We start from the raw sequence: 144,179 nt of genomic DNA on the forward strand, positions 1-144,179 counted from the left end.
TTAGGTTTGAGCTGTCCTGGGTTCTATCAGCAGGGCCATCTAGGAGATGCCAAGGTGTACCAGCAAAGAGCCGGAGGTGACAGATAGGCTCCTGGGGCTGAGGAAATCACTCTCTGCCCAGATAGGGGACATGCAGGAGAGAAGTCTTTGGAGACAAACTTCAGAAGAACCCACAAAAGGGCTTATGAAGGAATCAGCTTTGAACATGTGCCATGCCCAGGGCACCCAAAGTCAGAGCAGGACCCTGATAAGTCCAGGTCATGAGGCCATCCCTATCCCTTTACTACAGCTCCATCCCAGGGAGGGGTCAGGAACTGGCCAGTCATTTTGGGCAGGAAGGGAGAAAGAGGAGGTGGATGAGGGAGAGCGAGAGAAGAAATAGCCAGCTCTCCCTGCCCCACTGCAGGCTGCCTGTCAGCCTGTGCTGGAAAAGGGACAAGATTTGAAACTAAAGTTCAGCCTGCCTTAAACTGGGCCTTCTAAATAATAAATTGATACTTAGAATGGCAGAGGCCTGTTGCTAGAGAGAGAGCAGAAAGTTCCAGACCTGCTGGAACTTTCATCTGAGGTAAGGACAGACAATCTTCATTGGGTAAATTTCCAAGTGGGGGCTAATGTATAAAGTTGTACTGTAATTTATCGTGAGTTATGCATTCAAGACAGCCAACACCTTGTGACTGTGGGTACCTCTAGCTCCACTGGGTCTGTGGGTTACATGATGTGAGTGGCAAAGCAGCTTCCGAGGCACTGACAAGTGGGTTAGAGCACTATTCCTTAGTGGGGTATGCGTGTTGTTTCCAAAATATAACGAGGTCTACTAGGCCCTGTGCCTTTCCTAATAGTTGGGCGTAATGTGCAATAACTTGTTCTTTGTTTTGAAAGGGTTGCTTCAGAATGCCCCAGCCCCCTGGAGCGTTTCTAGGGAGAAACATCATCAGAGGCAGGCCCTGAGTCCTCCTGAGGTTTCTTTCCCATCGTCCCATGCTCATGTATTATCATTTGTGATTTACTATCGTAGCTAAGGTTGGGACAGTTTCACTTGCTTCTAACTCAGCTTTTCCTATGCAAATCATCTTACTTTACACCTTGCTCTGCTGTTCAGGGAACCAGAGTGAGGGCTCTGCATCTCCTAAGCATATTGTCCCATTTATGTAATTTGGGGGTGGGGAAAGCGCTGCAGGGATGGTGTGTGGGGCCACTGCACCCACTGGGAGGCAGACCTGGGCCAGAGTGCCTTTTGTCTCTGGCCCTGTAAATCACCACAGTGTTTTAGTCACCCTGTTTCAGTGTTGTCTCACACCTCTAGTGTTAATGAGTCTGTTGGGATGCAACAGTTCTCAAAAGACCTGAGAATTCAGCTGGCGCCTGTGGCTCAAGAGGCTAAGGCACCAGCCACATACACCTGAGCTGGCGGGTTTGAATCCAGCCCAGGCCGGCCAAACAATGATGGCTAGAACCAAAAAATAGCCGGGCATTGTGGCGGGCGCCTGTAGTCCCAGCTACTTGGGAGGCAGAGACAGGAGACTCGCTTGAGCCCAGGAGTTTGAGGTTGCTGTGAGCTGTGATGCCACGGCACCCTTCCCAGGGCAATAGCTTGAGGCTCTGTCTCAAAAAAAAAAAAGATCTAAGAATTCTCCTTTCCAACACTGTCCAGCTATTGGCAGGGAAGTGTTGTGATGATGACAAAGGGTCTCTCCTCAAGGGACCCAGCCCCCCTTGCATCAGTGGATCTATGAACTAACTCAGATACGGAAGTGAGTGAGGACCTTGCTGCCCACAGCACTGAGTGTGCCCTTCTTGCCTCTGCCTGGCCTCTGCTGTTCTGGGATTCCATAATGCCCATTGGCACTAGAGAGGGCCAATTCTGTGGCAGCCCTGGCCTGCAGAGGTGGCCAGTGCAGACATCGCCAAGCACCAGTCATTGTCACTGCTTTATTGAAAACTGCCCCGCCCTCCCGAGGAACATTGCTGGATGGTGAGTCCTGCAGTCTCACATAGGAAATCCATTTGAACATGACCTCCTCCCTAGGCCTTCTGACCCCTTCTCTGCCAAGGCAATTCCAGTACCTCCACCTCATTTACTGTAGGTTAATAAAATCACGTGTAAGCTTCAAGGAGCAACACTAGTAGTGTATTAAGATACATCCATTCCAGGAGTCAATGCCATGATATTGAACTTGGAGTCACAGGTGAGAGCTCTCACGAAAAAAAAAAAAAAAAAAATTCTCCCCCTTTCCGACTTTGGCCCCACACCTTTAAGATGTATCCATTCTGGGGCGGCACCTGTGGCTCAAGGAGTAGGGCACCGGTCCCATATGCTGGAGGTGGCGGGTTCAAACCCAGCCCCGGCTAAAAAAAAAAAAAAAAAGATGTATCCATTCCCATGTCTTCCCCTGATTCCTGCTAATACATGCCAGCCAGGTCCACTGCTCCTTCAATTAACGAGCGATTTCCTTCTGCAGCAGGGACTGTGTTCCTCCTCCTTAGGCTATGCAGAGATGTGACCCTGTTTATCTGCCGGGAGGTAACGAGTGTGCAGAGCAGGGTCTTAATAAACATCATGCGGTGAGGCACCTGCTTCAATTGTCATTTTGGCAGAGTCTCCAAGCAAGGGGAGGCTGACTTTCTTTAGCAAGGGGGAGTGGGCTGCTTCTGCCTAACCAGAGTGTTCGGAGGGTTGGGAGGCTCAAGATTTCTCATTGACCCCAATGTCCCATTTCATGGCTCCAAGTCCTGTATTTATCTGGTTTTGATATAGAAATTTTGGCAGGCATGTGTTCTCCTTAAACGAGTCTGTCACCCTTATGACTGGATTCTGGGCCTGACTCAGCACTGTACGCCTGGGGATTGTAGGAGACTTTGTCTCCTTAAACACTGCCAGAGGGGCATTCTGGTTTTCACAGCACATTTTGAGTTTATAGTTAGCTGAACTAAGTTTTTTGTTTTCTTCTTCCAAGGCTTCCAAAACAGTTAACAAAAGGCAACCAATAACTCAAGCTTTATCATTTACCCCCGTGCCATTCATATGCCACAAATACCACTCCACTTTCCACCTGTGCCACACGTCGATCCACATAGTGAACATTATGAGGAGCTGTGATGCTATGTGTGCCAGGCATTGTGCCCACCCCACTGACTATCATTGTCATTTGACTGCAAGTGACCTGGCTCTAAAGACCCCATTCTGAGCATCTGCCTTCTAGCCTTTGTTCCCCCATATGCAGAGCCTCAGACAAATGCTGGTGCTCAGATGGTTTGTTTGGGAAGCAATCCCAGAGAGCGGGAGGAACAGGAGGCTGGAGCAGGTAAGCAGAGAAAACCAGCACAGGATGCATTATCGAGTTGGGCCATCTCCACAGATCACCTCTGCGGCTCTTGTTTAATCCCTCAAGACTGTTTGAGGAACCCTAGGAAACAAATCTCTGAGCTGTCCAAGGATAAAAGGAAAAAGCATTTGCTGTCTCTGCCTCCTCCCTCTCAACTCGTCAAGGGAGGTCCCACAGGCACTAACTACCTCCCCCAATTTCCAAGTTATATATATAAATGCCAAGAAGGTGGCCATGGATGTCCAAAAGGCAAGACGTAGAAGGTACAGGATGTGCACCTGTGTAAATTTGCTCACCTGTTCAGACCTGGTCACACGATAGAACTGGAGTCAGAGGATTGTAAATGGAGTACAACAGATGTCCAGTGCAGATCACCCAGATGAATGCTGCCCTCTATAACAGTCGAGGCTGCTCACATGTGATATTTGGCAAATTGTCCAAAGCATTATTGAGTCGCCTCTAGGAATTGCCCACAGGGACAGTTTAGGAGCCAGACAAGAAAAATCAGTCTCTCATAATATTTAATTTTTAAGCCAAAACAGTATGTCCAGCTTAATTAACCACAAGTTAGCCAGTTCTGAAGAATGAAGAGATGCCAGTATGAAGAACAAATGCATTTTAAAAATTCAGAACTATAGTATAAAAGAGTAAGACCAGCATCAGTCTCATCACTTTAATGTGTATATCTGCATGGATCTGTGAGTAAATGTATCTGTATACTTACACATGTGTCCATGTTGTGCATGTATGTCTGTCTGTGTCCATCTGTGTTATCTACCTGTGAGTTTGTGTGTGTATATTGTGTCTCGACCATCTGCAATGTGCCAGCACTGTGCCAGGCATGAGGGGTGCATCATGCAGGGACTTCTATCTTGTCTATTAGTGAGAAGAATCACAGTTAAGAACCCGCAAGTCTTAATTTATTGTTGTGATAGGCAGAATAATGCATACCCCTCCCCAAGGATGTCCACATTCTAATCCCTAGAATCTTGTGAATATGTTCTGTCACATGACAAAGGAGAATTAAGGTTGCATATGGAATTAATCGGCTGACCTTAACATAAAGAGATGACCCTGAATCATCCAAGTGGGCCCAGTGCTATCACAAGGGTCCTTAAAAGAGGGAAGGAGAGGGAGAGCATCAGTATCAGAGTAATGGGATGGAAGGAAGACATCACCAGCCAACTCTGGCTTTGAAGGTGGAGGGGACCATGAGCCAAGGAATGTGGGCAGCATCTAGAACAGTGATTTTCAACTGGTGGGCCCTGAGAGGATCTTAGGTATGCTTTGAAATTTTTAAAAGATCATTAATTAAATTATTTTTGAAAGAAGTGCAAAGTATAGTAAGTATATTCTTTTTTTACTCTTTTTTTCTGTTAACATAATTTAAGTGTGCCATGGAAATTTAACTATAGGTTCAAGCATGCCATGAAATAAAAAAGGTTGAAAAGCACCGCTGTAGGGCGGCGCCTGTGGCTCAGTCGGTAAGGCACGGGCCCCATATACCGAGGGTGGTGGGTTCAAACCCAGCCCCGGCCGAACTGCAACCAAAAAATAGCTGGGCGTTGTGGCGGGTGCCTGTAGTCCCAGCTACTGGGGAGGCTGAGGCAAGAGAATCGCTTAAGCCCAGGAGTTGGAGGTTGCTGTGAGCTGTGTGATGCCACGGCACTCTACCGAGGGCCATAAAGTGAGACTCTGTCTCTACAAAAAAAAAAAAGAAAAGCACCACTGTAGAAGTTGGAAAAGTCACTATTTTCATGACATAGAATGTTATTCAATAGGTAAAAAAGAATGAACCAGAGATACGTGTATCAATGTGGATAAATCTCAAAAACATACAGCCAACATCCTGCCAACCCTACCAACACCTTGATTTAAGCTCAACGAGAACTATTTTAGTCTCTTGACCTCTAGAACTGTAAGACAGCACAATTTGCATTAAGTCATTAAATCCATGGTAATCTGTTGCAGCAGCAACAGAAAATGAACATATCCATGAAAACTGGGGTCGTGTCTTTTTTTTGAGACAGAGTCTCAAGCTGTTGCCCTGGGTAGAGTGCCATGGCGTCACAGCTCACAGCAACCTCAAACTCTTGGGCTTAAGAGATTCTCTTGCCTCAGCCTACCAAGTAGCTGGGATTACAGGTGCCCGCACCATGCCCGGCTATTTTTTTTTTTCTAGTTGTCATTGTTTGGCAGGCCTGGGCTGGATTCGAACCTGCCAGCTCCAGTAGCCACTGAGCTACAGGCGCCGAGCCTGGAGTCGTGTCTTTAAGAGGCTCTCCCTTTGCTCTGCTTCTAGTCCAGGGCTCCACTTACAGAGGCAGATGAGTTGCTTTTCACATTGGGGTTGGGTTGAACTGTCTACACAGTCCAAATTAATCTTGAACCTGCCCATCTTGTAGAGATCAGGGGCCAGGATCTGCTGCTATAGAGCAGATCCACACTCCCCACGGCACCCTCCCCCAGGGGTAGCACAGCTAAACTCCTCACACCTTTGAATTGTTTCTCTCTCCCTCTAGCCATGTTAAATTTTCATAAATGCAAAAAGCGTACTCTGTACTGTACTGTAATTTCAGATTTGCTTTTATTTCCTGAGACTGCTAAGGAAAGAATGGAAAAAACCCAAAACCTTCTATTTGTATTGTGGTCTGTTCTCTTTTACTATGAAATTCATCAAGCGTACAGAGAAGCGTGGAGAACATAACCCACATCTATGCACATATCACCCACCTCTGACAAATTCTAACATCATTCTCCATTTGATGGAGATTTTTAAAAGCAAATGAGATGTTCCACTTATAGTTGAAGTCCAGTGTTCCACTCATCCTTTTGGGTGCCGTCCCTGCCCCTTCCTCTGCCAAGAGCACTCCTCATCACTGATTTAGTATATAAACATCTATAAAGCATCCCCCACGCATGCTTTTACACTCCTGTTACTCAGACCTGTGTGCACCCCTAAATAGTAAAGTATCAATTTACATGTTTAGAAACATGACATAAACGGTTATCTCTCCGTACTTTGCTCCCCTACCTTCCAGCTCAACATATGCTTTTGAGATTTATCCACGCTGATGCATGTAGCTTTCTGATTCACTTTCTTACCTCCTGAGTAACATTTGATATCATGAAAACAACAAAATTTGTTTATCTGTTCTTATGTTTGTAGATATTTTGTTTCTAATTTTTCTTTAATAAAAAGCATCAATGAACATTCTTTTTGTTTCGAAAGAGTCTTACTCTGTTGCTCCAGGCTAGAGTGCGGTGGTGTCAGCCTCACTCACAGCCACCTCAGACTACTGGGCTCAAGCTGTCCTCCTGCCTCAGCCTCTGAGTAGCTAGGACTATAGATGCCTCCCATGACACCTGGATCATTTTTCTATTTGTAGTAGAAACAGAATCTTGCTCTTGCTGAAGCTGGTCTTGAACTCATGAGTTCAAGGGATCCTCCCTTCTTGGCCTCCCAGAGACAACGAACATTCTTGTACATACCCCTGTGCCCTGATGCCATAATTCCTCCAAGTATATACTTAGGAGGGAAATTGCTAGGCCAAACAACATGCTTAGCTTGAGCATTACTGGATAACCAAATTGCTTCACACACAGGAGTCACTCCAATTTCCCAGTGGCAGCACGCGTAAGTTTCCTTTTTGTTTCTGCCCGTCTGGTTGCCAAAGGGTCCCATCCTTCTCAGGCCATGTTGCATACATCAACACAGTTGATTTTCATAGGCTCCTTAGGCAGAAGTGATGCAGGTCTTACTTATGACCACCTGGAAGGAGGGCACATTGAGACCCAGGGAGAGATGGTGAGCCCAGCACAGATGGTTGTGGCTCATCAGGAGCTGACTGAACCCAGGACCCTCGGGTTCCAGAAGTTCATCACACCATGGGATCCTTTGTTCCTGTCAGAACACAAACTTTGCAGCCCACTTTCATAGCATAAAAGATATTTAAATAATTTGTGCTACATGGTAAATGTCAACAACTATCCACGCTAACAGAGGGCAAGATAATTACCATTCTTATGGAGGTTTATATTTCACAAAACCCTTACAACATATCCATTCCTTGTTTGATCCTGACAACAATTCCAAGTAAAAAAAAAAAAAAGACTTGGATTATTACTGTTCCCCCATCACAGGTAAGAACAATGAGGTTAATAGTCAATACAAGGTTAAATCTTGAACCTATCTGCCTTCAAAATATGTCTTCTGTACATATTTGGAGATATGTGTCTGAGAGCTGGGAATTTTTAGTATGTGCCATGAGCACAGGCGGGTCTGTGAAGGGTCTGCCTTCTCTCTCAGCCTCCTGCACGAGTGAGATCACACCACAAATACCTGTTCTGGTGGTCAGGCTCAGCCCCAGGGTTTATACACTCGGAGTCAAACTGAGATAACATCTGGGCTCTGCCACCCAGCAGGTTTGTGACCTGGGCAAGTCACTTGCCCTATGCGCCTCAGTTTTCTCCTCTGCAGCACCGGGGTGGTGTACTTACCTCTGAGCAAGGTTGTACAGAGCAGCTAACACATGTGCAGTGGCAGGTACACAGAAAAAGACTCAAACACTAGCTCTGATGAAGAAGACTGTAATTGTGACTTCTAATTATCCACAGGAGGGGGCAGTGGTCCTGGTGAGGAAGAAAACAGGGACAGGCTCAGCAGAGTACAGGTCACCAAATTTGGTAGCTTCTGAAGACAGTCCATCTGCACAAGTGAAGGAGGGCTCCACCCTGGAGATGCTGGCTCATGACACCCAAGCATGGGACCAGGGCTGCCACAGCCAAGGTCAGGCAGTAGATCCTGCAAAAACATCTATCAGGTCCCCGGAAGGGCCCTTGTAAGTCCACGTCTTCATTTTTGTCATTGCTTGAAAATGTCTAAGGGTTACAGCCTGAGGTTTGCCGTGGACTGCCATGGCTGAGGGTGAGCTGACCTTCCAAGGCGGGGCTGTGCTTCCAAGGCGGAGCTCAGAGGTGGCCACACCAAGCATGTTGGGTGGAGGGAACCTGAGATGTGTGAAGGCCCAAAGATGTGTTAATGATCTATTCTCAATTTCAGTCCGTATCGGAAAGCCTTGTCCATAATTTGAGAAGCAATCCAAGGTCACTGCTGTTCTTGTCACAAGGCCTCATCATCAGCTCCATGACAGAGGAGAGGAAGCTTACGATTAGAAGGTAAGGGGGTTGAGGTCAGCTCCCAGTGCTGTGTGGATTTAGCTGGGTTAGCTTTGACCTTTGTAAGCCTCGGTATACAAGGGAGCGGAAAAGTCCCATCCTGCCTTCCCCAGAGCACTGTAGTGTCAAAGGAAGCGCCGTGCACGAGAACATGAACAGCAAGCACCAGGTAACTGCCGCCACCATATGCCTGGCACTGAGCTGTTCCCACTCTAGGCGCAGGGGTTCGGCTGTGTGGGGGCTGGGGGTGGGGAGGGCCATCTTCACCTTCTCCCCTGGGTCAGGCACACATTTTCCAAGGTAGCTGCTTCCCTCCGTAATTCTGGGACAGCCTAGAACTCCATCCAGTCTTCCCAGAAACAGGATCTCCGACTGTGGCGTCCTAAGTTTCCTGTTCTATCCAGGTGAGACGTGCAGCCACTGGGACAACCATGCAGTCATCTGCTGACAGGAGAGGCGTGGGCCTTTGGAGGCAGAGCTCAAACACCAGCTCTGTCCCTTGCTAGCTGGGTGACCTTGGATAAGTCATTCACCCTCTCCGAGCCTCAGCTAAGTCATTTGTCACATGGGAGGAATAATCCCTATTTTGGGCTGTTGTGAGACATGAACGAAACTATCTGTGCTTGTCAGATGGTAGTTTGACAAGCACAGATAGTTTCCATAAAAGTGGCTGCAAGTTTAATCTTCTTGGTCCTCTCATGCCCCATCTGTGAAATGAGACAAGTCTCTGCCAAGGCTGTTGCAGAGAAGAATGCAGCAGCACAGAAAGCAAGCACAAGATGACCTCACTGCCGTAGGCAACGGTTTGCTTTGTCCCCTGGGGAACGCTCAGGGCCTTGTAGAGTGCCTGGCACACGCCGGAAGGCTCTCTGGAAACATTTGTGGGATGAGTGAATACACTAAGTGTTCTCAAAATAGTGACTGCAGATGGCTTGACCTTCTCTGAGCCTCAGCCTTCTCACCTGTAAAACGGGAGGGCCGGCTGCCTTACGGGGTTCCTGACACTCTGAGACTGAGCAGGCTTTGAGCCCCACTCTGGAGGCACACACCACATGAGGCAGCCGCGTAAGTAAGAGCATTGTTTACTGAGCGATACAGGACTGAGTATTATGAAGGGTTTACAAGGATGGAAACGCCCCCACCCCCGCCCCAGCCACCCCAACACCCAGAGACTACAGTACTTAGGAGTTACACACAACGGCCATAACTGGTGGATATCTGTTCTTAACAAACAAACCATAGCATATTTATACTGTATCACATCGAGTGATTATAGAAATCCATATATATATTGCTTGTATAAAATCTTTTTTTTGGTAAAAAATATTTAAAAAAAAAAAAAAGAAAGTATAAAAAACATGTGCAGTTGAGAGCCCTGCGAGGACACCAGTCTGTAAACATTCAGTGAGTATGTGCTTTGGAAGGGCGCCCGCGCCTCAGTGTCCACGGCAGCCTCCAGCAGGGCCGGCCAGGGTGCGCCCAGCTGCCGCCTCCGGGCGGGGCCGCGTGGACCGAGGTGGGCAGGGTGTCGGGGCCCCAGCACGCCCCTCTCCAGCATCTTGGCATCAGGGTCAGGGCTGACAGATTGCAGTTTCATTTTGAGTTCCATCCTCAGCCGCATTTTGGTTGCAACTCATGGCTTTTCCTGGCTGCTGGGAGGTCCCTCAGGTGGGTGTCCTGGTGGAGAGGCTGGAGAAGTGCCCAAGGCTGCCTGGCTGGGTGTCTCTCGGGCCCAGGCACCTCTGTCCTGCCTCTTTCAAGCTGGGCCCCAGGCAGGACAGCCCTACCCGTGGGTCAACTTTGGTCTCAGCACTTGGTCCCTCTGGGTTTCTTCAGCCCCCTCTTCCCTTGCGTGGCTGATCTGAGTTTCACAGAAAAGCCCAGCTGACACTGGTGGGGCCGAACCTTATTCTACAGTTTTTCATGCACCGAGGACAGGTCCCCCTTCCCTCCTCTTTGTCTCTTCTCCTCTTCCCCCTCCTCCGCTTCCTGCTCCCAGCCCATGGTCACTTCTTCTCGAGCTGCTCCAGCAGTGGGTTGCCTTCCGACTCGGGGGTCTTGACACTATCGGTCCGGACGATGCAGGTGGGGCGGTGCCGGTTCAGCATCAGGATCAGCTGCTGCCGCTCCTGCTTCAGCTCCTCAATCTGGGTCTTCAACTCGGCGTTCATGAGTTCCAGCCGCTCAGATTCCTGCGCACAAACACAGAAACACACTGTAAGCCTCCTCCAGGGGCTGGCTCTGGGCAGAGGCTCTGCCTGTGGGTAGGCGCAGGGCACTCTGGCTGGCATTTGCCTGTTTTCTGCCCACCAGGTTCCCACTGAAGGAAGCACAAACCTTGCTATTGAGCACCGAGGCTGACTGATTTTCTGCAGGCAGGGTCCACCACACCTGTGACACTGGCCTGCGTGGCAGTGCAGTGAGTCCAGGTTATGCTCTGGGACTAGCCAGGCTCATGTCCTGCATCTCTCCTCCTCCCCAAACCCACGCCACCCTCAGCCACTCAAGTTTACCAAATACTCTCCTGCTTCAGGGCCTTAGCACAAGAAATAAAGGGTTGGGGAAAAATGGAGGCCAAGAGACTCTCAAGCAGCTGCATGGAGGGTCCATGAGGGGCCACGGTGATCCACAGATGGTAGTGTGATGGCAGAAGGTTTTGACGTGTGACAAACGTACGTTGGGGATATTTTGGTCTGGGAGATCAACAAGCTCAATGTGATATCATTCCTCCTAAAACATGGGTTTCCTGGCTAATTTGTCTATAATTACAGGAGATCCTCCATAGTTGGCCACCTCCCTACATTGGCCAGCTCCTTAAGTTGACCTAATTTTCATTGACTGGACATGGACCCCATGTATGAATCAGTACGGTAGGCCCAGTTCCTTATGTTGACCAGTTTGTTACAGTCCCTTGGGCTTGGGTGGTCAACTTATAGACATTTACTGTATTTAACCAATCTCTTCCTTATCCCCATAATCTGGATGCTTTGTTCACAGAGGCAATCAACAGTTATCCTGCTCGATCCAAAATGAGGTTTCAAATAGACCTCCAGTGAGATTTCCAGTGAACTTCCAGCTCAACTGAAGATGCTCCTGGGAAAAGGAAGAATGCTGATAATTTGTTTGGGGGGTTACATGTTCATAGCATGGGTGGGTGATGGGCATATCAGTTCAAGGGTTGGGGGTGAAATAGTAAAATAGAAAAGTATCAGAATGAATTTTCTTGGACTGTATTAACTTATAACCAATTTGAGAGCTGAAATTTATTCAGGGGCCAGCAAAGTTTTACATCAGTGGTTCCCAACTAGGAGTGATTTGGCTCCCAGGAGACGATTGACAATGTCTAGAGACATTTTTGGTTGTCACATTCAGGGGCATCTAGTGGGTAAAGGCCTAAGGGGCGTGCTAAAAGACCTGCAAGATCCAAGGCAGCCCTTGCAATAAGAACTACCTGGTCCAAAATGCTGACAGTGCAGAGATCGAGTCATCTGTCTCAGTCAGAGAGCGAGCAGCAGTTGCAGCTGCGTGTGTGATGCCCAGACAGCCTGTGAGCCCACAGGCCCGCCCACTCTCCTGGCAGGGCTTAGGTGGAACAGATTCTCCTGGGGTCTGCAGAATGCTCAGTGAGCCCCCATCTCCCGCCCCCAACTGGCGCTGTTTTCCTCACCAGCCGCTCTGATCAGATCGTTCCATGTGCTCACCCCCAAGGTGGCAGCACAGGCGCCCGGGGGACTTGGAACTGCTTAGATCTGCAGGCCTCGTGACCAGACATTGAGAGAAAACAGCCTCACAAAAGGAAAAAAATGCTCAGGGGGAAAATATTAAAAACCAGCTATGGTGGTTTCTAGTTCAGCAGGCTGAGACATGACTGGAAACACGGCCTGGTCCTCTGCTCTCAGGATTCTGAAAGAAGTCCATCTCAGATGACCAGGAGAGAGGTACCCATCTTCCCCAGAAAACCATGGAAGTCCAGGACACTTCCGTCTAGGACACTTATGTGCCAATTTTAGCCACCTGCTCTCTAGATCTGACTCACTGGTGACCTTGGGAATCTCTCACAAACCTAGGACTATCCAGGTCCCCCAGCCTAAACTAAAAAGCTCCATCTTCCAATCCTCAGGGGCCTCTGCCTCTATGAGTCTCAGAGCCATCCACCCACCCATGTGTATCTCCTGAGGACCTGCAACGTACAATGAATGCTCTGGTGACCCAAAATCCATGAGCCCCTAGCATGGCTCTTGTGAAGCTTCTACCCTAAGGGAAGAAGAAACCCATCAGGCCAGATGGAGCTTCCTTATGACCATCAGCCACCCAGGGTTCAGAAGACTTGAGGGCTAAACAGTAGGGTTTGACCTTGGGCTTGAGAGGCAGATTGTCTCTGGTTGGGGAGAGGAGGGTATAGAGGGATTTCAGTTGGGGAGCCCTGAGTGAACAAAGACACAGACATGAGAAGGCTTAGGATGTGTTTAGAGGATAAAAATATTCCACTGTGGCCACAGCTCACTTTAGGACACGGCAGGGTATGAAGCCAAGATGGTGAGTTTGGGGCCAGCCTGCAGCTCTGGAAACCATGTCAGTTTAGAAACACAGACTAGAGCCAATTCCTGAACTTTTCTTAGCCTCAGTTATCTTGTTTGTAAAAAGGCAAGGATTGTGGGGATTAAACAAGCCCAGACGGAAAAGCACTTTATAAACCAAAGAGTTAGAGAGGCTTAAGGAATTTTTACTTAAACATATGAGCAGGAGAATAGTATGAAGAAGAAAGGGAAGAAGAGAAAGAAAGTGTTTCAAAGTAAAATCAGCAAGTCTTGGGAACTGCCTGGACTCGGAGAAGGAAGGAGACAGGGCAGAGAGCTGTGAACCTGAGGAAGGGTCGGAGGAACAGAGCCTGGGAGGGAGCTGTTCTGGAGAGCAGTGGAAAGGACAAGGAAGGAATTTGGTTTGGGGCACAGCGAGTCTGAAGTTAAACTAGGCATGCAGAGGGAAGCGTCACACAGGTGGAATTCAATAGTACCACCCACAGATCCACCTGCTCAAAACTATCCCATGTCAAACCAGCCCTATGCGTGTTCATCCATTATCATATGAAAAGACCAAGGAGGTGCGGGCCCAATCGCTTCCCCCGTGCAGTTTCACAGGAATGGCATTATGTTCTGTTGGTTGTTAAATGTTGCAGCACTACGTATATCATGGGATATCCTGAATTCTGACTGCCAGAATATGTAAATAACTGCTTTGTAGTTTTATTCCCTTCTGTATTCTAAGAGCTTTTGGTTGGTGCTACATAGTTATTTATTGTATAAGTTCAAGTTCAGTAGAATCCTTTTTAACCATGATTGTAGACGTGGTTTGTGGCTTTATGGTAGCAATGACCTGATTTCCTAATTAATGAAAACTGGGCTAGGATCTTCCACATGTTAATTTTGCAGCGAATGACTCTGCACTTTTGTTTATTGTTTTGCCTTCTAGTAGATATTTATCGCTCTAGAGAAAATGAAACCATTTGTTGTTTTAGAACAAAATTAGTGCAAGTTGAGGTTCTGCCTCCTAGGCTGCGGTCTGCAAAGGCAGTAAAAAAAAAAAAAAAAAAATAGCAAGTGGGTGGCGCCTGTGGCTCAGTGAGCAGGGCGCCAGCCCCATATGCCGAGGGTGGCGGGTTCAAACCCAGCCCCGGCCAAACTGCAACAAAAAAATAGCCGGGCGTTGTGGCGGACGCCTGTAGTCCCAGCTACTTGGGAGGCTGAGGCAGGAGAATTGCCTAAGCCCAGGAGTTGGAGGTTGCTGTGAGCTGTGTGACGCCACGGCACTCTACCGAGGGCAATAAAGTGAAACTCTGTCTCTACAAAAAAAAAAAAAAAATAGCAAGTGAGAGAGAGGCTGGGCATCCTGGCTATGTCAGGGGCTCAATTTCCTCCCAGAAAATTGATTGGCCCATGGGACTTTAAGCATTAAGACTATCTGAATGTATAAAAATAATAAAAAAAAGTTACTCCAAAGCACATAAAATAGAATTCCACCTCGTTTTTGTAAGAGTTGGGAAGCAGCCTGATGTGACCTTCTGAGCCCCCAAAGCCCGTCTGAATTAAAATCCTGACTCTGCTACTTACTAGCTATGCCTCTGCAAACAAATTTCCCAATTTCTCTGAGTCCTGGCAACCTGAATAATTTGCTGGGCAGTAGAGAGAGCCCAGGGTTGTGTCCTGAGTCAGCTGCTGTGTTGTCTTGAGCAAGTCTGTAATTCCTCAGGATCCTTGTCAGTGGAACAGGGCTGCCTGCCCTCCTCCAGAGTTACTGTGACTGTTAAAGACAGGGTGGTGATGGAAAGTGTGGGGCCCTGTGAGAGTGTGAGACGGCATTATTGCTACTAATACCCAGAGAACCTGTGTTAGGCACAGCAGCAGAAGGGAGAGGCCTTGGGCCACTGTTCCTGACTGCAGGGAGAGGAGGTACTGAGGTATCCTTGGGTCCTGCAGGGTGTGGACTTGACCTTTGCCAAGGGCTGCCTCTGCCTGGGGTTCAAGGCTTTGGCTGGTCTAGGTCAGTGAACTTGGAGGTGTAGTGAGAATCTTCCAGGAGTGGATCTTGGTATCCAGGGGTCAAGCGTGGTGGTGGATGACATTTATAATATACATATATTATATGTATACACACATATATTTTATGTGTGTGTATATATACACTGTTAGATATATATAACGGTCCTCCCTCAGAATCTATGGGGCACTGGGTCCAAGACTCTCTGGGGATACCAAAACCTAAGGATGCTCAAATTCCTTGTAAAAAATGGCATAGAATTTGTATATAACCTATGCATATCCTTACACATTAATTCATCCCTTATAATTACTTATAATACCTAATATAAGTTCTATATAAATAGTTGTTAGGCTACATTGTTTAGGGAATAATGACAAGAAAAAAAGGCTGTACATGTTCAATACAGATGCTTCTTCTTCCCCCCAATATTTTTGATCTTCAATTGACTGAATCACAGATATGGAACCTGCAGATATGGAAGGCTGACTATATGTATGTATCAATATCCCAATTGTGTGGGACACAGAGGCTCACACCTGTAATCCTAGCACTCTGGGAGGCTGAGGTGGGAGGATCACTTGAGCTCAGAAATTTGAAACCAGCCTGAGCAAGAGTGAGACCCCATCTCTACTAAAATTAGAAAACTTAGCTGGGTGTTGTGGCAGGCACCTGTAGTCCCAGCTACTTGGGAGGCTGAGGCAAGAGGATTGCTGGAACCCAGGAGTTTGAGGTTGCTGTAAGCAAGAGATGCCACAGTACTCTAGCTTGGACAACAGAGTCAGACTCTGTCTCAAAAAAAAAAAAAGTCCCATTGTATCTATATTCTTTTATTTAATAAATAATTAATGTTTATTAATTAATACCGGTACCTTACAGCCTTATAAATATCTTACCTATTAAAAACAAATAACAACAGAATCCCCGAGGTCTACGGGCACTGACCATCAACACAGCCATCTGTATTCATGCCCTAAACCTCATGCCCAACCTCTGCTTCTAAGGCCAGCAGGAAGTAGGGGAGCCTGGGGTTGTGGGGGGCACTGGGCTTTAGCCCAGACAGTGCTGCCCAAATCTCCCTCCCAGACCTTGAAGCCTCATATTTTTCTCTCACTAGCATAAGACAACACCCATCAACCTGATCTCCTTACCCAAATGTGTTCCCCCTAACCCCCAAGCGGTGCCCTGCATTGTGGCTGGTGGATCTTTCAAAGGCATGCCTCACTTCTCCAGAAGCCCTCCAATGCCTCTCCACAACCATAAGATTCACCCTCCTGATGGGGACACTTGTGAGAGTGAAAGAGGGACTGCTAATAATTGGGCCAGGATAACAGGCACAGCCTGGGGTGTCCTGGGCAACCCAGCACATAAGAAGGATCTAGGCCCTGTCTGCCCCTCCACCCCCTACTTAGTATTCTGAACTCCAGCCACCCGACGTTCTCTTCAGAGCCTAAGCACATCCCTGGACAATACCCATGCCTGTGTTTGCTAAACACTCGTTGGAAGGTGGAGAGGTGGGGAAGAGAGTGAGCAAAGGGGTGGATGAATCTGAGCCCACGACTTGGGCAAGTAACTTGACCTCTCTGAGCTACACGTCAGTCTCTAAAATGGGGATAATTAATATTCATCTCACTGGAATGTTATAAGGATTAAATGAACATGCAAAATGCCTGGCCCATAGTAGGCACTCAGAAAGTGTTACCAAAATGTGAAAAGCAGTGAATGTCATTCTTTTGACACTACTGTGCTGTGTGCCACTGGCGTGCTGTCCACTCAGCCCTATCTTGCCACTAATTGGCTGGTGAGCCTTTAAGGCAGTGGTTTTCAACCTTCCTAATGCTGCAATGTATTTTCATTGTTAAAAAGGGGTCGTGACCCACAGGTTGCGAACTGCTGCTTGAAGGGAAGGGATGTTATGAGAAGCTTCTCTGTTCCCTGCTGTGCCGTCCCCAACATTGTCCATGACCAGCCCTGAGTGCTGGAAATGAGGTACATAACACTTCACCATCTCCAGGACTTCCAACCCAGTGCTGTGCTGCCACCACCTCTTCAAAGGGGCTCCCAGCTCTGGGAATCTGTCTCCCACCTTCAGTAACCATTCCCTTGCCCTGGACACTCACATCCTGGAGGTGTACACGTGGCCCCACACTGTCCACCCTGTGGTCTCAGAATAGCTCTCTGCTTCTCGCAAGTAGGAAAGAGATCCATAGACTCCTTGTGTCAGTAAACACCAGGCCAACCCCACCTTGTCTCTCCAGCGCTCACGCCTGCTCCCCTCTGTGTGCCCCCCAATGTACCCAGCACAGTGTGGTGCTTACTTGCTGAATCAATGAATAAACAAAGAATGAATGAATGAATAAATCATCATAGCAGAGTGGAGTCGCAGGCCTCCCTCTCCATGCTATCACTGACTTGCTGTGAGTTAGCTAAGAGGTGAGTCACTTAACCTCATTGTGCCTTAGTTTCCTCATCTGTAGAAAGACAATAGGGAAGTTACCCACTTCATATGGTTCTTATGCCAAATGAGATACTGCACATGCAGCACTTAGCATGGTGCCCAGCTTTACAAATACCGGCAACTACTGACAATTACCGCATACTTGTAGAATAGTACCTGACCCATTATGTTATTGTTATACATTGTTATAATATTATTGTTCAGTGATGACCCAGTGATCGGGGGTGGTGAGGCTGGCAACTACTAGTCTTGACTAAGGACTGGCCATGCCCCCTCACTGCTGTCTGCCAACCTGAGATGCAGGGAGGGTCTAGGGGACAGGACTCAGGGGAGAGAAAGAAAAAACATTCTGCCACATTCCAGACCAAAGGGCAGGTAGGGCCAGAAGGAAAAGCAGACCCTGGCTGACCTGTGCAGGCAGAACTGACCTCTGACCCCTGAGGGCAGGAGTAAAGAGCTCAGGGGTCATCTTTAGTGGGGCTGCGGGGCTGGCCAGATGAGACTCAGGACTGCCTGAGTCACCTGCAGCAGAAGGAGCTTTTCTCTGCACTAAAGTAGCCAGCCTCCGTGCTGTGTTCACTGCACCACACATGCAGGATGTTACCTCCAGGCTTCATTAGCACCCTTGTTAGACAACTTTGTTAAGCACCAGGAGACCAGAACATAGTAGGAGCCCCCGGTCACCGTGGTTAATTAGTGCCACAGGTCTAACATGGTGGAGGCAAACTTGACCTCTCCTTCCTTCTCTGGGCTTACAGGGGGTGAGTGTGGGCAGGAACTGCTGGAGGCTGCTCTGTCTAGGCTGGGGCTGAGGGTATTAGAATGGAGACGGAGAAGACTTGGGGGGGGGGTGAATTTGCTTGGGCAGTGGCCAGCAGGTGCACATCAGCTGCATGGGCATTTGACGCCCTCTCCTGGCCCAGAATGCTCTAGCCCACACCAAGGAACAGGCAGAGCCCTGCCCACCAGCTGCTCTGCTCACCCGCTGCAGAAACTCTGTGCGCTCCTTCTTCTTGTTCCGGCATCGGGCGGCTGCAACTTTGTTCTTCTCCCGGCGCCTTTTCCTTCGCTCCTCTTCCTCATCTAGCTGTGAAGGCACAGAGCCGGGGATTAGATGTGAGGCAGGCCTGGAATACAGCCCCTCTCATGACACACAGACAGGTAGAGGGACAGTTCCCCTTTCTTGACCCACATTTTGGGAGCAAGGGAGCAGTCACGTCCACTAGCCCGGTGGCTGGAGAGATGGCCACATCGCCCAGCCAGTCCAGGGCATCCCAGGGAGGAGTCAGTGTCCCAGAAGGGCAGGGATACTGCTGTGGCTTCAATGCGTCCCCCCAGGTTCAGGTGTTGGACACTTAATCCCCAGTGCAACAGCATTGACTGTGGGACGTTTGAGAGGTGGGTAGGACGTGAGCACTCTGTCCTCCTGAGAGGACTAAAGTGAGTGTGAAGACTAAATACCATGTGTGAGTTTGTTCTAAGAGCAAGTCTGACATTCTCTCTCTCTGCTGCCCTGGGATGATGCAGCAAGAAGGCCCTCGCCAGACGTCGGCACCTTGATACTGGACGTCCTGGCCTCCAGAACTGGGAACCAATGAATCTCTGCTCCTTATAAATTACTCTATTGTATAAATTGTTCCATTATACAATAAAACATAAAACTGAGCAAGACAGACACCTGGGTTCTGCCAGGGTTCACGAGGCTGAGAGCCTGGCGCGTCTACTCACACAGAGGTGGCACCCAATGGGAGATGACGACCTGTTCTACTGCTCAGCCCAGGCCTTCTGGGCACAATTTTCCAGGCCAGTGGTTCCCAGGCACTTCCCTTACAATTCTTGGGCACAGACACAGGTCCCACATTCTGCCTCTCCCAGGCTCCCTTCCCTGGCTGCCTTTATCCCCGCACCCTTACCCCCACTGGGATTTTCAAACTTTGCTGTTCCTCCATACCCAATATCCCTCTCTTCTTGGTCCATCCAAATGTTTGGATTGTTTCCTTAACTGCTGAAAGTCTCTTCACCTTGCTTTAACCCTTTCCCTGCCTTTGTATGTTCCTTCCTAGCGAGGCTTACCTACGAGAGAGCTGGGGAACACGGGGTCACAAGCGAGGGGCCTCCCGTGTCTCCAGGCTCGCTTCTCCCCCAGGATGCATTAGGAAGTTCATGGGGCATGAAATAGGACCCTTTAAATGGAAGAAGAAAACTCACTGCCCCCAACACAGACTTTGAATCAGAAGTTGCTGTTGTTATTGCTTATCAGGAATAATAAAAGGTGGCACTTGTTGCCTACCTTGCTAAATGCTTTCAACACATGTTATTTAATCTTCACAAAGTCCCATGAGGAAGGTACTAATACTGCACCATTTTACAGACAGTGAGACCAAGGCTAATAGTTCAATTTGCACAAGGCTATACAACTAGCTACATGGCTAGCAAATGGTAGAGCCAGGATTTGAACTCAGATTTCTTCAGCTTCAACCTCCTGCTTTGGATCCCTGGCCCTCACAGCACTGGGTCATCAGAAGCGCTTTGACGTGGTACCTCTTGCTGTCCATTACCTATGAGGAAAATCTGAAGGACACATAGGACCAGCTGGGCTGGGGACAGCTCAGAGTTAGAGGCCACTAGAGGAGTTATTGGATTGCCCTGGGCTTGCCAACTCTCTCACTTCTCCAGCTGCGGGGGGAATAGGGGGTGGTGATTCTGGCAGCCCAAGGCCTGGAATAAGATCTCAGCCCAGAGGGCCACAGGCCAGGAAAATAAACAGCCTTTCTCTGCAAACTCCCGGCATGCCATAGGAGCTCAGGACAGAGGACCTGGGCCTGAGACCAGCACCATGGCCATCAGCACAGGCCCTGGCAGGGCAGCCTTCTTCTTCCCCACCACCCCGAGCTTCTCCCTGACCCACACCCACCCCACCTGGGAGGCTGCTGGAGGGATGCCTCATCAACAGCACCACACCCGAGCACCTCCCAGCCTGTGGCCTTCTTTGAAACCAAACCAGAAGTGACAGCTCCTTTGGCTGACCCGCATCTGGGAAAATAGAAACCTGGCTGAAATTGATTCCGCCCAACCTCAACCTCACCCCCGAGAAGGCCGAGGTAACTGTGACGACAGGCAGAGGGAAGGAACTGGAGGAAGTGGCTGGCAGTGCAATCTCCCCTCGGCCAAGAGGGTTTGCCCACAAACTGCCAAGGTGATGTGTGCAGCCTGGGCACGCGGGGCCTCATGCCCTCCCCTGAGCAGCAGGGACACACAACCTCTGGCCCCCAGGACCCAGCTCCCTCCCCCTCACCAGGCCTCATTCCACACAAAGTTGGGGGCAGCTGAAAGATGCTTCAGCAACAGCTGGAAGGAAGCTTAAGAGATCAACTGGGCCAGGTTGATACTCAGATTGGGGGCTGTTCCACTTCCCCTGTCCAGCCACATTAGTCCTCTCCTGCCATTAACTTCTATTCCAAGTGTTTCACCTCTTCCACGCCAGCCAGGTCCACTCAGCCCTGACTGAGATCCTTCCTGGCCCACTTGGTAAACTCTTACTCAGCCTTTTGGAGTAAACGTCCCCTCCTCCAGGAAGGCCCTCTGACTCTCTAGACAGAGTTAACTGCTTTTTCTTTGCTGCTAGAGCCCTGTAAGAGTCTCCACTACCTCCCACCACAAGCCTTGGTTTGTGGGCTCCCTGTTTCCCTTGCTGGTCTGGAGGACAGGGGATCTGCGCATGCCCAGCACCTTGTGTAGGGCTGGTGCGCCATAGGGCCCAGGCAGGTGAATGTAATAAGGAACTCCAGAGAAAGATGCCACAGACTCGGACGCTTTCATTATAAAGTGACTTATGCCCATGTTTGCGTCTGTATCACTTTTTCCTCAGAGCTCACAGGCGCCTTCTCTGCTGGGATGGTCTCTTCTCTCTGTTTGGACCAGCAAAGCTTAAGGGTTGGGTTTTATCTTCCCCAGAAGCACATTGGCAGAAGGCAGAGTCTAGATTCGGGGGTGCAGGCCCCGATGGCTGTGGCAAGTCTGCATGAATCCTCTAAGCAGGCCTGGAAAGAATCCAGTGTGTGTGCTTAGGCCTAAAGCTCCCAGTTCCAAGCCTGTCCCCAGGCCTCTCCTGTACTCATTCTTCACCTTGGCTGATACCTCCTAATAAGGGAAGATATGGCCCAGAGTCCCATCCTCACACCTTCCCTGCTGAAACTGTGATGCATCTTCCTTAAATCCTCCTGCTGCTGTTTAAGAACTGCCCAGAGATGTAGAAAACAGCTGTTGAGACCCAGCCAGAAACAAGACAGGAGTCCACAGGCCCCCTCCACCTTCTCCATCACCCCAGTAACTGGAGCTGTAGTACAGGACCTGTGCCCCTCAACTGGGACCATTTGGAGACTCTCTCTGTCCTCTTTCAGGCTCCTCTTTTGTCCCCAGAGTCAAAGCTGCTGCCTCCTCTTTCCTAAAGCTTTTAGAAATTTCTAAAGCATTTGGCCGTGATCTGTTGAAAGATGGCAGAGACCGTTTTCACTACACATGACTCCGACATCTGAAACTGAAGCCCCCAAAGGGGAGCTGACTTCTTTTACTGCAGATAGAGCTGGAGGAGCCAGGATATTTGAGGAAGAGGCAACTTGACGCTTGATACATTTAAAGAACCAGGAGACAGGGTGAGGGGGTGGGAGGGGAGCTTCTCCCTCTGTTCTTGAACATGGCTTTGGCTCTTCTTTTCCCCAATCCCTAGAAGTCCTCAGGGCAAGGCTGTCTACGTCCTGGCAGCGAGGGTGCTCCTGTGCCACACTTTGCATCTGGTTGAGGTGCAGAGCCAGGTGGAAGGATGGTGTGGCCCTCCCCAGAGAGCCTGTTCTCAAGCCCCACTGAGAGCAGAGGGAGCCCAGCCCCTGGCCACAGCTGACTTCACAAGGTCTGAATGGCTGACCCGAGCTGGGCTATATTCCCTGTCCTGGCATTTGAAAATGGCCTCAGAGACACTGAGTGCTGGACTGGGGGGACACAGAGGGCAGCAGCCAACTTCAGCATGTGCCCAGGAGGCGAAAGATCAGGCTGCTGAATCACAGAGCTGAGCAGAGACCAGAGACTTGGGGCAAGAGAGAAACAACCACTCGGCTCTGTGAGGGCATCAGAGAGACAGAGGAGAAGGGAGACAAGACGAGGGAACGGCTAAGGCAGACAATGCTCGAGGCACAGGTTTAAGTGAGTACAGGTTGGCACTGAGAGCAAGCACCTCCTTCAATGTCATGGACCGGGCCCCAAGAAAGGGAGCTCCCGACAGAGAGACACAGGAACAGCCAGACCCCATACAGACAAAGATGTGTGGAGAGAGGAGAGAGGAGAGAGGCAGGGACAGAGAGAAACACACACTGACATGGCCGGAGGCTGATGGCCTAGATGGCACAGGGACACGGTGGACAGACAGAAGACAAACGCAGAGAAAGAAACCGTCTCAATCCTCTTGAACCCACCCCAGGAGGCCTGTCTATGCCCCCTGTCCTTGGGGTCCATGATGTGTCCCCAGATCTGCCCTGAAAAATTCCTCTTTGGCCTGAGGAAGTTTGAGAAGGTTCCTGTACCTTGACACGGAAGTACCTGGGACACCAAGGTTCCACCCTTATGAAGACCAGTGGTGCCAGGAGATAATGAGGAGCTGAAGATGGTCCCCAGTGAGGCAGGGGAGCAATCCTACCCAGAGCAATGCTTCCAGAACCATGGAGGTGGGGGAGTGGTTTACAAAGCCCGGATGAAGAAGGGCCTTTGTGCCACAGCCACCCAAATCAAACAGAGGTGGGTCACCTCAGCCCGTATCAGGTCCCCTGCCTCGGGAAACAGATGGCTCACTCAAAGGTCCCTAAAGAGAATTTGATAAGGGAACTATTCAGTGGGGTGGACAGAGCTTACAGAACCCAAGCCCAGCAGCAGTGAGGGGTCACAAACATCTCAGGCCTAAAGGGGCCAGGAGCAGAAGTGATTATTGGAACCCAGGGACAGCTGTTGCTCAGCCACGGCAGAGGGTCACAGACAGGGGCTGTGGTCTTTGGTAGAGGAATGCAAAGTGTCACGTGCAGACAGCAGTAACAGCGTCTCCTGAGCACTGGTTAGAAATGCTGGGCATCTTGAACCCCACCCCAGACCTACTGCACCAGAATCCGCATGGTCTACGATTCCCGGGGGCTTGTGTGCAGTGACGTTTGCTCCGGAGGCTGCGAAGGGCTCATGTTGTCTGTTTAGCAGGTGGTGATGATCCTCTCAGCCCTGGCTGCCTCTGCCCTGGGGATGACTGCAATGGCTCTGCTCTCCCTTGTCAAAATGCAAGTCAGTCCCCTGCTTAAATCCTTCCAGTGGCTTCTGTCACATATGGAACAAACTCCAGGCTCCTTCATAGGGCCACACTTGCTGACCTTCTTCTTCACTGCTCTCCTCCACCCCTAATGCCAACAACAGGACCTCCTCCCTCTTTCTCTGAAGGCTACATTCTTCCCTGTTCCCTGGTTTGTACTTACTGTGCCCTCTGCTGGGACACCTTGGCTGGCCAGCCCAATCTGTAAGAAAGCCCCTCATTATCTCCTGTGCACTTCCTTCAAGGTTCTTTCACTTTCCTTTCGCACATGCGCCTGCCTGTCACAGTCTCCCCTGAGAACATTAGTTAACCCATTCACAGTTCATCTGCTTTTATCGACATCTTAGTTTATCCCCTTCACCACTACCATGCTGCCACTGGAGCTGAGCCTGGCACAGAACGAGTCCTCAATGAGTGTTTATTAATTAAATCAACTATATTGAACTCGCTGTCTCGGTAAAACACCTAGGACAGCTCCATTTGCCTCCCCACTTTTGCATATGGGGAAATGAAGGCTCAGTGACAGCTCAGGACAGGGACCCAGATCTTTTGGCCCCAGGGCCTGTCTCCTGCTCATCCAGGAGCGGATGGTGCACATATGTCCCCCACATGTGATCACAATGCCCCGTCTTTTCAGCTACATCCTGGCGATGAGATTTTGAATTCTAACTGTTTACAAACATTTTCAAAAACATATCTTACAGGACCTAAAAAGAAAAAGGATGAGAAAGAGAAAGGGACACTTTCAACCCAAGACAATGAAGATACAGAAAGTCTCACATGGATGAAACGTGGATGAAGCAATGAGAGAAAAGAGCAATAAAGCATGTGATAAGCAAAACTTAAGGAAAAGACCCTCAAAAAATAAAAACTGTAGCACTAATCAGAGTAGCAAAAGTACAAAGGACTTCATCTCACATTAAGAATCTTCATGGCTGGGCGAGGTGGCTCATGCCTGTAATCCCAGCACTCCGGGAGGCTGAGGTGGGTGGATTACCTAGGCTCATGAGTTTGAGACTAGCCTGAGCTATACGGAGACCCCATCTCTAAAAATAGCTGAATGTTGTGGCAGGCGCCTATAGTCCCAGCTACTCAGGAGACTAAGGCAAGAGAATCACTTGAGCCCAAGAGTCTGAGGTTGCTGTGAGCTATGATGTCAGGGGTGACAAAGTGAGACTCTATCTCAAAAAAAAAAAAAAAAAAAAAAAAATTGTCAGAGAGTTTGACAGCATGAGCTTTGGGCAGGTTTTCCAGGGCCTGAATTCCCCATAAGCTCTGGATGGTGGACCGGCTGTGCGCTCCTGTGCAAGTCACTTGGCTTCTCTGAACCTCCATTCCTTACTTGTACAAGAAAGGTGTTGAGCCCTACTGCACAGGTCTGGAAGGAGTGACCATGGAACACAAGAAGGGGTCTGGGGCTGCCAGCTTCCCTGTCTGCCTTCCCAGGGGAGACAGGAGGCATGGCTGTTGCTGGCAGTAACACACTCACTCTCCCTCACTGGCAAAATGTGGCACAGAAAGGAGACCAGGGAGAAGGCTCAGTGGAAGGGGGACATGCAGAGTTGTCACTGAGCAATAACCATGCAGCCTCCAAATCTAGCCCTCGGGTCTAACAGACAGCAAGGCCTACTAGGGCCCTCCTGCACAGAGGAGCCACATTTCAACCCCAGGGACCCATGAGCCCCTGGGAAGTAAACACCCAAATACCAAACATACCAGACATTCCCCTCATAAACAGGGCCACACTGAGCTAGGGGCTGTGGTCCCTCCCTGTCCCCTTGGCCCCCACATCAATATAAGTAGGGCAGCCCAGAGCTGAGACCTCAGCCAGCTGGGCCTACGACCTTCTCTGCCTCCTCCCACTGCAGGAGGGAGGAGGAGGAAACCCCAGGGGCCCTCAGCCAACACCCTGCTGACCTCTGCAGCCCACAGTGGCCAGCCTCCCATCCAGCATGTTCCCTGGGGCTGGGCTGCTGGAAGCTCTGCCCTCCTGTCTCTCCCCACTCATCTCGCCAGGCTTTCTCACTAAAGCGGCCAAGGGACCTTAGTGAAATACTGGGCTGCATCAGTGACTGGTGGGCAGGGCTTTAGAAGAAAATTGTAGACAAACGGTCAGTCTAAGGCTGGGGCCGCAAACGCAAGCCACCCCAAAGGGGTCAAGGAAGTAACTAGAGCTTGGTAAAGGACGAGGGCTGCACGGGGCTGTGCCCACCCCTCCCACACAGGAGGGGACAGGCAACTCGCTGTGACGCCAGCTCAGTGGTGCCAAATCTTCCAAGTTTTCAAGACGAGCTTCAAATAGGAAATTTTAAAGTAAAATCTCTCAATTTTTTAATGTTGGCAACTAACTCCATTTTGAAAGGAACACCGCGTGAGCCAAACAAAGAGATCTGCGCCTGCGCTGGCGTGTGGGCTATGGATTTATAAGCTCTGGTGAGCGACAGACCCCAGCAGAGGCCCAGTTGTCCTCAGAGACCTGGGTTCCAGTCACCACAAAGCCCTACTCTGTGATCTTGGTGACCCTGGGTGGATCAGTTCACTCCTTGGCTCCCATGGCTGTCTTTAATAAACATAACAGCTTCCACCCTCACTAACTTTCAAACACACCTGCAAGGTGGCTCCTACAGGCCTCACTTTACAAAAGAGAAAACTGAGGCTGGAGGTGAAGCGCCTGTCCCAGGTGCCAAGCTGGGAAAAGACAGAGGCTCAACTCCCATTACATCAGGCTGGCCTTCCAAAGGTGCCAGCTCTGACTCACGGGGGTTTATTCATCCTGCCTTCAAGGGCAGTGTTGCCTCTGTAGAGGGGAGAGGGAATAAGAAGCAGGAAGCATGTCCCCCCAACCTCCTTTTAAGGAGTCTCTGCTTTCACAAACAGTACCAGAAAGGGGCTTTTGGAAAGCTCCTAGGCCAAAGCCTAGATTTTACAGATGAGGATACTGAGGCCCAGGGAAGAAAATGGCCTGCTCCAAGGATCACACTTGAGGGCAGGGACTGGGTTGTGATGGACAAGTCCAAAGGACACTGCTCTTTTCATGTTCCCAGGCCTCTCAGCTCAGCCTGCCTATGCATCACCCCTCTTCCCTGAATTCTCCATGCCTGGGCCCACTATTCCACACCTGCTTGCCCTCTGACCTTGCCTGCCACAACCTCTTGCCTTTGACCCTCATCTCATCCTTTCCAGGCTGATGCATTCCAAGCCCTACCCTTGGCCTGCTTCTCTCCTCACTACCAACAGATCCTCATTTTTATCTACTCACACGGTTTCAACCTATACACAAGCGCCAACCAAATCTTGATTTTCAGGCCCAAGCACCCACCTGCCAGCTGGAAACTCAATGTGGATGTCCCTCAGCCCTTTGAAGTCCTTACCCTCATCTGGTCACTTCATCTCTATTCTCCACCCCTTCCTGGAGCTGTCCAGGCCTCCCCGCTCCCAGTCCCTCTCATTAGCTCCCAGTGTGACCACCCAGGCCACCCAATTCTACATCCTAAATCCACCCCTGTCCACTCTCCAGGCCCATTCTCTGTCCTGCGTCACTGCCCCAACCTCCTATGAGGCCCCCGATTCCTCAAGATCAATCCCCCATCCCAGGCCCTCAAGGAGCTCTTCCTAAAATGCAGATCTAACACAGTTACTGGTCTGCTCACCCTCAGGACGAAGACCAAGCTCCTAGGTCAAACGAGGCTGCTATGACTCGGCTTCACCTGCTTTGGTCCTACCTTCAGTCCATCCCACCCTCAGCTCTGCTGCTGAAATGTGAGCTTCTGCAGAAACACTGCCTTGGCCTGTGCGCCTTGCGTGGCTGTGCCCTTAGCTCACTTCTCATGTCTCCTGTACACTCAGTCCAGCACCCCCTCTAACAGGAAGCCCTCCCTGATTCTCGGGCGGGGGTGGGGGGAGTCCCTCTGCTCTGTGCTCACATGCAACTCTGAGTCCTCCATGCCCCTGCTGTGTTGCATTCTATCCTCAGTTTCTGGCTCCTCCACTCCACGAGGGCACAGCCTGTGTCTTGTTGACATTTTGCATGCTCAGCACTTTGCAGGGATTGTGACGATCAGGAGTGTTCAAGAAAAGCTTCCTGAAGAAAGGGAGGAAGGGAGGTCTGATCCACAGAGCTGATGACCTGGACAAGAACCCGGGACTCTCGACTCCCTGTCCAGTGCTCTTTCCACTTTACTCCAGCTGTCCCCAGTGCCAGGATATAATTAAACACATCCGCCTAAGGACAAACCCAACCTGGATGCCGTGCTTGCTCAAGACAGCTCAGCCAACCACCAGGTGAAGGCTCTAAACATGAGCTGGCAGAGGCAACGGCTCCACCTGCCAAGATGAGTCACTCAGCCCTCATGGCTGGGGGCGCGGGCGGATAAGCGACTGCTCAGTGTGCTGAGCACCTGCAGGAAACTGGGCCGGGAGCAGGGCTGTAAAATCATAACCTGAGGTGGGTTCTGCAACTGAGAAGACTGAAGTCCTGGATCCCCATTGCATTCTCAAGCCAGGAACTCAAAGTCAGAGAAAGGGAGTGAGTCTGCCCAGGTCAAGACCAACCAGAATGCCCCTGCTTTCTGAGAGGACAGGCAGAGACGCCTTCTTTATGAACTGGACACCCTGCGATCTTTGTCCAGCATCACAGTCCATAGGTGGATCCATCCAAACTGGCTTCTCTCTCTCCTATTTTGGCAAGAGGAAGTGTATCTCTGATGCTGGCCCTCCAACTTCCCTGGTTCATAGTAAAAGCCTTCTGGGTTAAAAGAACCCATAAAACAGTAGGGTGCTGAAGCATGAGGCTGGTTTACATGAACAGACTAGGGGAGGGCCGTTCTCTAAAAAAGCAGTGAACAACAGGCCCATTTCTGCCACTAAGAAAAGACAGCATTATGTTTGGAACAAAGCCTGAAAAATCCGGCTGGGCAGGGTGACACCCATTTGCGGACCATCCTGCAAAGGAAAGAGCAAACACTGTTACTACAAAGGTGAGCAAGCATCCAGGAGACATGGGAAAAATCACCTCGGCACAGGCGGAAAACCTAACATGGAAGAGAAAAAGCCACGATGATTGCTGGGAAACCCTTTCGCTGCAGAAGAGCTATTTGGGGAATGATGGCTTTTGCTGAAATATGTCTATTTCAGGACCGTTTCATATTTATGGTTTAGTGGAGTTCGGTTTCTCACTAGGCAATCAATCTGTTTTCTTGTCCAATTGACAATCACTTCAAAAGATGAGAAAAGCAGACAAATAGTGGTCCCCATGAGACTCTCAGCACCCCCAAAAGAATGGTAAGAAGCAAAGCACATCTGGCAGGGAAAAATCTGTTTGCTTCTCAAAGAGTTAATAATACAGCTGAAACCGATTCTTTACCAACAACAAATGGTGTAATATGCCTTGATTACACTGGGTCAAAAACGGAGACAAGCGCTCCTGCAAATGACTCTATCTACAATTAAACGAAAGTGCAGTCGCTGCACAGAATATTTATGAACAAGGCTGTTCAGAAAGTCCCGAGTTGGCTGAAGTAGAAGAACGTTTCAAGAGCCATCTTATTAAAGCCTTTGGAAGTCATTTGTCTTTCATCAGGAAGGTGAAAAACAAGGTCCTTGGCTTAATTATTCTCCACCGAAGCAGTTCTGTTAATCCGTATGCAGGGTGTGTGGCTAAAACATGGATTTCAGCCAATTTCTTTCAGGCAGCAAGCACAGATAACAGACAAATCACCTAGCAGAATGGCGACCTTTATATTGAGGGCACTCAACGCCAGCTAATATAAATCCCACCGAGGTGATGGGGATACCTGGCCTGGAGGATGGAAGTGTGATTTTACTAGGAGTGATATATTAAGGAAAGGGATGTAATTACTGTTCGGAGAGGAGGTAAGGAGGGACAGGTGAGCCAGGGTAGACAGCTCCCCTTGCCAGGGCTGTGAAGTGGCTGCACATTTCTCAGACCAGAACTGCTGAGAAGTCCAGGTCAGCAACAGCCAATGAGGGTTCCAGGTTCAAAGATGCTGCCTTCTAAAACAAGTAAAAGAGCTTCATTCATTGAGAAGTTCCTTGGGGCACAAACACTAGTGATGCTGAGTTATCTCAGAACATGGAAATAACTGGTTTGGAAACACTAAGATGTTTGCTGACTCAGAGAACATGCCTTGCCTAACACAGATTCAGGGACCACACGCACTGAAGAACACCCAGGGAATGGCAGGTGGATCTATCCAGGAAGCTTGAACTAGGTCTGGGGAAAAATAGGGTTTTAGATCTCTTAGCCATTCTCAGATAGAATCATTGCAAGTAGGAGCTGGGAGGGGAGATCGGGTCATCTAAACATGCACAGAACATCAGAATCCCCTGGAGGGCTTACTGTATCTCGAATTTCTGGACCCCACCCTCTAGAGCAGTGTTTTTCAACCTTTTTTTATCTCACAGCACACTTGAACCTATAGTTAAACGCTTCTGCGGCACACTTACATTATGTTGATCAAAAAATGGGTAAAAATGGGGCAGTGCCTGTGGCTCAAGGAGTAGGGCACGGGCCCCATATGCCGGAGGTGGTGGGTTCAAACCCAGCCCCAGCCAAAAAAATTAATTAATTAATTAATTAATTAATTAAAAATGGGTAAAAAAAAGAATACACTGACTGTGCTTTGAACTTCTTTCGAAAATAATTTAGTTAATGATCTTTAACATTTTTCATGGCACACGGGTTGAAAATCACTGCTCTACAGAGTGTGCTTTGGTAGGTTTAGGGTAAAACCCAAGGATCTGCACTTCTACCCCAAGGCCCCAAATGTTCTGCAGACCCCACTGTGTTGGTAGTGCCAATAGGAACCCGTGGATTTCAGGCTGGTTTCAGCAGCAGAAGCTTCTTGTTCAAATGATACCATGAAATACTAAATAGATAATGGCGGTGTGCATTTTATTGAAAGGCTTACAAATGCATCAAATACTTACTCTAGTCATTCAGTGAGAACAGTAAGATGTATTTTGACTGATGCGAATCCTTGAATTCAGAGTTTTTGTGGGACAGTAACAGGTTTCTGATAGTCTCAGCTTCCAAATTATTCTTGTCCTTTGTTTGCCTTGCATATACAGATTAGTGGTTAGTTACAAACAGAGATAGACAGATAGATAGATAATGCTTGCCTTACACTCTCAGGACACTCAGCAGTTCAAGAGAAGTAGCAGGAAGAGCTTTATTCTGAAGTCCACATAAAACAGATTCACCTGACACTAGACGTCACCTTGGCAGTGCTCTGAGGTGTTAAGACTTGGTAACTAATAGGTATGAACATGCGTGTGGATCTTGCTTTTCTTAATAGAATAGATCAAATTATGCTTTAAAAATGAGACCCTGGCAAGTGACCTATCTTATGAGTCCAAGTTTCCTAACAACTAATGGTACTAGTAATACCTACCTCATAGATAGGGCTGTCAGAACAAATCAGAGCAAGTGAGTCTACAAAAGATATTTGCAAACCATGAAGTGCACTGGTCATATAAGCCTTTTGTCCTCAACTCAGATGCCCTCATTCCTTCAGAGACCTGGGCTAGTGTCTACTGTACCGAGGGTTTCAGCCAGTGGCCACAGGTTAGAAGAACCACCAGCAAGTACCACCGCCCAGACCCACTAAATCAGAAGTGGTATTTTTTTTTTTTTTGAGATAGATCTCACTCTGTCATCCCAGCTAGAGTGCATGATGTAATTGAAGCTTATTGCAACATCAAACTCCTGTGCTCAAGTGACCCTCCTGCCTCAGTCTTCTGAGTAGCTGGGACTTCAGGTATATGCCACGATGCCCAGCTAAATTTTCTTTTCTTTCTTTCTTTTTTTTTTTTTTTTTTTGTAGAGACAGGATTTCATTATTGCTCAAGCTGAAAATCAGCATTTTGGGGAAAGCTTTCCAGGGAATTCTAATCAGTGGCCAGAGTTAGCTGTTCTACATCATGTTTTCTCCTGTGTTCTGTATGGAACTTTATTGCTCTCTTAGCTTCTGGATGGCTCTGGCCATAAAAAGGAACAAGGAGAAAGAGGCACTACCAAGTAACTGACTGCTTCACTGTTATTGCCCTGAAATGGAGTTTTAATAACCACAGCTCCTAATTCTGAAGCTCTGCTACACGCTGAGTAATTTACACGCATGATCCCTTTTCATCCTTGCCATACCTCTAGGAGGCAGATATTATTCTCTTCCCCACTTATATCTCAGCTTCATTGAGATATAAGTCACATATAATCTGCCCACTAAAGTACACAATCCACCAGCTTTTACTATACTCAGAGTTGTGCAACTATCATCACAGCCAATTTTGGAATATTTTCATCACCCCTGGCATGAAGCCCATACCCTTAGGTATCCTTCCCTACTCCTTCCATCTCCCCACTCCTGGGCAACCAGGGGACTGGTCCTACCACCTCCCTCTGTAGATTGGCCTATTCTGGATATTTCACATAAACGAAATCTTGCAATTTGTGGTACTTCATGAAACTGGCTTCTTTTACCCATAAAAATGTTTTCAAGGTTCATGCATATTATAGCATGGATCTGTACTTCATTTTGTTTTATGGCTGAATAATAGTCCATTGTATGGATATACCACATGTTATTTGTCCATTCACCAATTTATGGACATTTGGATTGTTTCCACTTTAGGGCTACCATGAGTGATGCTGCTATAAACATCCATGAACAAGGTTTAATGTGGACATGTTTTCCTTTCTACTGGGTAAATATGTAGGAGTGGAATTGCTGGGTCACATGGCAAATCTATGTTTAGCCTTCTGAGGAATGGCTAGACTGTCTTCTAAAATAGCTATACCCTTTTAGAATCCTACCAGCAATTTATGATTATGGCTCCTCTGAATGCTAATATTTGCTATTATCTCCCTCTCTCTTTTTTTTACCTTTTTTTTTTTTTTTTGAGATAGAGTCTCACTCTGTTGCCTCAAGTAGAATGCAGTAGCATTATCATAGCTCACTGTAACCTCAAACACCTGGGCTCAAGCCATCCTCCTCCCTCAGCCTCCCAAGTAGCTGAGACTACAGGCACCTGCCACCATGTGCAGCTAACTTTCTCTGTTTTTAGTCAAGACAGGGTCTTGTTCTTGCTCAAGTTGGTCTCAAACTCCTGAGCTCAAGCAATCCTTCTTCCTCAGAGTGCTAGGATTACAAGCATGAGCTAGCCTATCTCTCCTTTTAAATAGTCACCCTGGTAGGTGTGAAGTGGTATTTCATTGTGGTTTTGATTTGCATTTCCTTGATGGCTAATGATGTTGAGCATTTTTTCATGAACTTTGTAGCCACTTACATATTTATTTTGGAGAAATATGCATTGAGATCCTTTCTCCATTTTTCAACTGGGTTATTTGTCTTTTAATTATTAAGTTATAATAGTTCTTTATATAGTCCAGATACAAGTTCCTTACCCAATCTATGATTTACAAAAATGTTCTCACATCTTATGGGCTGCCTTTTTACCTTGTATCTTTGGAAGCACAAAAAGTTTCAATTTTGATGATGTCCAATTTATCTATTTTTTATTTTGTTGCTTGTTTTTTGTATCAGAGCTAAGGAACAACTGCCTATCCAAGGTCACAAAGATTTATGGCTGTTTTCTTCTAAGAGTTTTATAGTTTGAGCTCTAAAATTTAGGTATTTGATACATTTGGGTTGCTTTTTGTACATGGTGTGAGGTAAGGGTCTATTCCCCTCATTTTTATAAGGGAGGAAACTGCAGTTCAAACATCTAGTGACCTACCCAGAACCAAACTATTCCAATGCAGAGTTTTGCTCTACTACATTGCTTCCAAAAAGCCAAGGGTTTATTGGTGGAAATTGGGGAGGTGACAGTGGTAGGGAAAGAAGCATAAAGGCAACCCGTGCAGGTTTCTGTCATCCAGAGCACACATGCATCAGTGTGCTCAGTACAAGGGGACCGTGCAGCCACAGAGCAGAGCATGGCCAGTAACTCCCCCACATGGCAGGTTGTGCACAACCTCAAGGAGTGACTAAGCTTAGAGCAGGCCCAGGTCCTCACCCCCAGCACTTTCTCAGCATGGCTGACCCTGTCCATATGTTCTTCTAGGTCTCCATGCTCCAACCTCAGACCAAGTTACCTTGTGCCTTTTGGGCAGAGTAGAGGGAAGAGAGATTTCAATGGCTCCACAGTTGTTTAGCCAGATGAGCGTCACCCATGAGAGGACTTAGCTTTCCAACTCTGAGTCTATGTTGCCAGTGGATCTAGGGACATCAAAGTAAGATGCCCAAAATGGACTAAAGAGGCAATTCTGTAGGGCTACGAAAAATACCTGATGGCTGCTGGGAATGCAGCAATGACCTTAACACCACAGGAAGCAAGATAAGGTTGTCCCACAAGGCAGCATAGGGGAAAACAGATGGTTGAGCCTTCTCATCTATAATCTATGACAACTAAAACTCCAGCTGCATTTAAACTGCATAAACAACCAGAAACAGGAAGGTCTGCTTGCTTCCCTGAAACCCAGGTCAAAGGCTGACCACGTCGGGAAGGCCAGTGCTGTCAGAGTGGATGATGTCCCATACAAAACTCAGTCTAACGAAGTTAATTTACACGCGTATAGCACTGAAGTCAAGGTCATCTTTCACAGTGCCTCACTTAATCTTCATGATAAAGTTCTTTGAGTTTCCTTGTTTTGCAGATAAGGAAACTCAGTTGACTTGCCCAAAGTCATAATGAGCTAGAGAGCAAGACTTTGAACCCTGAAGCTTGAACCCAAGTCCAGAGCTCTTTCCAGAGAGCAGCCACTCTGGTTAGGAAGCCAGAAGAGTACCCGGTTCCCACAACACCTAAGGTACCTTCAAACACTCTGGCCATCCACCACTTCCAAGGAGATGAAAGTCCAAGAAACAAGTTCTTGATACAATTATCAAAACTAACTTGCATGATCGACCCATTTGAAAAGTGAATCACAACTCTACCTTACATACCTGTGTCTTATTACGTGCCAGGCATCATGTAAAACCTTTACCTGCATTTGTCTGTGTAATTATCATAGCAACACTAAGGTAGACACTATTATAATCCCCATCCTAAGATAGGAAATGTAAGAAGCTATGGGACTTCCTGAACGTCTCAGAGGTGTCTGATCCCTGCTAAGAACATGTAGACCCAGCTATCTCCTTGCCACCACCTTCAAGGGTCCCATAATGGGTGTAACCAACTTCTGATTTTAAATTAAAAACTTCAGAACACTTGTGAATATTCAGGATATGGTGTCAAATAAGGCTCAATACCACAGGGGCCAATGTTAAACGCACTCATAGCCACCTTCAACTATTGCTCATTCTCTCTCAAATTTAATTGTTAAAGAAAAAAAAAAAACCTAACAGCTTTTTAAAATGTGCTAACAAAGTAACAGAACTAAAGTGGAAATTAAGGATTTCAAAGATGAGTTAGGAGATTCTGTTCCAAGAAAGAACAGATTGGATCTCTCTGCCAAACAAGTATGAGACATAAAAAGCATCTGAGTCAGGGGGAAGAAGGCCAATGCTATTCCAAAGAGCCACAAATTAAAAACCAATTATGCAAGGCTTGCTAAAAAATGTCAGTGGGCTGCCTTTATGTTTCAAATCACTAAAAACACAAGCTTGGTTAGGCCAACATTTACTCAGCACATCAGCTGCTTTGGGGTAACTTTTCATGCTCAGGCTAAACATGGATGAGCGTCTTGGTCTGTTAGGAACAAACTCTGGGAAGACCACCTGTGGGTGAGAGGAACTATGCCTCCAACACCACCCTACGGCCCATACATTGCAAATCACACTTTGTCCAGAGGTGCAAACCCTCTGATGTTCTCCACGCCTCCTGGAGAAGGTGGAACCTCAACAATGTGAAGTCCACAGTGAAGTTTCTTTTCCTGCTCTGAAAATAACAAGGACGTGGATCCAGCCCCGGGAGGGCGGGGGGGACTAGGTGCAGAAAATGCATCCCACTGGAAAGGACAGTCCATGGTGGCATGTACGTACTGATTCAGGGAGAAACCCCTGGAATGCTCCCTGACAAGGATCAGAGAGCCTGAGGAGAGGCATAAACCGTTTAGAGTCACATTCCCAAATGCCACTGAATAATCTCTGGGCCTACTGACCATGAAGATTCTTAGGACTCTACCTGTGGAGGTTCTGATTCCATGAGCCTCGGGGAGAGGGTCTAAATCATCTATATTTTTAAGAAATTTCCCAAACTGTTTTGATAATCAGCCAAGTCTGGGAATGGTTGGTTTTCACTGTGTTGTCTTTTGTACTGCCTGCAGTCGCTTAAATTCACAAATAGAAAACTAATGAACAATGCTTGGAGGTAGGAATTGAGAGATAGCACAACCAAGGGACAGAGAGCTGACATGACTTGTCAAGTTGACACAGCCAATAATGTGCAAGCCGACTAGCGAGTATTAAATATACAATCCCTGTCAGGCACAGAACAGAGTCTTGTAGAAGTAAAAAGAAATGTACAATGTAGTCCCTGCTCACGGGACCTAAACATGGGACACAAACTCACACGCAGGCTGGTGACACAGACCATGTGGAGTGGGCTGGGTGTAGGCAAGAGGGAGCAGTGGAGCCTTCAGTGAACTGAAGACAGCATGCCAACTCGGAGACCTTCTGCTCCTCAGCCCCAACCTTTCCTCTCATAGAAGGGTATGCCCTCGAGCAGCTAGATATTCTGGGTTTTAAAAAGAATTCAGAAAGTCTACAGCCTGAGCAAGAGTAAGACCCTGTCTGCACAAAAAAGAGAAGAATTAGCCAGGCACATTGTGGCACATGGCTGTAGTCCCAGTTACTTGCGAGGCTGAGGCAGGAGGATCGCTTGAGCTCAGGATTTACTTTGAGGTTTCAGTGAGCTGTGATGATGCCACTGCTCTCTACTCAGGGTGACGAGCAAGACCCTATCTCCCCCCCAAAAAAGTCAATATTTCCTGCCTTTTAAATATAGTAATTCAATTAAAAACAAAAAGGAAGGGAGGGAGGGAGGGAGAAAGGAAGGCAGGCAGGCAGATTGTTATGGCCAAACAAGACTCATCTGTAGGTGACTCTCGCTCCCTGGAATGATAGTTTCAACTTATTTCTTAACAGGTCACCCTGTCCAGGCTCCTTTGAATTCTTGAGTGCCCTCTAGGGCACTGCACAGTGGTCCAGAGGGTGAGGGGCCCTGTCCGGCAGGTTGTTTGTCAAGTGTTTGGTGGGTGTCTGTGTGTGCAAGGGCAGAGCCTCTGGCCTCCCTCCTCTCCCAACTGAAAATGCATTGCAGGCCCATGGCCGGGTGTGGCCACCACAGCCACAGCAGCCAGCTTGCTTGGAGAAGAGCAGGAAGGGCCAAGAGCTTCAGGCCAATAGGGACAACAGAAGGAAAAACGGAGGAAGGAAACCTCAAGAGACAATCAGAGAGCAAAGCTGTCTTGAAAAGGAATATTGGAAAGGACAGAAGAAAGAGGCAAGAAGGAAGCAACAGCTCTAACAATCAAATCATAAAACCGAGGAAATGACATCCCCTGAACCCCTGGCTGGCCACCAAGTTGAGTAGTCTTGTCACTGTCCACCCCCTTGGTCCACTTAATTTTTCTTCCTGGTACTGACACTACCTGACCTTTCATATTGTATATTAACTTGCTTATCTTTGGATGCCCTCTCTACGACGCATGGCTTCAAGAGATGTGCAACCTCCTCCACTTCATGCAGAGTTCAGTTCCCAGTGCCTAGGTACTTAACAAGTATCAGCTGAACAAATGGACAGCCGGCAATAGGCACCAAAACAGTTTAGCAATGTGAGTCAGCTTTATAATAGTAACAACATCCACACAAAGCACTTTGTAGTTCACAAAACCTGTTGTTTAACTTGATTCCTCCAGTTTTCTTTCACTAAAGTGCTTTGTGCATTTGGTCACAGCCCAGGAAACTGACCACTCGGTGGCCTCTGCAAAGTGGACAGCCTGGAGGCATCTGTGATAGAGCTGCCTGCATGGTGGCTTGGCCTGCACTCTCTCTGGGGCACGAGAGATGATGGGGCTGTAGAACTGCAGGGCTCAGCACTAATCGGGCTGTGTCGTTGAAATGATCGAGTGTCTGGGGCCAGATTCAGGTTCATCTGGCCTCCCCAGCCCAATAGAACTCTGATTAGATGCCTGGAAGGGGTATATAATTCTTGAGTCCCCTCTACAGACTGCAGAGTGGCCCAGAAGGTGAGGGGCCAGAGGCAGCACAGCATGTGGTTAAAGCTTCAGCTCTGAAGCCAGACTGCTCATTCCCAACTAGTGACCTTGGACCTCTCTCTCTAAGGCTTGTGGACCTCATCTGTAATGTGGGTACAATGACAACAGTAACACTTACTTCCTAGGGTTCAAGTGAGGTACTTCACAAAGAGTGCCTAGTACAGTGCCTAGGACAGTACCATTTCTCACTTGTGCTTAGCTCAGCACAAGTGAGAAATGGTTACAGCAGCAGCACCGTCACTGTCAGTCACCCAGGCCCCAGCGCTGCCATTTCCCAGAAACATGACACTGAGTGACTTGACTTCCACCCTAGACCTTGAATTTCTCTTCTCTAATATGGGGATAACCTGGGGGTCACCAGGATTGGGTAAGGAATAAACAAAACCATGCATATTAAGCATTTAGTTCATGGGCTAGTGCATACGAAATATTTAATAAATGTGAGTTGGTATATTATTATTTGAGAAATTTGACTATTCTAAAATGCCAATGTGAAAATCCATGGGAGGCAATTTGCCATATGCAAATATGTCTTTGCAACACAAGTTATTCAGCTGCAAGTTTCTCTCCCCAACTCCCATGGGTCTTTAGTTCCTAAAGAATCAGGTCTCCCTGCTCCCAGGGTTTGACCTAAGAAGCATTTGGAGGTCGGTTCCCAGTGCAGGGCTGGCCTCCCTCTACGCCAGCACAATCCTCGCATCTCCATCTGCCTCTTCGCCCCCACATCAACTGCAGTCTGGCAGCAGGAGAGGACATGCAAATATGCCCTAAAAACAGCTTGTTATTTTCACGGCCTGGATGGTGCACGTCTGTGGGTGCCTGTGAGGACAGCGCGTCACTATCAGGTACAGGGCAGATGCCACCAATTTGGGGGTGGCTGTAAAACATAAAAATATCCAACCCAAATAAAGACCTTTTCCAAAGAAAAGTTCCTTCAGTGCCTTTTGCGGCAGAGAAAGGTGGTAACTCTGCCCCCTACACAAACGCCAGCTGGGCAACCCCCGCCCAAGGCACCTGGCTCTTCACCAACCTCACGCCCGGCCTCAGCACCCCCATGAAACTGCTTAGCTACTGGCTCTAAATGGCTTTTTTGCTACAGAATGGCCCAGAAACAGACGCTTTCAGGTTATGCACGTAGGAAGATGACTAACAGAGGGCCACAAGACCAGGGTCCTCCACAAAGAAGACAGAACACTAAACCAGTCAGGAAGTAATAGGAACAGCACGTTGATTTACAAGATCAATTCAGAAGAATATGTGGGGCGTGGCCAGGCGTGGTGGCTCAGGCCTGTAATCCCAGCACTCTGGGAGGCCGAGGCAGGAGGATAGCCTGAGCTCAGGAGTTCAAAACTAGCCGGAACAAGAGCGAGACCCCATCTCTACTAAAAATAAAAAAACTAGCTGGGCGTTGTGGTGGGCACCTGTAGTCCCAGCTACTCGGGAAGCTGAGGCAAGAGGATTGCTTGAGCCCAAGAGTTTGAGGTTGCTGTGAGCTATGACACCATAGCACTCTACCCACGGAGAAAAGAACAAGACTCTATAGCAAAAAAAAAAGAAAAGAAAAAATGTGGCTTATTACGAAACTTTTGAGATATACAAAAAAAATCAAGAAATGTAAAATCCATGTAGATGGAAACAAATGAAGCCCTCCCAAGAACAATGATAAGATGAGCAAGTTGAAATGTGCACAGGTGAATCAGAAAGGATGCTGTTGACTGTGTTTCTTGGAAGTGAAATAATGGACCATAACACAGACTTTCATAGTGACCCCCATATAATCCCTTCAACTCTCATCTTGCAATCCACATCTTACACCTACAATGTCCCTAATCCAGGTGTCTCCATACAGATGGCTATAGCAGGGACCAAGTAGTAGAGGTAAATGGAGGCAGCTGGTGGTAACAAAAGCAAAACCAACAGTGTAAGCAGGATTAAGAATAGCAGGGAGGTGCAGGGCCCTGTGGCAAACCGAAGAGAGGAACAAGGTGAAGTGACTCTGTCCATCCCATTAGCTGTTGCCATGCTGGAACAGGGCAGTGCGGGACCAGATCTTCCAATTTCTTAATCAAAATTTTCAAGTGAAATGTGGGTTTTAATTTCTTTTAAAACACTGTGCTGGCCAAACAAAACACATCTGAGAGCCAGACCCAGCCTGCAAATGGCCAGTATGCCACCCCAGCCAAGCCCCCAGCAATCCTTCTCTGCAGTTTTTATGGCTCTTATGGGGAGAAAAGGAGCTGAGAAGTAGTTGCCACAATATCCCCAACTCTACCCTGTTGGTACCTAGACACCTTTCTCCATTCAAGAATCCCTCTCTCTAGCACTTTTAGCGCTTTTTCCCTCCGAGTTCCCCAGGCACCTTTCCTTGTGAATGCTGCTCCAGGCAGAATAAGTACCTGACACTCAGCTGCCTCCCATGCCCTGCCCACCCCAATCTCCCTCCACCACCCATCTGGCAGGCCTCTGAAGAAATGGCCCTGCAGGGGGCCTTACTGGGGCAAGCCTTTGGACAAGTGGCTAGCCCTGGGCAAGTGGCTGGGGGCATGCCCTGCACTGATCCTCTGCCATGCTGGGGTGCCCCAAGAAAAGCTGGTGAGAGCTGCAGGTGCAGGGGACCTGAAGAGGGGGTGTTCCACATGCGAGTCTTTTGCAAACACCATCTAAGGCAGACGATAGTGGCTGAAGGAGGTCGTGCCTTGTTCTTGGCAGCAGCTTAGCAAGTGAGGCCATGACACCCTCCTTCCAAGTTCTCTCATTCAGCTGCAGATAGGAGCCAAGAGGGGTGGAGGCCATGATGTGACTAAAGATGACAATTTTTAAAGATAACCCAATATTGGCATTCTCTTGCATACTATTCAAAACATGTGCACATTTCCATTATCTTACCTAACTACTCCACCACCCCAGAGAGACATGAGCCATTATCATTCATTATTGTTATCATTATCACTTTTGCCCTGCCCCTGGCAGACCCAGACACAGGTTAAGCATCCAGCCCCAGCCCAGTGCATCTCAAACTTTATTATGTCCATGAATCCCTCAGGATCTTTTAAAATGCAGATTCTTATTCAAGAGGTCATTTCCAGTAGGTCTGGGGATGGCATGGATGCTACCAGGCCTCAGACCACACTTTGCAAAGCACAGCTATTCCGTGGCAGGTTTAGAGCCAGAGCTGTGTTTCTAACCTGGGTCTCCTTTCCTAGGACTCACCTCACTTTTCACAGGCTGGGGCCTCTTGCCCAGCTTCACCTCCAAGAAGTGCAAGGGTGCGATCATGGCCCCGAGGTTGCGGATATCGGCGTATTTCAGCTCCTCTGCAGTCAAGGCTGAGCTGGGGAGTCCGGTCAGAGGGCCGAGCCCTGGCAGAGAGCCCGCTGTCACGGAAGGGTCTGGGATCTGCCCAGGCATCATAGCAGGAGGAGTGGCAGGCCAGCCTGGAGCAGGCGAAAGAAAAGCGGGACAGGCACAGTTAGCCAGGGAAGAGGCTCCAGGAGGGCTTAAGCCTCTTCTCTTACTAGGACCTGCCACTTCTTTCACTAATGTTCCCCTGAGTCCCTTTCTCACCCAGTTTCTCTTCCTGCCCTAAGTGCTTCCTGTTATAGAAGAAAAACTGATCAATTCATTCACACCAGGGTTATCATCGACACTGCCAGGAGTGTTTTCCTTTTTCTTCTTTAAAGACAATGCTTAACCCAATCCCAGGCAACGCAGATTCAGCATTTGCTATGCACCTGCACTGGGGTAATCCCTCCACTAGCCCCATTAGACCAGATCAGAGACCATCACACAGAGGCAGAAGCTCCCGCTTAGAAAGATAAGTCCCCCAAGGTTATACAGTTAAAACTGTTGGAGCTGAGATTTAACTGGCAACACACAACCTCTGAAGAGAGTGAATTATCATGGTGGAATCTCAAGCACATTTGCACCTGTTAAAGACAGAGCTATTTGGGGGCTGGCATGGTGCCTCCCCTCAAATCACACATCCTATTCTGCATACTTGTTAAGACACGCTGAATAGGAGATGAAGCAAACCTAAGTTAAAGAATGTGTGTGTGTGCGCACAGTACCAGAAAATTCCTTCACAGTCTCTTCATTCTCAGAGCAAACACATGTTCTAGCTCTGCCAGATCCAAAAGGTTTACAAGGGAGACAGATTCAGCCATGAAAGGACATAAGTTAGATCAACACAAAGTGAATTCTTATTTCTTCCTTCCCTTTACTAGGGGAAGTTCATGGGTGAAGAAATGGTCTCTTCAAGCCTCTGATGGCAGTAAAGAAAGCTGGTCGGCTAGTAAATCCATCTAGTCCCTTGAAGGGCTCCTACCTACCCATCCATCTGGTTACTGATCACCTATTATAAGCCAGCAGGCCCTATGAATATGGAGGTCAGATCGGCACAGTCTTACCTGTTATGCAGCATTTCAGTAGCATTTTGGTACAAAACTGTGCCTGGATTTGAGTCTTGTAAAGAAAATCATTTGTCCCTCTTCCTACCTTTTTGCCCAGGGCCATAAAATCAAAAGCCTCACTGTCCTAGAAACCCATAGGGAAAACACTCGGTCTATCCTTCCATCTCTACCTGCCTCTTTCCATGGAGAGAGATGTATTTGGGAAGAGCGAGGAGATGGATCTGTAGTCCATCAGAACATGCTTCTCTCTTGGGCCACCCTGTTCTTCGGCTATCTGCCTCCCACAGCAGTGGCCCTGGAGGGTGACCCGCAACCACCTGCCCCCATTCAGGTTCTCAGGTCTAGCTCATTCAAGAAAACAGCATATGTGAGCCCATTCTCCATCTTCATTCACTTTCAACAGTGAAATTCAGTTCCCTGTCCAAGTCTGGTGTCTATTTCTGGGAAGGTTTTCACTCCAGGGGGAAAGCATGAAAGAAATCTGCACCCTAAACCACAAAGGCTTTACTGGACATCACTTTGTTTAAAGAAAGGTACATGGGAATGGATGGTGGACCTGCCATTTCATCCTCAGCACACCTGCTACATCTGTTGGGACAGCCATCTGCCCACAGCTCCCTGCCTCACACCAAAGTTTATACTTGGTGTCCCCAGGCTTCTTTTTTTTTTTGAGATAGGATCTCACTCTGTCACCCCAGCTAAAGTGCAGTGGCATCATCATAGCTCACACCAGCCTCAAAATCTGAGGCTCAAGTGATCCTCCTGCTTCTGCCTCCTGAGTAGCTGAGATTACAGGTGCTTACCGCCATGCCTGGCTAGTTTGCAGACACCAAGTCTCACTCTTGCTTGGGCTAGTCTTGAACTCACAGCTTCAAGTGATCCTCCCGCTTTGGCCTCCCAAAGCACTAGGATTACAGGCATGAGTCACCATGCCCAGTCATGTATGCTGCACCTCATACATCTTCTCTACGTGGTGCCCTCATCTCCTCCTTCCCACTCACATCCCTTCTCCCCTTGCTTAGCACCTAGTGTCCCCTGGGCCATCTCTGAAATGGATCTGAGACTCGGCCACACAGAGTTAAGACAGTTTCAGAGCCAGAGGAAACCCTGTGCTCATCTAAACCAAATCCTCATTTGGTCAGGAGGAAACTGAAGCTTAGAGAAGTCAAACAACCCACTTATCTGCACAGAGATAGCGAGTACAGAGCCAGGGCCAGATGCCCAGTCTCTAGATATCGGGACCAATGCTTTCCCATTCAGCCCTGTTTGTTCCCCCTCCTGGGGCTGAAGAGGTGTTGATGCCTTTGGCAGAAGCAATAACCTTCTATGGGGAACTTTCAGACTCCAGCCCACAGGAGAGGATCATTCTTTTGCACAGAGGACCCTCTACCTCCTACAGAGATCCAAGTTTATGAAGTTCCCTATGGCAGCCTGAGTGGGAGCCCAGATGTAGAAATGGCCCCCGAGACCTCTCACATGTGAGTGCTCGGTGTGCTGTGATCCTCCCAGACGCTGTAATGCTCTAGAGTCCAGGGGCAGCAGGAAAGCCCACCTCCACTACTGGAACTGAGCCTGCAATATAGAGAGGGCTGTAGGCTGCCACACCAGGAGGCTGTTCCAGGGCACTACGGAGAAGCTGCATGTTCCCTCCTGCCCTCCTCTAGGGAGGAAGGGAAAAGGACCAGTGCAAGGACCCATCGCTATGTGGCAAAACTGTAACTAGGCCTAATTGCTGGCAACCGTGTAGCCACTTGGCAATTGAAAAGCTCATTTCTGGTGGCCGGCATAGTCACAGATGGGTGCTGCCCAGGTGACCTCAGTGCTTAGTATCATTTGTAGCACAGAAAGAGTCATTCAGTGAATATCTGTTTGAATGAGTAAGTGAATGAATGAACAAACAAATGATAAACTCACAGCAAAGCAAAATCAGCAAGTGGCATATGCTGGAAGCTTATATGCTCCTTGTTAGGGGATAATTCCATCTCCAGGTTATTCGTTCCTACAGTAGACCCCAAGAAAAATACTCCAGAGGCTTCTATATATTTCCCTGCCTAAGCCACCTCCAGGAGATGGAAGCCAGAACCCCCTCCATCCTGCAAATGATAGTCTCTGCTTTTCACTTCTGTTTATTTTCATACAGACACCATAAATAAGACACTAACAAATGATCTCAAATGTAACGAATTTCCTGCTACTGTGGCTTTGGAGCAGTGGCCCCACAAATTCTTGTCCTTCCCACTCCACTGTGACTCCATCCCAATAACAAGCCTCTCCCAGAGGACCAGGCGCCAGCCTTTGAAGAGGCAAAGATCCTCCTCTCTCTACTTCTCCTGCAAGGAATCCCCTAACTGCTCAGATACAAACCACAAAGTCCTTAAAGATGTAATTCCTAGGAGACAACCAGACACCCACAACAGCTGACATTCACCATGGAGAAGTCATCCTAAACATCTCTGGGGGTGGGGTGAGGAAATGGAGGAGCAGGGTGGCTGCCTTTCATAATTGCATCCTCAGTCACTGCAAAGAGCTGGCTGACGATCTAAGGCTAAAAGGCAACTTTGGTGATTGGGAAAATAAAACAATTTGATATGATTTAGGGATTTACAAAAAAGGGGGGATGGCAAGGAACAAACAGCAGCCAGGAGGAACTTAGGAGAGATGACAAGAGGTGAAATCATCTCCCAGACTGGTTGTTCCACATGGAAACAATTTAGTAGGAAAAGGAGAACTAAAAGCTTTAGGAGAAGAACCCACAGTTTTTTTCCCTTTAGGGCCCAGGAGGTCTGAAAGGCAGGTAAACACCTTCTGTGTGTCCATTAGTAACTGGGGTGCGTAAATAAAGAACAAGCTCCAAACATTGGCAGAACACTCAAATTGACAAATGGGGCTTGTGCCTCAAAATACAGGCCTAGAATCCAAAAAGACTTTGGCAATTTGAGACACTGACTAGGAATAAGCTGGAAGCTAACCAAAAAAGAAAAGCTGGGTAATGTGCAAATCCAGGATGGGGACTGACTAGCAAGGCATGAATAAGAAGAAAGGGTTCAGAAGGTCACAGTACACCTTAAGCTGTTACTGAGCCCGAGATTATGGGTGATGTGATGCAGATCCCTAAAAGCCAGCTTGAGGAAAACAGGAACCGGATGGATCCGCAAGGAAAGAACCTGAAGAAAGGACCTGGTATCTGTATCTCTCTCCTCTGACTTCCCCCAGGGTTTTGTAGCCATAGTTAGGGCGCTGCAAAGCAGAAGAAAAGCCACAAGACATTTCATGTCCAGAAAGGGGCCCTCCTGGGAGATATTAACACAAAGAGTCATTTCAGCCAAAAGAGAAAAAGGAGCAGTAGTAACTTCCTTCTCATTTTCTTCTCTCATTTACTGTATATAAATCTGGAAGACAGTTGAAATCTTTTTTTCACGGGAATGGCTATAAATAAATAGCAGTCTTAATTTGATGGGTCAGATTTGTAAGGGGATATTCTTATTAGAAAGTGCCCAGTTGTATCTTCACCCAGAATGGCAAAGACAAATTAAAAGCATAAAAAAAAAGAAAAAAAGGACAGGTTAAGAGAAATTTAAGATCTGCATCATGAACTTCACATTCACGGAGACAAAGGTTTAAGGGAGGTTATAAAATCCCTGGGCCTCTTCAAGGTTAGGTCCCCTCCAGGCAAGCAGATGGGTGTGTTCGTGGGTGCAGATGCCAAAGGCTTAAGGCCTAGAGCTAAGAGAAATGTCAGGTCAAGGTGTGAGGAGAGCTCCAGGAGTGAGCTCCTGCCCCAGGAGCAACAGTGGGACTGGAAGTCAAGCGCAGGACATGACAACTCACACTCAGCAAGAAGAGTAGGAGATCTTGGGAGCCCGCACCTGGGAGGAGTCCCAGGAGACAAGAGGATGCAGAAGGTGGGAGTCCTGGAGGAGAACGGTGCCAGGCCAGTGATCACAGAGCAAACTACCTGCTATCACTATCTTGGAGAACTAAACACCAAACTTCTTGGAGCTACAGAGTCATTCAGGATGACCTCTCTCTTGGAATCTGAATGATGTGGGTCAATCAGCTTCCAAAAGACAGGGAGATCCAGAAGGCAAGGAGCAAAGGCATGGAGAAGGCTCCAAGACTGAGAATGCGGGTGAGCAGCTCAAGATGGCTGTGCCCAGGTCTATGGGCAAGGGTGGGAGGTGGAATAAGAGAGGGAGCTTTGGAGTCAAAACTCCTGAGTGAGTACCCGGGCTCTGCACCTCAGCAGCTGTGTGACCTTGGGCCAGTTCCCTAATCTCGCTGCACCTCACTTTCCTCAGCTGTAAAGTGGGAATAACAATGTCATTTGCCCTGTATGGCTGCCAGGAGGATTAAATTAGTTAATGCTTGGAAAGTACCTGGAACAGCGCCTGCGTGTAGTGAGTGTGAAATCAGCACAGCCACGAGGGCCTTCCTTCCTGGACAGGCCCCTCAAGGTCCCTTCTTGATTATTCCCACTACCATGGTCTCCCATTCCTACAGCCATTAAGAGAATTCCCCTCAGAGGATGCTCTGCTCTCTCACTTTCCAGGTCTAAATCCAAGGTAGTAGGGCCATCCTGCATCCTGGCAGTTAACTGCAGAACAGAAACTAAGGGTGCCAGGTCAGGGATGTGCACAAAGGTGCAGGACTGGGGCCCAGTGCCTGCCTTTTGCCTCTGTTTCTTCTAAGGTCTTCTCTACCCTGTGGGCCAGACCACAGCTGCACAGATCACAGGCAATAAGGCATCACCAACAGGCTGGGTGTCCATTCCTGCCCCAGAAACAGAAGGCCAGCATCTTCTGTGTCCCTCAATCTACTCCATCCCTGTGCTGCTTGGAAGGGGTCACTCCTTAGGTTTTCATGAGAAGACGATGAGGGATGGCTGGGCTCAACGGAAGCCACTGCACACTGTCAGGCATGACCACCGCATAGCCATCCCAACCACAGAAGAACCTGGAACCTCCCCCAAGGGACTCCTGCTCTCCCTGGAAAACCAGAGAAATGCTTCCAACAAGACCCTGCCTGTAGATACAGCTTTGTCTTCTGCTTAGGATAGGTGCTCAATAAATACACATGAAGTCATCTCTGCCAAGAAGGTACTGCCACAGGAAAAGCTTCCTATCCTCTCCTCCTGCCTCACCACAGCTCTATCCTTGGTGGCAGGAGTTAACAGTGCCATGCATAACACAGACACACACACTGAGTGTGGCAACTGCTTTGATCCTTTGTAAAAATGCCAGTGGCCAGCTAAAGCTTTGGAAATGGAGCTCCACAACTAAATCCCATGGGCTGCAGCAAGAAAATAGACTAAAACAACAACAATGACTACTAAGAATGGTGGGCTCTGGCTGGGCCTCCCACAGCCAGCAATAAGCGTAAAGAAACATAGGCTGAAAATTCCAAACTGGGTCGTTAAGGCATTTGTCTATGCTGAGTTTTGAAAGACCAAACCACACACACACACACACACACATGCGTGAGTGTGTGCGCACACATGCACGCACACACATACACAGAGGCACACGGAGCTTGGCAGCCCCTAAGTTCCAGAGCTGGTAACACAAGCCATGGAACCGACTGCCAAGACAAGCAACAGAACGAGCCAGGCCCGGTTTCATTGGCCACCATACGCTGCATATGGCCCGGGACGCAGCCAAAACAGTGTTCTCACCCTTCTCAAAGGCATAGGAGACCCTCTGTTTTCAAACACACCTCCACAGAGCCTTAATTAAAGGAAAATGGAAAAATAATGTGCCTGCTGCTCTCCCCCTGCCTATATAGGTATGCACACATACATACCCATACACACTCACTCCATTTTTCTCTTGCTCTCATTTCAGTTTCAAACATAATTCATTCACATGGAAAAAAGCAGACGGCATCCTGAAGCAGAAAAGAATGTAGCTTGCCCTCAACCCTGGCTCTGATTGCTCAAGTTGAGCTGAGGCTGAATGAATACAGAGCAGGCCAGCCTGGAGTCTGCAATTGGACTCCAATTCCCTTCTAGACTAGAGCTAGAAACAGACACTTAAGAGAGAGATAGCCCATTGCAACACCAGTAGCCCCCAGGCAAACTCAGAGAACCGAGCCCTGCCAAGGATCCTACAGGTTGGAAATGGTGCCCACACATCCTGCGAACAGGTGGGAAGACAACAACAGACCTAAGGGGGACAAAGAGTTTTCCCTGGTGGCTACAAAAGCTAGGCAGTGGATGAGCAGGAAGACCCTATCCAAACCCTTCCTAGGACACTGTTAGCAGCTGGTGACACATCTTCTTGGAGGTGGCTGCAACCAAGCTAGGAGAAAACCCAGAGACCTACACACCTATGCTTTCCTGCAGCCCTTCAAATCATATAGCACCCAGCTCTTCAGGAAGATTCTGGAGCTGCCTGCAGCTCTGAACCAAAGCCAAAATAGAAGGAGAACAGAAGACTCTTTGAGAAATCCATCCTCCCTCATTTAAACAAGGCAAAACCTTAACTGCCCAGAAGCATGAGAATAGATCTTGCTTCTCTTCCCTGGTCCTCAGGTTTACTGAAAATCAGAGCCATGCTCACACCTGATACCAGGTTAAACTCTCCCCTAGAAACCTGCAAAGGAAGATAAGACCTCCATCCAAGCGGCAGCCAGATTTGCTGGAAAGGTAAAAGCAATGGAAGGTGTATTTTAAAACCCTCAGGGAAAGGCGATTGGGGGGAAGGGAAATGATATGTGAACACAGTTTTTAGCAAGGACTTAAAGGACATTTGGGTACAAAGGTACCCAAACATGGTTCAAAGCTTTACAGTTCCTGGTGCTCCTCAAACTAAGACCCTGAAGAGGTCCACCAAGATCCACATCTGGGTATTCAAACCCACACGGTCAGCAAGCCCTTTCTAAGACAGACTTGAGCACATCTGTCCTGAGCACATATGCTGGGGCCATAGCCCCAAGCTCTGGACACCATTAGAGACGGTGGCACATGGACAAGGGTCAGACAATCTTGCAACTGAAGATGACCCAAAGGGTCAGTCTTCCACCATCCTCTCCATCTCTAACCTCACAGATGGCCCATCCATCCCTCCGAAACGCCTCCCTGTCTTCCTCACTCCTCCCACTGACTCAGGCAAAGCCCGGGACTGCCACCCCAAGGTCCAGGGGTCCAGGCAGAAGGCCCAATCCCCCCAGCCTCCTTTGAGGGAAGGGGCTGAAGAGAGCCTTTAAACTGGATGGGCAGGGGAGAGTCTGGTTACCTAGAGAAGCCAGCCGGCTTGCCTTATGTAACCTGGCGTGGGAGACAGGGAAGCCCAAAGGGGACCCTCGGGCACCCCTAGGCCCTTTCTCAGCCCAGAATTCCAGAGCAATGACACTGAGAGAAGCCCCTTTCATTGGATCGAAACCCCAAGCCCTTCCCAATATTCTCCTCCAGGAGCCGCGCTTCCTCCCTGCGAGGAAGGCAGAAGGGGGTACGAGTAGCCAGCAGGTCCTTGTCATCCCTCCACCCCTACCCGCACCTCCCTGGCCTCCATCTCCACCCCAGGCCCGACTCCCGGGCAGTTTTCTCCCCACTCACCCCGCCTTCCCCGCCGCCCGAGGAGAGCACCTCGCGGCAAACGGACTGGGGAGGAGAGCGCGGGACGGAGAAGGGAGCGCCCGCTGCCCCAGGAGCGGACGGAGCCTCCCGTCCCGGGGCGGGAACCAAAGGGAAGGCACTTGTCTCCGGGCGCCCCGCGGGAGGGGCCCGGGCTGCGGTGCCGAAAGCTCGGGGTCCCGGAGCTGCGGGAGCTCCCCGAGGGGCCGGGCTCCGGGGCTCTGCGCGCTCCGTCCGCGCGGGGGCGGCCGTCCCAGGTGGCCGCGGCCGCGCGCCCCGCCCCGCCCCGCCCGGCGCCCCCCGCGCGCCCCGGCACCCACCGTGCAAAAGCCGCGGGCGGAGGCGGCGCCCCCGGGGCCGGGGCCCGGCGGCAGGCGCCGTGCCCACTTCGCGCCGCTGCCGCCCGGTGCCCAGGCCCGTCCCGGCCCGGGAGCCGCCGCGGCGCCAGCCCCGCCGCCGCTGCAGCGTCCGCCGCCGCCAGCGCCCCCCGTCGCGGCCGCCGAGCGTCCCTCCCGCAGGCTGTGGCGGGCGGCGGGACCGGTTGCATCAGCCCCGGCTATATAGCGGCCCCTGGGCGGCGGGGAGGGGTCGGGAATGCGGAACCGGCCGAGCTGCCAGCTCCAGACGTCAGAGGGGGACGGAGAGGAAGGGAAGGAGGGGACAGGGAGGAGGGGGTGTGGATCCGGCGCTTCACACCCACTGACCTTCACCTCCCCCGCCGCCTTTGGCGCCCTCCTCCCGCCGCCGCGCGCGCTCCTCTCCCCGCAGGGGCGGCCCCGGCCCCGCAGCGCCCGCGCGGGCTACATCTAGTCCCCTGGCTCTGCCAGCCGGCGGTGCCGGAGCGCGCGAGAAAGCAGGACGCGGCGAGCGGTTATGTAAGAGCACCCCCGGCGCACGGCCGCCCGGCTCGCACCCGCCAGGCACGGCCGCGGCCCTGGGAGAGATGCGAGGGAGAGGCCTAGGGACGGGCAGACGCCCCTCACGCATGGCCCGTGGTGACCTCTTCCTCAGAATCGGGCGCTTCTCCCCAAACTGAGAGAGAGAGAATTTCAGCACAGTTTCATCCTTGGACTCTCCAGGACCGAGTGGGAGAGGAGGAGACCTCGCCCGCCTGTGTTGTTTTTCCGGGGAGAAGGATGGGCAGAGGATTAAAGCATCTGGGAGCCTCTGCCCTACCTACCCACCAGCCACTGCAATACCCCGAGGCCCCGAGGCCGCACAGCTGCACTAGCCTGCCCTAGAGAAGGGCCTAGACCACCGCCTTCTCAGCAGTTGCCCAGTTTTACCCCTGGGCCTGGGCCCTGCCCCAGCAGGCTTCTCCTTTCCACCCAGGATACGCTAGTGAGCAGACTCAGCCCTCAGCAGACCCCAAATGGCCTTCTTCCCCCTTGCTACTTCCATCCTGGCGGAGAGGCAATCGTGAAGGGGACTCCAGAGGAAATGTGACATCCACGGTGCCCTCCAGGATGTAAAGGCGGAGAGACACAGCCCTCAGGCAAAAATGTGGCTCCGGAGTTGGCATCACCAGCCTTCAGAGGCCTCGGTGCCCAGCCAATTCCCTACCTTTTGCCTAAGCCAGATAGAGGTGGCAATGTTTATACCCAGTGAGCTTTGGTCTCCATCACCTATGTCAGGGTGTCAGGTCATCACCCCATAGAGGAAAGGAAGTGAAAGAAAAAGTTCATGCCTTCTTAGAGTGCAGATGCTCAGAGTGAAAGAAACAACAGGCTTGAGCCAGATGGGAGCAAATGAGCGAACCAGAGCATGCACATCTCAGTGTGAGTGCAGACACTTTACCATGTGTATTTCCCCAGTGCAGTGCAATCTTCCTGAGTAAAAGAACTGGTCTTCTGGAGAGACAGACAGACCAAGTCCCAATGACATTACCTGACTGTTCACCTCAGCAGTCTCCCTCACAACACTGATGTTGGCAAGTAAGAAACAAGGCCCTGAAAGAATATATATTTTAAAATGAGTAAAATTTGATAGGCCTGTAGAAGAACACAAAAAGGTCAACTACATCTTTACTGCAGCATAAACATCAAAGTTGGGAGCCACAAAACTGGCTTATGACATTTCTCCTTCGAGACTAGGGTCTGGACGTTTATATGGAAGGAAACACCAAACAGGGGCAATGTTCTTTATGTGTCTTCAGCTGGGACTATAAATAAACTAAACTGATCTATGTGCAGGGACCAATGATTCATGTGTGTGGTTAAAGCAGGTCCTCTCCAGGGCCTACTTTGGTGTGGCTGGGCCACCAGCAGTCCTCCTGGGCCTTTGCTTCCCCTTTAAATTAAATATGCTACAAGGGTGGCAACAAGGGATAACTTGGGGGGGGTCTTCAGCTGCCTCTACCTCTTTGTAATATTCATTAGGTCTTCTATGTTATTCGATATGAATATTTTGCAATTTTATGGAGGATGCTATGGAAACACAGCTTCAAGACCTCTCTACCAGCCACATTACCCTTTACCAGGCCCCTTTACATAGTCACTGCCTCTGGAAGTGGCTGTAGGGAGAGGCCATAAGCCAGCTCCTTTATGCAGACATTGGTCTGCTTCTCCCCACAATTGCTGAATGGAAGTGATCTATCACTGGCTTTTAGGGACAGACCAGGGATCAGTCTAAGGCAGTTAAGGCAGTTTAAATTTAGGTTTCCTATCACTTGCAGCTAGGAAAGTCCTGATAAATACATCTGGCCCTGGCCAATGGGCTGATTCAGAGATTGTTGTGTATCTGGAGTGAATCTGACGTGACTAGAAATTTTGTGGATCTGCTGGGAAGAGAGGCTGCCAGAAACTGGACTTGAAACTGCCAGAAGCCATCACATGAAAGGGTCTGCTGAGAGTAAAGCTAATGCAAAGAAGAATAGAAAAGCATAGAACCAAGCCACGGAGGAAAAGATGGGTCAAGTTCTGATGACATTGTCTGAGTCCCTGAATCATCCCAGCCTCTGCAGTTTTTAGTTATAAGAATCAGTAAATTGTGTTATCATGGCAGCTTGAAGTTGGGTTTCCTTTTACTTGGAATTAGAAAATTCCTGATTAATACGTTGAGTTTGCATCTCTAATTTATTTGGACTATTCTGTTTTAAATCTTAATGGACATTGATGATTCCCACACTCTTTGCAAAGAGGAAAAGTGAAAGGGTGAGGTAAAATAACTTATTCCACAGACCTATTCCTCCAATATCAAAAGAGAAAGTGATAGGTCTGAGTAATCAATCAATGAACTAGTCTCCATACTAGGATTTTCTGAAAATGAAGTACACAAAGTTTAGGACATGATTCGGTACCTATCCTCACCTCCCATATAGTTAGGAAGGATGGCTTGAACATTGCTGTTAATGAACAGCAAGACCAACAAGAGTAGTTAAGAGTTAATTATGTGAACAGACTATAAGCACATAGGAGTTTAGATAGGATTGCTGCTCCATTCTCTAAAATTGGAAACTAGTAGATGATAGGCCAAATTTGGTTTTTCTGGTTCAATCTTAACACTATTTTTTTTAAACATATGGAAGATTTTACACGGTAATCTTATAGTCTAAGCCAGCTTTGGGCACATGGCATTGGGCATAAGTAATAGTCAATATTTGCTACGTTTTGCTGCAACAGCGAACATCCCCCAAAACTCAGTGTCTTAACACAGAAAGGCTTCCTTCTCTCCCACACAGGACAACTGTGGATTTAGGTGATTCCCAGGGCAACTGTCCTACGGGTAATGGCTCAGTGTTGTACCTTAGTATCAGCAAGCACATTCATGGTCATTGTGGAAGGGAAAGAGAAGTAAAGAGGGCCAAGTACTAGCAGTGAAATCTTTTCTCCTGAAGGGACACACATCACTTTAATTTACATTTCATTGGCCAAAGCAAGTCAAAGGGCCATTCTTAATTTCAGTTCAGTCCTCCCAAGTACCAGGGAGAAGAGGGAATCTAGGAATTAGTGAACAATTAATATCTACCAAAGCATGTACTCCCTTATGACAGCAGTGGGCTGGAGCCTTTTATAAACTTCCCTTTGATAAGGAACTTAAACACACTAGTTTGACATAGTCTCCACCCAGCCTGCCTGATCCCTGGGGGCATTTGATTTTTTATGTCCTTTTATAGATAAAAACCAATCTTAATATCCTTCAACAGAAACATGTGACATGCAGAATTCTTAGGATGAAGGGCAGGGTGGTATCATGAAATCAAATAAGTTGAGACTAGCTGTTATATAGTCTACAAATTACAGAGATCTGTTTATAGTGATTTCTTTCTACTGCTCTTCCCTTGATCAATCAAACACCCACCAGGAGAGACCAGCCTCCCATACTCTTCCCTAGGGTTGGAGGGGAAGTCAGATGGTAGTGATTTGGTGGGGAGGGAGATGAGAAGGGATAGGTGTCTGGTTTAAAGTTTTAAAAAATTATATACATGTGAGTATATACAATTGTATAAAAAATGTATATATGTGAGTATACAAAATTGTATGTGTGTGTGTAGATATTCAAGACTGGAATATTTGATTAGAAAATCTGTGAGCTAAGAATGGCAAGTTTCTCTTCCAATAACCATCAATGAGAGCCTTATAAAACATGTCTAAAGGTTTAAGATAAATCAGCACCCATAGAAATGCATCCATCTCCCAGAAAGCCTAGCATCTCCTCTTTATTCTCCTAACACAGTAAGACTTTGGAGGGAGAGGAGATCATAACTTCTCTCATTAAAATGCTGAAGCAGGTGAGGTTAGGGAAAGGAGTCATGTAGAGGATGTGTGTTGTGCTCCTTAGTATTTCTTTCTTTGGAGAACCACTCCTCTCTCTCCTTGCTGTGGCCTGGGAGGGGTGTCAGTTCTAGTGCCTTATTATCCTCAGGTAGGTGTAGGTGTGGGACCTGAGTTGGCCAATCAGAGGAGTCCATTTCCAAAGCCACAGTGATTGGTTCAGGGATAAACACATGACCCAAACAGAGCCAATCAGAGTCTTCTCTGGGATTTGATATGTAAATGCCAAGGAAGAAAAGAGTTCCTTTAAAACATTAGTACAAAGATGTGGTTTGGGTTGTCAAGGGCCATTCTTCCTGTCATGTGATAAAAGCTTAGCTGAGAAAGGAACAACACAGAGAAAAAGAGAAATAAGACAAGTGAAAAGAGAAATAGCCATGAAATCATCATTTGTGTTCCTGAATCTAACACTCCTTGAGAACATGCTGAATTGGCTTTGGACTTGAATGGTGTTTGAGTCAATATATACCCTTTCTCTTTCTTGCTTAGATGCAGTAAGGTTTTTCTGACACTTGACATCAGAAGAATGTTGAAGAATATGTGAATAAAATGAGCCAAAGTCAAGCTTATAAAGGAGTGCTGAGCAGACACCATGGAATTTTACCTGTTTGCTATTCTTGCTTCATCCATCAAATGCCACTCAACCTCTGAGAGACTAAATACAGAACTGCACTGAGATGCCTTCTCACAGCTCATAGTTCAGTTTGGTATTTGGATAATTTAGTCAGACAGCCTTATTTGAAGTTGGCTATGAGCCATGCACCATGTACCACCCTATTTGAGGAAGCAATGCAAAGAATATATCATCCCTGCCCATGAAAGATGATAGACTAGAGGCCCAGGAAGATGAATGATATTTATAAAAATGGGGAATGAGGAAAGATTTAGGGAAAACCCAAGGCATTCCTCTTCTAGAATATTATATTCCAAAATATAATATTTCTGAAAACACATGGTGAGAGGCTAAAAGACTCATGTTGTGGATGTCATTGTGGGGAGTCACCCAGGCATAGGTGATTCCTGAAGTTGACAGCAGGATTGCAAATTCTGATCAAGCTCGTTGGATCAAAGAAGATATTTTAGTCATATTAAACTTTAAATCGTAGGTGATTAGCATATGAGTGTTGAATTAATAAAAGAAGAGTGAAAAGAAGCTGGTCTAGGACTCAGTTTTAGGAGATGCTGATAATGAATGAACCAGAGACATAAGAGGAGCCAAAGAAGTTAGGAAATAAAGGATGCCCCAGAAGACTAAGAAAAGAAAGGTACAGTCAGGAGGCTCCTCAAATACCCTCCCCCTTAAACACAGGTTTCCCCATTGTCATGGAAGTTGAAATGATTGTCAGTACAGTCAAGTATAACTGGCCATTCACCTTCACCATCAGTAGTCTCCCTTACAACATTCATATTCCAGTGTGCTTGACTTACCTTAGAAATAAGATCTGAGATGAGTCTGTTGTATTTGGCTCAGATCGGGAAGGTACCTTAAAACCTTAGAGATATAAAGTCAAGAGGCCTCAAGTTATTTGTAGAAGAGGGAATTTCATCTGAAAACATGGAGTTTAAACATTATACTACAAAGATTTTTCTAGCTAGCACTCACACAATACTGCTTCTCGAAGGATTGAAGACCCTTTTCCACTTTTTCCTTTCTTCTTAATTCCTGTTCCTCCACCCCTAGAACGTGTGATTATAGATTGATCAGATTCCTCCATAAAACATTTGTACCTTAGTTTCCTCATCAGTTCAATGGGTGTCTACCTTAGGGGGTTGATGCGAGGATTAAATATGACACTTATGCCATATGTGGAAAGCCAAATTAATTCAGCTACATTCATTATCATCATCATAACTATCAACGTTATGTTCCTGCCAACTCAAGTCAACTCAAGACACTGCTATGTCTCCGTCTTAGATCTGTCAAACCCACAGTTATTTCTCCTTCTTTTGACCTCAGGTAGCGCTTCCCTTCTGACATCTAATCATATACCATTTAAAATTTTTCTCCTTATTTCACATATGTATTGTCATTCCAATGTGCTTGAAGTTACCTCATAAGTAGAGACAGTATTTAAAAATCCTATAGCACCTACCAAGCGCTTGGCACTCAATGGACACTCATAAATAGGGGCCAAAAATAATTTTTTTTTAGCCCTGATAATATAAAAAGCAGCCTGAGCTGTTGACACTTTAAAAATACTTGTTGAACAGACATTGAGTAGAGACGTAATTATCAGTCACATCTTCTGTAGCACAAACTTGTAGACTATGAAAGTGAGAAAGGGGCCATATTTTATAGATGAGGAAATTGAGGCCCACATTGATGACACAGATCTAGTTGAACAAAAGTTAGGGTAGGAATAATTCTCAAGACTCTTTTTCTGCTATGTGTTTTAAAACAACCACCAATAAAAAGTTATTTCAGCAAATGTTTATTGAAGCAGAAAAAAAAAGTCCCCTAGGTTTTCTGTGGGAGGTGGCATTTCCTCTTACACTCAACAATCTTGGTGGTGTGGCAGAGAGAGGTGTGGAAAGGAGCCAAGGGGGTCCAATGTGACTGGACATTTGTGTGGGGATGTGGGGGGCAGGGGCGGGACTGTCACTTCTAGGAAGGCTCTTCCAGCTCCAGGCCATCCAGGCCAGGTTTTGATGCCTGCAGTTCTGAGTACACTGTTCTAAGTCAGCCAAAGTGTGCCTTTCGGAGAGCACCTTTCCCAGTACTTGGGCTCATGGAAACTCACCCCAAAAGCCCCCTGGGCATAGGTCCCCAGCTTTGAACCAGGAGTCTGCTGTCTTTGTACAGTGAGGATAGAATGTTTATGTAGTAGAACACACTCTTGTAAGAGGGGACATCTCAGAGCTGACCCAGGGATGGGATGGGGGGTTGGGAGAGGGACGCTGAGGGAGGCCACAGGCCCTCCAGAGGGAGGCCTCCTGGACAAGGGCTTCTTTGGTAGCCCTGGCCCGGTTCACAGGCTCCCTTTCAGGTTTTGTGCCCACAATTCCCCTACCCTCCGCCTCCTGTCAGTGTTTCTTTCTCTCTTAAATACACCTCCTTAATCCTCTCCTTCCTCCTTTTTAAAGCCTGCCTTTCCTTTCAAATACTTCCTCAAATGCCAACTTGTTATGTTTGTGCTCTCGCCTGTAAGATCCTTCCCCAAGAGCTCCAACTGAGTATAATTCAGACCACAGGGTTGGATTGTTATGTATCCCTTGATTTGGTCATTGATTGAGTCAACAAATATTTGATTATCTATTTGTGCAGGGCTTATACTATCATAAAATGATGAACAATGCTGGCCCAGTTGTTAGGTGAATGAATAACCCGCGCATCAACTAAATAATTACAAGTGTGCAAAGGGGTATTACGAGACATGTGGAAAAACCACTGGAACCAATCTTCTTCTATTTGTCAGAAGCTCTTACCCCAATCAGCTTGGTGCCCCAGGGCTATCCCAGTCACTGGCACAGGGGTAGGTATCCTTTAAAGAACCTTCCTGGGGACTGTTTGGGGATGGAGAAACTCCTCCCACCGCCCCTTCTTCCCATGGGTCAACGTTTCAGTGCTACAGGGCGCTCTTTAGACTCATCTGCCCAGCCATAATTCTTCCAGACCTATCAGGTTGTCATCCACGGCCATATACACAGTTTTCAGCTTTTAAGGTTAATGCATCATATAATGCAGCAAAGCACAGTGGTAAAGAGTGTGGTCTCTGGACCTGGACTGACTCTGTTTGCACCCTGTCTCTGCTGCCTACTAGCTGTGTGGCCTTGGGCAAGTTACTTCAACTCTCCATGCTTAATTTCATCATCATTAAAATGGGGTATGCGTGTTAATATCCAATCTTTCTAGCGTTATGAAGATTTAACGTGTTCCTGCCCACTTGGAACGGTGTTCACCACACAGTAAGGGCTCAGGGAGGCAGCTCTTAGACACTATAGTTTGGATCTCTCCCCTCAAGATGTCCAAACTTGGTTCCTGGAACCCAGCCTGGGTCAGAGTCTCAGGCTGCTGCTTGCCTGGGAGGAGAGGCTGGAATTTTTTTAAAGGGACAAGCTGCTGGCAGCAATAAAGACTGCCTGGATGCTAAATAGACAACGGCACCAAAGCCAACGGGATGTGCCCTGTTAACTCTCAATTCTCTAACACCAGGAGCCGCTCCAGTTGTCCCTTTCTCAAACAACAAGACAGGAGCTCAGACACCTGGTTTTAAGCAGGGCCCATTTACCTCTGACTTTGATTCCCTTTTTTAATGACAAAGGATAATATTCATAGAATCATGGCGTTTGAGCTAAAATTGACCTTAGAGAGTCCACAATACAACTCTTTAATTTACCATCTAGGAAACTGAGAACCAGAAAAGTCATGTAACCTAGGCAGCCTGGAGTGGTGGAAAGAGGGCTGGATTCAAATCCCAGGGTCACAACTGATTCTCTTCTCTGAGAGTCACTATCCTTTTTGCTAAAGTAAAGGTAGTAATTCCTGCTGCATAGGGTCACTGTGAGGACTAAATGAGACCACATAGGGATGCCCAGGCTTGCATGTGATTGGGTAGGGACTGAAGAAGGGCATTTCCCAGTGTTGCTTGACTGGTTGGTAATACTTTCCTTACCTTCCTCACTGGGTTACCAAAATAATAAAGCAAACAAAGAAGACATACTCTGAAAACAGAAATACCGTGTAATCATCCTGCTCTGTTAATGTTAACCATCCAATTAAGACTTGCCAAACCCATTTGGGAAGCTGGCCACGGTACTAGGAACTAAAGGGTTCCGTAGGACTGAGCATCCCAAAGAAGAAAGGATTTTTCCAAGCCACAGTGCCTGTAAACATGGTGTCAAGGAGAAGCTCCTCTAGGGAGCTTTCATCTGCCTATCACCTTTCCTCCACCTTGTTACTAAAGCATGGAGGAAAGCATTTGTGTGGCCTGGGGCTTGGCTGTCAGCCTCCTCTGAGACCAACTAGGGGTCTAAGTCCACATATGTTACCTTTGGGCCTGCTGAGGTACAGCTACACCCTCTCTCTGGGTGGAGGCTCCCTGACCCAGGACAGTGCGGATCTGTAGCCAAGTACCATCAAATCACAAATCCAGCTTCACCACCATCCAGAGATGCGCCGAGGCCCATAGGCCCAGAGTCAAAGGAAGTTAGCCCGGTGCTCTATTAAAGACCATGGTGAGCAATAAAGTAGGGATCAAAATAATACAAGCCCAGGGAAAATTCAGAACTCTATCTTTGGAAGAAGACAGCATCTTCTTTACTCGGTTTTTAGTCTTTCCTTTTTTTTGCAGTTTTTGGCTGGGGCTGGGTTTGAACCCATCACCTCCGGCATATGGGGCCAGCACCCTACTCCTTTGAGCCACAGGCACCGCCCTTTTTTACTCGGTTTTTAAAATCAGGGAAACCTCTTCCTTAGGCTTTCCCTCCTAGTTCATGCCCACCTCTAGACCAGTCTTTGGCCAGGGTGCTGGGATGAGCATGACTGGTTTAGACTTGAGTCACTCAGAGAAGGCATGGGTACCTAAACTAAATAACTTGAGGCTCTGCAAGCAGGGAGAGGGGAAGTGAGCTGCTAGAGATGTAACCAGCAGCAACCCATTCATTTCCAGCAAAGGAAGAAAGCAGTAAGACTTAATAGAGCAAACATGGCTTCAAAGCCAAAGAGCTGGGCCCATATTATGCCTCTTACCAACTGAAAAACCTGGAGTGGGTCTGCCATGGTTTGAATGTGTGCCCTTCCCCAGTGCAACAGGGTTGGGAGGCGGAGTCTTTTAGGTCGTGGGGACTCTGCCCTTTAAATGGATTAATGCCACTGTAAAAAGAATATGGGAGAGTGGGTCTCTCTCTTCTGTTCTTCTGTTATATAAAGACACAGCAAGAAAACCTTCACCAGATGCCATTTCCCAGCTCCCCTAGGGAATAAATTTCTATACTTTATACATTACCCAGTTTGTGTTCTGTTAGAGCAGTACAAAATGGACCAAGATAGGGCCTTGCAGTCTCTGGGAACCTCAGATTCATGTAGTAGGACTATTGTGAAGTTCAAATTAGGTAATTTAATGTTCATGCGAGATTTTTGCAGATTTTAAGATCCCACCATTACAGAGCATGCTTTGTCATAGTGCCCAGTATCAGTAGAAAGTGGGATGACACCAGTAGATTTTCCATTGAAGAGAAAGTGTTTGCAGTTGCCTATTGGGGGGCATCAACTCCTTGGTCTTTACAGGCTGAGGCCAAGTGACCCTTAGTTCAAGGATAACTTCTCGGTCTTTTGGGTCAAAATCAACTGTAGTACCTGCTTTTCATTATTCAAATATATTAATGCCTGGCTCATTCTTTATCTGAAAAGAATGTATCTCGAGTTACATTCTTAGGGCCTGAAAAGTATGTGTCCCTAAAAAAAAATCCGAAATTACAATGCAACTACTTGTATTCATGTATATATTCCAAACATGATTATAACATTAGAGCTATTTGGCAAAATGTCCCATAAATATTGAACGCATTTAAAGTAAGTAACAAAACATCAGAGTTCATCAGTGGTTCCTAACCAATCTATCAAAGACCATGGTGCTCCTAGCAGGGTGACTGCACAATGATTAAGATCACCTTAAGATGATCTTAAGACTGATTTTAGCCTAATCCAGCACTGAGCATTCTTCTCCAGGGTGACATCAGAAGCAGAACAATGTTTGGTTAAGAAAAGCATGAGGACTGTGGGATCTGCTAAGGCACCAGGCAAATGAGACATGGGTATGCTGTTGTTTTTCCTGCCTGGTCCACTGACATGGACCCAAAAAGGGGTATTTTCTCTGAGCCTCAGAGCATGTACGGACTTGAAAGCTCTGACTCTGAACGAGATCTTCCACCCCAACACACAGGGGACAGAAGTCATCCTGACAGGCATCTGTCTATCCTGAGTGCAACAGATTGTTCTGGCCAAAAGGTAGCAGCTGATGGATTGGAATCAGATCTTAAAAAGGTTTACTTTTTAAACAGTGGCTAAGACTGATTGACCACTTACTAAATGCTAAGTATTGTGTTAAATGCTTTAAGTATAGATTTATTAATTTACACAATCTTCACAGAAACTCATGAAGTAGGTGCTATTATACCCCTATTTTATAAATGGGGAAACTGAGGCACAGAATATTTAGCTAACTTGTCGACTGTCCTGGCTAGTTAGGAATCAGAGCCAGGACTCAAACCCAGACAGTCTGGCTCCAAGCCTTGCGCTTTTAACCACATATGATACAACGTTTTTTTGTTTGTCTTTGTTTTTGTCCTTTTTTTTTTTTTTTGAGACAGAGTCTTACCATGTTGCCCTCAGTAGAGTGCCGTGGCGTCACAGCTCACAGCAACCTCAAACTCTTGGGCTTAAGCAATTCTCTTGCCTCAGCCTCCCAAGTAGCTGGGACTACAGGTGCCCACCACAACACCTGGTTATTTTTTGGTTATGGTTGTCGTTGTTGTTTGGCAGGTCTGGGCTGGGTTCAAACCCGCCAGCTCTGGTGTATGTGCCTGGCACCCTAGCAGCTGAGCTACAGGCCCTGATCTGTCTTTGTTTTACATAGAGTTTGTTTTTTAGAAAAAATTTAGATTTACAGCAAAATTCAGAGGCAGGTACAGAGATTTCCCATATTCCTCCTGCCTTCCCCACCACCAACATCCCCCACTATAGTGGCACATTTTTTGTAATGGATGACCCGACACAGACACATCAGTATCACCAAAAGTCCATAATTTCCGTTAGTTCATTCCTGTTGTTACAGTCTCTGGATTTAGACAAATATATTATGACATGTATCCACCATGGTAGCATCACACAGAATAGTTTCATTGCCCTAAAAATCCTCTGTCCTCTGCCTTGAGACCAAGATCAGAGTCCATTGGCTCCATGAAAAAATAGTGATTAGGATCACCAGCACCTTAATTTGCATACCATTCAGAGAGAGCCTTCATTCTTCTAATCCAAAAAAAATTTAAGGGCCAGCACAGTGGCTTATGCCTGTAATCCCAGCATTCTTGGAGGCCCAGGCAGGTGAATTGCCTGAGCTCAGGAGTTGAGACCAGCCTGAGCAAGAGTGAGACCCTGTCTCTAAAAACTAGCCAAGCTTTGTGGTGGCCTAGTATAGTCCCAGCTACTTGGGAGGGGAGGCAAGAGAATCACTTGAGCCCAAGAGTTTGAGGTTGCTGTAAGCTGTGACACCACTTCACTCTACCAAGGACAACAAAGTGAGACTTTGTCTCAAAAAAAAGAAAAAAAATTTTAAGTGAATTTTTATTGAAGTTTAATATACAAAGAAATAAGGACACAAATCTCTTTGTGAATTTTCACAGAGTGAACACACCTGATGTCCAAGTCCACGTGGGCTGCAATAGTAGAATACCATAGACTGAGTGGTTCATGAACAACAGGAATTTATTTCTCATAATGTAGAAGGCTGAGAAGTTCAAAGTCAAGGTGTCCACAGATTTGGTATCTGGTGAGGGTCTACTTCCAGGTTTGTAGATGGCCATCCCTCACTGTGTCCTCACATAGTGGAAGGCCGAGGAAGCTCTTTTATAAGGACATTAGTCCTATTCTTGAGGGCAAGAATCTAATCACGTACCAAAGGCCCCACCTCCTAATATCATCACCTTAGGGATTAAGATTTCGACATGCAAATTTAGTGAGGGTGTGCAGAAATACAAGCATTTAGTCTACAACACCAGGTAACCTGCTCCTTGTTTTTTGGTAGTGATGTTATCACTGTGATTGTGGCGCATCTTTAAACATCTCCACTTAAGAGATTACACTGAAGATTTCAAAGCAAACATTTTTTAAATTAAATGTAATCACAGGTAAATGATCTTTTACAAAAGGGATATTGCAAAGCCAAAAGAAAAAAAACAAACAGCAATAACAACAAAAAGCAACAGAGCATCATGAGTCCGGAAAGACTGGGTATCACTGCGATTCTATTTTAAATGGTGCCAAAGCCAGAAAGGTGATGGCCCCTTCATTGGGAGGCTCTCTCAATCCAGTTTATTTTATTTTTATTTTATTTTTTTTTAATTTTTTTTAATCTCATGCTTTATTTATTTATTTATTTTCAGTTTTTTTGGCCAGGGACAGGTTTGAACCCGCCACCTCCAGCATATGGGGTGGCATACTCCTTGAGCCACAGGCACCACCCTCTCAATCCAGTTTAAATCAATGCTGTCAGCCAGGAAGTTTACAGCTCCTCTTCAGAAATACCCAGATCAGCATCCAGATTGGCTCAAGGAGAGGTTGCCATGACAACCAGGGACCAATTCAGGGACCTGGTAGAATTTGAACCCCTCCCCTAACTCTCCCTACCACCACTGAGACCCGCCTTGCAAGGAGCTCAGCCCTCTGATCTGGAGAAGCTGGGGTCTCCTGGGTAGCAAAAATCAAGGCCCATTCAGCCTCTCCAGGAAGTGAGTGAAGCTCCCGCCTCCTGGAAGCCTTATTAAACTGTACTTGAGGGAGATGGAGGCGCTCTCAGGATAATTGCCCTCCCAAAATAGCTTGGTGGAAATTATCAACTGGAAGGCCCCTGGGAATCAGGTGAGAAGCTAACCTTGGGTTCATCAAAACAGCAGGGGAGAGGGATCCTTAGTGAATTAGACATTCCATTCTGCCCCTCTCTCTCTCCTGTCCCCAGGCCTTTCCTAGGGGTGTCCTTCCATAGAACTGGTCTCTTAAACCCTCCCCACTCTAGGGTTATAAAATAAAGGTTTGGGGATTATATTTCCCATGGGCTTTTGCATTCTAATGGAGACTCTTGAAAATTGAAATTCTTCTAGCCCAGGTGAATAAATATCTTAATATGGAGTGGTCGATGGAAGGAGATGATTCAGGGACATGGTGAGAAATACATTTACCAAGTGACTATAGAACACGTTTAAAATCCAACCAGTCTAGGTTTAAGTCCTTCGTGTGTGACCTTGACAAGGAGCTTCAGTGCCCTGTCTGCAAAAATGGGGACATAAATCTTAGCTCATATGGCTGTTGGCACAAAATCTCTGGCACAATGTCTGAAGACCTCAATGTAGTGTTACTGAACAAAGAGGGTCCAGCTCCCTGTCATTGTCAGCCAATATGCAGACACAGGGATAGGTCCACCAAACTTTATTTGTCAAAAGGCCCGCAATTCTGGAGAACAGTGAGAGTACTCTCTCCAAGACTGTTCTGGTCTTCCATTTCCAAAATCATAGTTCTACACATAATGGGTTACAACAAAGACCACAATAACCCTCACTTCAAATAATAAACAGCGCAACTCAATGAAAATCCATTACATTTCCAATTCAAAAGTTAATTTTCTAAATCAATCCTTAAGCAAAGACCATAATGACCCTTGTTTTATTTTTTATTTTGCTGTAGGAAGATGAGCCCCAATGGCAAGAAAGAGCACCAAAACACCGTATTTAAGAGGAAAAGGCTTTTATGCAGCTGGTGGAGCTAACGGCATAGAAGAATTCAAAATGGCTGCACTCCCTGAGTAGCTTGGTCTTCCCCTTCTTCTCTCTAGTCAAAAAGTTCCAACCCACAGGTACCTTTCTCAGCAGTCAGTTTGAATCAAGTGGGAGAAGCTGTTCCAGCCCCCACAGAACTACAGGATTTCATAGAAGCAGAAATTTCCAGGTCCTAGGAAGTTAAGTCTACAAATTCTTAAGAGCTGAGTCAGCAGGGAGAAGACCCTGCAGGTGTGTCCTTGGGGTCTTTTGAGAAGACCTTTGTTCTCCTAGAACTCACCCTTCCAAGGTATCCTCTGTCAATTTTATTTAATTAATTAATTAATTAAATTTATTTATTTATTTATTTATTTAATTTGTTTATTTATTTGAGACAGAGTGCTGTGGAGTCATAGCTCATGGCAACCTCAAACTCTTGGGTTCTAGAGATCCTCTTGCCTCAGCCTCCCAAGTAACTGAGACTATAGGTACCTGCCACAAGGCCTGGCTAGTTTTTCTATTTTCAATAGGGACGGGTCTCACTCTTACACAGGGAGCTCCACAGCTTGAGGGATCCACCCACCTTGGCCTCCCAGAGAGTTAAGATTTACAGGCGTGAGCCGCCATCCAGGCCTCTAACACTTATTTTAACTAATAAGCAGCACAACTCAGTGATGATCTATTACAACATTTCCAGTTCAAAAGTTAATTTCCGGCTCGGCACCTGTAGCTCAAGTGACTAAGGCACCAGCCACATACATCAGAGCTGGTGGATTAGAGTCCCGCCCAGGCCTGCAAAACAATAATGACAACTACAACCAAAAAATAGCTGGGGATTGTGGTGGGCACCTGTAGTCCCAGGTACTTGGGAGGCTGAGGCAAGAGAATCGCTTAACCCAGGAGTTGGAGGTTGCTGTGAGCTGTGATGCCACAGCACACTACTCAGGGCAACAGCTTGAGGCTCTGTCTCAAAAAAAAAAAAGTTCATTTCCTAAACTATTCAAAATGGGTATCTTTAGGATAGAAGTTAAATTTATTAAACAATAAGAATGAGAGATAGGAAGTAAAGGTCAGGTAGGACCTAAAAAGACCAGACCAGCTGTCTGACAGACTCTATCTTATCCTCACCACGTGTGCTTTCATTAGGACTAGCCGAGAAGACTGCTGTGGACCCTGAGCCAAGGACCAGGATTGGTTCTGATGGTCTGAGCTGGGTTGGAGTGTTTATCAGGAGAGCCAGATCCAGCCACCAGGGTCAGACAATGGTGGAGAGAAAGAAGCAACAAATTAAACAGCCAGTGCTGCTATGTTTATACATGTTGGTAGTTTTTTTTTTTTTTTCCTCTCCCAATAGGGGAAACTGAGAAAACTTGAAAGCATTGAGCACTCACAGTAGGAAAAAAGAAGGCACGACAGGGGAGAGAGACAGGGAGGAGGAAGGACTCCCTGCCCGGTCCTCACGGCCTGGCCAAGGACTCTCAAGACACAGGCACTGCTGAGTAAAATGGGTCAAAGGACCAAAGGACGGGAAGGTAGAGACAGAGGACTCCCTTGTCTGTAGGCTGTCTCCCAGTGTGACAGTGGCCAGTTTTACTATGAATGACAAATGGCCACCTGCAGCACAAAGCTATTGACTACTGCTCTAAAATGGGTTGGCTTTATAAGCTGGCATAGCTGCTAAGTCACAGAGGATGTTGAGCTAGGAGATGAAATCTCAGCCATTAATTAAACTGTGTCCACCAGTCCCCCACCCCCAACCCCAACCCAGCAGGCCAGCCCTTGCAGCCAGATGGAGTGAGTCTCTACCTTCCACAATTGTTCACAGGCATCCTTCGCACCCTCTGCAGAGAATTCTCCTCCCCTGAGGCCTCGCTCCTCACGCCCCTGTTGGCCCCCTTCAGTATGGTTAACTTCTCACCCTTTAGATTTCAGTTCTGCTGACCCTTCCGATAGGGAAGTCTTTTCTGATCAATCCCCAGCATGACTTTTTAATTGATGGATGCTCCATGTACCAGGGATCTTCACTCTGTGGCTGTTCAGTTGACATCGATTTATGTAATTTTACATCTATTTGTACAGATTAAAAAACATTCATGACTGTCTCTTCCAGTAAACTGTGAATTCTATGAGGGAGGAACCTATACTGATTTTGCCCACTGCTGTGTCCCCAACACCCAGCTATGTGCCTGGCACTTAATAGGAGCTTGGTAATTATTAAGAGCTAGGCCATGCTCTGGGAGGCTGAGGCTGGTGGATAGCTTGAGTTTATGAGTTCAAAACCAGCCTGAACAAAAAGTGAGACTCCCCCTCATCTCTACTAAAAATAGAGAAAACCAAGGCTAGAGGATAGCTTGAACCCAAGAGTTTGAGGGTGCTGTGAGCTATGATGCCACATCACCCTACCCAGGGTGATGGCTTGAGACTCTATCTCAAACAAACAAAAAAAAAGAGCTAGGCCATGTCAAACTGACAGTATTCGACCATTTTTGACCTATAAAGTGGCCATTTCATATGATTCATCCTAACATTAACTGAATGAGTAAATAAATGAGATTTTTCCCTAAACACTGTCCACTGCAGGATGGAGTTAAGTACAAACAGGTCCCACCTTGGGCCAGTTCGAAGGGCTGTTTTCTGAAATTATAAAGAACTGAGTATCTGGCCCCTGGTCACAGCCTAGATTTAAGCAATGCTTCTCACACTTCAATGGGCATTTAGAGCCTACCATGGTTTGAATGTTTGTCCTCTCTGAAACTCCTTGTGTGGCAATATTAAGGGAACCATTCAGTGATGTAGAACTTGTGAAAGAATGCATTGTCCCAGTTTAGGATGCTTAGACACCAATAACATTTCAAACTAAAAACAAATTGAGATGTGGGGCCTTTAAGAGGTGACTGGGTCGGGCGGCACCTGTGGCTCAAAGGAGTAGGGCACCAGCCCCATATGCCAGAGGTGGCGGGTTCAAACCTAGCCCCAGCCAAAAAAAAAAAAAAAAAAAAAAGAGGTGACTGGGTCATGAAGCCTCTGCCCTTGTGAATGGATTAATTGATTCATGGATTAATGGGTTAATGGATTAATGGGAACTAGTGACTTTATAAAAAGAGGAAGGGGGACCTGAGTCACCCTGGGGCTCTGTATCAGCAAGAATGTCCTCACAAGATGCAGCCCCTCAACCCTGGACTTTTTACCAGATGAAGAGGGTCCAGCCACCTGTCACTCTAAGCCGTATACAGAGACAGGAATAGGTCCACCAAACTTTATTTGTCAGAAGGCGGGATTCTGGAGAACAGTGGGAGAGTAGCCTCTCCAAAACTGTTCTGTCCTTCCATTTCCAACAATATAGTTTTATACATTTAAGTTCAAAGTGAAGACCATGTTAACTCTTATCTTAGATGATAATCGGCTGAACCCATGACTCCTAAACAATAAACAACATTCTAATTTAAAAGTTAATCTCCCAGATCAATTCACCTAAACTACCCAAGATATCTTTAAGGTGAGAGCTAAATTTACGGAACAGTGGGAAAAGGAGACGGGGGTAAAGGTCAGATAGGATTGAAAATGATCACAACAGCTGTGTCATGTTGGCCCTAGCCCAGCTGACTCCATCTTATTCTGACTATATGTGCTTTCATTGTCAGCCTCCATGATTGTAAGAAATAAATTCCTTTTCTTTATCAGTTTCCCAGTTTTAGATGTTCTTTTATAAGCAACAAAAACCAGACTAGGACAGAGCCCCTGGGGGTCTTATTAAAGTGCTGATTCTGATCCAGTAGGGCCAGGGCAGGCCTGGATTCTGCATATCTAACAAGCTCCCAGGTGGTGCCTATGGGAAAGTAACCAGAAGGACAGAAGCCAAAATGTAGACTCAGAGAAGGTCCTCAGTGTCTTAGGGAGCAGCTTCCATGGGGCTCCGCTCTCTTTTCTTTCAAAATTCAGAAATTCATCTGCAGAGAGACAGGTCTTCGGGTCATTACCATAATATCTCCACTGCATGGGCAGGAAGTCAAGAAGCTATTAAGTGTAAGTGTAAATGAACTTTCCATATCACTGAAACTTCTCCTCCAAGTTTCAAGATGGTTTTGGGTTTTTTTTTTTTTTTTATGGTAGAAATAGTTCTAATGTAATGAAATACTACCTTGCCTTCTTATACAGAATAAATGTGGACAGAACCTGACTCTTAATTTTTTGTCCTTCCTTTAAAAATTTGTTAGTGAAAGCCAGGCATGGTGGCTCACATCTGTAATCCTAGCGTTCTGGGAGGCTGAAGTAGCAGGATCCCTTGAGCCCGGGAGTTTGAGGTTGCTGCGAATGATGATGATGCCACTATACTCCAGCCTGGGTGACAGTGAGACTCTGTCCCCCCCCACAAAAAAGAAAATTGGTGGTGAAGTATCTCACATACATGAATAAAACATAGATGTCCACCTTAAAGAATAGAAATAAAATGAACACCAACTGACCCACCAATCAGGTAAGGAAAAGAATATCACAGTAATACATTATGAGCTCCCTCTTTCCCCATCAGAAGTAACCACACCATGCCAAATTATACTATATGAATGTAGCCTTATACCAGGGATGGAGAATCTGTGTCCTTAAGTATGGCCTTTCGACTGAAACCAAACTTTACAGAACAAATCCTTTTATTTTTATGCATACATTTTGTTCTTCTTTTATATTTTTATTTTATTTTCAGAATGAATGTATTTAAAATACCAAAGAATAAAATAACTTTCAACAACATAATCCTTCCAGATTGACCAGCACAATTAGAATAGTAGTAAGTCATAAGGTCTGTAGCTGCTACAATCATGATTTAGTTCTAACTTTCCCCACCTGACAGGTGCCACTTTGGCTTAAGGCTGGTTGGCGAGAGTTTATGGGAGTCAAGTACATCAGTCTGTTATCAGCTTTTTGGTTGTTATCAACTTTTGACAATGGTGCATTGTGTTTCTGTCTAAAGTGGAATTTGTGAATAGTCGCACAGCTCAACAGTGTTTTTTAATTCTGTCTGTTTAACAGCCCATCATGTCAAAGAAGACCAAGAGAATGCTGAAGGAAGAACACAGATTTTCTAATGAGGATTGGGAATTGTAATATTATCTTCTTTCTGCTAAAGATTGCTTGCTTTGTGATACTGCAGTATCAACAAAGAAATTTTGTGCTCGTTAGCATTCTAACACTCAGAAGGACCACAAATATTTTATATTAGAAGGAGAGGTGTGAAAAGTTGTATTGCAGAAATTAAAAGATGAAAAGCAAAAGCAAAAATAATTCTTTCAAGCAGTAATAAGACCTGCAAATAATGCCACTGATGCAACTTATAAAGTAGTGTATATATTCAGGAAAAAAGGAAGCCATTCAGTGATGTAGAAATTGTGAAATATTGTATTGTCCCAGTTGTAGGATGCTTAGACCTCAATAAAGTTTCAAAATAAAAACAACTGCCTCTTTCAAAGACAACCATAACTGATCGGCAGCATGAATTAGCCTTCAACTTAACAGAACAACTTCATGCAATAATCCAAAATGAATATGTATATTATTCAATTGTTTTGGATGAATCAACTGATACTACTGACTCAGCACAGGTTTTATACTCCATTCAGGTCATGACAAAAGATTTTCTTTGCTACAAAGAGTTATTCACTTTGGGAACTCTTGTGAACAGAACACAAAGAATAAATATTGCCAACAGCTTTCAAGATAAATGTCATGAAGTTGGACTGGATTTTATTTATTTATTTATTTATTTGAGACAGTCTTACTTTGTCACCCTTAGTAGAGTGCTGTGACATCATAGCTCACATCAACCTCAAACTCCTGGGCTCAAGTGATTCTCTTGCCTCAGCTTCCTGAGTAGCTGGAACTACAGGCACCATCACAACACCTGGCTGTTTTTGGAGATGGGGTCTCACTCTTGCTCAAGCTGGTCTAGAACCTGTGAGCTCAGGCAATCCACCTACCTCAGCTTCCCTGAGTGCTGAGATTACAGGTATGAGCCACTGCGCCAGGCAAGTTGGACTGAATTTGGTAAATTTATATATTTATTTATATACAGACAGTGCACCTTCCATGGCAGGAAAACATGAAGGGTTTATTACACAGATAAAAACACTATTAACAGATACAGATGCTCTCATTTATTTTCATTTTATTTATTTATATCAGCAGAATCTCTATGCTAAAGCTACTATTTTAAGTGACACTTTGCAACAAATTATAAGTATTGCTAACTATACTCAGCAAATGCAACACAGCATTGTCAGTTTTGTAACATGCTAAAGTTGAATGATTATGTATTCAGTGCGGACTTGCCATATCATTCGAAAGTGCATTGGCTATCACAGGGACAGGTGTTAGCCAAAACCAAATGTCTGTGAGAACAGAAGTTAAATTTTATGAAGAACAGAATCACCAATGTAAATTGTTGAAAGAAAATTTCTAAAGGAAGGCAACATCTTTGTGTCATATCATATCAAATCAAAATGAGTTGAATATTTCTTTGCAAGGTAAAACTAAGTCTATATATAATATGTGGCAAAAAATCCAAGCATTTTGAAAAAAGCTATCTTTTCTCAAAACACTTCTTCAAAAGGAAATTTCAGATAAACATTTTCCCCAGTTAGCGAAGCTCATTGATGAGCAGGATATGTGAATCATCTGAAGAATATGCAGCTGATATAGACCTATTAATTGGAGAATATGGTGAAAGATTCACTAACTTTGAGAATCATGGCATTGCATTCAAACTGGCATTTCAGCCTCTCCTCGTTGATATCCCAGAGGCACCTGAAGAACTACAGATGGAATTGATTGAGTTCTCAGTAGGTAACTGTTTGGGAATGGTTGACCAACATTTTGTCACCCATGTGGCTTCCTATGTGTCTTGGTGAAGGATTGCCAGAGCGAGTGCATTTGTAAGAGACAGAGGGACTGGAGACTCCTGACGATGACTTTCTTCAGCCAGCGGTCAGAGGAATGGAGGTAACATGGAACAGGGTATTTCCAGATACTGGAGATATCAGCTTCTTTTAAGAAAAGGAGGGGTTAGCCCAAAAAATGTGTTAGCACAAAAAATCTTATACTTCTTTTTGAAACAATGGACAGGTATTGTCCATGGTCCCTCATTGAAGGCACCTTAAAGGTGAAATATTGAAAACTTGTAACTAGAGATTTTAAAGCAGCACAGAGAGAGGGGCACCCCATATCTGTGATTGCATAGTCAGTATGGCTTGTGGACATTCCAAACCCAGGCTGTAAAAGTGCTGGAGATGGCCTTAAAGGGCCAGAGGCAACAAAAATCATCCAGATTCATTTTCAAGGAATGAATGAAGGGGAGATCAAGATACTGTCACTTTAAGAGGTGAACCGTTGAGTAATCTTTCTAAGGAGGATGCAGAAAAGTTATGGAGCCTTGTTAGAACTGTTATTATGTCTTTGCATGTTTCTGTCACAAAGAAAAAAGTTCAAAAGTAAAAAATACCATACAAGAAATGTTAAGCATACCCCTACCTGGACAGGTCAAAATCACCTCTGCTCCTCCACCCCATCCTGTGAAGCCAAAACCCATTCATCCCAGTCAAACAGACAAAAACTTTCCTCCTCTGCCAGGCACTGGGAAAGAACTACTGTGATGTTTGAGGCTGGTTCCCAACAGATAACATAGTCATTGTTTTATGCTAAGAAAAACCCAACTGAAATATTTTAAAAAGGCAGTAAAACACCCAGGTCTTCAGCAACATGCCTGACAAATGCTTTCTTGCTTTTCAACCATGTATTGGTGGGAATCTTCCTTCTCCTACCTACCCCAAATCAAGATGCTTTGAAGGTCACAGATGACTGATACCCATCTATAAGATCAACTGAAACCAAATATTCCAAAGACCTCCAGGATGCTACCAAATATTCAAATGCTTTCCAACAAAATGCACTAGAAGCTTAGCTAACTTTTAAATTGACAAATAGTTTTCATTTTTGAAATTATTAAGTAAATAGAAGTTATATTTTTACAAAATAATGTACCTTTTAAAGTACAACTAATTGAAGTTCTTTGATGCAACCTTATTTGATTACCGCTAAGTTAACGTGACCTTCCAATGTGAAAAGATTCCCTATAATACAATGAACTTTGCCTGTCCTTGAATTTTATGCAAATTGAATCCTACTTATGTATTTTTTTCAGATTAGTTCCCTTTGCTGGACATTGTGTTTTTAGATTCATCTCTATTGCCATGTGTATAAAGCATTTAGTATGTTCATTTTCTCTGCTGTATAATACCCCACTATAGATGAAACCACAATGCGTTCATTCATTCTGTTTGATGAGTATTTCAGGAATTTTTTTTTTTTTTTTGAGACAGAGTCTTACACTGTCATCTGAGCTAGAGTGCTATTTCACTGCAACCTCAAACTTCTAGGTTGAAGTGATCCTCCTGCCTCAGCCTCCCAAACAACTGGGACTATAGGCACCGGCCATAATGGCCAGCTAATTTTTCTATTTTTCTCACTCTTGCTCAGGCTGGTCTCAAACTCCTGAGCTCGAGTGATCCTCCTGCCTCAGCTGCCCGAGTGTAAGATTACAGGCATGAGCCACCATGCCTGGCTGAATTTGAGGAATTTTGAATACTATTACCAACTATGCTGCCATGAATTTTCTGGTCCATGTCTCCTATGCCCAATGCCAGAGTTTCTGCCTATAAATGCTTAGGAATGAAACTTCTAGATCAAGGACTCTGTACATGCTTAGCTCTCCAAGGTGCTGCTAAACTAGTCTTCTGAGTGATTATTCTCCCACCAGCAATGGGGGTTGGAGGGTTCCCACTGCCCCTTGTGTTCACCAACACCAGGTACTGTCCCATTGTTTGATTCCTCCTAACTTTCCACAATGCCTAGAGTTTTCATGACACCACTAGAAAATCTATTTTTCTGCCTGGAAGTCTTCATTAAAGAAGGATAATTTAAAAAAAAAACAAACCAACCATTCTTATACTGGGATGTAACACAGAGTTGTTACTGTTATACTAAATGTGCTCAGTTGCTGGGCTTCCCATCTGCTTGTTATTCTAGTTTTGTCTCTGCCTTTAACACAAACTAACACCTGTCTTCTCATTCCTGGCAGAGTGTCAGTCTCTCCTTCCTAAGGTGCTGCTTCAAATCTGCTATGAAATGGGAAGTTCCTCAACGAAATTCTTCCCTGTCCCATGTCTGTCCAAAGAGGAAACAGGCTTTGAAGGAGGATCAAGATGTCTTGCCTGTAAGTATATAAATTCCAGGGGATGGGTGGTGCCTCAAAGGAGTAGGGCGCTGGCCCCATATGCCGGAGGTGGCGGGTTCAAACCCAACCCCCAGCCAAAACCTGCAAAAAAAAAGTGAGTCAAAAAAAAAAATTCCAGGGGATGGATTCTGTGATATTCATCCTGGCTGTGAGCAGTCTTTTTTGTTTTGTTTTGCTTTGAGGGTTATTGTTTGTTCATTCAATTGTTTCTTGGGTTTTGCTGATTTCTCTTCTCTTCTGGTTCCTTGCGGTGTTCCAAATGGCTGAACTTGCTGTATAAATCATCTCTGAACAAGTGAAGTGCTGCTACCCTTTGAATATACTTCTAATTTAATTTTGAATTAATTTAATTAAATTCATATTTAATTTTGGATCCTGTTTCTCCTCCCCCTCCCCAAATAGCATGGCTTCCACTAGCAGATGGCAGAAATCCCTAAGATAAGAGACACGAAATATTCCAAAGAACTTAATTCCGCCCCCACTAGAAACATCTTCAGAGACAAAGGTGTTAAAATAGTCTGATTTTAAAGTGGAATTCATGCATCACATTGAGTTGAGTTAGATTATTCAGGGGACTAATTTGCTGGCAAAGCCAACCATCTTAGTAAAATCTTATTATTAAAAAGTGTTTTGACAGGGGTTAAGACTAGGTTACTGGCCAACTCTGACAGATACAAGTAGAAAGGGAATTTATTAACAGGCTATTGAATAGTTCTCAGAATCATCAGGTGGTCTGGACAACCAGGGTTGAGACCACACAGCCAAAATCATATGGCAGAACTAGCCTAGTGAGCAGCCACAGTAGCCACCAAGTGCTGGGTATTTCATCTTGCCTCATGCACACTTCTAGCACTGAACCCTGGATGCAACCCCTGCTTCCCCAGGAACTCCAGCTTCCTCCCGAGGCTGCCTTGACCAGAGAGTCTGCTCCCTAGCTTCAAGAGAGGCTGGGAAGACAAATGTGTTATTAAAGCTTAGGTTCCACTCTATGTGCTAGAAAACAAAATAATTGTGGCTTAAACAAAATAGAAATTTATTTTTCTCTATGTAAAAAGTTTGAAGGATGCTCTGAAGCACCTTCCATTCTGCCTTTGCATACTGCCTCGTGAACCAGTGTGGTTGCTTGAGAGCCTGCCATTGCATCCACATTTTAGCCATCAGGAAAGAGAACAGGGTAAAAATGATGATCCCTCCCTTTGGAACCAGTTCCTGGAATTGCATACATTATTTACATTTTGGTGGTTGAAATTTGGTTAGTTGGCCACTTTTAGTAAAGAAGCATCTGGGAAATATAATCTGTGACTCAGGTAGCCACATGCCCAGCCAAAATTTGGAAATGGGAAGTTCCTAACTAAAGAAGAAGGGCAGAACGGGCATCAGGAGAGGCCACTGGTTATGTCTGTCACCACAAGTTGTTAATATTTCTATCTCTGGTACTGAAATATGAGCCTTGTTCCTTACCATGGGTCAGAAAAGTATGTGCGGGTGGGGTTGGGTACTCTACAAACTCAGAAAGGCAGTTGGAAACTAGATAGGCAAGAATTAAAAGTGCACACAAAATGGTCACTGTGCCGTGTCTTCCAGCCTTGCTATAACTGTGGTAGGCTTGTTAACTGGCACGTAACATAGAGAATTTGGATGAAGGTATTTGGCAGAGAAGATTGGGACATGGAGCAAAAAGAAACTTGGAGGTGCAGCAAGGCACCAAGGGACCTGTGCCATGCAAATCTTCTTTTTGTCACCAGCCTGTGGAAACAGAGCACGAATTCAAATAAAAATCCACAGACCGTGTCTCTAAATATTGAAAAGCTGTAAGTCAAGCTCACAAACTGTTAAATAAAATGCGTGTCATCCTCCTACCTTCCCAAATGTACATTCACAATGTTCTAAAAGGCCAAGTATAACTAGAATGCCCAGAATCCGCAGACCAGAGTGTAGCGATCCAGGGAGAAGTAGTCCGTGTTCAGGCCCGTCGCCCTGAAGTTCCTGCCATCAGCCAGGGGCCTTGCCCACATGCGTGTGCCTGGCACCAGCCTGCACCTCCGTGTTCTGTCCACACTGCCCAGCCCTAGAGGCCATTCCTTGGCCACAGTGGAACAGACCACTTGGAGAGGGTGGGCATGGAGAAGGCCCACAGGGACCCTTCAGGGGAGTGGGCTTGGACCATCGGAGCAGACATCCTAGGTTCCCAAGTATGCAGGCCAGAGGGGGAGGTGTGGACATGGCCTCTGCTTGGGCGTCATCCACAGTCCTGAGGATGTCTCACCCCAGGGAGCGAGGCTTGTTCATAAAGTGAATTAACTGGAAGCTATTTTGAGAGTTTTCCTTATTAGACGTGGGATCTGAAGCTTGCCTCTGTATTACTGACTATGGCAGAGGGATTTTGTTAACTGAGACTCTGCACTGGGGAAGGATTCAGCACTGACTGCATTTCTCTTCATCTCTGAAAACAAACTCAAACTAAAAAACCAAAGCCAAAAAGAAATCCCTCTTCCTTTCCCTGACACACTCAGCCTATTTCTCTCTCGGTTTCCTCCCGCTCTGATACCCTCTCTCCTGCCTCATTCTGCATTTCTGTGCTCACTTTCTTCCCTCCGCCCTCCTTCCTTGGCTCCTGTCTTAATCCCTGCCATGGCGACAGAGAAAAAGACAACATAACATTGGGGCAGATGAGAGCTGAGTTCAGAGCCCATCTGGGAAGTGCAGGCTAGCAGGGGACCAGGAATTTCCATGAAGCAGACCAGAGGAAAACCTTGAAATCTTGGAGTGGTGAGGAGGAAAACCTTGGGCTTAGAGGAAGAAAGGGGCATCGGAGAGCCCAGGGGAGGCTGATATAAAAAGAATAAGGAGGGAGCGCTCTGGAAATGTGCTAAAAGGTCCATCTAGTTCCCCCCAGTGCCACACAGCACTTTGACCTTCCCATGGGATGAATTAGCAAAGAAAGAAATTTGGGGGGAAGTTTGGGGGTGGGGAGAAGGTGGCGACATCAGGAAAACTGAAATGCCTTTTCTGAAGGGACATTATGAATATTGAAATTATTGAATTGAAATTATTAACTCAAGCATATCAGGCCTGGCGGGCGGGAAAAGAGTTGAAAATCCCAGGGAGAGCAAAACTGAAGGAGGTTAGAAGGGTGTGGCCCCCCCAATTGGTAGACTTTAGAAGCAGGGAAAGCTGATGAACGTGGCCACAAGACAGGACAGGTGAGGAAAAAGAAAGGAAGGAGGCCAAGTTTGTACTTCCTGGAGAGGGGGTGCCGTATGGCTCTCCCAGGCAGCGCACACACACCTCTCATAAATGTACACGAGCGAGCTCTGATCACTTGGCTCCTGCTCACCGCCCTCGCGTGTTCCCAGTGGCTGGCTCCCTGGCCTTCTGGCACTCGGGGCTGCCAACACCTGCCAACAACAAGGAAGCTGGGTATTGGGGCTGCAGCTTTTGGAAGCTGCTTATGAAACAGATGACTAAGCCCTGGGGGTAGGAGGGTGCAGCTGATGCCTAGCTCAGCAAGATCTCAATCCAAGCCAGCCTTGACCAAGCACCAGCAGTGTGCCAGGCGAGTCCCCGGGGATGTGAAGATGACAAGGCGTGGTCCCTGCTCCAGAGGACCAGGCATGCCCATAAAGAACTGTAATCAGAGGCACGAATCCACAAAAGAGGAGCATGAAGAATTTGCCAGGGCAAATGACTTCACAGGGGACAGTGACAAGGGGGGGAGGAGGAGGAAGGAGTGCTTCTCCATTTGCACAGTCAGGCTGAGAGTTTTAGCCTCTTCCCAAAGCCTCTTCCTCAGGCCCTCTTATCCAGTTGGCCTGGCTTCTGTCACCTAAGTTGCCCTCAGACTCCCTGCCTCTTCTGTCTCTGCTCAGGTCCTCATCACCATCTTGGTCCAAGCTCTCTGCACTTAACACACAGGCAACTTCCACAACTCAGGTCACCAGTGCACTCCCCTTCTTGAAAACCTTCTATGGTTTCCCTCTGCCCGAAATAAAGGCTAAGCCCCAAAGTCCCTCACACTGTGGCCCAAGGCTACCTAAGGCCTTGGGTTAGAACTGGCTTCAGTACCAATGACCTTCATTTATTGAGTTTTGATTCAGTGACTCCGTGACGTCGTCAAAACGCCTGCTTCTTTTTGGATATTGTCCTCTCTGTCCTCCATGATGTCCTTTATACTCAGGCAGGTTTTTCTCAAGGTGATAAAGTGGCTGCAGTAATTCCTGGCCTCACACCCATACTCCTTGCCACATAGAAGAAGAAACAGGGAGAACATCTGAGTTAGTCCCTTTTGTGTTGCTATAAAAGAATACCTGAGGCTAGGTTATGTTTAAAGAAAAGATATTTATTTGGCTCCCAGTTCTGAGGGGTATACAAGAAGCATCGTACCAGCATCTGCTTCTGGTGAGGGCTCAGGAAACTTTTATTCATGGTGGAAAGCTAACAGGTGCAGGTAGGTATGTGACATGGTGACAGAGGGGCAAGAGAGCTGAAACCACCAGCTCTAGCATGAACTAATAGTGAGAGAACTCATTGCCTCAGGGAAGGTCTCAAGCCATTCATAAGGGATCTGCCTCATGACCCAAACACCTCCCACTAGGCCTCACCTACAACACTGGGGACCAATTTGAACATGAGATTTGGAGGAGACAATAATCAAAACCATATCAGCTTCTTTGCCTAACTTTGCCAGCAAATCTTTTCCACTCTCTGAGGTCAAAAATTAGGTCACTTTGCCCATCCTCAGGCAAGAAAGGATTTTGCTGATTAGTCTGTACTGTGGCTATTTGCCCCACCCCTAGGGTCTGAGTGGAATCAACTTCCTCCAAAGTCTATGGGAAGTGTGGAGAGGGTGATTACCCAAAGGAAAAGGGGGTAGTTAACAAAAGAGAATGGTTATTGAGAAAACTGCTCTTCCAGCATCTCCTCCCCACAAGCCCCACCCAGCTGTGTCCTGCTCCCAAGTCTTCTTTGATGTCTCTTAAATGTTTGCACGTGTTTTCCCTTCTTCCAGCTCAGTGAATGCATACTCATTTTTCAAACCCTAGCCCACCATCATCTTTCCTATTCTTTAGATATTGCAATCAACTTTAGGACAGAAACCAGGAGCAGTGCCTGTCTACTCACAGCACAGTACAGTACCTGGCACATAGTAGGTGCTCAATAAATGCTCGTCAAGTGAATGAATGCTACTGATGAGACAATAGTATTTCCAGAGTCTACAACAAAGAACTAGGGTGTCTTCAAAATCTCTTCCCAAACTGTAAAATGTAACAAATATAAACAGAGTTGTAATGTGTAAAGCTGTGTTGATGAGTTCAGGAATGTTGAAGGGTGAGAGTTTGGCCAAGGGTGTCCAGAGTCATGCTAGAAAAAGGGCTCCCTCATAGGCCCCCAGGAATGTTCTAGTTCCCTTGGCAGGTTTATATACTCTGAAATGGAAAAGGACCATTATAGGCTTATCTATGAACCTTCTAACCATTTAGATTATCCTACTGGGACCAGAGGTGTCCAGCCTTTCTTATTCTCTGCCACAAATTGGAAGAATAAGAGTTGCCTTGGGCCACACATTAAATACACAAACACTAACAAAAGCCGAGGAGCAAAAGAAAAAGTTCAAGGCCCATGCATACTTTTTGTGATGTCTGATACCACAGGTAAGCAGAATGGTTCTCAAATAATTAGCATGTGAGCCATGGGCTGTAGTTGGACATCCCTGGAACAGTTGCCTGACCCAGGGACTCCCACCTTTCTGGCAATGATAGTTCCATTATTCCTGAATAAACTGGCTTTCTGGTTTACCAGAAAATCTGCATTTTGTTAGCAGGGCTTCATCTTTGAGGCTAACAGTATCAGTTGATTCCTCATATCTGTTCTTTTCTTCCTTAGTCACGGAATCCTTGTATTTGAGCTGGTTACACGGTCACCTAGAATACCTATCTTTCTCAGCCTCCCCTGTAGCTAGATAGGGCCATGTGATTATATCTTGGCCAAGGGGATGCAAATAAAAATAACATGTGTGTAACTTCTAGAAAGTGCCATCAAATGAGGATAGTATGTCCTTCTCTTTCTCTTTTCCTTTCCTGCTAACTGGAATGTAGATGCACTAGCTGGAGCTGGAGCAGTCATCTTGGGCTATTGAAGAATTTGGAAATGAAGCCCAAGTGTGGGGAAGCAACAGGATAGAAGGGGCCTAGATTAAATATTGCCACAAAATGCCAGATCAGTGTTCCTTAAGGTCTACCTAAACATTTAGATGAGATAAATATATTTCTATCTTATTTTAACCACATCTGACACTAGCAGCCAAACCAAATTCTATCCCTGGTAACTCTGGAGCTATACCATCCTGTGTGTGTGGCTATTGAGAACTTAAAACTTGGCTAGTGCAAACTGACTTGCTGTAAATGTAAAATCTAGACACAGTCTTAACTTAGTATAAAAAATGAATGTAAAATACTTCATTAATACATTTTTATATTCATTACATGTTAAGATTTTAACAGTTTAGAGACATTGGGTTAACCTGTTCTTTTACTTTTTAAACATTTTACTATTTGCAAATTTTAAGGTACATTTGTGACTCACACTGTATTTTTATTGGGCAGTGCTTCCCTGGTCCTTGTCACCTCTGTCTAAGTTGATAATGTCAGATCATTGAATCATATAAAGCTGAGGGATGATCAGAAACTGAGCCCATACTCACTGTTGCCTCACCCTAACATTTGACATTCACATAACTCAGGATTTATCCCAACTCTGATGTGAAATGTGTTGATTTTTAAATATTGGAGACCAATTTTTAAACATGTCTTAAAACCAGGGCCAGATACAGCCTGAGGGTCTCTTTACTGCTCTTTCTCCCTGTCACTGGAGGGAGCCATTTTGCTGGTGGACCAGAGGTGAGAGAGAATGCCACCATAGCTTTTGTCCTCGACCGATGGATCCACTGCTCTTTTGGGGGATGCCAAATAGTAAATATTCCAGACTGTTCTTCATTCTTTGGCTGTGCCAAACTCATCTCAGGAACCATTTGGTCTCCTCTGTGAATAATGGCAGGGCTCTGCCTGCTGTACTGAGGCAGGAGGTGGGCTCTGGAAAGGAGGCCCACCAGGTTTTTGGAGGATCCTGGACCCCTTGGAGGTGTGAGGGGATCTACTCCTGTCTACTCCTATGGGGGGTTGATCAGAACATGATTTTAGTTGAGTGACTGAAGCAGAAAGGAGGAGGTAACCCCCATCTCCACTTCCTCTCTTCAAGGTCGACTCACCAAGGGTTTCAAGGTCAACTCATGGCTGATAGCCCTCCACCCTACCAGACTTTCAGGCCTCCAGGAAAGGGCAAACAGCTATGGCAGGCCACACATTGGGAGAAAGCTGGCTCTCCCTAGGCTTAAGACAAAGCTGAGCAAGGCTCTTCTCTCTGCCCCACTGGAATCGCCTCACACGGTGAAGGGGAAATGCATCCTTTCCTCACCATCCCGAGTAGCACTCCAATCTCTCCATCCCTAAAACCAAAACCGAAACAAAACAAACCCCAAACCCAAAAGACTGCAAGTAGATAGTCCGAAGACTCTGACCTCATTTCAAACGTTTCAGTTGTTCTAAAAGCAAATGGAGATACCTCACCTGAGGGAGGCTCAGTCAGCTGGCAAAGTTACAGGTGGCTAGGACCTGAGCTCATCACACACAAGTTACACACAGGTTATCCTCTCTCAACATCACTTCATTCATCAATAAAATGAAGATGCGAATTCCTGCCCTGCCTAATAGAAGTGCTGTGAGATTCAAATGAAATAATGCATGAGAAGTACTTTCTAAACCAAGAAATACTTCATAAATGCAAATTGTGATTATTTTAAACTTTTACAGAGCTAAGAATAAAGACTCAGATCCCCCAAAGTCCTGTGAAAGCCAAATGGTGTCATAAATGCCATATGTTAATGTGTAGTATTTACAGGAGAGCACTTCTGGCCCTAAATTTGGGCCTATTTATTCTTGCTTTACATACAATTTGAAAGAACTTGATTTCAAAGTAGCCAGATCAATTACAAAGGGGAGAGAAGCTTCTGAGGTACTCAGATAGCAGTCTGAAATAAAAATCACCTGCTATCTATATATATAACCATAATTACACACACATATATACCCATAATTAACTACAATCCATACTTTATTCAGATTTTCTTACTTTTTACTTACTATCCTTTTTCAGTTCTAGGATTCCATCCCAGATGCCCCATTATTTTTAATTGCCAGGTCTCCGAGCCTCCCTCTTTCCATACCATACTCTTCAGAAAAAAGTCACTATGCACAGCCTATGTTTAAGGATTGGGGTGTTTTGCTTCACCTCCTTACGTGTGGAACATCTGCATAAATTATTTGGAATTTTTCTGCACAGGAAATTTCTCTCTTCTCTACTTATTTGTTTACTTAATCATTTACTTATATCAGTATGTGCTCAAGGATGTTTATTTTATACTTGGGGCTATCATCCAATACTATTTAATTTATTTTGTTCTGCAAATTATCCAGTTTGGGTTCATGGGAACACTTTCTGTGGGTTTCCGTGTCCTTTTGACAGACTCCCAACAATATGGAGGGTTTTTTTTTTTTAAGTACTTTTCTACTTTCTGGCACTATAAATTCTCCAGGCTTATCTCACATATCTCCTGCCCCTGTCCTAGAACCACTCCTTTCTCCAAGGGGCTCTGCTTCCTTTTATTAGAGTACGGTATTAGAAACCAAGATCCAGGTGCCAGGGGGTGCTCATTGCTACTGGGGTGTCTTTGCTTCCATAGGGCCTCTGGCTGATAGAGCAAGGAAATATATGTGTGTATACTAACCTGTGTGCACACAGATATCTACAAATATTTCTGTTTGTAAAAATCTGCATCCATATTAATCTAAACAGGAGATCATCCAGATGTTGCCAACTCTAATCTACTACCACATGGATCATTCTAGCCTTACATTTTGAGAAAGGAAAAAACTGTATTAAAATTGTAATAACATATACTGACAAACAAAAGATAAATGCAAGTCACCTTCAACTTCAGCAATTACAAGAAGCACTCAAAGTGGCTACCATCAGTGGAAAAATAAAACATAGATAACATCTGTTAAAATGTGCATGCATTTTCTTTGCCCCCTGGTAGTAGCGTCTGAATTGTTAACTGGTATCTCCTTTGTCAACTCTAGACCAGCACTTGTGTGCTGTTCTCTTTGCTTTTAGTCTTGCTTAAAGTTTCCACATTTCCAAAATTACTTAGGCCAACACCTTCTACTCCCATTCAGTGGAGTTGTTCCAGGAATTTGTAATACCATTAGATTCGTTTGTCACAGTCTGCATTTCATCCTAAATGAATTTTTTTATGTTAGTGTACATTAAAGTTCACTCTTTTTTTTTTTTGTACCAGAATGTTTATTGCAGCCCAACTCATAATTGCTAAGTCATGGAAAAAGCCCAAGTGCCCATCGATCCACGAATGGATTAATAAATTGTGGTATAAAAAAAACAAACAAAAAAATTGTGGAATATGTACACCATGGAATATTATGCAGCCTTAAAGAAAGATGGACACTTTACCTCTTTCATGTTTACATGGATGGAGCTGGAACATATTCTTCTTAGTAAAGTATCTCAAGAATGGAAGAAAAAGTATCCAATGTACTCAGCCCTACTATGAAACCAATTTACGGCTTTCATATGAAAGCTATAACCCAGTTATAACCTAAGACTATGAGGAAGCGGGAGAGGGAGGGGAGGGGGGAGGATGGGTAGAGGGAGGGTGATTGGTGGGATTACACCTGTGGTGCATCTTATAAGGGTATATGTGAAACTTAGTAAATGTAGAATATAAATGTCTTAACACAATAACTAAGAAAATGCCAGGAAGGCTATGTTAACCAGTGTGATGAAAATATGTCAAATGGTCCATAAAACCAGTGTATGGTGCCCCATGATCGCATTAATGTACATACCTATGATTTAATAAAAAAAAAAAAAACGAAAAACCTTTCTCGGGTGGTGCCTGTAGCTCAGTGGGTAGGGTGCCAGACAAATACATCTAGGCTGGCAAGTTTGAACCCGGCCCAGGCCACCTAAAACAACAATGACAAATGCAACAAAAAAATAGCTGAGTGTTGTGGTGGGCGCCTGTAGTCCCAGCTACTTGGGAGGCTGAGGGAAGAGAATCGCTTAAGCCTAAGAGTTTGAGGTTGCTGTGAGCTGTGATGCCACAGCACTCTGCCCAGGACAACAGCTTAAGACTCATTTCAAAAAATAAATAAATATTCCCCACTCACAAAAATTGATTCAAAATGGATAAAGGACTTAAATTTAAGGCATGAAACAATAAAAATCCTCAAAGAAAGCATAGGAAAAACACTGGAAGATATTGGCCTGGGGAAAGACTTCATGAAGAAGACTGCCATGGCAATTGCAACAACAACAAAAATAAACAAATGGGACTTCATTAAACTGAAAAGCTTCTGTACAGCTAAGGAGACAATAACCAAAGCAAAGAGACAACCTACACAATGGGAAAGGATATTTGCATATTTTCAATCAGACAAAAGCTTGATAACTAGGATCTACAGAGAACTCAAATTAATCCACATGAAAAATCCAACAATCCCATATATCAATGGGCAAGAGACATGAATAGAACCTTCTCTAAAGATGACAGACGAATGGCTAACAAACATGGGAAAAAATGTTCATCATCTCTATATATTAGAGAAATGCAAATCAAAACAACCCTGAGATATCATCTAACCCCAGTGAGAATGGCCCACATCACAAAATCTCAAAACTGCAGATGCTGGCGTGGATGTGGCGAGAAGGGAACACTTTTACACTGCTGGTGGGACTGCAAACTAGTATAACCTTTCTGGAAGGAAGTATGGAGAAACCTCAAAGCACTCAAGCTAGACCTCCCATTTGATCCTGCAATCCCATTACTGGGCATCTACCCAGAAGGAAAAAAATCCTTTTCTCATAAGGACACTTGTACTAGACTGTTTATTGCAGCTCAATTTACAATCGCCAAAATGTGGAAACAGCCTAAATGCCCACCAACCCAGGAATGGATTAACAAGCGGTGGTATATGTACACCATGGAATACTATTCAGCTATTAAAAAAAATGGAGACTTTACATCCTTCATATTAACCTGGATGGAAGTGGAAGACATTATTCTTAGTAAAGCAACACCAGAATGGAGAAGCATGAATCCTATGTACTCAATTTTGATATGAGGACAACTAATGACAATTAAGGTTATAGGGGGGAGGAAAAGCAGAAAGAGGGACGGAGGGAGGGGGGTGGGGCCTTGGTGAGTGTCACACTTTATGGGAGCAAGACATGATTGCAAGAGGGACTTTACCTAACAATTGTAATCAGTGTAACCTGGCTTATTGTACCCTCAATGAATCCCCAACAATAAAAAAATGAATAAATAAATAAATAAAACCCTTCCGCTTTTCAATAAGGCCCCAACATGCTACTTAATGGATATGTCAGCTGTTCATTCCACATTCTTCACAGAGCAACTTCCAGAACATTCCAGAAAAGTAGATTCTCCTCTGGCCCTCATTCTACCGTGCTACTTTGCTTTCATGCTTCCATCACCCTTGTAATTAACTCAAATGATAACCAAAATAGTCTGTCAACCCCATGGGACAGTCTGCTTGCCCTCCTCTGGGTCTTCTGCTGTGGGTCCTGAGGGTGAAGGCGGCGCTGGTGATGGACATGGGCAGGCTCAGGCCTTTGGTGATCTCCCTCCAGATCTTCTTGTTGATGATCTCCACCAAGCCCCCCTTCTCTGTCACCAGCTTATACAGCATGTACGGGTCCAGGATCTGCTTGGCCATAATGGGGATTTGGTTGATGGGGGTCCCTCTCTTCTGCATAAAGATGAAGAGGTCATCCAGGAATTCTTTCCTTTCAGGATCACCGTCCAATTCATATAGCTTGACAAAATCTCGAGAGATCGCTCTTCCTACACCTCCATCTGCACCATCACTCCAGGCCAAACCACCATTCTGCTGGAGCTGCTCATCCAGATTCCAGCTTGGCTGCCCGGCTCTGGAGATGGAAGGTGGGGCCTTGGAGGCATCTTTGGCATGGTCTTCTTTAGCTTATTGTCCATGCAGCGGAAGCCCTGGTGCTGGCAGTAGATTTGACACGGGTGCTGCTCCGGGTTCTTGGCAAGTTGCTTTCTGCCCCTGGAAATATTTTGAAGCAGCCTGCGTTCCTTTTTCAGTCACCTCTGCAACTTCATCATCCCCATCATCATCTTCCAAACCTCCTTCCTCTTCCTCAGTCTCTGAGTTCACATTGCCTGGTTCAAAAACTTGGCCCACTGCTGTGGCTGGTGGAACTCTGGCTAAGGGGCCCAGGGCAGGGCCGCTAGAAGGCCTCCCAGGTGCAGGAGAAAGGAGAATGGGCTGCGTAACCAGCTTCTGGGCATACGAGAACGGGGCTTCTCTCATCTGCTGCCCCTGCTTCTCTCTGGCATCCATCTGCAGAGCAGCCAAGGGTGACTGTTCTGTGCCTGCTGCTGCTGCAATGGCTCCATTACTGCCTCAGGCTTCACCCACAGATCCGCATGGCTCTGAATCTGGGCACAGCCCACCAGGCACACTGGGTCTAAACCTGTGCAGAGCGCTCTGAGTTCTTGGTCAGTGGAGGAGGCGGCCGCTCCAGCCCCGGCGCAGCAGCTGCGCCTAGGACTCCCTAAAGTTCACTCTTCATGCTGTGAAGTTCCCTGGGGTTTAAGAGACGCATGGTGCCACGTGTCTACCATGTACTATACAGCATGGTTCCACAACTCTAAAAATCACCTGTGCTTCGCCTGTTTAACCTTCTCCCCTCTAACCATTCTCCTGGCAGCCACTGATCTTTTTACTGTCTCTACAATTTTGCCTTTTCCAGAATTTCATATAATTGGACTTATACCCTATGCAGCCTTTTCACGCTGGCTTCTGTCACTTAGCAATATGCATTCAAGGTCCCTTCATGTCTTGTCATGACTCATTAGCTCATTTCTTATCACCGGACAAAATCCCATCGTGTGGGTACACCACAGTGTGTTCATCCATTCACACACTGAAGAACATCTCGGCTGCTTGGTGATTCTGAATGAAGCTGCTATCAACATTTGCATGCAGGCTTTTGCTCGGATGTAAGTTTTCAATCCATGCAGGTAATTGCTGGATCATATAACGAGACTGTGTTTAGCTTTGTGAGAAACTGCTCAACTGTCTCCCAAAGTGGCTGTACCACTTGGCCTTCCCACCAGCAATAAAGGAGAGGTCCTGTTGCTCCACATCTTCACCAGCAGTTGGAGATGTCAGAATTTGGGGGTCTTGGGGTTTTTTCTTTTCTTTTATTATTTATTTGTTTATTTATTTATTGCCATTCTAATAAATAGTAGTGTATCACATTGGTATTTTAATTTGCAATTCTCTAATAAAAAATAATGTGCATCTTTTAAAAACTTTTTCTTGTAGAGACAGGGTCTTTCTATGTCATTGCTGAGGCTGGTCTCAAACTCCTGGCTTCAAGTGATCCTCCCACCTCTGGCCTCCTCAAATGCAGGAATTGCAGGCAAACTATCGTGCCTGGCCAGGCACATCTTTTCATTTGCTTATTTGCCACCTATATATCTTTGTTGAGGAAATGCCTGTCAAGGGGGTCCAGCCTGTAGCCCAAGGGCTGCACGTATATTATTTGTAGCCTATTTTACTCATCTGTGGTGTTAGATGTTGTGAGTATGCACAGACTTTTTTTTTTGCTTTTGCTTATCAGCTTTCATTAGTGTTTGTGTGTTTAATGTGTGGGCCAAGACAACTCTTCCTCCAAGATGTGACAGAAAATAAGTTTGGACACCCCTGGTAGATCTTTAGCCCACTTATGGATTGGGTCGTCTGTTATCTTATTGGCAAACCCAACATGACCTAGGTTTTCTCCTGTTTTCTTCTAGAAGTTGTATAGTTTTGCATTTCATATTTAGGTCTGTGATCCACTGTGAGCTCATTTTTGTGAAAGGGGTTTGTTCTGGCTTGGCACCTGTAGCTCAAGCGGCTAAGGCGCCAGCCACATACACCTAACCTGGTGGGTTCGAATCCACCCACCAAACAACAATGACGGCTGCAACCAAAAAATAGCTGGGTGTTGTGGCGGGTGCCTGTAGTCCCAGCTACTTGGGAGGCAGAGGCAGGAGAATCGCTTGACCCCAGGAGTTGAAGGTTGCTGTGAGCTGTGATGCCACAGCACTCTACCCAGGGTGACAGCTTGAGGCTCTGTCTCAAAAGAGAGAGAGAGAGAGAGAGAGGAGAGAGAGAGAGAGAGAGAGAGAGAGAGAGAGAGAGAGAGAGAGAGAGAGAGAGAGAGAGAGAAAGGAGTTTGGGGTTTGCTCTGTGTTTAGATTTCATTTTTTTGCATGTGAACATCTACTTGTTCCACTGACATTTGTTGAAAACATTATTCTTTCTCCATTGAATCACCTTTACCCCTTTGTCAAAGACTATTTGACTATATTTGTGTAACTCTATTTGTGAGCTCCCTGGTCTATTCCACTGATCTTGTGTCTGTTCTTTCTGATACCACTGATACCGATGAGCCCTGATTGCTGTAGCTTTATAAAATTAAGTCTTAAAATCAGGTACTGTGAGTCTTCTAACTTTGTTATTCTTCTTCGGTATTGTATTGGCTAGTCTAGGTCTTTATTTTAGAACCAGTTTGTTGATATCCACAAAATATCTCCCTGCAGTTGTGTCAAATCTATGGATCAAGTTAGGAAGAAATGACCTCTTACACTATTGGGTCTTCCAATCTATGAAGATATAATAGCTCTCCAAGTATTTTTTAGATCATCTTTGATTTCTTTATTAGAGTTTTATTGTTTCTACATATAGATTCTGTACACATTTTATTAGATTTATACCTAAGTGTTTCATTTTTCCAAACTATTATAAATGATATATATTTTATATTTCAACTATTCATTGCACTTATATAGGGAAACAATCGACGTTTGTTAACCATGTAGTCTGCAAGCTGGCTACCTTTGCTAATTAATTCCTTTGGTTCTCATGGGTTTTGTTTCTCTTTTGCTTTGTTTTTGCTGTTTTTTTGTCAATTCCCTGGGCTTTTTGTTATAGATAATAAAAGTCATTTGTGAATAAAGATAGATTTTTCCCATCCCAATCTATACACACTTCATTTTTTTGACTTTTCTATTGTACTAGTAGGACTCCCAGTACAATGTTGAATGTGAGTGGTGGATAGGGGACATACTTGCTTCATTCTTTATCACGGGAGGAAAGCATCCAGCTTCTCAACATTAACTGTGATGTTACAAGTAGGCTTTTTGTAGATGTTCTTTACTAAGGGGAGAAAATCCTCTCTACTCCTAGTTTACTGGGAGTCTTTTTTCTTTGTTAACATGAAATGGATAGTAGATTTTGTCAAATGCTTTTTTAAAAAATCAATTAATGTAAATAGTCTTTAGTTTTACTTTTTCCTAATGTCTTTTCTGGTTTGGGTTTTCAGATAATGCTGGCCCCATAGAACAAGTTAGGAAGTGTTTCTTCTGCTTCTATTTTCTGAAGGAGATTGTAGGGAAGTATCATTCTTTACTTAAATGTTTGCTAGAATTCAGTGACATCATTTGGGCCTGGTGCTTTCTTTCTTATAAGATTATTAATTATTGATTGAATTTCTTTGATAGTCATGGCCTATTCAGACTATTTCTTCTGGTGTGAGTTCAATAGCTGTGTCTTTCCAAGAATTGTTCCATTTCGTCCAAGTTTTCAAATTTGTGGGGATAGAGTTGTTGCCCATGCTGTCCTTCTATTATCATTTTAGTGTCCATAAAATTAGTAGTGATGGCTGCCCCACTTTCATTTCTGATATCCATAAGTTTACATCAACACCAAATTAATATTGTGTCTTCCCTTTTTTCTTGATTAACCTGGCTAGAAGTTTGTCAATTTCATTAATTTTTTTTTTTTTTTTTGAGACAGAGTCTTACTCTGTGCCCTGGGGTTGAGTGCTCTTGCATCATAGCTCACGGCAACTTCAAACTCTTAGATTTAAGAGATCCTCTTGCCTCAGCTTCCTAAGTAGCCAGGACCACAGGTGCCCACCACAACACCTGGCTAGTTTTTCCGTTTTTAGTAGAGATGTGTCTTGCTCTTGCTCAGGCTGGTCTCAAACTCCTGAGCTCAAGCAATCCACCCATCTTGACCTGCCAGAATGCTAGGACTACAGGCCTAGTGCCTGGCCTTCCATTAATCTTTTAAATGAACCATTTTTGGGTTTTATTGTTTCTCTCAATTATTCTCCTGCTTTCAAATTTGTTGGTTTTTTCCTATAATTTTTATTATTTTCTTTTTTTTTTTTTTTTTTTTTGTGGTTTTTGGCCAGGGCTGGGTTTGAACCCACCACCTCCGGCACATGGGACCGGCGCCCTACTCACTGAGCCACAGGTGCCGCCCAATTTTTATTATTTTCTGCTGTTTACTTTAGGTTTGAATTGCTCTTCCTACTCTAGTTGCCTAAGGTAAAAGCTTAGATTATTGATTTTAGATATTTCTTTTTCTTTTCCAACATATACATTTTATGGGGCAGCTTGCCTCTACGTTCTACTTTTATTGCATCCCATATATTTTGATAATGTGATACTCATTTTCATTTATTTCTAGTATTGTAAAATATCTCTTGAGACTTCTTCAGCCCATGTGTTATTTAACAGTTGTTAATAAAATCTTCAAATATTTGTAGATTGTCCAAGTAACCTCCTATTACTGATTTTTAGCTTAATTCTGCTGTGGTCTGAACATATGTGGTACGATTTCTAAAGTGAGAAAGTCCTCTCTACTCCTAGTTTACTGGGAGTCTTTTTTCTTTTTTAACAAAATGTGTTACAGTGCGTTTTATAGTTTGGGATATGGTCTGTCTGGGTGAATGCTCCAACTAAATCAAGTTGATTAGTAAGTAGTGCTATTCATCTCAACTAGATCCTTACTGATTTTCTCCCTGCTTGATGTATCAATTACTGAAAAGGGATGTTGAAGTCTCCAACTATAAAAGTGCGTGCGTGTAATTCTCCTTGCCAACTGTCAGGTTATGCATATTTTGATGCTCTGTTGTTACGTGCATACACATTAAGGAGTGTTATCTCCTGTTGAACAATTGACTACTTTATCAATGTGTAATTTCTCTCTTTGGTTCTGATAATTTCCCTGTCCTGAAGTCAGCTTTGATTGACATTAATGGCGCTACTACAGCCTTCTTTTATTAGTGTTAGCATAGCATGTCCTTCTCCATTCCTTTACTTTAAATTATCTGAGTCTTTGTTTCTTATAAACAATACTTAGTTGGGTCTTCATTCCGACAATCTCTGTCTTTTAATTTGTATATATTTAAAGTGATCATTGATATAGCTAGGTTAAATCTACCATATTTGTTACTGTTCAAACTATTTCTTGCATACATGTTCTTTTTTTTTTTTTAATTTCCTGTCATGGCATGGTATTTATTTGTTTCTTTTTCATTATTCCTCATTTTGCTTGCCTTCTCTGAGAGTTATTTAGTTAAGCATTTTATATAATTCCATTTTATTTCTTGTGTTAGCATATCAATTACACTTCTTAAAATTTCTTTTAATAATTGCCCTACAGTGGGCAGCACCTGTGGCTCAGTGGGTAGGGTGCCGGCCCCATATACTGAGGGTGGCGGGTTTGAACCCGGCCCTGACCAAACTGCAACAAAAAAATAGCCAGACATTGTGGTGGGTGCTTGTAGTCCCAGCTACTCAGAAGGCTGAGGATCACCTAAGCCCAAGACTTGGAGGTTGCTATGAGCTGTGGTGCTACAGCACTCTACTGAGGGTGACAAAATGAGACTCTGTCTCAAAAAAAAAAGTTGGCTCAGCGCCTATGGCTCAAGCTGCTAAGGCACCAGCCACATACACAGGAGCTAGCAGGTTTGAATCCAGCCCCGGCCCACCAAACAACAATGACGGCTGCAACCAAAAAATAGCCAGGCGTTGTGGTGGGTGCCTGTAGTCCCAGCTACTTGGGAGATGGAGGCAGGAGAATCACTTGAGCCCAGGAGTTAGAGGTTGTTGTGAGCTGTGATGCCACAGCACTCTACCCTGGGCAACAGCTTGAGGCTCTGTCTCAAAAAAAAAAAAAAAAAATTGCCCTATAGTTTACAGTATACAGTAACAACCAATTTAAATCCACCTTCAAATAACACTGTAGTACTGCGCATGTACTTTCTTATAACAGAGAATTTCCCACAGCTCCTCCTGTTCCTATGACACTGCTGTCACTCATTTCATTTATCCACATGCTATAATCACCCAATACATTGTTACTATTATTACTTTAAACCATGATATTTTAGATCAATTAAGAATAAGAAAAATGGGCTTGGCACCCATAGCACAGTGGTTACAGCATCAGCCACATACACCGAAGCTGGTGGGTTCAAACCCAGTCCAGGCCAGCTATGACAACTGTAACAAAAAATAGCTGGGCATTGGGGTGGGCACCTGTACTTGGGAGTCTGAGGCAAGAGAACTGCTTGAGCCCAGGAGTTGGAAGTTGCTGTGAGCTGTGACACCACAGCACTCTACCGAGGGCGACATAGTGAGACTCTGTCTCAAAAAATATTTTGGGGGCAAGACACGATTGCAAGAGGGACTTTACCTAACAAATGCAATCAGTGTAACCTGGCTTATTGTATCCTCAATGAATCCCCAACAATAAAAATAAATAAATAAATAAAATAAGAAAGATTAATTTTGGCCGTGCACAGTGACTTATACCTATAATCTTGGCTTTTTGGGAAACTGAGGCAGAAAGATCACTTTGAGGCCAGTTCAAGACTAGCCTGGGCAACATAGCAAGACTGTCTCTACAAAATATAAATTTTAAAAATTAGGCCATTGTGGTGGTATGTACCTGTAGTCTCAGTTATTTTAGGGGCTTGCTTGAACTCAAAACTTCAAGGCTTCAGTGAGCTATGGTCAAGCCACTGTACTCCAGACCGATGACAGAGTAAGACCACATTTCTGAAAAAAAGAAAAATCAACTTTTATTTTGCCTAAATTAATTCCTTCTCCAGTGCTCTTCCTTTCTTTATGTAGATCTGATCCCATGGCATTTTCCTTCTTCTCAAAGAACTTCTTTTAACATTTCTTGTAGGACTAATCAGTTGGCAATGAATTTCCTCAGTTTTTGCTTGTCCAAAAGTCTTTATTTCTTCTTTGCTTTTGAAAAATAATTTCACTGAATGTAGAATTCCAGGTTGGTGGGGTTTTTTTTTTTTTTTTTTTTTCAACACTTTAAATATTTTACTGCACTCTCTTCTGGCTTGCCTGGTTTCAGACAAGAAATTCTCTGTTATTATCCTTGCTCCTCTATTGGTAAGATGGTTTTTCCCTCCAGCTTCTTTCAGGATTTTCCCTTTGTCTTTGGTTTTCTACAAGTTGAGTATGACTTGCCAAGGCATATATATTATTGTTGTGTATTCTGCTAGCTGTTCTCTGAGCTTCCTGGATCTAGAGTTTGATGTCTTTCGTTAATTTGGACAATTCTTGGCCATTGTTACTTCAAAAATTTCTTCTCCTTTCTAGCACTCTGGAAAGCTGAGGCAGGTGGATTGCCTGAGCTCACAAGTTTGAGACCAGCCTGAGCCAGAGGTAAGACCCCGTCTCTAAAAATAGCTGTGCATTGTAATGGGCACCTGGAGCCCCAGCTACTTGGGAGGCTGAGGCAAGAGAATCACTTGAGCCCAAGAGTTGGAGATTGCTGTGAGCTGTGATGCCATAGCACTTTACTGAGGCTACAAAGTGAGAAACTGTCTCAAAAAAAAAAAATTTCTTCTCCCCCATTCTGTCTTTAACTTCTACTATTCTAATTATGAGTATGCTACTTCTCCTGAAATTATCCCCACAATTTTTGGGTTTCTGTTTTGTTTGGTTGTTTGTTTTATTTTTTTCTCTTTGCATTATAGTTTGGGAAATTCCTATTGGCATACCTTCAAGCTCACAGACTATTTCCTCAGTTCAATCCAATTTACTAATGAGCCCATCACAGGCATTTTTCATTTCTACTGAAATGTTTTAAGTTCTAGTATTTCCTTTTGATTCTTTGAGCCACAGGCGCCGCCCTCCTTTTGATTCTTTCTTAGAGTTTTCAACTCTCTGCTCACATCACTCATCTGTTCTTCCATGTTGTATACTTTTCCCTTTAGCATCCTTAACATATAAGTTACTTTAATTTTTCTGTCTAATAAATCCAAAGTCTGTTTCATATCTGAGTCTGGTTCTGATACTTACTTTGTCTTTTCAGATTATGTTCTTTTTTTGTCTTTTAGTATGCTTTGTAATTTTTGGTTGAAAGCCAGCCATGATGTATAGGGTAATAGGAACTGAGGTAAAAGTCTTTAGTGTGAGGTTTTGTTAATCTGGCTACAAGTTAGGCTGTGTTTAATGTTTTGCTGTAATTGTAAGTGCCAGAGTCTTCGAATTTCTCTAGTGTCCTTGCTTTTGCCTCCTCCACTGTCTTTGGCTTCCCTAAGAATTACTCCTTAAATAAAGACTGCACTTTGCAGCTCTCTCAGCTGTAATCCACTGTTATTATACTGGGATCCTGTTGATGTGGTGGTAAGAAACATCCATGAGGTGGGGAAGAGATATATAAATTTTTTTATTTATTTAGTTTTTATTTCATAATCATAAACTTAACTCTGCAATCCATCTAGACAAGGAGAGCAATAAGGAAAATATAAAACCCAAAGAACTGCAGTAAGAGCACAAAGATTACAGGATATTGCGAGCAAATGGGGTAGAGGAGTGCTCTCCTGAGCTACAGAAGAAATGGTTTGGTGGTTGAAACATTAAGTCAAATTTATTACAGTTGTCCACAGTCAGTAATGGCGATCTTCTTGCTAATCTTGCCATTCTTGGACCCGAAGCACTCCATGGCTTCCACAACATTCATGCCTTCTTTCACCTTGCCAAAGACCACATGCTTCCTATCCAACCACTCAGTTTTGGTAGTGCAGATGAAAAACTGGGAACCATTTGTGTTGGGTCCAGCATTTGCCATGGACAAGATGCCAGGACCTGTATGCTTCAGGACGAGTTCTCATCTTCAGATTTCTCTCCATAGATAGACTTGCCACCAGTGCCATTACGGCATGTGAAGTCACCACCCTGGCACATATACCCTGGAATAATTCTGTGAAAGCAGGAACCCTTATAACCAAATCCTTTTTCTCCAGTGCTCAGAGCATGAAAGTTTCCTGCTGTCCTTGGAACTTTGTCTTCAAACAGCTCCAAGGAGATGAAGCCCAAGGGCTCGCCATGGGGGGCAATATAGAAGAATGTGCTGGGGTTGACCATGGCTAATACCAGACAACTATAGGAAGTGGCAGCATCTGCAAAGCCAGGCTATATAATCTTATCTCAGTCTTTTAGTGGGCCTGAGTCCTCAGTTGTGACCTTTATAATTTAGGTTTCTAAGGATCTGGATTTGGGTAAATACCCTCTCCCAGGTGGGTTAAGTCTCTGGCAAAGGTTTTTTTCCCTAAAGACTAGGCCTTTGTTATGGAGAACACTCTGGGTATATTTAGAAATGGTTGCTTTTCCTCTCCTGCTACCAGAGCCACAAGGGGCTGGCTCATTCTTGGCTTTTCCCTGTGAGAATCCATGGAGTTCCTAGAAGAAGAGTGTGGATGGCCCTAAGGTTCTGGTACCCAGGAGTTTCTCATTCTCACGAGAGTCCACGCTCATCCCCCAGGATTCTGTCAAGTCAGCATTTAAGCATTCCTACTAACTTATGGCTCCAGCAGCTCTGGGTACGCTCATCTCAGCTGTGTTTCTCTGTATTTTCCTGTCGCTTCATGTTTCAAGATTGTGCCCTGCAACCTCAGTTCTCTGGTGGGCCCAGGAAAAAGTCATGGATTTTCAGTTTGTACAGCTTTTTCTTGTTATAACAGGCAGAAGTAACACCTTCCAGGCTCTTTGCATGCTGGAGCTGAATCCAGAAGTCTATTGTCTTGTTTTATGTTTCAATAAAATTATACAAAATCAAAATACATAGCAATCTGGGCCCACTTAGTGTAACCTATACACAAAATCATAAGGACAACAGAGTACTATGGTCGGCATTCTATGTCATCAAGAAAAGTCTAAATCATGTCCCAATTACTCTACTTAACAAAACAAAGAAGTTTATATGATTGTTTTAAAAGACCCATCCAAATGCTTTAATTTTAGGCACCCAAGGATTAAATCTTTTAACCCTTTGGAACAACTCACCCCTCTGGGGTTCCATGTAGCTGAAGTTTTACCATACAGGCTTAAAGTAGCTGAATGAAAAGATTCTAAATCAGGCTGAAGTCTTCCTTTCTTTTTCTTAGTTATTTAAGAAAATAACCACCCTTTAGAAACTTACAGATAAATAAGTTTTCAATAAAGAGCCCCTGGGCCAGATTCCTGCTGCTGTCAGGGGGTTGAGTCCCCAGTTCACTCCCAAAGGGAGAGGCACCAAAGTCTGCACTGACCTGGTAATCTCCACTTGGCTCCTTCTCTTCCTTACAGGAAAAGCTGGCCCCTTAGAATTCCCTAACTTATCCTGAGAGGTGAAATTGCTGAAACAGAAGTGCCATAGCTGATGTGCTAATGAATTCATGAAGCTGCCTAATGGAATGAGAGGTGTTGAAAAGTTCCTTTCTCTGTTTTCTTAAGAAAGCTGGCCTTTCTTTTTGCAAGTGGTTGGAGACACACACACACACACAGTCTCTAACCTGAAAAACTTTCACTTTCCAACTGCCCCAAATTACTCAACATATTTTCCCCATCTCTGCAGTATCAGAATTCTCAGGTCCTATCTTGCTTTCTCTCTTCCCATTCTGCGATATCCCCTTTCTCAAAAATCATTTTTTTGACATGTCTCACTTGCATGGCATTCCTCACTTTTGATACATTAGAGCCTGTCTTGGTCTGTTCTGTGCTGCTATAACAGAATACTACAGACTAGGTAATTTACAAAGGACAGAGATTTATTTCTTACAGTTCTAGAGGCTGGGAAGTCCAAGATCAAATTGTCTACATCTGGCAATGGGCTTCATTGCTGCTTCATCTCACAGCAGGAAGCAGAAGGCCAAAAAAGTGCAAAGAATGCATACACATATGAGAGGGAAGAAAGCAGAGAGACAGAAGGGAGGTGGGTCAAACTCATCCTTTTATCAGGAATCTACTTTCTTCGACAAGTAACCCATTCACACAATCGTGATATTAATCTATTCTTGAGGGCAGAGCCCTCCAGGCTGGTGTTGCACATCTGCTAGCCTGCAGTTCTAGGGTCTCAGAGGCTGCCCACTCCCATGGCACAGCTGGGTATTGTCTTAGTGAGGACTCAATGCTGTAGCCTTGCTCCTAAACCCACATTGAACATTTCCCCTGTGGAGACTCTGGCTGTACCCTGTGGCAAACTTCTTTCTGGCCCCCAAGCTCCCTGAGATACCCTTGAAATCTAGGTGGAGACTGCCATTGCCCCCAACTCATACATTCTGCATACCTACAGTCTTAGCACCATCTGGATACCACCAAAGTTTATGATTTGTATGTTTAAGAGTGGTCGATTGAGATACATATATGCCTTCTTGCATCACATTTGGGGTGGCCAAGGGGCACTGGACTGGAATTCAGGAAGCAGAGTCCTGAGGCTACACAGGGCAGTGAATGTTGAGGTCCCACAGGCCCCTCTCTAGAAACTTTGCCCTCGGGGGTCATTCTCCCATTGTCTTGATGAATAGGACCTGGCTTCCTTCTCTCTTGAACAGTTGATTGGCCATACTATTAGTGATCTTTTTTTTTTTTGTAGAGACAGAGTCTCACTGTACAGCCCTCGGGTAGAGTGCCGTGGCATCACACAACTCACAGCAACCTCTAACTCTTGGGCTTACACGATTCTCTTGCCTCAGTCTCCCGAGCAGCTGGGACTACAGGCGCCCGCCACAACGCCCGGCTATTTTTTTTGTTGTTGCAGTTTGGCGGGGGCTGGGTTTGAACCCGCCACCCTCGGCATATGGGGTCGGAGCCCTACTCACTGAGCCACAGACGCCACTCCTGGCCATACTATTAGTATTCTCTTCTCCAAAACATTTTTAAAAAATTCTTTAATGGGCATCACAAGAATGGAGAAGCATGAATCCTATGTACTCAATTTTGATATGAGGACAATTAATGACAATTAAGGTTATGGGGGGGAAGCAGAAAGAGGGACAGAGGGAGGAGGGTGGGGCTTTGGTGTATGTCACACTTTATGGGGGCAAGACATGATTGCAAGAGGGACATTGCCTAACAATTGCAATCAATGTAACCTGGCTTATTGTACCCTCAATGAATCCCCAACAATAAAAAAAAAAAAAATTCTTTAATGGCCAGGTTGAAAGTTTTAATTATAAATTCTGTCTTTAAATAAATTCTCTTTTTTTTTTTTTTTTTTTCCGTAGAGACAGAGTCTTACTCCATGGCCCTCAGTAGAGTGCCCTGGCATCACACAGCTCACAGCAACCTCCAGCTCCTGGGCTCAAGCGATTCTCTTGCCTCAGCCTCCCGAGCAGCTGGGACTACAGGCGCCCACCACAACGCCTGGCCATTTCTTGGCTGCAGTCTGGCCGGGGCCGGGTTTGAACCTGCCACCCTCGGTATATGGGCCGGCGCCCTACCGGTATATGGGCCGGCGCCCTACCGACTGAGCCACAGGCGCCGCCCTAAATAAATTCTCTCTTCTCTTGTTTTACTGTAAGTGGCCAAAGGAAGCCCTACAGCACCTGGAATACTCTGTTGCTTAATATTTCTTCGGCCGAATGTCCTACTTTACTGCTCTAAGTTCTGCCTTTCCCAAAATCCTGGAACATGGACAGAATTCTGCCAAGTTCTTTGCAACTGCCTAACAGAATGGCCTTTATTATAGTTTCCCAATATGTTGTTCCTCATTTACATATAAGACCTCATCAGGATGGCCTCTACTATCTCTATTTCTACCAAGGTTCTGATCATGACCACATAAGTAATCCCTAAGAATATTTAGGCTCTCTCTACAGCTCTTTCTTCTTAGGAACTCTCACCAGAGTCTCCCTGAAAGCTCCATTCATGACAATCCATGATTCTTCTAGCCTGATCCTTCAAATTCTTCCAGCCCCTACTTGTTAAATGAGTCCAAAGCTCCTTCCACATTTTCAGGTATTTGCTATAGCAACAGCCCCACTTCTCAGTACCAATTTTCTTAGTACATTTTGTGTAGCTACAATCTGAGGTTGGGTAACTTGTAATAGACAGAAACTCACTGGCTTATGGTCCTTCTGGCTAGGAAATCCAAGATCAAGGAGCTGACATCTGACGAGGGTCTTCTTGCTGCACCATCCTATAACAAAAGGACATAAAAAGGATGAGAAAGAGAAAAAGATTGAACTCATAGTCTCAAACTTTTTATAATTAGTATTAATCCATTCACCAATCACCTCTTACAGGTCCCATCTTTTAGCACTGTTGCATTGGGCATTAGATTTCCAACACATAAATTTTGGGGAACACATTCAAAGTGTGTGGGGAAGATTCGCAGTATCTTCTCTCTTCTTCTAAATGGAAAATACCTTAAGAGTAAGGCCCACGTCTTATTCCTCTTAACTCATATCTCCAAAGCTTCTGGCATCCACGATGCCTTCTCCAAACACACTTAAGAAATATTTATTGTGGCCAGGTGCAGTGGCTCACACCTGTAACCTTAACACTCTGAGAGGCTGAGGCAGGTGGATCACCTGAGCTCACAAGTTCGAGACCAGCCTAAGCAAGAGTGAGACCCTCTCTCTACTAAAAAATGAAAAAACAAGGCAAGAGGAAGGAGCACTTGAGCCCAAGAGTTTGAGCTTGCTGAGCCCAAGAGTTTGAGCTTGCTGTGAGCTATGATACCATGGTACTCTACTAAGGGTGACAAAGTGGTGAGACTGTCTCAAAAGAAAAGGAAAGAAATGCTTATTGTTCCTACTTATCACTCTAATAATGGTAGATAACACGTATGGTTCTTATGCCAGGCACTGTCCTAGGTACTTCACATGTAATTCATCTAATCCTAACACTCCTAATATTGCCCCAATTTTACAGGTGGGAAAACTGCTACACAGTAAGTAAATTGCCCCAAGTCACAGAGAAAATAAATCACAGCTGAGCTGAAATTTGAACCCAGGTGAATATCTCACTTCATCAACTATCTTCTAAGCCACTTGACTATATTGCCTCACCCAATGCTCATAAGACCAATAAATGGTTTATCAATTTAACCCCCTCCCAAAGATGTCCTTTGCTGTCTAAATAATAGGACAGATGGCTGGGGCTTAGACAGTTTTCACTTTCCAGCAAGTTCCTGTCTGTAACTACAACTGTATCACAAATGAGTTCCATGGTTTTTTGTCCTCCCCAAGCAGTCTGTGCACTACTCTTGCACTGGCACTCAGGCATGATGGAAGATATAAAAGAGATGGCAAGTTTCAGTTGCCTCCTTTTCAAATTTGAGATCCGAAGGAAGGAAATGCAAACTTATGATGCTGGTGGAAAGAACATTATCCCACCTCTGGCTAAGACTATTTCTCGTCTCTCTGTCCAGCTGTCACGAGATGGGCCACATGGCCATTTCTCCTCATGATTCTCTCTCCTCCTTCTGAGTCCTAGTTCATCCCATGGCCCTGAAAGTCACTATCTGAAGTACACCAGATGCATGATTCCCTGGGGCTGCCCTTTGTCTTCTCTTAGAAGGCTGGGAGGAGGTGCTGTCAACAAGGGTCCAATCAACAAGCTACACTAGCAGAACCTCTAGCTTAAAACCATCTCTTCTGGGGGCTCTGTGGGTTCTCAGAGCCTGCTCTAGAGCAGTGTTTCTCATGCTTTAATAATTTCCAGCTGTGGGGCGGCAACTCTGCCTCACAGGAGTAGGGCGCTGGCCCGAAATACCGGAGGTGGCGGGTTCAAACCTGGCCGTGGCCAAAAACTGCAAAAAAAAAAAAAAAAGATGAAGAAGAATTCATAGCTGTGAATACCTGTAGTCCCAGCTTCTTGGGAAGGTAAGGAGGGAAGACCACTTGAACTGAGAGATTCAAGGTTTCAGTGAACTGTGATTACACACTGAACTTGAGCCTGGGCAAGAGAGCCAGACCTTATATCTAAAAAAAAAAAAAATGTATATATATATATATATATATGCATATATATGCATGTGAACTACTTGGATAAATTGTTGAAATGGAAATTATGGTTCTACTGAGTAGAGAATATTGTTAAAGAGTAGTGAGTATTATTATAAATTGTTAAAATGGAAATTATGGTTCTACTAAGTAGAGCCTGGAGTGAAGACTAAGATTCAATCTTTTTTAACAAGCTCCCAAGGGATGCTAATGTTCCTGGTCCATGAACCACACTTTGAGCATCGAGGGCCTGGTTTTACTGAAGGCACTTAACTCTTTAAGAGTTCTGAGGCTTCAGGTATAGAAAGAGGCTCAAGTTTTAGCTTTGAAGATAGCAACGGTAAAGATGGTGATGGAGGAGATGCCACTGGCAATGGCAATGCTGGTGTTGTGGGGACAATAATGTGGTGACAGTGATGGTGCTAATGATAGTAGGGCTTGTGGTTATGGCATAGGCAATGGTGGTGGGAGTAGTGGTTGCTATGGTGATAGTGATGGCATTTGTGGCACTGGTGGCAATGGAGTAATTAGCATCTTATACCATGTACAGCTTTACAATTTTCAAAGCATGTTCCCACACTTTCTCATCGTGTAAAAGAAAAAGAACAGGATTCAGAGTTTGAAGGGATGTTTCAGATGCAGCTGTACCTTCTACTGGTTGTGTGGTCTTAGGGAAATTGCATACTCTCTCTGTGCTTCTCTTATGTATAAAGTGGGATGATAATATCTCCCAGGGTTATTCTGAAGCTCACACCAGCTAGCTCTTTGAAAGGGCTTACACACTATCAACATGCAGGGCTTCAGGATTCTGAGCCTCTCTGTCAGGTGTCTGGCCAAGTAGAACGGGGCCCTCCAGGGCAGAACTGCATGATGTTTAAGCAAAGCCTACCGTGTGAGGTGGGCAGAACCAGGAGGGTCCCTGGCCTGTGATCCAAATCCTGTTGCTTTAAGTTCCACCACTATCAGTTTTCTCTGCGGAGCTAATCGCCCTCTTCCTTTTGTCCTTTTGTTGAAGCATACATAGTTCCAAAAGAAGAGCCAATCCTGGGGTAAGCAAAAGGATTCTGGGTGTGGAGACTTGCTGCAGCCCAGTCACTATCTCTGCAGTAATAGAGACCAAATGTCCTCCTCCCCCTTCCTCCCTCCCCTGCAGTGAAATGAAAGAGGAGGCAGTCCCTGGACTGCCAGTCCCTGGACTGGCTGTCTCCAGGGATTCTGCCACTTGCAAGAACCTGTTGTCTTTGATTTGGGTGTCAGTGGCCTCCCTGAATGGCCTTCCTCTGGGATAGGGCAGACAGCACAAAAAATCCAATTAGAAAGGTCCCCAGACCCCATAACCTGAGCCCTGGTTTACCCCAGAGCAGGCTCTGGCCAAGGGCAAAGAGAACCTGGGCCTGTGGGTAGTGCTAGGCCTCAGCCAGTGGCCTCAGCCAGCAACCGCAGCCCCACAGCCTGTAGTTCTACATTAGCCATAGTGGATTTTGAAAAGATCCAGGAAGGAATTTATTGATATAAGCTGGAAGTTGGTCGGCCACATTAAGAACTCAGCTTCCCCTTCCCTTGGTCCTACTGGCTACAAAAGGAGCTTTGTCTACTGTGAGGAAGCCAGTCCAGAATGTGACCACCAGATGGAATTCAGCCTTTAATAGGCTGCAGTGTCTGCTCAGAAGCACAAGGCTCCAAGCACTGCCCCCCAGTGCTGGATGTGCTCTGCATGAGCCCAGGTCAGGGTCACCAGGCTGGCCGGGCACTGAGGAATAGGGCCCGAGAGGACAGCACCAGCTTGGGTCATGCTTCTCCTGTGACACCCATGCCTATCCTGAAAATGAACAGAAATTGCTGGGAATACGATTGAATGAGCCAAGGGGCTTCCCTTTTTCTGTGGTTCCCTGTCAGGTAACATCCAAGGAACTGTCCAGGTTCTTACCTGGATCGGGAGTGATTTCCTGGAGGGTAGGGATTATGTCTTTCCTTTCTGTGTCCCCAAGCCCTCCGCAGTGCTTGGCACACTAGAGTCATCTCATACGTTTATAGAATTATGGATTGAATGGAGGAATAACACAAGAGTGAGTGAATGAACACTAGTGTTAAAAGTAAACTACACTCAACGTGATACCCTCCCATGTGCAAATTGTTCCTTTAACTAAATCCCAGTGGGAGAGATATTTGATGGCAGAGCATTTTCCCAGTGGCCATAAGATCTCACCAAAAGGAGAACTTCCCTAAAAGTAAAGCTGGCCCTACCTGGGGTAGAACTGTCTATGGGAGAAGAAAGTGGCATGGGTCAGAGACAGGAAGGAAGCAGTAGTTTTTTGGCCCTCTGAAAATGTTGCCTGGAGGCTGCCTGGATTCTGCCCAGCCTGCAAAAAGAGAACCATTCAACTCTGCGGCTGGCCCAGCTGCAGAGAAACACTGAAAGAGTTTGGTCCATCCACCGGCGGCCAGCCAAGCATGTGGCCACAACAACTGTAATACTCAGTAGAGAGGATAAAAGCCAGAGGACAGGGATTACGTAGAGTTGGAAGTGTGTATAGTGAGGAAAGCACTAGAAAAGAAATAGAGTGTGGATGCACAGACATCATGGGATAGGCTTTCCAGGCAGGAGGAAAGAGAAGGCCATGGTCTGACAACCAGAAGACACAGATGTGCTGGGTGAAGAGTTCAGCAGGGCACAGGTACATGAAGGACGTGATAGGAATAAATCTGAAAAGGTCAACTGGAATCCGATTATGGGGCCCTTGGACCATGCTAAGGAATTCAAACTTTATTCCATAGGCAATGAAAGCATCTTAAGATCTCTTAGCAAAAAATTGACTTCATTAGGGAAATAAATCAAAATTTGCTCAGCAGTCAGGGCCGAGCACTCTACAAACGTTATCAAATACAGGCTTCATGGAAACGCCAAAAAGAGATAGAAGACGTAATCCCTATTTTTTAGTTGAAGAAAATGAAGTATAAAGAGATTAGAAACTTGTCCAAGCCGCACAGTCCCTGGTCAGTACTTGCTATGTCCTGTCTGGTGTGTGCTTCATGGACGAGCTGCATAAGAATATTATCCAGCAAAACTGAAGTGAACATCAAGGGAGCAAAGGAGTCGATGTGAAAACACAAGAAAATGGTGGCATCAGCCCAGGAGTCCAGAAAAAAGAAATCCCAGGATGACGGCTGTGTAGTGAGCCTCAAAATAGATCGGTGCCCAACAAAATGTCAGCAGGTCCCAAACAGAAGTCTTCTACCAGAATACAATGGATTCCGTGCAGCACATGAATAAGCACATGAGTAAGAAACCCAATGTTAATTGAGTTGTGAGGGGAAAGACCCAGTTTTCTTTACCCAAGTAGAAAAAAGAAAGCAATCAAAATCTCTGGAAAAAAACAAACCATTAAACAACAAGTTCACGGCCCCAAAATGAAGCAACGTAGGAGGTAAAGTACATGTGAGCAAATGGTGGCACGTAAAATGAGAAAGTCTATTTGATACCAGGGCTAAAAATATTATCCTTTGAGTGACACGGGTGTCTGCCCTTGACCTGTAGGGAAGGCAATCATAGCCATCACCAACCTTGTGTCCTTCTACCCCTACAGTATACACTGCTCTAAATGCTGTTTGAAGGGGGTGGGGCCTTGGTGTGTGTCACACTTTATGGGGGCAAGACATGATTGCAAGAGGGACTTTACCTAACAATTGCAATCAGTGTAACCTGGCTTATTGTACCCTCAATGAATCCCCAACAATACAAAAAAAAAAAAAAATTGAAAAAAAATAAAAAAAATAAATGCTGTTTGAGGGTGTATAACTTTTAGAATGAAAGATAGAGAATGAAGGGAGAAGTTCACTGTGGGTCTCAGAACAGGATGTAATGTTACCACACTTGACAATGTAAAAATAAATAACTGATAGAAGAAACAAGAAGGGAGAAAGGGAGAAGAGCAAGGTGGTGATGTTGACATTCTGCCACACAGAGTAAGGACCCAAGTACCATTAAGAGCTGATGAAACCAAGTCAGGGATAGAGGAACTAACAATAATGACTGAATCGTTAGGATTCAGGAGAAAGGGAACTACTGCAGGGATTAGACTTTACACAGTTATAGGAACTGGTCAGTCTATGTAAGGCTATTTATTGCCTGTGTGACTGGGCTTGGGTCTGAGGTCAGCACAACTGGCAATTGAGAAGATGGGAGTGAGGAGGAGAAAGGGCAAACAGGACCCCGGAGGACAACCTGGAAGCCACAAAGACAAACCGCAATCTGCCTGTGTCTCCCTCTGCCTCCAGCCTCTAGGATGTGGGTGATCTGGGTAACCAGGGGCCCTCATGATGGAGCTGCCCGTGCATCTGGCTCAGAACCCAGAAGGGCTGGAGCAGCCCTGGGCAGCCTGCCAGCAAGGTGGGTGTGTGTCAGTGGCACACCTGCCAGCTGTAGCAGCTCCTCACCCTGTGCTGACCTCAAACAGTAACAATGGCAATTATTGCTTCACTTGCACCTTCCAAATTTGCACAGATTTCCCTCATGGCTAATTCTTTTTTTTTTTTTTTGTAGAGACAGAGTTTCACTTTATGGCCCTCAGCAGAGTGCCGTGGCCTCACACAGCTCACAGCAACCTCCAACTCCTGGGCTCAAGCGATTCTCTTGCCTCAGCCTCCCGAGTAGCTGGGACTACAGGCGCCCGCCACAACGCCCGGCTATTTTTTGGTTGCAGTTTGGCCGGGGCCGGGCCTGAACCCACCACCCTCGGTATATGGGGCTGGCGCCCTACCGACTGAGCCACAGGCGCCGCCCCCTCATGGCTAATTCTAACTTGGAGCCACAGGGGGAGGGAATTTGGGGAAATGTAGTCCTGGTTTAGTTAATTGGACACAATACAAATGAATATACTCTGAAAAATTAGGAGAGGGGCAATGATGATCATTGCCAGTTAGGTTCCCTAGAGGCAAGCAGTGGACAGTTTGGGGCACCTATGAAAAGAAGGGGAAGGAAAGGCTGGGCACCCGTGACTCAAGTTGCTAAGGCACCAGCCACACACATCAGAGCTGGAGGGTTCGAATCCAGCCCAGGCCCGCCAAACAACAATGACAGCTGCAACCAAAAAAGAGCCGGGCATTGTGGCTGGTGCCTGTGGTCCCAGCTACTTGGGAGGTGGAGGCAGGAGACTCGCTTGAGCCCAGGAGTTGGAGGTTGCTGTGAGCTGTGATGCCACAGCAATCTACCCAGGGCAACAGCTTGAGGCTCTGTCTCAAAAAAAAAAAAAAAAAAAAGAAGGGGAAGGAAGCAGATTGCATGGAGGGAAAAGTCAAGCCTCCACCAACACAGCCCGGAGCACTGGAGTTAGTACCGACCCTCCAAATGTCCCGAGTTGGATACATACCCTTACCTTGCCAGTCACTGGATGTGGGAAAGGCACCACCTTGAGTGAGGCAGCTCTGTGCAGCTGAGGCAGACCCTAAAGGAGCTGGCAGCTGGTGGCTGTCTACTGACCACACGCCCTGCAGCTGGGCAGCAAGTCTGCTTTCGAATGGGAGTCTGGGTAGCACATCTCTGTGCCTCCCCAAGTGTACAGATGAACTAAATCCTTCTTGCAATGCTTTGAATGTCTCCTCCAAAATTCATGTGGAAACTTAATGGCCATGTAAGTGTTGAGTATCAAGACCTTTAAGAGGAGATTGGGCCATGAGGGCTCTGCTCTCAGGAATGGATTAATGCTGTTATTGTGGAAGTGGGTCCCTAATAAAAACAATGCATTCAGCCTGATGCCTTCTTTCTCTCTTCCTCTCCTTGTTATGATGTAGCACCACGGCCCTCCTCAGACACAATCCCTCATTCTTGGACTTCACAGCCTCCAGAACCAAGAACCAAATAAACTTCTTCTTTATAAATTACCCTGTCTGTGGTGGCCCATTATAGCAGCAGGAAACAGACTAAGACACAGCTTTATCAGAGTAGGGAGTCAGTAGATAACGTCCCCAGCTGACCCAGCAGAACACAGTAACATTAGCACATTGCTTACAGATATGAAGGCAAACTGGCAGGAACAAAAACCAAGATAGTTCAAAGTTGCTGCCTTTAGGAGGCAAGACTGAATTCAAGGAAGAGTGAGATGGAGGCCTACTTTTAACTGTATGTCCAAGTGCTTCTGTGCCATTTCTTTTTATAAGCATGTGCATGGAGTTCTTTGATTAAGTATTTTTAAAGTTTTTTAAAATTCAGAACTTTCTAATTCCAGAGCCGCATTCCAGAATCACATGCCAGGCAGCCTAACCAGACAGTCATAGACAGGCCTAACGAGTGGGCAGACAAAACTGTTGCTTACTTCACAGAGGCAGGCACAGCTGTGAGTGCCCTAGCTTCAGCTTGGCAGTGGTGCCTGCCATCCATTCCCAAGCTGGCCAAGTCCTTCGTTTTGTGCCCCAAATGGATAGGTGCCCAGGCTCTGAGAGTTGGGGAAAATACCAGGCCCTGCACTGGATTAGATTGGAGGCCTCTCTCTGACAGCTGCTGCATTTGCCATCATCAAGAATAGGGGTGCCCAACTCAATTTACAATTGCCAAGAGGTGGAAACAACCCAAATGGCCATCAACCCATGAATGGATTAATAAACCGTGGTATATGAATACCATGGAATACTATTCAGCCATAAAAAGGGGGAGGATTTATCTTTTGTATTAACCTGCATAGAGTTGGAGAACATTTTCCTTAGCAAAGTATCACAAGAATGGAAAAGCAAGGATCCAACGTACTCAGTATTTCATGTACAATATAAAGCCAATGGATGAACTAATACATGCCCACACAAGAGCAAAACTCAGTTCAATTCTAGTTGTGGGGGGAGGCAAGGAGGAGGGAGAGGCATTGGTGTGCTCCCACCTATGGGCACAATAGCAGGGTATATGGCACACCTCCTGGATGTGGGGCACAATCACAACAGGGACCTCACCTAACAAATGCCAACATTGTGACCTAATTGTATGTATCCTCATATTCATCTGAAATAAAAAAAATAAAATAAAATTGGAATCTGAAAGAAAAGAATAGGGTTGTCTTTTTGAATACCCAGACCCTCCCAAACTCTAACATCTGTGACTAAGACTCAGCAGCCAGACCCTGCCACCTGAAAAATGCCAGCAGTCAGGACAAGGCTTCAGCAGCGTGAACCTGGGGAGGTTAACGTGGCAGAGTCACATTAAGTGGTCAGACATTCTAAAAAAATAAACTTTTTTTTTAAATTTATAAATGAGATATAACCACAATCCTGAAAGTTCGGAAAATAAAGAAAATATAACCCTAGTCTCCTAATACAATCACTACTTCCTTGCTGTATTTTCTTACTTCCTTCTCTTCTGCAACTATTTTTCAAATCTAGTTATCACATTGTACACAAATTTTGTCCCTTGCATCTTCTGTTAAATTTATATCACAAGCATTTTCCACATTGTTATGTAGGCTTCATGACTGTCACTTTATTTACTTATTTATTTTTTTTAGAGACAGAGTCTCACTTTGTTGCCCTCAGTAGAGTGCTATGCCGTTGCAGCTCACAGCAATCTCCAGCTCTTGGGTTTAGGCGATTCTCTTGCCTCAGCCTCCCAAGTAGCTGGGACTACAGGCGCCCGCCACAACGCCCGGCTATTTTCTTGTTGCAGTTTGGCCGGGGCCGGGTTTGAACCCGCCACCCTTGGTACATGGGGCCAGCGCCCTACTCCCTGAGCCACAGGCACTGCCAATTTACTTATTTTTTTAAAATATCTTTCCTTTAAAGAAAAATAGAAACACCACGTACACAGGGAAAAGAGCACAAAAATTCAAATGATACAGAACCACTGAAAGCCACACTTATCCAAGGTAGTTAGCAATTGCTTTTCAATTTCATAAACAACTCCCTTCAACTTATTTTTTAATAGTCTTGCAAATTTTTCAGATGAAACAGCATCAATTAAAAAAAAATTACAAGCTTCAGGGAGGGACCCACTTTCAAGATAATGAAGGTGACATCAAAGTCTCCCCCAGACAGGACCAACTCTACCTAAAAATTGCTTAAGAGTAACTACTGAGCCTTATGTAATAGTCCACAAATCTCAGAGACCATCAGGGATGAGTGAAAACGCTGATGTAGATGGTCCACATGGAGAAAGGGCAAACAAAACAGCTGCATTTCTTTGTGAGATGAGCTCATGGAAGGAAACCAGGGAGCTGAGAAAACACAGGCAATGGCTACACAACACAGAATTAGGAAGGAGTCCTAAATACCTCATATACAGTATGCAAGTGGATGCAATTAGAAAGAAACAAGCAACTTTCTTAATAGCTAGCCACAGGCATGACTGTCACTTTAAATAGCTGCATAATCTGAGACCCTGGATTTTGTCCCAGAACCCAGGAACACAGGACTCTGGGGTACAGCAGACAATATATATTTTTTTTTTAATGAATAGAAAGAGTTATTAGGTCAAAATTTGCTTTAATGTTCTCCTACTGAGAGACATTTAAGCTGAGCTCACAGACTTATTTGCAGTGCTTTGAGAGGCAACAATGGGAGGATTTCTTGAGGCCAGGATTTTGAGACCAGCCTGGGCAACAGAGAGACCCTATCTCTACAAATAATGTTTAAAACTTAGCTGGGCATAGTGGTACATGCCTAAAGTCCCAGCTCCTGGGGAGGCCGAGGTATAGGACCACTGGAGCCCAGGAGTTTGAGGCCCCAGTGAACTATGATGACACTACTCCAGTGTGAGTGACAGTGTCTCAAACAAACAAATCTCCAGTTCAAGACCAGATATTTAAGAAATCTGTTTCCAATTTTTCGTATATATACATTGTCTTATTTCATTCCTGCACATCCTTCCTTTTTTTCTTTTTTCATTCAATTTCCCCAAGATACCTCCAAACTCTGCTCTTTGCCTGCCTCTCCCAAATCACGCTGGCTCCATCCTTCATGTGTCATAAATTAACCAGGTGTGTGTTGGGCACAGCTCTAGACTACACGAGAAAAGCCAAATCATGCCAATTATGACTTAATTAAGAGGGTGGCATCCCTAAGCCACTTTAGGGTCCCACATGTGCTTCAGTGCCACGGTGTTCTGTCAACACTGTTGTCACCACTGAGTACCCTTCATCCTAAAATTGTGGCCCAGACCCTGCCAGTTATGCGTCTCCGTGCTTATGTTTTTCATGTGAATTTAAACATTCAAACATCATGAACATGAAACATAAACACTCAACCCACCATGGCATTTTAATGAGGTTCATCTGGGTTCAGCGCGTTCCATTACTTACCATTGTGTAAAAGCTTTTCCACTCGGATCACTTCCTTAGGTCTGGCCCATTACAGCCAAGACAAACTTTGTGTTTTCTGAGCACTTGAAAGGCTGGGGAGAATTGTGTCTGGGCAGGCATAGAACAACTACAGGGCCCACCTTGGCTCTGTTTAGCTGACCAGCAGTTTACCTGAGTCCCTCAAAAGGACACGGCTGAGTGATAAACTGTAATGGGAGATTATCACGCACTCGCCCTGCAAGAGCTCCCCATACACCTTCATCTTACTCCCTGCGCTTTGCAAATCAGAGTCACACCTGCAGCTCTTACATGCTTCCTGTGAAGCTAGGAAGAGTTATTCACATTCCCAACTGACAGATGTGGCAACTGAGGCCTGGAACGATAGGTGACCGCATGAGACCATGGAACAAAGACCTAGTCATCCAAGGTTCCTTCTAGTAAACAGCTTTCAGAACAGACTAAGCTGCTGTAATAAAGAGGCTTAAAATACACCAGCCTGTAGGTCGGTAGGTGGTCCAAGCCATTAGAGTGGCTCTGTCATCCTCAGCCCAGGGCTTCCATTGCCGTGTTCAAGGTGGCTTCTCCAGTGGTCCCTCACCACCTGCTGTAAGAAGGGGGAATGGTCAGGGGAGAAGTCATATATTCCTTTGCAGGGAGGCCACACTCCAATGCATGTCACTTCTAATTACTCAATGTCTAGAACACAAACATACAGACAGACCCAGCAGCGAAGGAGGCTGGGTGGCCTTGTGCCCAGCACAAACTCAGGAGCTTTCTTATCAAGGGAGGGGGAGATGGATACCGATGAACAATTGGCACACTCCAGCACCCAAGTCATGGTAACCCCTGGGCGGTAAGAAGGGAAGTTCAAGGAGGCTCGGGTTCAGCAGCCTCTGCTTGTCTCAGAATTTACCCCTTTGTCCCTCAGTAGTGGTCAGGTGCTCATGGTCTCCCTTTGACACACCGGACCCCAACAGAGCCAGGGGACCTGGTTATGATCCTTACTGCACTGGGCTCAGAACAACAACAGTAGCAACAAGCAGGGAAATGAGTCTTACTCAGTAGGAGCTTTACTTCTTACAAAGCAACAAGGCCAAACATAAACAGAACATGCTGGTCAGAGAGCAAAGCATGAAACCAGCAGTGATTGGATGGCAAAACACAGACAGCTGCACCAGACAAGGCTCTCCCTGCCAAGGGATCAGGGCATCAAACCATACAGTGAAAACAACTTGACTGGTCTTAAAGCTTCATCTCCTTACCAGCCTCCATTTTCCCCCACTTCCCCTGTGGGCCAACTCTCCCCTCTCCGAACAGCTTAGCTCTCACCCTCCAAGAGTACCCTGTGCACACTTGCCTTTTGCCTTTACTTTGCTAGTCGAACTCAGGTGACATCTCCTTATCAAGAATGCCCTCCATCTCCCCAACAAAAAGTAGTCACTTCTATCTTTATAATCCCAAGCTATTTTTCATATGCAGATCAAATCACTATCACATTGTGTTATGATCATTTGGGCATAGATTTGGGTCATCCACATCACCCAAAATAAGAATTTTAGCCAAGCCAGGCGGCGCCTCTGGTTCAGTGGGTAGGCCGCTGGCTCCATATACCAAGGGTGGCAGGTTCAAACCCAGCCCTGGCCAACCTGCAACAAAAAATAGCTAGGCGTTGTGGTGGGCACCTATAGTCCCAGCTACTCGGGAGACTGAGGCAAGAGGATCACCTAAGAGACTCTGTCTCTAAAAAAAAAAAAAAAATTTCAGCCAAGCTTATACACCCAGTGCGGAACACGGCAAGTACCTGGCAGATCATCGGGACTTCAAGAATGAGTTTCCCTTTTTAAAACAGAAATTGTGTTTCACATAACTCCATATCCCTGGCACATAGGACAATGCCTGCCATATAGTTGGCATTTCATAAAAGGAGTTCAATAGACTTGAATTCAATTAAAATGCAAATAGTATCTCTACCCAGGGACTCAGAATCAGGGGCAGCAAAGGCAGGATCCACATACCACAGCTTACCTGGCGCCAATCCAGTCCAATCGCGCTGACTAGGGGGGCTTCAGTCTATGGATTCTATATGGCCAGCTTGGTCTGCCCAGCAGACGCCAAGGCCTGCAGTGCATTTGGCAAAGTTTCTCTGGAGCTTAGGCCAACCGCGGCATTCTGGGCTCTTCCCCTTTCCCTTCCCACTCTCACCTTCCTAAGTCTCAGCCCTTGGCCTCCTGCTCTGGTCCTCACTGTGCACAGGAGACCAGTGAACTAGACAGATAAAGTCCCTGTCCACGTGGCACTTAAGGGCACCACGCTAAGCTAAATGACCCCAAAGCAACACACTCATCTGCACCTGTCACTTTGAGAGCAGCATCTGCCTCAGGACACCAGGCACTTCACACTCAGCTCCTCTTCCCGCCTGTCCCTGGATTCAGAGAACCTGAGTGTGAATCCCAGACCTGCTAGGTGTGAGCACACATATCCTTTCCAGACCTGTCCCTTCATCCGCAAAATGAGGTCAGTAACAACACCTGTTCTGCCGACCTTCAGGATTAGATGAGGCTTGAATAAGGCACATGAAAGGGCTGTGGAAGCTGTAAAGTAATAAATGTTGCTCATCCCTGTTGTTACTTAGCATTATTATTCCTGAGTAACACTTCCTCCTACTTCTTTCCCTCTGATCGTTCTCTCAGTCCCCCAGCCTAGAGGGTATCTGTTGTCTCTGTCTTGCTAGAGCCCTTTTTCCCTTTCATCAGACACCAAAGCTTTTTTCCCCCCACTGGGGAGCACATTCCATGTGGCACAAGTCCAGTGCCCAGAGTCCTCCATCCCCTGGCTGCAGCAATTGGTTTAGAGATGGGCACATGAACTAAGCCAGCCAATTGGAGTTCTTCCCGGAATTCTCTCACCAAAGTTATGAAAGAAAATGACTCCCTCCTGCTAGAAGGAAGTGAGTCTGAGGCTACCAGCAATCACTGATCCCATGATGTGGATGATTTACCATGATGTGGAGAAAGCCTGTCTGAAGAATGAAGCCCACCAAAGTCAAGAGGAGGAGAAAGAGAAAGACAAGACCCAGCTGTCCCTGCAGCTGGCTGCATCTCCGACCTTCCCAGGTACACGATTGAAGACAATCTCTCTGTAACTTAAGCTAGATTGAACTGAATTTCTAGCAGTCAAAATTGAGAGACTCATAACTAATAAAAGAATCAAAACTTAGGTGATATGTTCTATTTATCCCTTTCCTTTAACTCCAGCATGTAATCTGTTGGAGCTCATATTTGTCCCTTCTGCTACATGTTCCTGCTGACTTCCTGGCCAGGCTCTTTGTCTCATACCTAGAGGTGGCCTGGTAGGGATAGTTGTAGGATCCAAGCCAGACAAAGCTGGGGTAAATCCTATCACTACCATTTACTCATTAGTTGTGTGACCTTGGGCTTCTCTGGCTCTCAGTCTCTTCATCTCTTCTCTTCCCTCCCACTCAGGGAAGTTGTGAAATGAGGTTGTAGAAGGGTCCAGTGGGGAGTCAATAAGAGATAGCTATTAGTACTATTTTTACAGTGGTCTTCTTCTTACTCCATCCATAGGGAGAAGGCAGAGCGTTGATCCTGCTTTCAGTTGAGGCCTTAATTATCTTTCTCTGAGTTCAACATAAAAATATGAGCATCGTTCAGTGTTAGAAAACGAGGCCCAGGCAGTTGTGGATGCCTGGGGGGCCACTGTGTTGGACAAAAGATGGTAGAACCACTGGAGGAATGAGGCTTGGGCAAGACTGGTCTCCCAGCACCAAGGACAAACGCCTCAGTAAAGAAGCTCCAGCCTCCACAGTAGCCAGTCAGAGGCAGGTGCTACTGGTAGGCCAAGGCATCCATCCCTGGAGAGGCCAGGCCACTAGTGTAGGGTAGGGCCAGGGTAAAGGAATGGTCCTCAGAGGAAGAGTTCTCTCCCATAGGAGACTGAGGGTGGGGTCAGTGCTTAGGCTTCATGATTTACTATGAGCATTTAGTTGATGGGCTCTCTACAAACTTGGAATCTGTCCCCTTTCTTGACCCCTGGCCTGGCTTATTATTCCTGAAGAAAGAGAACAGGCTCAACAGAGTCAGAAGTCTGGCTAAGATCCCAACCTCATTTGCAATTGATGAGCTATGTGACCATAGGAAAGAGGTCTCCCCTCTGCGTCTTGGTCCCCTTACCTGTGAACGCGGACAAGAAAGGGATGGTAGAGCCCTTCCAATATGAGTCCAGTCCATCCTTAGGCACTAAAGGGTTAATCGGGCTGGGCCCAGCCCCTACTACCCCAGACTCACTGAGGGCTTTATTTTGAAGGAATCCAAGGTGGGCTTGGGGAGGGGCAGCCATCCCAATTTCTGTAGCCACTTATCCTGGGAGGAATGATGAGGTATGTGTATGGAGGAGGGTAACCGGAGGGACATTCTCTCCACTGGACAGCGCTACCTCTGTGACACCTCCTCATGGAGAAAGGTGAACCAGGAGCGAGGGGTGAGCATCCCTGTTTAATAGCTTTCCATTTGTTTACCAAAAAAATATTGTTTCATCATAAAAATTCCCAAAATAGCTCCTTCCCTGGCCAGACTGACTGGCGGGCGCCCAGCTTGGGAGCCCAGCCGTGCTGGAGACACACTCTCAGGGAGGCAAAATTAGCTGTGAAGGTCAGAGCTGCAGTTTGAAGACCACCAGCCCCACACATCCTGCGGGGTGGGGTCCGGAGGGTTAGAGCCACAGAACCGTCTTTCTGGGGGGCCTCTCTCTGGGCAGTGGCAGGATTTTCCCCAGAGACTCAGCAAGCTTATTTTTAGCTCAAAAGGGCTTCCTCTGCTTTTGGGGGCAGGGAGGGCAGGGCTTATGTGCTGAAGGGGAGACCAACGCTTTCCTTCCCCACTGGAATGCACTCTCCCACACTCACTCTGGCCTACCCCTTCTTATCCCCTGAGGCTCTTCAAAGGCAGCTCTTCAGAGAGCCCTCTCTTAAAGCCCCCTCCCACAATCTCCCAAATTAGGACCTTGGCTATAGAGTGTGATAGAATTCTGCCTTTTTCCTTTTGGAGAATTTACTGCTATTTGTGCTTAATAAACATAAACAATGGCCTTTCCCATAGTCTGTAAAGTTCCTGGGCATAGAACATGACTCAAGACTTCTCCCCAGTACCTCGTGTACAATAGGCTCTCAAGGAGTCTGTGTTGGGTGGGGGATGGAAGCTCTCTCTGCCCAGAATCCCAGACCTCTCCAGTGACATGCCAGTCTTAGGGGGACCTGTGTCTATTTGGGGACAAGAAAGAGGGAGAGGGATACATACAAATGTTTTCACTTTGGGTGGCGCCTGTGGCTCAGTGTGTAGGGCACCAGCCCCATATACCGAGGGTGACGGGTTCAAACCCAGCCCCAGCCAGCTAAAACAGCTGCAACAAAAATAACCAGGCATTGTGGTGGGCACCTGTAATCCCAGGTACTCAGGAGGCTGAGGCAAGAGAATAGCCCTACCCCAAAAGCTGAAGGTTGCTGTGAGCTGTGAGGCCACAGCACTCTACTGAATGCAAGAAAGTGAGGTTCTGTCTCCAAAAAAATGTTTTCACTTTATCCATCCAACTAATCTCTCTTCCTAATAGGAAAATGACCTATAGTGAAGCAACAGTTTGTCCTCACGGATGACCTTTGCTAGAGAAGCCCAGAGCTTCTAAGCTGCCCTCCCAAGCAAATGTGGCAGGCACTCTTGTGGCCTCCTAGAAGGACCTACTTTTATACCAGATGCATCTCAGCCCTATCAACCCACAACTTGAGTCTCTCTTAATTTTATATAAAGTGGGAATAAATTCATCCTTAGAAAACATCCCAATTTTAGTGCTGTGCAGCATATACAATCTAAGCTAAAGTGATACCCCACCTTGCAACCAGGCTTTAAGATAAGCCCCCACACCACACCCTGGAAAAAGAAAGAGAAGATAATTTAAAGAGTGCAGATGTTTCCTTGAACCATTCCACTCTGTGAATATAGGCTCCACATTAAGAATGAGGAAAATAGATAGCAAATGTCCCCAGTTGTTTTCAGTTCCTATAAAGCTTGGCACCTTCTGGCACCATTAAGTGGATTCTGCCGTATAAGATGTGCATTTTTTCATGTATCTTGACCTCTATATGCAAGGCAACTACTTTGTGATATACAAAGCCATATAGATCCTGTTTGAATAGAGAAGTTACCTTCGAGAGCAATTTCACTGAACATGATTTTCTTCATTACATACTAACTTTAGAATCTGACCACCACTTAGAATCCAACCATATTGTTATTTGCATTCATTGTGGGAAAATCAGACCATAGAGTTGAACAAAAGAAAATCCCTGGAATTCCACTTCACAGAGATAATCACTGTATATTTCTGAGGGGCTGTTTTTTAAGGCAAATGTGTACAAACGTGTATTTAGGCCCGGCGCATTGGCTCATGCCTATAATCCTGGCACTCTGGGAACCACAGGAGGGAGGATTTCTTGTTTTTTTTTTTTTTTTTTTCGTAGAGACAGAGTCTCACTGTACTGCCCTCGGGTAGAGTGCCGTGGCGTCACACAGCTCACAGCAACCTCTAACTCTTGGGCTTACACGATTCTCTTGCCTCAGCCTCCCGAGCAGCTGGGACTACAGGCGCCTGCCACAACGCCCGGCTATTTTTTTTGTTGTTGTTGTTGCATTTTGGCCGGGGCTGGGTTTGAACCCGCCACCCTCGGCATATGGGGCTGGCGCCCTACTCACCGAGCCACAGGTGCCGCCCAGGAGGGAGGATTTCTTGAGCTTAGGAGTTCAAGACTAGCCTGAGAAAGAGAATAACCCTGTCTCTACCAAAAATAATAAAAATAGCCGGGCATGATGGCACTCACCTGTGCTCCCACCCACTTGGGAGGCTGAGACAAGAAGATCACTTGAACTCAAGAGTTGGAGGTGGCTGTGAGTTATGATACCATGGCACTCTAGCCAGGGTGACAAAGTGACACTCTGTCCCCCCCAAAATTAAAAACAAACAAATAAATTTGTATTTAGTATATAAATATGTCATAAAGGGAAAACTAGAAAGATGTTCTTTTGAAGATCACAATTTTTTTTCAAAATCTTTATAAATACAGTGGGCTTTCAAACTTGCCTTCATATTTTGTGATGACTTTCTGCACTGTTAATATTTGTACCAAAAAATTTACTCAACACCCTTGATTCTAAGCAGGTGAGAGTCAAGATTCATTGGCAAAGACGGGCAACAGAACCAGGACCCATCTTTTCCCTGTAGACAATTTTGGCTGCCAGTTACTCCTGTAGGGAAGGAGATGCAGGAAGACCCAGAATCACTTCCATAAATCACACCTAAGCTCTGCCCACCCCCAGGGCACTGAGGAGCTGTACCCAGTACTTACACCATCTGCAGAAAGGTGGGCTCGGCACTGTGCAGCTGTTCCTTTTTGAGGCCAGATGACACAGGGAGAAATGGAAAGAATGCTTAGATCGAGAGAGGTATTTAGAAAATAAACACCATTCTATGCTCTGTCCAAGCCATTTCAAGATTATTTCTTTTCTCAGTTGAGGCAAAAGAGATAATTTGAAGAGCAACAAGATTCAGCACTAAGTGCGAAGTAGGGGAAAAATACATGTTTGATACATTCTGTATTTTGTATGGGTCTGGTTCCATTTCGCTTTGCTTTCTTCGGCACTTGGTGGTTGTGAATCTAGTCCAAGATTGGCTGAGGATTTGCAAAATCAGTGGTTTTGATTAAGTATTTAGACTTTGATCTTTGAGTGGATACATACATGGAATTAACCTTAAACAGAAAACCGCTCTGCTTAGATGAAAGAAATTACCAGCTGCTAGCTCCCCCTGAGCGTAGAAGTACTTCTGTATCTTGGCCAAATGGACTACTGAGGAATTTGATAATTACCTTTCCAGTTAGAATGGCACATATTCACTACTCAGATTCAAGAATTTGTTTAAAAATGCAACTATAAATAGTTCAGGTACTTCCAGAGTTTCTAACATCAGTCTTGCAAATTTCCTGTACTTATGAATAGCCTGTTGTTCAAAGCCACCCAACCACACTCCACAACTGGACTTGCATGAGCCAATGTCCCATTGCCACCTTTGTATTTATTTATTTAACCACCTCGTTCCCAAGATATTAAGAAGGCTTTAAAAAAAAATACATGCAAACTAATGAAAGCAAAACAATAGATAAGTGAAAAAATACAGAAAAAGGGAAACCAAGAAAAAAATGAGATGAATATGCTAAGGATTACATTTCAGTTCTGCAAGTTGCATACTTGCCCAAGATATAGCTTCGAATTTAAATATGAGCTTTCTAGTGGGCAAAGCAAAAGAGAGAGAGAGAGAGAGAGAGACAGAGAGAGAAGCAGAGACGTGGTCAGTTATGTGGTTTATTGTGTCCCTAAAATAAAAGCCAGGTGTTTAGGAGAAGCCAACTATTCCTGGAATGAAGATCTAAGAGAAGTCTTTTCCATCGATCGTAAAGAAAACAACACTCTTACCAAAGATATAACAAGGAGTCCCATAATTCTTTGTCCCTTAAAACGTCCCTCAATGTAGACTGATGGCTTCTTCACAAAGTAAAATTTATTAAAAGCATTTCCATAGGAGACCAAAACCACACAGCCCTGACCCATGGTGGATGTGATTCAAGGAAAAATTTTAAAAACTAAAGGGCTGATGGACTGTATCACTTCAGATGGGGCTGGCGCCCTACCCCTTTGAGCCACAGGCGCCACCCAGTCCTTATCAGTTTTTAGTTCTCTAAGCCAAGTACTCCTAAGCACTGTGAGCTCGGTGAGTGTGCGTTTGCCATCTTCCTAACCAGCATTTGTAATTCCAGTTAAACAGCTCTCTCTCCATTTGCTTTAACTTTGGCTAAGCCAGGGGTGGGGCCAAAGTCCCTGGTGGGTGGTAAAGGGAAGTGACCACACCTCCTCTCTTCTGTCCCTTTTCTTCTCTTACAGAGAAGACTTGTGATGTCAAGTCTTTCCTTTCCCCACTTTTCCATTTAGGGCCTAGCTGGGCCCATCTCAGGATACCTCTTTGTCACTTGCTGTGCTGCCTTTGGACAAATGAAGCTCATGCCTTATTTGAGTTTCTAAGTCCCCTTCTGTTGCCCTACACCCCATCTTTTCCTTTTGGGCTGCTATCTAGTCTCTCAACCCACCAACTCCCCTGTCCTCTTTCCATTTCCTAAACATATGGGGTCGACCAGATGCCTTGAAGTGTTGCAGGATTCATGTCTATAGAGTTGTTATGGAGTCCTGGCTGGGCCCAGCTTCCAAGTGCACAGGGTAAATTGGCTCTCTCCCTCTGTCTAGCACAGCGGTTCTCAACCTATGGGTCGCAACCCCTTTTTAACAATGAAAACACATTGTGGCATTAGGAAGAATATTTCTTGCATGAGATTGTGTGGGATTGGGCTGAGAAATGGTACTGACATGTTGGTTCTGGGTGACTCTCACATCAGACACAGGGACAATTCAGGATGTCACTCTCTCACCACACAGTACGGGCCAGTAATCTACTTCCAACCACTGGGCCTGAGCTGCAGAAACAGAGCTACACATCAGCTCTCTCCCACTTCCCTTTTCCTCCTCACAAAAAATAATTGCCAGGGACTGACCTACAGGCCCTAGGACATCCTCTCTCCCCTACACAGACAATTTCTTTGTCTGCTCTATCCCAACTCAACATAGTGACCTCAGGTGGAAAAATGTTTCCCTCTTTATCCCTTTACTCACTTGTGAGCAATATCACAAGTCCTAACCACATATGATCAACTTAAACCCTGTAGCTAATGATGCTTTAGAGAGGGAAGAAAAAGCCTAAGTATAAAGTCAAATTCACCATGCTTAAGAACCAAGACTACCAACAACCAAAGCCCTTAGACCATCTAAAGGTCCCATCTTCACAAAGTCTTCTGCTATCACCACTTCTAATAAAAACTGCTCAACCATACCACCAGAATTCATGATAATAAAAAGCAATTTTTTATTTAGTCTTATAGTCTTCCTATGCAAGAGCTGCTGGCTTTAAAAAAAAAAAAAAAGCAGTGTTTCATACTAGCAAAAAAATGGACAGTTTTTCAAATATATATCGAGTTAAGTTTCAAGGATTAACTAAACTACATAGCCACCATATATAACATTGTTTTATGAGAAAATGCATTCCCCGTTCCAATAATCACTTTATAACTGAACTTGTAGTAAAATTAGAAAATTAGGATCTTCTGGGCAGCACCTGTGGTTCAAGGAGTAGGGTGCCGGCCCCATATACCAGGGGTGGTGGGATCAAGCCTGGCCCCAGCCAAAACTGCAAAAAAAGAAAAAAAAGAAAAGAAAGAAAGAAAATTAGGATCTTCTTCCTACCCAGTATCACTTACACATTTGAAAAGCAAGATTGGGAACACTGATCACCACTGATGATGAATAATGCCTGAGTATCTAAAGGACAGATCCTTCCAGAAATGGCCACTCCTGCAAATGCTGTTTCAACAAAAATGCCTTTATGTGCACACATGTGCACGCACAAAGATATCCACGCATACCTCGCAAAGAGTCCCGAGGTGTGAGAGTTGTTGCATCAAGGATTAAAGCACTGTTTGGTATAACAGGCTCAGAGTTTGTTATGCTGGGATTTGTACTTAGAAGCACGAGTTTAAGGTCCCTTTGGGGAAGTGACATAGGCATTGGGAAAAGTTGTATTCTTTTCTCTTCCTTTTAGGCTACTGAGAACATTAACCTAAAATGGCTTGTACTTTTGACCATGAAAATGTAGACACATAGCTGTATAAAATTAAATGACTATTGATGGGTTAAATAGGAAATGAGGATGGAATTAAGGAATGTACACCTTCAAGTCCAGACTTGCTCTTCCACTGACGGTGTGACCAAGGAAAAGGTACCTCACTTCCCTGAACCTCAGAGTGCTCTGCTGTGGAAGAGAAGGGTTATAGCAAAAAGCCTTTCCCGGCCGAATGTCCAGGATTTTGCCCTTTGGCTGTCATCATGTCCATGCAGACCCTGGAGCACGAGTCCCAAGGCTGGGAGCCTCTGACCCATTTCCTAGGGGAGAAATGAATCTAGTTCTCACATAGGCAAAGGTCCGCACATTCTCACCTCCCTCCTCTTTCTCCAAACATTTGGTGGCCTCCTGTATACACAAACTCACTGAGCTTCGTGCTGCTGATTATAAACAAGAGTCTGGATGTCAGGACCCTGAAACCATGAGGAAACAGCTGATGGTGTCATAACAAAAGGCAGAAAGCTGGGGGAATGTGTCCAAACCACACAACAAATTCATGGAGGAACATTCACCCCTGCAGGAGGAGCTGGGGGTGTTTACAGGGGCTGATCATTCCCTCTGTTCCCGCCTGCCAACTCTGTACCCCTGGAGACCCAGACAGCAAGCCTGGAGCGAGGGTGAAGATGGATTTCTCCTCCAGCATCCACCCTCTTGGAGCAGATAGGGCCGGCTGCCCCTGAGAATGTTTGCCAGCAGCAGTCTTGGCCACACAACAGTCAGAAAAAGTCCCTCCTTGGTACTGGTGTTCACAGCACAGAAATGCAGCCACCAGGATAAAATAACAAGGGAGGAGAGTTGTGCGGGTGCTGCGTATGGGGCAGAGGGCCTCTGGATGGTTGTGTTACATTTTTGTAGTCCTAACAGGTTGTAAATATCTTTCTTATATCTAGAGGCTAAACCAGGACACGCTAAGAACACCCAACCAAGTCTGCACCATGAGCTGAGTAAATTAGTCCACCATTGATTGGCTATTAGACTCCTAGAGGGCAGGGCCTCTGTCTGCCTTGCCCACTGCTGGGGGCGTGGCTCTGCATCCAGGAGGTCTTCAAGACATATGTGCTGTAGGCTTCTTAGTTAACAAAAAAGCAGGGAGACGCTGAGTAAGAGGACATTTGTTTAAATGAGTAGTGTGTGGAGGATTGGCCAGGGAAAGGACACTGCAGTCAAGATCGGGGAGGAGCGGGGAGGAGGGACTGCATTGTGTGGGGGTCAGTGTTGTCACCTTTCCCTAAATTTTAACCCCAGGAATCTTGTTAGCCCGTCTGGGCTACTGTTTGCCCCCAAAGTTTTAAATACAGTAGAACCTCTTGTAGTTGACCAACCAAGGGACTGAAACTAACTGGTCAACATGCAGAGGTGGTCAACATAAGGAACTAGGCCTACTGAACTGATATGTGCATGTGGTGCATATCCAGTCTGTGAAAATTGGGTCAACTTAAGGAGATGATCAATGTAGGGAGATGGTCAACTGTAGAGGTTCTACTGTATTTTATATGTAAGGGGACAGGCTATTAGTTGTTGGGGTGGGACATGGGGAAATTTCCTCCATTTATCTAAAGAGTCCTGGCCAAGGAAAGGAGCCGCTCATTGGCTGAGAGTTGGGCATTGCATGCCAGTTCTCCTTGGGGCAGCTATGGCCAGGCCAAAGCCCTTACTCCGTCTGAACAGCAGCTAGAGTGGAGGGAGAAAAGAGACCATAAAGGTCCTCTGCCCAGCCCCATCATCCTCAATCTCCCACCCCAGGGAGCTCTTCCACAGACATCTCTCTCCTCTTTAGCTTGTTGCTAATTTCTGAAAGGATGTTTCTGGGAGCTGTGATTGTCCTGTACCCACAAGACTTTCACACCCAGGGAGGTATGAAGCTGCTCGGATCAGATGGTGCCTTAACAGTAGCCAGGGTAAAATCCTCTTGTGACTTTCACAGCCTGTTTGCCCGTGGGTCTTCCCTAGGGCTCTGCACTTGGACCTGCTAGGAGAATGAGGGTGGCTAAGAGCTCGAGCCTCTGTTCTACCTACTGTGATGGGCTCTACAGCCCAGTGTGGGCAAACCACAGGCTTTTAGGATTCAGTGAGATTATGACTGACCAGAACTTGCACAGTGCCTGGGAAACAGGCATGCATCAAAAATATTTATTAGCATTTACTATGTGCCATAGGGTCACTATGAAAGTTTTGAGACAGACTGTGTCGTGGTCCATTATTTCACTTCCAAGAAACATAGTCAGCAGCATCTTTTCTGCTTCTGCAGGTTACAGCTTGCTGGGCTTATCACTGAATGGTTCTGAACCCAAGGATAAAATCATTCTAAGATGCAAGACGTAAGGAAAACAGAGACCCAATTCATGCAATTAAAGTGGCTTTTATTCCACATAGAGTTCAGGTGGGGTGAGATTCCTGACTAGGGAGAAATCCACACATGGGCTATGGCAAACAGGGATATGAAGGGTTAGGGCAGCCAGGATTGGTGGCATTCCTATTTCCTGGGAGGGACACGAGTGGGGCCTTTCCTGGGTGGGCCATGACCCTGACCCTGCCTGGGCAGGGCAAGTTTATTTGGGCAGGTACACCTGATTCTATCAATCCCTATGGCTGGGAGGGCTTTTGTGTATTTCATCTTACTTGATTTTTGTGGCTCTCTCAAGACTTTCATAATGACCAATACTGTCGGTCCTCAGCACTGGGGTACAACTGTAAACAAAATGAAATCCTGTCCACTAAGGGAGGCAGATAACACATAAACAATATATATCAGCGCTCAGGAAGAAAATAATAAAGGAGGTTGCAGGAACGAGAGGCTACATCTAGGCCAGAGTGCCGGGTAAGGCCTCCCTGAAGGAGACCGCAGAGCAATGGCCACCAGCACACCCAGCAGTAAGAAGGCTCACTTCAGAGGAGGACGTTCACAAGGAAGCTTGGCTATGCCTTATACAGAGAAGGAGGCAATGGGAAACAGAAGAGGAGAAGGTTCCCATTACCTACCTCCGCTTTAAAGAGAGTTGGGTATGGTTTCAATGAATTTTCTGGAAGCTCTTCCTTTGCCTGCTGCAAAGAAGTCACTGGTTGTCCTGAGGGCTGCCTATTGAAGATTGTGCAGCTTCCTCAGGCCCACAAAGCAGCCCCCTGTGTGGTGTGCATTTGAGGGGTTCCTCTCCCGACAGCCACCGCCTCATGTGGCCCGCGGGCCGTAGTTTGAGGACCCCTGCCCAAGAGTTTGAGGTTGACGTGATCTATGATGCCACGGCACTCTACCCAGGGTGACGGAGTGAGACTTTGTCTCACACACAAAAAAAAAAAAGAAAGAAAGAAAAGTAAGAGGAAGGTGTAACTTAGAGCCATTACAAGTTCCTTCTCTTTAAAATCAGCATGCTTCTACGAGTGTGTTAATTTTAAATAAGGAATAAAAGCTCAGAGCCAAAGGATTATTTGATATGTGTGAAAGCTTTTGTACAAGGCAATGTTCTATGTAAAATGTCGCTTAATAACACTTATTATTTCCAGAGCTCCTAAAGTGAAACTATAAAATATGACTAAGCTACCATTTCCTGAGTCTTTTACTCCGCATCATATGTTATATATACATGTATATATACAATTGAATGTAACTGAATTTAATACCATCAGTGGTCCTTTGAGGTAGTACCATTTTACAGATGAAGAAACAGAGGCTTAATAGGACTAAGTACTCAGGGGCTTAATAGGACTAAGGACAAACTCACATGGCTGGTGTGTGGAAAAAGCTTCCTGTGTGATATTCTCATCTGACCAGAGCCCTGCAGAGTATGACTTTATAATCTCCTGGACCTCACCACACTCTCTGTACAAGATAGGGTCCCATTAGCTGTTATATCTGAATTTATCTGAGTCCTGGCTCCTTTCTGCTCACAAAAGCTTCATAAAAACGCTTCTTTATCCTTCTCTCTCCTTATCTCAGGCTCCCAACACCTGTATACAAAAGCAGCCCAACCCTCCTCACCCCCTGGTACAGGCCTCTCAGAGGAATGCTGGGAAGATGCTCCACTCAAAAACCTCAACTTCCAGTCAGGCTGAAGCACAGTCACCCAGCAACAACTATGTGCTGGCCGTCTTCCTCATGTTGTAGAGATGGTTGGTTTCTCCTCTTAGTTCCTTCCTACTTTCACTCTCACATCCGGTGTGACCTTTTCTCTCAATTCATCTAGGTCCTTGGAGAAGTAAGGACTTTTCTGGCTCCCTTCAATACATGAGGTGTAATCTCGTCCATACATACCCCTCCCCCTGCAGAAATCTCACCCCACGGTATCGTGTGTGTCTCTGCTACCGTCCAGACCCCACCTTCAGCAGCTGGTAACTCTGGAGAGTTGCCGAGATTCCATCTCCCATCCTACATCTCTCTCCCTCCACAGGACTTCCTCAAGTAGGCCATTCCTCTCATGGCTTCAGTGACCACTTCCGTGAGGATGGATTCTCACCGAATCTCAGGCCTGGCCTTTTTCCAACTTCCCACTGAACGTCCACTTGGATTTCTCCGTCACTTCAAAACTTTCGAGCTTTCAAAGGGGCCCAAATCCCTGCTCAACAATCAGCTCTCTCTCCCCTCCCCCCGTCTCTGTGAGCACATCTGTTTGTTTTCACTTTATGGAAGGAAAATTGCAGCCAGGCCTCTGCCCTAATTGGTGATGCTCAGCGCCACTCTCTCTGTCCCTATATTGAAATGAGTCGCCTATAATAAGACAGCTAGTGACCACTTCATGGCAACCCAAAATCTCAGGGGCTTTGCACAATACAGATTTTTTCATTCCTGTCACTTATTCCCCTCACAGACCAGTGAGGAACTCTGTTCCCTACAGTCATTCAGTGACCCCTTCACCCTCATGGTTCTGCCATATCTTAAGGCCTGGAGCCCCCCCCCTGCATCCTCAGTGTTCAGCCAGCAGATAAAAGACGAGAGTGATGGATCACAGGGGGTGTTTTAGGGACCAGGCCTAGAGGTGGCATGTGACACTTTCACCCAAATTCTATTGGCCAGCTCAGCACCTGTAGCTCAAGTGGCTAGGGCGCCAGCACTGGAGCTGGCGGGTTCGAATCCAGCCCAGGCCCACCAAGCAACAATGACAACTCCAACCAAAAAAATAGCCGGGCATTGTGGAGTAGTAGCCTCCCAGCTACTTGGGAGGCTGAGACAAGAGAATCACTTAAGCCCAAGAGTTTGAGGTTGCTGTGAGCTATGATGTCACAGCACTCTACCCAGGGCGACAGCTCGAGACTGTGTCTCAAAAAAGAAAAAAATTGGGGGCAGTGTCTGTGGCTCAAAGGAGTAGAGCTCCGGCCCCATATGCTGGAAGTGGTGGGTTCCAACCCAGCCCCAGCCAAAAACTGCAAAAAAAAAAAAAAAAGTTCTGTTGGTCAGAACTAGTCACATGCCCTCACTGAACTGTAGGAAAGGCTGGGAAATGAAATCTGACACGAGACTAGCCTCTCAGCCTGGGTTGCTCAGTCTGCAACCTGATCCCTCATTAAGTCCCATACCCTTCTCTCCACCAAGTAGCCCAACCACAGCAGCTCAACTCTGCCCTAAATATCAGACTACGGTACTGACTCCCATGCAAATGCTAGTCTTCATTCACTCTACAAACTTTTTTTATTTTTTTTTTGAGACAGAGTCTCAAGCTGTCACCCTCGATAGAGTGCTAGGACATCACAGCTCACAGCAACCTCAAACTCTTGGGCTCAAGAGATTCTCTTGCCTCAGCCTCCCAAGTATCTGGGATTACTTGCACCCAACACAACACCCAGCTATTTTTTTATTGCAGTTGTAATTGTTGTTCAGCTGGCCTGCACTGGGTTTGAACCTGCCAGCCTCAGTGTATATGGCTGGCGCTGTAACCACTGTGCTATGGGAGCCGAACCCACCCTATAAACATTTACTGAGCACTTACACACACCAGTTACTGTGCTACATGCATATACACCAGAGATACAACAGCAAATAATAAAAGTTTCCCTGGCCTTAAAAAGATCCCATTCTTCATGGCCTCATTCAAACATAAGGAAAGCACTTAGTATATGGTTTTATCTTTTTAAAACTCTTTTGTCAAATGTACAGGAAGGGGCCTATAAAAACTCCAAGAACCTCATACCCAAGTCAATTACTTATTATTGGGGAACAGGGAATGTCAGGCCCGCCTGGTCTTTGCTGCCCAACACAAGCGATCACCAGTTAGCTCCTAGGATCGTCCTCTTGCTGCCCTCCCCCAGGCTGCTGCTGCTGCGGTTGCCTGGCACAGTACCTACCTGTGGATCTGCTCTAGCCCCACACCAGCTCCAAGGTCAGCTCCCCAGTGGCCCAGACAGCAGGTGCTTCTTTGTCTCCAGAGCCACCTGGGTGTTCAGTGACGAGGTGTGGAAACTTACAATGGTGGTGCCTGGCTTCCTCAATCTCTACCCAAGTGCCATGAGAGGGCTTCCCTATGGAGCACTGCAGGGGTCTCAGATGCTCTTCAGAGTAAAAACTCATCAGGAGGTTTTGATTGCCCGACATTTAACTCTCTTTACCATGTGGGGGCAATTCTCCCTTGTGGGGTTTGAGAGGGATGGAGTTTCCCACCTCTGCCCCCTACCATGACAGAAGTAAAAGAAAGGTGTCCTTTCTTAGCTAAGGCAGTTCTTAGTAATAAAATAAAGCTGGGGGCATCACCATACCAGATTTTAGTCTGTACTACAAAGCCATAGTGGTCAAGACAGCATGGTACTGGCACAAAAACAGAGACATAGACACTTGGAATTGAATAGAAAACCAAGAAATGAAACTAACATATTACAACCACCTAATCTTTGATGAACCAAACAAGAACATATGTTGGGGGAAAGACTCCCTATTCAATAAATGGTGTTGGGAGAACTGGATATCCACATGTAAAAGACTGAAACTGGACCCACACCTTTCCCCACTCACAAAAATTGATTCAAGATGGATAAAGGACTTAAATTTAAGGCATGAAACAATAAAAATCCTCCAAGAAAGCATAGGAAAAACACTGGAAGATATTGGCCTGGGGAAAGACTTCATGAAGAAGACTGCCATGGCAATTGCAACAACAACAAAAATAAACAAATGGGACTTCATTAAACTGAAAAGCTTCTGTACAGCTAAGGAGACAATAACCAAAGCAAAGAGACAACCTACACAATGGGAAAGGATATTTGCATATTTTGAATCAGACAAAAGCTTGATAACTAGGATCTATAGAGAGCTCAAATTAATCCACATGAAAAAAGCCAACAATCCCATATATCAATGGGCAAGAGACATGAATAGAACTTTCTCTAAAGAAGACAGATGAAAAAATAGCCTGGCGTTGTGGCGGGCGCCTGTAGTCCCAGCTGCTCGGGAGGCTGAGGCAAGAGAATCGCGTAAGCCCAAGAGTTAGAGGTTGCTGTGAGCCGTGTGACGCCATGGCACTCTACCCGAGGGCAGTACAGTGACACTCTGTCTCTACAAAAAAAAAAAAAAAAGAAGAAGAAGACAGACGAATGGCTAACAAACATATGAAAAAATGTTCATCATCCCTATATATTAGAGAAATGCAAATCAAAACCACCCTGAGATACCATCTAACCCCAGTGAGAATGGCCTACATCACAAAATCTCAAAACTGCAGATGCTGGCGTGGATGTGAGGGAACACTTTTACACTGCTGGTGGGACTGCAAACTAGTACAACCTTTCTGGAAGGAAGTGTGGAAAAACCTCAAAGCACTCAAGCTAGACCTCCCATTTGATCCTGCAATCCCATTACTGGGCATCTACCCAGAAGGAAAAAAATCCTTTTATCATAAGGACACTTGTACTAGACTGTTTATTGCAGCTCAATTTATAATCGCCAAAATGTGGAAACAGCCTAAATGCCCACCAACCCAGGAATGGATTAACAAGCTGTGGTATATGTATACCATGGAATACTATTCAGCTATTAAAAAAAATGGAGACTTTACATCCTTCGTATTAACCTGGATGGAAGTGGAAGACATTATTCTTAGTAAAGCATCACAAGAATGGAGAAGCATGAATCCTATGTACTCAATCTTGATATGAGGACAATTAATGACAATTAAGGTTATGGGGGGGAGGAAAAGCAGAGAGAGGGACGGAAGGAGAGGGGTGGGGCCTTGGTGTGTGTCACACCTTCTGGGGGCAAGACATGATTGCAAGAGGGACTTTACCTAACGAATGCAATCAATGTACCCTGGCTTATTGTACCCTCAATGAATCCCCAACAATAAAAGAAAAAAAAAAAAAGGTGTCCTTTCTGACCCTCTCCACGTTGGCCAGGCCTGGGCACATGACCTGGGCTTAGAGAATCAGACTTTCCAACCAGAAATGAGTGACTGAAGAGGGGCCAGTTCAGGGGTATTTGAAGAAGTGGCAGTGGGTGGTTTGGTGGCAGTACTGATGGTGTTTTGGAGGCCTAGAATAAGAGCAGTGACTTGGGGTCAGGCTGACCTGGCTAAATGGCCATTGCATGCTTTGTGCCTCATCCCTGGCCATTCACGAGCCTGCTCCTCTAACCCTCTGTCAAACCTGTGTTCCCCTGATGACCTTCCTGTGCCCTTTTAGTCTAGGAATCTTATAGCCAAAGTGTCTGACTGATGTGAAGATGTCCCACCTCAGAGTCAAGGCTGCATGGGCTGGGACAGAGACACAGAAGGACCAAAATAGCCTTTACACCAGCCCACCTTCACAGCTGGCCTAATTAAATCCATCTGCCTTCTGTCCAAGCAGGGCTCAGAGAGGTCATCTCCAATCATCATCACAGCCAAGAAGAGGTTGACACCTACCTGTCAGGGATTGCTCCAGGAGAGGAATTGAGGTACAGGATGTGATTCCTCTGTGAAAGTCACTAAAACAATCACAATAAGACCCCAAATCTCAAGGGCTGATCTTCAAGATCATAAAAGCTGAAATTCTCCTGGCTAAACTATGTTCCAGACTTTAAGAGGGCTTCTTTTTTTTTCTTATTTTTTTTAAGTTTTTATTTATTTATTTATTTTATTGTTGGGGATTCATTGAGGGTACAATAAGCCAGGTTACACTGATTGCAATTGTTAGGCAAAGTCCCTCTTGCAATCATGTCTTGCCCCCATAAAGTGTGACACACACCAAGGCCCCACCCCCCTCCCTCCATCCCTCTTTCTGCTTTTCCTCTCCCCCCCCATAACCTTAATTGTCATTAATTGTCCTCATATCAAAATTGAGTACATAGGATTCATGCTTCTCCATTCTTGTGATGCTTTACTAAGAATAATGTCTTCCACTTCCATCCAGGTTAATATGAAGGATGTAAAGTCTCCATTTTTTTTAATAGCTGAATAGTATTCCATGGTATACATATACCACAGCTTGTTAATCCATTCCTGGGTTGGTGGGCATTTAGGCTGTTTCCACATTTTGGTGATTATAAATTGAGCTGCAATAAACAGTCTAGTACAAGTGTCCTTATGATAAAAGGATTTTTTTCCTTCTGGGTAGATGCCCAGTAATGGGATTGCAGGATCAAATGGGAGGTCTAGCTTGAGTGCTTTGAGGTTTTTCCACACTTCCTTCCAGAAAGGTTGTACTAGTTTGCAGTCCCACCAGCAGTGTAAAAGTGTTCCCTTCTCTCCACATCCACGCCAGCATCTGCAGTTTTGAGATTTTGTGATGTGGGCCATTCTCACTGGGTTTAAATGGTATCTCAGGGTTATTTTGATTTGCATTTCTAAGAGGGCTTCTTGAGTGTTGATGGCTAGCTGAGGGAAATTTGGGAGCTCCTTCTTATATCTCCAAAAGAATAATCCAAAATTCATCTTGGATTTGCCACATGACCTATAATAAAGTACCTTTGTCCACTTTCTCCTGCTATACCACACTACCACAGACTGGGTAATTTATGAACAATGGTTTTAGTAGCTGTGAAGTCCAAGAGCATGACACCAGCCAGGACTTTCGTCCTGCATCATCCCATGGCAGAATGGCAAGCAAGCAAGTAGATAGAGACAGGGAGGGGCTAACTTATCCTTTTATCAGGACCCCACTCTGTCAATAACTACCCCACTTCCACAATAAGGGCATTAATCCACTAATGAAGACAGAGTCTTGGTGACATAATCACCTCTTATTAGGCCCTATTTCCCAACACTTACTTTGGGGATTAAGTTTCCACTACATAAATTTTGGGAGGGAGCACATTCAACCACATAACATTATGTGTTATGGAGTCCAGGGTTTAAAACACATAGGACCTCACCTGGCAATGGTATGAACATCTCCAAAGTTCTAAATCAATCTGTTCTTCACTCTCAACATATACCTGATTTGGAATGTTGTCACATCTGGGAATTCTCCCCAACACCAATTATCCCATCCTTCTGGTAGACCCAAGGGTCTTCCCAGTTGGAGGCTAAGATCAACCACCATCTAATTTTACTCTTTGAAGCACGGACTTTGTATTAGTCATGGTTTTTCAGAGGAAACAGACCCAATAGGAGGTATAGAGAGAGAGAAAGAGATTCATTATGAAAAATTAGCTCATGCCTTTATTAAGACTTCTAAGTACAGCATTTAGGAATCTGGGGATCCAGATAAAGCTAACAGCATAGACCCAATCTGAGGGCCAGCAGGCTCAGGACCAAGGAAAAGTTGATGTTTCTGTTTGAATCCAAAGGCAAGAAAGAAACCTAAAAACCAACATCCCAGCTTGAAGGCTGTCAAGCAGGAAGAATTTCCTATTGTTCAGGAAAGGGTCAGCCTTGTGTTCTATTTAGGCCTTTAACTATTTGGATTAGGCTCACCCGCCTTAGGGAGGGCAGTCTGTTTTACTCAGTCTATTGATTTAAATGATAGACTCATCCAAAAACACTCTCACAGAAACATCTAGAATAATGTTTGACCAAATATCTGAGTACCCCCATCAGTGAAGTTGATGCATAAAACCAACCATCACTGGCCTTAACAAATTTTCACTTTCAGGTAACTCCTTTTCCAGACACCCTCACCCCACTTCTCTTCCTCCCCAGAAATAGGGACTATTGTCAGGACTTCCTTCCCTAACAATAGGGAACGAGGCATCTGTGCTATGTCCCGGCCAGATGAGCTGTAATGAACACCTCCTAAGTCAATTTTCATTCTCTTTATCAAGGCTGAGACCACAGCATGTCCCCTCTCCTGTCCATATTCCACTAACACCCAAACTCACCCCTCTGACCTTTCCTTCACTCACACTCCCATGTCCACTACCTGGGCCCAACCATTACCACATCAAGCACAAACCACTGTGATTCCTGTGAATTAACCTCTTCAGTTTCTCTTCCCCCATGTATTATCCCAACTACCACCAAGTTATTTAATCTTTGTGTGTGTAGCGGGGTGGGGGGAAAACTTACATTCTTCCAGTTCTGGGTTTACAAAATGCTCTAACAGTTTAATTCAATTCCATTCAACAAATGTTGTTTTAGCATCTGCTATGCACCAGGTTCTGGAACCACGAGAGTGAAAAAGTTGTGCCCTCCCCCCCAAAGGACTCACTCATTATCTCTAAGAGCAGGTAGACAAATATAGTCCTAGGAAAAAAATTTTAAAGCCCAAATCTTTAACCATAGGAAGTTGACATCCACTTTCTCTTATCCTGGCCATAGCACCTGGTCTTCCACTGGGGAATATCTTAATTTAGATTACTCAAAAGCAGACCCTGAGACATAGATTCAAGTGTGAATAGTTTATTTGGGAGGCAATTCCAGGAAACACCAGTAGGAAAGTAGGAAAGTGAGATGGGGAAGGAAGGAAGTCAATAAAGAGTATATCATCATTCAAGTGGAACTTAATCCCACTGGGGAACTCGGAGAAACACCATAGAACATGAGCCTCAGAGTCATCCCACCCAGGAGAAAAGAGAACTGGGATATTTATACACCAACTCTGTCAGCTATTGGCTGAAGTCTGCTTCTAGAAGGTGTTAACTCTCTGCCACTTCTGGACTTTTTTGAATGCGCTCAGAGCAGACTCTGGTGGTCAGAGAAGGCTCGTTTTCTCCAGCAAAGAGATGCAGGTGTGAATGATTGGAAATTGAGCAGCATGAACTGAAATGGTAAGAGCCAAGGGAAGAAGGATGGGGCCCTGACATCTGCTACAGTGACCATCTCTCCATGTGGCTGGGGGTAGAGCTGGACTTGCCCTGTGGGACCACACCCCAGATCTGGTCAGCAAAAAATTCTGAATTCCCCTGGCCATGGGTATAGCTCCAGCGGGGTTGGGGGGTAGTTGGTTATGACCCCAACTTAGCCCATCAATAAGCCTCTGTTCTGAGAATTCTTCTGGAAATATATGGTAAGAGCTTGCTGAGCTGAGAAGATACAGATACCTAGAGTTGAGCAGGATACCATGGAGAAAGCCCACTGGAAAATTAACCCAGCACAGATGAACCAGGGCCAAAAAGCATAAAGAGAGTGAGTCCTGGCTCAGCGCCTGTAGCTCAGCTGCTAAGGCACCAGCCGCATACATCAGAGCTGGCAGGTTCGAACCCAGCCTGAGCCTGCCAAACAACAATGACAAGTACAACCAAAAAATAGCCAGGCATTGTGGCAGGTGCCTATAGTCATAGCTACTTGGGAGGCTGAGGCAAGAGAATTGCTTAAGCCCAAGAGTTTGAGATTGCTGTGAGCTGTGACGCTACAGCACTCTACCCAGGGCAACATAGTCAGACTTTGTCTCAAAAAAAAAAAATAAAGAGAGAGAGAGAGATTGAGTCCTGATGATACCCCTTCAGAACCTGGATCTAGCTATGTGTCAAACTCATGCTCTTGGGCTTTTTAATTAGATGAAATGATAAAGTCCCTTTTATCTTAAGTTAATTTCATTTGGATTTTTATCACTTGAAACTGAAAGAGTCCTGACTAAGTCATGGGGTAATCAAGATTCTCTAAAATACGGCCCCAATCCAAGTTCTATCATTATCACCTGCAATCCTTCTATTCAAATGCTGCACTGCTTCCAGACCTACAACTGATGCTCAACTGTCCCCACAGGGCACACTCTCCACCCAACCCAAGCACCACCCACCTCATCCTACCCCTCAGGGCTGCTTCTTCCTCTGCACTATCGGTCTAAACCCCCACCTGTTGTTCAAGGGCTAACTCTGGTGCTGTCTCCTCTCAAAAGCCAACCTGACTACTCCGAACAACAGCTCTCCTCTAAGCAACTTGATCACCCATCCACACCATATCTGATGTTCATCACATAGGGCTTGGGATGTTTACAACACTGGTGTGAGTATGTTTCCCTCGCTCCCCATCGAGACCAGAAGCCAGGGGAAGAGGAAAAGCAAAAAAGAAAAGGATGACTGGAAGCCAAGTGTGTAACTGCTTGTGTCTTTCACAATGCCCAGAACAAACCAGTACTGCAATATGCAAAACAATACCCTGGTTGACTCAAATCTCTTTTTGAAAGAATCTTAAAAATAAATAAATGGTGATGACAGTTTTGCTTGATTGAGTGAAGAACCTGGACAACAAGCATTTCTTACTTCTCCATTTTGCCTGAGACAAACCAAGCTTACTGCAATAAAAGGGGGCCCACTGGGGAATCTGTCACTTTACCCACACAGTGGGCACTTTCTGCAGACTACTTTTTCTTGAGCACTCCAAGCCATAGTCCACAGACCCTCTCCTAGTTGGTATCTGTCATTCCTGACTTCTAAAAGCTTTTGTACAATCGTTCCACATTTGAGGATGTTCTTGTCAAGTGTATGTATGAGTGTGGATATAGACCAGGGGTCCTCAAACTATGGCCCGCGGGCCATATGCGGCCCACCGAGGACATTTATCCGGCCCGCCATGTTTGTGCCACGGCTGCCTGTCCTGCTGAGCAGCAGACTGTTCCCCGGGGCCGCAGTTGGCATGTGTGGAATGTGCGCCGCACTCTCCAACTCCTCTCTGTCTCTCATCTCCTCCTCTCGGTCTCAGGACTAACTGATGCACACTTGCATCACTTGTTACGACTAGCAGTGACAAATATGGAACTGGACATTGACCATCTCATTAGCCAAAAGCAGGCCCATAGTTCCCATTAAAATACTGGTAAGTTTGTTGATTTAACTTTACTTGTTCTTCATTTTAAATATTGTATTTGTTCCTGTTTTGTTTTTTTACTTCAAAATAAGATATGTGCAGTGTGCATAGGAATTTATTCAGAGTTTTTTTATTTAAACTATAGTCCGGCCCTCCAACGGTCTGAGGTTTAAACTTTTTAAACCCCTTGTTTAAAAAGTTTGAGGACCCCTGATGTAGACATTTCTCAGCAGCCTCTGCTACTGGGTACAGACATATAGCTTAGATGTTGCCACTTAGATGTACTCACATGGGGCTTTGATTTAGAAGTGAGCTACCTGAGGGTTGCAAACACACATTTTGTGGGTCCAGGTCACGGCAGGCAAATACAATAGTGTCAGGGTTAGAGATGGCAGTGGAAGCGTCTTGCCTGCAACAGAGGCAAGCATGGCTCACAGTTGGCAGTGGCAGCAGGTCCCTACCAACCCAATCTTACAATGTGGCTCTAAGAGCTATACACAGTTCAACTTAGTGCCTATTTCTCTAGCCTAGAGGTTCTCAGCCTGTGGGTCGCGACCCATAGGAACTGTATTAAAGGGCTGTGGCGTTAGGAAGGTTGAGAACCACCGCTCTAGCCCTTCTGACAGTTCTCCATCTTCCCAATATCCCCCAGATAAACACCTTCCTGCTTAAACTGGCTGGAGTGAACTCTGTGCCTGCAACTCTGTGTGCTAACCAGTGCAACCCTGCCATCCAGCATGTGGTCAAGCAGTTTTCTCCACATCCCAGACATTAATGAAAGTTATGTGACCTCACCTGGCTGCTGACAGCTTCAGTTCTTCCATGTCCTCATCACTAGGCATCTACCCAGAAGAAAAATAATCATTTTATCATAAGGACATTTGTATTGGATTGTTTATTGCAGCTCAATTTACAATTGCCAAGATGTGGAAAAAACCCAAGTGCTCATCAACCCATGAATGGATTATAAACTGTGGTGTATGTATACTATGGAATATCATTTAGCCATAAAAAAGATGGAGACTTTACATCTTTTGTATTAACCTGGATTGAGCTGAAACACATTCTTCTTAGTAAAATCTCATAAGAATGGAAAAGCAAGCATCTAATGTGCGCAATACTAACATGAAGCCAGTTGATGAAGTAATACGTGTTCACACGAGAGGAAAACTCAGTTCGGGCTTGGTGCCCATAGCTCAGTGGATAGCGCGCCAGGCACATACACTCGGGCTGGTGGGCTCAAACCCAGCCTGAGACTGCTAAACAACAATGACAACTATAATAAAAGAAAATAGCCGGGTGTGTGGCAGGTGCCTATAGTCCCAGCTACTTGGGAGGCTGAAGCAAGAGAATGAGACTTTGAGGTTGCTGTGAGCTGGACGCTATGGCACTCTACCAAGGGCAACATACTGAAACTCTGTCTCAAAAAAGAAAAAAAGAAAGAAAAACTCAATTCAATTCAAATTGGGGGGGAGGAGAAAGGAGAGAAAGGAGGGGTGAGGGGAGGAGGAAGGGGGATTGGGGTGCTCCCACCTAATGGGCACATTGTAAGGGTACACGGCACACCTCCTGAGAGCAGGACGCAGCTACAACAGGGACCTCACATAACAAATGTCAACATTGTAACCTAATCGTTTGTACCCTCATATTAATCTGAAGAAACAAACAGTTAAAAAAGGAAAAAAACTCTTCCCGGTCCTATTTGAATGTGTCTCCCACTGCACTCTTGGAAAGAGAAGGGTCTGAGCAGCAAAACTAGACGGCCCCCCTCCAGGGTTCCTGGCATTCTGGAGGGTTTTCCTAGTCTGACAAGGGATTTTCCTAGTCACCCTAAAGGTGACTTTTGGTTGACTGGAAGGTTTCACTAAATAAGTGTAAAATTATTTTGTGTCTCTGAAGATTTTCATGGCACCAGAAATCCAAAATTTTTTAAAAAGCCCAACTTCGTCCCAGTGTGGGGCTGCCTCTGAGCCTACAGACCAAGTTCCTCTCCCTCAGGTTCCTCTTGTTGGCTTCTGACTCAGCTAATTTCCCCCTTCTTGGGGCCTCTTGAAGGCTTTTCTCAGCTCCCCTAGCCCGTTGCTGCCTAGATGCCTAAATCATATTTTCCCCTGCAGTGTCTGGTTACTTCCTGATAGAACTGGACCATCTGTCTGTGAGGTCTGGACATCCAAGCAGGCGCTGGGGCTGAGGTTCAACCTTCCTAAATGCCTTTTGCTCTTCTGCCTGACCCTGAATTCTAAGGAAAACCTTTCCTCCCCCTATTTCCCATGCTTTGCTCCAGCTGGCTCCAGACTATGCCAAGGAATTCCCCAATCAGCAAATTGGGATGCCTGGCCAAACCTTATGGCCTCCTTTAAGAGTGCCACTGGGGACAGAAATGACGGAGTCATGGGGATTCCCTGACCTTCTGCAGTGGGAGCACGTGCGTGCTGGTCTTGTTTCTGCAGTCACCGAGGATGTTTCACAGAAACTCTCCCCAATCCTCTTTCTTGCCCCTTGTTCATCAAATGTTTGTCCCCTGCAGAAATTTCTCTGGAGTGAGGGTAGGTTGGATGGCTTGCCAGGGCCTCCCATAGATGGATTCTCAGAGACAAGGCCTTGCCAAGAGCTTAAGGGGAAACGAGGTCCCAGGAGGCCCCCCGGCTGTCTGATCATGTGACCTTCTTGGCTCCATTACAAGGACATCCTGTTCCTCTTGGAGTGATGGCTCTATTGAGGAAGTGACTGTGTCATATTTGGGGCAGGAAAAAAGCTATTTTAAGTTCTAAAGTAATACTCAGATAGTTAGTGCAGCCTTTTCAGGAACTGCCTAAGCAGCAGAGAAAGACCTCAGGATTGGCTCAGATTTTGCCACTCATACTCCCATGGGGCTTTGATTTAGATGTGAGCTATCTGAGGGGTGCAAGCACACATTTTGTGGGTCCAGGTGATGGCAGATACAACAGTGTATGGGCATTGGTCTTTCTCCACTGCTCACTGGGAACCTGTGTCACTAAGGCAGAGGACAAATTAGAAGAAGAAGAGAGGGTTGGGTTTCCAGGTAGGTCCTCCATTGTGACATAGTTCTGGCCAGCCCCGAAGGGATGGCAGGTGAGGAACAATACATGTGAACTCCAAACTAAGCTACAGAGGCCTCTCCACAGTTTCAGGTAGACAAGGAAGAATGGCACACCCTCACACTCACAGCATCCTTAGATTTCAAAAGTACATTAAGGTTGGGCACAGTGGCTCATGTCTATAATCCCAGTACTTTGGGAGGCCAAGGCAAGAAGATTGCTTTAGGCTACGAGTTCAAGACCAGCCTGAGCAAGGTGGCCACAACCTATCTCTCCTAAAATTTTTGAAATTAGCCAAGCATGGTGGCATATGCCCGTAGTCCCAGCTACTCAGGAGACTGAGGCAGGATGATCCCTTGGGCCCAAGAGTTCAAGGTTACAGTAAGCTATGATCATACCACTGAACTTCAGCCTGGGTAACAACAGAGTGAGACCCTATCTCTAAAACAAACAAATAAATAAAAGTACATGGAGCAGCAGGATGGTACCTAATAGCTATAAAGGTCTCCACGTGACTGGCTAGCTTATTCTACATGCAACAAAAGATTTAAGGAGCCTTATTTGCATATTTCCACAAGAATTCTGGGGAATATGGGTAATATTCAGGGCTGGGTGCATTGGTTCACACCTGTCATCCTAGAACTCTGGGAGACCAAAGTGGGTGGATTGCTTGAGCTCAGGAGTTGAGACAAGCCTAAACAAGAGTGAGAACCCGTCTCTACTAAAAATAGAAAAACTAGCCAGGAGTGGTGGCACATACCTGTAGCTACTTGGGAGGCTGAGGCAAGAGGAGTGCTCGAGCCCAAGAGTTTGAGGTATGATGAACTATGATGCCAGGGCACTCTACCCAGGGTGACAGAGTGAGACTCTGTCTCAAAAAAAAAAAAAAAAAATGATTGTATTCAGAAAACTCATGAATCCACACATCCTGACTAGTCAATGGTTTGGTCACTACTATTAAGGAAACAAGAGAAAGGGAGAAGGACTATATCTTAAAAATATCACTTGTGTTTTTAGGGCCAGGCAGTTTACCTGGGCCTGCCTAGCATATTATAGGTGTTCAACACATACTTACTGGGTAAATGGATTCATGTTTATGTGTAGAATTTTTTTTTTTTTTTTGAGACAGAGTCTCAAACTGTCACTCTGGGCAGAGTGCTATGGTGTCGCAGCTCACAGCAACCTCAAACTCCTGGGCTTAAGTGATTCTCTTGCTTCAGCCTCCCAAGTACCTGGGACTACAGGGGCCCACCGCAATGCCTGGCTATTTTTTTTTTTATGTTGCAGTTGTCATTGTTGTTTAGCTGACCTGGGCCAGGTTCAAACCCGCCAGCCTCTGTGTAAGTGGCTGGCGCCCTACCTCCTGAGCTACGGGCGCTGCCCTATGCGTAGAATTTTTATATCCTTCTACATTCTCATTTTCCTAAAGAACAGAAGCCATGGATCTATTTGAATTTCAGGGTAGTAGGAAGGATCTTAAGCCTGGATTCACTTCTCATCAATCAGCCAATCATGGTAATCTTTTATATTGGCCTGATTTTTACAAAAAAAGAGAGGAGCAATCAAAGGCAGAAAGGTAACAAGTCTGTAGAGTTCAGTATTTACCTCCAGGAAAACCTGGCTTCACCCAAGTGGTCTCGCCATCTTTGCACAAAATTCAAAACAATAACATTGCTTCCAGAAATTCCAGGACAATACTATTTTAAAGTATCCAGGTTGGAGGTGGCAGATATTTGGCATGCTTGCAACTGCCTTGCATTCCGTGTCCATGGCAGACATCACTAATCAATCATTATAACTCTATACAACTTGCCCTCAAAGTCTTCCTCACTTTACATTCTAGACACTAACTACCAATCAACTAGAATTCACACATATAAAGAAATTAGCTTATCATCCGTGCTCTCGTCCATGATGGTTTGTGATACTTATATCCTAAATCAATCTGGAAATCATCACGATACCCTTTAACATAATCAGTATATACTGCAATTACAGAATTATAGATCTGAAAAAGATCTTAGAAATCATCTAGTTTAATTTAAAATATAAGACAAGTCTGGAGTGTTGTGTATGGCAAATGAGGACACTGACTGAAGCCCAGAGAGGTTAAGTAACTTGGTCAAAGCCAGAGTGTTAGTAAATGCCAATAGCAGTCCCTATACCTGCATGGTGCTGTAGAGATGACAATTGAATTTATACTTACTGAATTCCTACTGCATTCTCATTATGTTCCAACACAATATACATAGTACTGTGTTCCATGTACTATGCTAGAAATTAGGAAACCAGCAGTTAGAAAGAAAAAAGAATTTAAAAAGCTTTGATTCCTTCTGCTTTGATTCTTTTTTTTTTTTTTTTTTTTTTTTGGTTTTTGGCCAGGGCTGGGTTTGAACCCACCACCTCTGGCATATGGGACTGGCGCCCTACTCCTTGAGCCACAGGCGCCACCCTCTGCTTTGATTCTTAAGAAAGAATACGACAATGTTAAAAAATGGTAGCTCTGAAATTCAAAACACCTCTCAAGAGGCCACTTTTGGATGAGATCATTACTGCAGCATATGGGAACTGAATTTCCAGACCCATATGTATTTCCTTGAGCTCTCTGCTCATTTCAGACACTCAAGGTATGAGGGAACCCCTCTATTCAGGCAATGGTGGTAAATTCTCCCACCTCCCTTGAAACGATTTCAAAGGGCTTTTTTCTGTAGACCTGTGGCTCCCTGACCCTGTAGTCAACACAGAGTGCTGGGAAGAGCACAGGTACAGGAGTGCAGAGTCCTGGATCCTGGAATGACAGCACCAACCAGCTACCTCATCTTGAACGAATTGCATCACCTCTCTAGGCCTCACTTTCCTCATGTATAAGGGAAGTGGACTGAGCCATGAGATCTCTAAGTTTCCTTCCCACTGACATCTGATGGTTCTACCTGACAAAAAAAGAGCTGCTCAGCCACACTTCACTCTCTCTTTTGACCCAATGTTCTATGTAACAGCCCAGACCACCAAGAAAACAGTAACTCCAAGAAAGGTAGTGTGGTCCAGCAAAGCCCAAAGTCCCAAGTTCTAACCGTAAATCCAGCTGACCTAGGGCAACCAGTTCAACCTTCCCATGTCATGGTTTCTTCTTCCCTCGCACAGTAGATACGATCAAAGGAGAAACCAGAGGTAGAAATGCTTTGAAAATGTTAAGATGTGCCAAATCAAGAAGGGAAAAAAAGAAAGTGACCTAAGTAACTTGGGAAAATGATATTTTGACTTGAATCTGAAAGGTTAAACACAAAAAGAATGGTGCAAAAATACTACATTCTAGTTGATAAATTTGTTTCCACAGGGATATGAATTAGCCATTCTGAAACGACTTTACATGTATACTGGGGCTGAAGAAATATGTAAATAAATTATACATAATTGGAGGCAGGTTTCCCACTGTCAGAGGAAGACGTGAGAATGAGGAAAGAGTGAAGGACAGAATGAGCCTTGTGTGGTTGAATTATAGTCAAGAGATATCATTATGGACTCATTTTTACTTAGGTATGTATACAGATAGATACAGAAATAAATATAGATGGGTTCCTACACATTCATATGTTTCCTCCGTCCACTGAGAGTCTAGAAGCAGTGACACTTCAGGAGCAACAAGCACATCCAACACTCAGAAACTCGGTTTCCAAATACGATTCTATAATAAAAGGAACTAGGGCTCCTTGGGGAAAGAACCAATTCTAGGGATGAAGCAGTAAAAATGCAAGGTGAGCTTGAAGCATCTCACAGTGCCAGAAAGTAAGAAAATGAAAAGGAAAACATAGGAGCATAACAAAAGGACACAGGACCCAGCCTGAAAGAGTTCCCAATAACCAAGGCTGGAACAATTTGAGCACTAAAATCATGAAAGTATTGAATTATAACCCAATGGGTAAAGTAAATATATGTAAGTCCACCTAGATATAAATAAATATGAGGTCTGAAAATTAAGTTGGCAAACTCATCCTAGAAAAAGTGCTACATAGGGCGGTGCCTGTGGCTCAAGGAGTAGGGCGCTGGTCCCATATGCCGGAGGTGGCGGGTTCAAACCAAAAAAAAAAAAAGAAAAAGTGCTACATACCTCTTTGCTAAATATCATTATGGTCACCTTCTAAGGAAGTTATGAACCAGCACCTATTCCATCTTTCAAAGCAATTTTGGAACTCTTGTTCTGGAATGGCCATCAGAGCTGTCATTGTAATACCCTTAATGTCCTGAATGTCATCAAAATGTCATCCTTTCAGTATTTCCTTTTTCTGTGTGCAGAGAAAAAGTCATTGGGGGACAGATCAGATGAACAAGGAGGGTGTTCCAAGACAGTTATTTGTTTTCTGACTAAAACTCCTTCACAGACAGTGTCTGTAGTTGGTGCATTGTTGTGATGCAAGAGCCCTGACTTGGTGAAAAGTTCTAGTCATTTTGATCTAATTTTTTCATGCAGCCTTTTCAGCACTTCCAAAGAGTAAACTTGGTTAACTGTTTGTCCGGTTAGTATAAATTCATAATGAACAATCCCTTTGATATCAAAAAAGATTGGCAACATCATTTTGACTCTTGATTTGGACTGACGAAACTTTTTTTGGTCATGAAGAATTGGCTGACTTCCACTGTGCACTTCGACAGTTTGCTTCAGAGTTGGATTGGCACATGCAAGTTTCATCACCAGTGATTACAGTGATAACACAGCCCACCTTGCCTCTCCAAAAAGTCTTGGCAAACTTCAACTCTGCTTTTGTTCATCAATGAGTTCTATTGGGAGTTCAATTTTGCACATGATAAGTCATGTTGATATCCTCATGCCAAGATATTCAGTTAAAATTTTTTTGTTTTTTTATTGATTTTTACTTGGTCTGTTATGCTTCTCACAGCCAATAATTTTGACACAAACTCAAGAAATTTTTGCAACATTTTTATCAGTTCTGCTCATTACTGGCCACCTGACCTCTTTCCTCAGTGATGCTTTCTCTCCCCTCAGAAAAACGTTTAATCTATTTGTACACTGTCATTTTCATCATGGCATTATTCCCATAAACTTCAAGTAACATGTCCCTGATTTCATTTCCATTTTCGCCAAATGTAATGTTT

General features: G+C 45.6%; 1 protein-coding gene and 2 pseudogenes across 4 annotated transcripts; all 3 read right to left on the minus strand.

Moving 5' to 3' along the window:
• Nucleotides 1–9,569: 9,569 nt before the first annotated feature.
• JDP2 (Jun dimerization protein 2) lies at nucleotides 9,570–51,311 on the minus strand. Of its 3 annotated transcripts, none has more exons than XM_053602891.1 (4): nucleotides 50,753–51,311; nucleotides 41,280–41,503; nucleotides 18,479–18,583; nucleotides 9,570–10,696 (listed from the first exon to the last, which is right to left on the minus strand). In XM_053602891.1, the coding sequence occupies exons 1-4, from the start codon at nucleotides 51,033–51,035 to the stop codon at nucleotides 10,511–10,513; spliced, it is 798 nt and encodes a 265-aa protein (XP_053458866.1). In that variant the 5' UTR covers nucleotides 51,036–51,311; the 3' UTR covers nucleotides 9,570–10,510. The 3 variants fall into 3 exon arrangements, with proteins under 3 accessions (XP_053458866.1, XP_053458867.1, XP_053458868.1); XM_053602892.1 differs by lacking the exon at nucleotides 50,753–51,311 and adding an exon at nucleotides 50,369–50,616; XM_053602893.1 differs by lacking the exon at nucleotides 50,753–51,311 and adding an exon at nucleotides 50,031–50,261.
• A 34,889-nt stretch (nucleotides 51,312–86,200) lies between these two features.
• LOC128594781 (AT-rich interactive domain-containing protein 3B-like) lies at nucleotides 86,201–87,264 on the minus strand (annotated as a pseudogene).
• An 8,030-nt stretch (nucleotides 87,265–95,294) lies between these two features.
• Nucleotides 95,295–95,994, minus strand: LOC128593973 (peptidyl-prolyl cis-trans isomerase A-like; annotated as a pseudogene). Its single transcript, XR_008382430.1, has one exon. The product of XR_008382430.1 is annotated as a peptidyl-prolyl cis-trans isomerase A-like (transcript).
• Between the last annotated feature and the right edge of the window lie 48,185 nt (nucleotides 95,995–144,179).

The sequence above is a fragment of the Nycticebus coucang genome, chromosome 9 (assembly GCF_027406575.1).
Source record: "Nycticebus coucang isolate mNycCou1 chromosome 9, mNycCou1.pri, whole genome shotgun sequence".
In the NCBI taxonomy this organism is placed as follows: Eukaryota; Metazoa; Chordata; class Mammalia; order Primates; family Lorisidae; genus Nycticebus; species Nycticebus coucang.

Coding starts and splice junctions, on each gene's coding strand:
- JDP2 (XM_053602891.1), bottom strand. CDS start 51,035: ATGCGTGAGGGGCGTCTGCCCGTCCCTAGGCCTCTCCCTCGCATCTCT. Junction 41,504..50,752: donor AGGCGGCGGGGGAGGTGAAG/GTCAGTGGGTGT, acceptor CGCCTGCTCCAG/GCTGGCCTGCCACTCCTCCT. Junction 10,697..18,478: donor GCACAGAGTTTCTGCAGCGG/GTGAGCAGAGCA, acceptor GTTTGTGCGCAG/GAATCTGAGCGGCTGGAACT.